General features: G+C 46.4%; 2 protein-coding genes across 3 annotated transcripts; both read left to right on the top strand.

The window, feature by feature from the left end:
• The first annotated feature begins 4486 nt into the window (after positions 1 to 4486).
• On the top strand, positions 4487 to 18015 carry LOC143769190 (actin-binding Rho-activating protein-like). The gene is made up of 2 exons (XM_077257751.1): positions 4487 to 4728; positions 15071 to 18015. The coding sequence occupies exons 1-2, from the start codon at positions 4567 to 4569 to the stop codon at positions 15515 to 15517; spliced, it is 609 nt and encodes a 202-aa protein (XP_077113866.1). The 5' UTR covers positions 4487 to 4566; the 3' UTR covers positions 15518 to 18015.
• A 2568-nt stretch (positions 18016 to 20583) lies between these two features.
• Positions 20584 to 95943, top strand: SLC52A3 (solute carrier family 52 member 3). Of its 2 annotated transcripts, none has more exons than XM_077253044.1 (4): positions 20584 to 20603; positions 26903 to 28095; positions 61192 to 61315; positions 92113 to 95943. In XM_077253044.1, exons 2-4 carry the CDS (start codon positions 27059 to 27061, stop codon positions 92323 to 92325), a joined length of 1374 nt encoding a protein of 457 aa, XP_077109159.1. In that variant the 5' UTR covers positions 20584 to 20603; positions 26903 to 27058; the 3' UTR covers positions 92326 to 95943. The 2 variants fall into 2 exon arrangements, with proteins under 2 accessions (XP_077109159.1, XP_077109158.1); XM_077253043.1 differs by lacking the exon at positions 20584 to 20603 and adding an exon at positions 20745 to 20886.
• The last annotated feature ends 48236 nt before the right edge of the window (positions 95944 to 144179 follow it).

The following is a 144179-nucleotide window of genomic DNA, read 5'->3' on the forward strand; positions in this document are numbered from 1 at the left end:
CCTACGCCCGGTTTGACACCCCTTTTTTGTTGTATACCGATGGTAGTCTTCATGGGTTGGGGGCAGTGCTAGCACAGGTGCAGGACGGCCGAGAGCGAGTGATTTCTTATGGTAGCAGATCTTTAAGAGACTCCGAGCGAAATCCGGCTAACTACAGCTCATTCCGGCTGGAATTGCTGGCCCTGGTGTGGGCAATGACAGAACGCTTCGCCGAGTATCTAACAGGAGCGGAGGTGCTAGTCATGACAGATAACAACCCGCTAGCTCACTTAGAGAATGCAAAACTTGGGGCGTTGGAGCAGCGGTGGGTCGCCAGACTAGCCAAGTTCAATTACCGCATTAAATTTCGTTCTGGTCGAGAAAACGGCAATGCAGATGCATTGTCAAGAGTGCCCCTTGGGTCATCAGGGGAAGATGTTGACGAACAACTGGAGGACACTGAAACTCCAGTTTTGGGGCAGATACCTATCTTCCAAAGTGTGGTACACTCAAGTGGGGTGGCCACCGGGATGCCCTGTGTCCTGGGTAAAACATCCTCAGATTGGATAAGAGTCCAGGATGAGTGCCCGGACGTTGCACTTGTGCGCCGTTGGGTACAAAACAAGGCCTGGCCCAGTGCAGAGGACAAGGCTCAGTTGTCCATGGAAGGAATGAAACTCCTTCGACAATGGGATAAATTGTGTGTGGAACAAGGTCTTTTGTATCGTAAGGTGTACCTGCCATCGGAGCTGCAGCATCGGTACCAACTGATAATCCCTGTGGGGATGGGTCCAGTGGTCGCTCGTGAGGCGCATGAGAAGGGGGCCCATTTTGGAAGTGAAAAGACACTCCAGTGGTTGCAGCGAGTCCTCTACTGCCCTGAGTTGGGAGGGATGGTGGCCGACGCGTGTCGGCAGTGCCGAATTTGTGGGCTCAACAAAAGCCCTGAGCAGCGGGCTCCCACACAATCTATTAAAACTTCAGCTCCGCTGGAGCTACTCATGATTGACTACGTGTTGATAGGGTACTCTACGTCAGGGTACTCCTATTGCCTGGTGATGACAGATCACTTTACCAAGTATGCTGTAGCGGTGCCGACAAGAGATCAGACGGCCAAGTCGGCGGCTGAGGCAGTGTGCCGACATTTCTTCCAAGTGTTCGGGTGTCCGCAGAGAATACATTCAGATCAAGGGGCCTGCTTTCAGGGGACGCTGATGAAAGAGTTGCACCAGCTCTATGGTATCGAGCAGTCGAGAACAACGCCTTACCACCCTCAGGGTAACGGGGCATGTGAGCGTTTTAATCGGACCTTGTTGCAAATGTTGCGGTCCTTAGAGAGTCAGCAACAGACATGCTGGCCTGAGTATCTCCCCGAATTGATGTGGGCTTACAATAACAGGGTGCACAGTACTACTGGTTACTCGCCACACATGTTAATGTTTGGTAGACCTGGCCGAGACATTGAGGATTTGAACATGCCAGATCCCTCCTCCGTCCCCCCCCGGACTGCATCCGAGTGGGTACAAGAACATCGGCGACGGTTAAGGGTGGTGCATCAGGTGGTGGGCGACCGTCTTCGCCAGGTGGTTCCTAAGGACACGCGACCCGTGCAAACAGAATTGTTCTCTCCGGGAGACAGAGTGTTGGTGAGGACAAAGCGACGGTCAGGAAAGCTGAGTGACCGATGGGAGGCGATACCGTATCTGATAAAAAAACAAGTGAATCCTGAGATTCCAGTGTACGAAGTTGAACCGGTGGGGACAGGGGGGCCAACCCGTAATTTGCACCGTAACATGCTACAACGGTGCTGGTTTGAAGATTCGGCGCCTATTCCCCCAGAGCCAGAGGCCATGTCCCAAGGGGCGGGAACTCTGAATGATCTTGAGTTTGATGGTGTGCTTGTTCCTGCGCCTGCTTATTTGCCCCCTGTGACCAATCTTGCCTCGTGTGATGAGAATGTTGAGAATGTGGCGGATGCTGTTGAGGAGAGCGCATCAGGTCAACTGCTTGGTCCTGACGCTGTATCGCGGAACATCGAGCCGCGGAAGGAGGCAACTCCACTTGCGCCCACTAACACGATCACAGAAGAGACTTTAGCTCCCTCTAGGGTTGCACCTGTTGATGTAGGACTCAGGAGAACTACACGATCTACGGCAGGAATACCGCCTCAGCGATATGCTCAGGATGAATTTGAGTGGGAAGGTGTGTCGAGGACGCCAACCTCTAGTGGGATGGCATGTAAGAGGGTGAACTGTAGTCACACTGAGAGAGCACTAGGACCCTGTGGTTTCTGCCTGCTGCAGCAAGGGACAAATTCTGATACTGCCAGAATCCCGGAGACAATCTGGGCTGGTGGGTGGGGTCTGGTGTCTTCTGTGTAAAAATGAAACAAGGAAGTGAGAGAGAAAGTGCGGGAAGAGAAGACAGAAGCTGCGGTGATATTGCAAGGAGTCAGTGTGTGGACTTTACTGCGAGTGTGTAGAGAAAAGAAGCTGTGGAGAGACTTAGTCTTGCTAACGTTCCCCTGGAGAAGAGCCAATCTTTTGTTAACCTTTGAGAGACTTCGTTGCCAGCGTATTCTGAAGAAGAGCTAATCCATTATCTAAAAAGACTGAGACTTGACTAAAGACCCACTACGTGTTTGAGAGTCTGTGATTCCCTGTGCATTGATTGGAGAAACAAGTCTGACCGATTGCTGATACAGAGACTGACGGGTTGTCGTGGAAGCATTCCTAGGAGCTACAGAAGAAGAGACAATATCGTGAGGCCACTAACTAAGTCCCCGGCGTTTGGGCTCGGCATCCGCCGATCAGACAAGAGGAGCTTGCTGTAACTTATTGGCGCTGAAGATATAGACTGGGCTGCAGCCTGTGCGGATTCTTACCTGAGAGGAGATCTATCTCAGGATACGGTACCATAGCTATAGATACCCGGGTATCCCTGCGCAGAGTGTTTAATTGTTACTTTAGAGGTGTATCTAATATTAGAGTTGTGTAAGTTATACTCAGTGTGCCGTTCCAGGGACTCCCTTTATAACATTACAATCAATTTACACTTGTTCCTGTTTTAGTTTCCTTGTTAGGTAAATTTCTTACTAGTCTTTTGTAGCATACAGTTCTCAGGAGACCTTGGAGTGGCACAGTGATTTCAGCTGATGCTGAGCTGGTGTATCTTTGGGGTGCATCTACTTTAATATTCTCCATATTACCTTTATTATTTTGCCTTTGAGTAAATACCGTTTGGAGATTTCTGCCTTAGTCTTGGTTTGTGACTCACTGGATCTTATTCGGACCTCTGGTCATTACACATGCTCGGGTGTCCTCCGAGTATTTTTTTAGTACTCGAAGATTTAGTTTTTCTTGCCGCAGCTGAGTGATTTACATCTCTTAGCCAGCTTGATTACATGTGGGGATTCCCTAGCAACCAGGCAGCCCCCACATGTACTTATGCTGGCTAACAGATGTAAATCATTCAGCTGCGGCAAGAAAAACTAAATCTCCGAGCACTAAAAAATACTCGGAGGTCACCCGAGCGTGCTCGGGAAATCTCGAGTAACGAGTATATTCGCTCATCACTAATGATAATGGATTTGATGGTGCTCCAGGGGATCATCAGAGATCGGGATTTTTTTTGATAACACAACCCTGACTGGTACTTCTCAACAACTTTGTCCCTGACTTGTCTGGAGATCTCCTTGGTCTTCATGATGTTGTTTGGTCAGTGGTGCCTCTTGGTTAATGGTGTTGCAGCATCTGTGGCCTTTCAGAAAACCTGTGTATATACTGACCGACCATGTGACACGTAGATTGCACACAGGTGGGCTTCCTGTCACTAAGCATGTGACTTATGAAGGTAATTGATTTCCTCAGAAAGTTTTAGGGGCTTCATAGCAAAAGGGGTGAATACATATGCATATGCCAATTTTAGACTATTTAGTGTTGATGCATCACAAGCAAATCGGATTACAAAAAAAATGTAAACACAGGTTGTAATGTAACAAAAGAGGTAAAAAGCCAAGGGGGTTGAATACTTTCACAAGCCGCTCTATGTATAAGAATATAATTATTACAACATTCCAAACATAATTTCAGGCATTGTAGTTGAGGCTAGCCATTGTTGTTATGTGCAAAAGGAAAAAAAAAGAGCATGAACCGCACATCCCAAAATCATACGTTGATCTAAAGCCATTGTTGTTCACCTTCATCTCTTGCCCATTGCTGTGTTGCCTGCATATAGCTCAGGATATCTTAGTGATGGATTTCCATTAGCCTGTCTCGCGCATTCCTCATTAATTATACAGAGAACACATGATCAGGAAGATGTAAGACTTTAGCACCTCTGTGATGTGAAGCCTCTCCTCGTGACCCATCTGTTACTGAGTAAGTTGAGAATGACAGAACTCAGGATGCTTCTCATTCCACAGGGATCACTGTTCATCTATAAAGAGCTGCTGCCTTGGCTGTCCCCTGCCCAACAGTAGCCTATAGGTAGGACCTAGGAGGTGGCCCTTTATGGTACCTCAGCTCCACAAAGAGCACAGAAATCTGTAACCCGTCATCAGTGTAGGACCATGTATTAGATGCTGTTATGATGGACCTGCTCTCTGAACCCCCGGAAATAAGTTTGGTTGGACTCAAAATTGAAGACTCCATGTCCATGTACAACAAAGTCATCATGTCCCAGAGTAAAGAAGATACAGCAGGGAAAAGATCTGAGGTTGAAGAAAGGAGGAAGGCAGTTTTGTCCAAGGTAGGAAGTTTTGACTTTCAATGAAAATTCCACATGTGAGCCACACTTGGGGCTAAGGGCATTTTCAGATGTTAATTGATTGGCCTTATCTAACACAATGTAAGTTCATGATCCAATTTAAAAATCTTTAGCATGGACCCACCTACCTTTTCCTAGTATCTTTTGTGCCAAAGTGGCCTCAGGAACTGGAGTTCAGGTGCAGCTCCACCACCTAAAGTATAATATGGACGACTGCTTTGGTTTTACACATTGTCTGGAGAGAATATGTTCTGATATTTAGAAGGTTCTCCAAAAAGTTGGTCACTGGTGGAGTTTTCTATTTGGAATGGGTATGTCCTAAGTGAAACACCGCAAGACATCCCCAACTCATACATATATATAACTGAGGACTTCCCTAACATGTTACTGCTTCTCTGAATGGCCCATAATGTCAGATGAAGGTAGAAGGTATAGGGAACATGTTTTTTGGAACATTTGTAGTCAGATTTACATAGTAAAATAAGACACCTGTCTGTTAAGTTCAAGTGAAGGATGGGAGAAGATAGTGAATGAAGAGAAGGTGTACACGTACAGCTAGAATGCTGGAGCTAGTCTTCCCCGAAGCAGCAATTTTTCTCTCTTAAACTCAAGTGTTGATTGACTGAATCCACCCTCTGAACAAGAGTTTTATACATTTATGAAAGTATTTTATTTTAAGAAATCATATAACACTTTTTTGAAACCATCAATTGTTCCGGCTGTCACCAGCTCTTGAGGTAGATTATTTCACAGATTAATAGTTCTCATAGTAAAGAAGCTTGTATCCTATTTAGAGTGAACCTTTTTTTCTTGAGTCGGAAGTAGAGCACACTTGTCTCTTAAAGGGAATCTGACAGCAATTTTTTGGTATGGAATCTTAGAGCGGCATGATGTAGGAGCAGAGAGCCTGAATCCAGTGATGTATCAATTACTGGGCTGCTTGTGAAGCTTAGATAGAATCACTGTTTTCTCTAGTGTAGATGTAGCAGAGCTCAGGATGCTGAGCTGTGTATAACCCTGCCCATGACCCTGATTCCTGTGTACATTTTGTGTCAGTAACCTGTCAATTAGTGTTGGGGGTGGGGTTATATAGATTAGATGGACTGGCAGGCAAGTGTCACCGAGTCTTGCAGTGATAATCTCCTGCTGATAAAACACTGATTGTATTGAAACTGCAGCAAGCTGCTATGCAAGTGACACATCCCTGAAATCAGGGTCTCTGTCCACTTCCTGGGCCCCTTCCTAGTATATTGTCTCCCTTTCCAGGCATAATGTTCTCCATCCTGGGCCCCTTCTTGGTATAATGTTCTCCATCCTGGGCTCCTTCCTGGTATAATGTTCTCCATCCTGGACCCCTTCCTGGTATAATGTCCTCCATTCTGGGCTCCTTCCTAGTATATTGTCTCCCTTTCCTGGCATAATGTTCTCCATCCGGGGCCCCTTCCAGGCATAATGTTCTCCATCCTGGGCCCCTTAATGGTATAATGTTCTCCATCCTGGGCCCCTTCCTGGCTTAATGTTCCCCATCCTGGGCCCCTTCCTGGTATAATGTTCTCCATCCTGGGCCCCTTCCTAATATATTATCTCCATTTCCTGGCATAATGTTCTCCATCCTGGGCCCCTTCCTGGTATAATTTCCACCATTCTAGGCTCATTCCAGTAACATATGACCCCAATCCTGGTATAATGTGCCCCATCCTGTACTTCTCCCGTAATAATGTCAAATGTAAAAAAAATTAAACGATTCTACTCACTTTCCTCTGCTTCCAGAACGTGCAGCCATAGCCGGCGCAGAAGCTGGCAGCTGACTTCAGCGTGCAGCGTCGGACAGCACATGACGTCACTGCCATGTGCTGCCAGTGACTTACACTCCGACGTCAGCTGCCAGCCTCTGATTGGCTGGCAGCATGTATTGCAGTGTAGGGACCTGGAGGGTCTCAGCGCTGCAATATATTTAAGATGAATGTGTGTCATTGGATGCACAACCAGATGGAATAGCTACTAGTGTCAGCAGACCCCCCTCCTGCACGGATGTGGTCGCAGTCACACCCTCTGCGATTGTGATCGTTACAAGCCTGATGTCTACAGCCAAAGGGGTACTCAAATCCAAGTTTATTCAAGTCAGCTTGTAATTTATGAACATCTTCCATAAACTGCATTATACTACATAGTTTGGTGTCATCTGCAAGATATAGACAACTCTACTAATCCCATCTTTTATATCATTTATATTGAATTTATATTAAGTAAATTGAGTAATATCAGACCCAGCACTAAACATTGGGGTTCACCACTTATAACCATTTAGTTACGTAAGTGCAGCGCCCCAGAGTCCTGGTCGTTGCAGTACTGTGGCTCCGCCGCTAAGGGGGGCTATGGTACGTCTGATGGCACTGAAGGAGTTAATCTGACCAGGTATCACAGACACCAATACATTTCACAGTCTGGCCTCCAGGGGGAGCTAAGGGTTCTATTCATTAGGCCACTCCTCACAGTCTGGTAAAACTGGGGGTTAGGCAGGAAGTTAGAGAGAAAGCTGACTGGGTTGGAACCAGGCATCACCTTGTGGCAGAGGGTGTTGTGGGGGGAAGATTCGGTAGGGTCCCTGTCAGGTTTGGGACCCTGACAGAGGCCTGGCAACGAGAAAGAACGTCACGGGACCGTGCCTGCTCAGCATAGCGGCGGTGCCCTAAGAAAGGATCAGAAGCGAGATATATTGTGCTGAGTGACAAACGAGATCAAAGCAAGAAGGAGAATACCAGTAGGAGTCGTGCTGTAAGACCGAGGCAACATCCTACTGAGGCGCACAACCGGCGGCCGGAACGCCGAGGAAGTATTATTATATATAGCTTCAGGCAATACTTCAAACCAACGGCAGGACAGTCAGTCATAGGCGGGCTGTCTCACCTAAATCACCTAAGAAGACATAGGGGGCAACCTGTGGAGAGGGGCGACTCTAGGGTCCCGGAAGAGCTCCGAGCCTACCCGTCATACGGGTGCGTCCCAACCATAACACCTGGGAGGGACGGAAGATTAGCAGAAGATCATCTAATCGAGTTGTTGTGAGGGAACACGAGAAACAGACACAACAGTTGTGGGGACTATCCCGTAAGCTCAGCAGGGGAGGACCACAACACATAGCGCTAGCAGGAAGGCACAGATTTCCACCTGCAAAGGGAACTCTGGAGGTGCCATCGGACCGGCCGGACTTGCGCAGCCCGGTTAACCGTATTCCGGATTGAGGACTTTGAGACCTTCAGTAAAGAGGTAAAGAGACTGCAACCTGGTGTCCTCGTTATTAACTGCGACCGGCACTACACCGCACCACTACCACCATCCACATCTATTATTTACTGTACGCCCCTCAGCAGGGTCACGGACCGGGCCTAGCCACCGTGACAACCCCAGAGCAGAGACTCAGAGGCCAGGTACCGGGTACCCCTCGGCCCTGCGGCAGTGGGGGCGCCACAACTTGGCGTCACGAACAGGATCTACTTAAGCCTGAAGAATCGGGTCATGTGTGCCTTGGAACTGTGATTTATTATATTTGGACTGTGATTTATTGCAAAGACTGTGCTGTGCCACTTGCCACCAAAATCCGCCGCCATTACAGCGCTGAGGAGAGCGCAGGAGAAGAAGAGGGGCGTGGAGTGGGCGTAGACAAGCTGGAGAGCGCGAACGACCATGGCCGCCCAGTCTAAATATTTCTGTGTCCTGAGGACGTGTCCGTCAGCAGCCGAGGTCCGCCTCCTCATTCTCTTTGGAGGATGGAGACCATGGAGACGGGGCCGCCCACGAAAGAGACCGCGGGAAGAGGACACCAGAGAAGGAGCGAAAATGGCGACGCCGGAAGCACCGCGTGCGAATGACCCAACTCAGCACGAGGTTGCACAACCCGACACAGCCCCGGACGCGCCATCGTTGCGGGAACTGACCCTTGCGGAGCTACCGATAGGCCAATCCCCATGGCCGATGTCCGAGGAGTGTGTGGCTGCAGCCGAGGCCCGGCAGGTAGCCTACTGCCTGGAAGCCGATGCCCGTGTAATCGCTCGGCTGGGCCAACCAACGGAGGTCCGCTTGTCTTCGGTGTCCCCCGCTTCTTTTATCCCGGCCGCGGCGGAGTGTGAGCTGCAGGCACAGGGCCTGAGGATCCTGCCGGAGGCGGAGCACCTGCAGCGCCTGATGACAGCGTGGCGGAACAGGCCCCAACCGGCAGCCCAGGTCGATCTGAGGAGCGTTGAGGAGGTTCCACCGTCACACTGGGGTGTAGTAATATCCTTTAACTCCTGGAAAGGAAGGGGAGTTATACAGGAGATCGGGGAGCCACTGCAGGTCCGTGTGGATCGGGAAGAAGTGGAGCCCTGCGGGGGAAGGTACGATCCCGATCTGGAGCCTGGCGATGCGGTGACCTACACCCGGTGGAGGAGGGAAGCTGGCGAAGCTGGCTGGATAGCTCGAGGCGTCCAGCGGTGCGTCGCCCTCCAGGCTGCTGCTGGGACGACGGAGGATGAGCCTTCTGTAGGGAAGGTGCCGGAACCCGTCCCCGCGGAACCTCAAGAGGTCCGGGTCCACCGCGTGCCTCTGGGTCGCGCTCGCCCACAAGCAAGGAGGGCATTCCGGCGAGGGATCCTGTCGCTGCTGGAGCCAGGACCGGCCCTTGCTACACCAAGGCGACCCGTTGGCCGGGTGAGGCCTGGAAGAAGACCACCCCCTGCACAGCCACCATCAGAGTAAGCAAAAATGCTTTAATGACTGTAAATAGTTAATTGTTTTGTCTGTTTTTTTGCTGCTAAAACCCGTCTAGGGTTAACTCTTAAAGGGATCCCTTTGTTGACCCGGGATCCCTATTGTTTTTGTCTGTTTTCTACGTTTGCACAAGTTATCAAGAACTGCTGAATCATGAACAATGCATGATACAAACTCCTTGTATATAGTTTGCACCTTCTTAAAGGTGCTCTCTACTGGTTTTACATAAAAGACGGACTCTTTGCGAAGATATGGTTCTTGGAACCTGCACTGGAGTCCTTGCTGCATACGGACTTGCAGCTCGAAAAGTTGCACTACCTCATAGAGACTTGGTCCCCTCTTAAAGGGGATGTTCGCATCCTGCACTTATGAACAGTGTTGCCTTAAGATGGTTGAATGGCAATAATGCCCTGAAAAGAAAGTATTGATGATGTTGATATGTGAAAGTTAAATGTAACCAACTAGTTGATTGTAAGAAATGTACAATAATGTTAATAGAGGAATGAGGACAGGAAGTGAACCCGTAGGGGTTAGTAGTGAGTCCTCCTAGCAGCCATATAGAGATGGCTCAGTGATCTTAAACTGAAAGAAAAATATGTTCTATACTGTGTATAGTAGTGGAAGGACAGTAGGCTCGGGCGGAAAGGAGCGGTCCTGTAACAGAAAGGAGAGGCAGTAGGTCTGGAGCGGTTAGGACAGGCGGTCCTGCAGATTTAAAGTAGGAGAATGCATAAAAGTTAATTAGCCTTATATGTGATATAAGAAGGTCTTTAGTGGATTTAGCGAGTACGTCCTTAAAGGCAATGTTAAATTATTGTTCAAAATTTTGCACTTAGTAGAATACCCGGTTGGGTAAGAAAAGTTATTTATAGTAAAGTTATTTAAAAGTATTTAACCATGTTTGTAACGTTCAAGTGTCCTCACCTCCCATAAAGGGAAGCTCTGTTAAAAAGTTTACTTGTACTTGCATTTTCAAAATTGTATGTCTTTTTGCTGACATGTATTGTTGTTTTCTTCCCAGTCCAGGAGTACTGGATTTAACCAGGGGGGAGTGCAGCGCCCCAGAGTCCTGGTCGTTGCAGTACTGTGGCTCCGCCGCTAAGGGGGGCTATGGTACGTCTGATGGCACTGAAGGAGTTCATCTGACCAGGTATCACAGACACCAATACATTTCACAGTCTGGCCTCCAGGGGGAGCTAAGGGTACTATTCATTAGGCCACTCCTCACAGTCTGGTAAAACTGGGGGTTAGGCAGGAAGTTAGAGAGAAAGCTGACTGGGTTGGAACCAGGCAACACCTTGTGGCAGAGGGTGTTGTGGGGGGAAGATTCGGTAGGGTCCCTGTCAGGTTTGGGACCCTGACAGAGGCCTGGCAACGAGAAAGAACGTCACGGGACCGTGCCTGCTCAGCATAGCGGCGGTGCCCTAAGAAAGGATCAGAAGCGAGATATATTGTGCTGAGTGAGAAACGAGACCAAAGCAAGAAGGAGAATACCAGTAGGAGTCGTGCTGTAAGACCGAGGCAACATCCTACTGAGGCGCACAACCAGCGGCCGGAACGCAGAGGAAGTATTACTATATATAGCTTCAGGCAATACTTCAAACCAACGGCAGGACAGTCAGTCATAGGCGGGCTGTCTCACCTAAATCACCTAAGAAGACATAGGGGGCAACCTGTGGAGAGGGGCGACTCTAGGGTCCCGGAAGAGCTCCGAGCCTACCCGTCATACGGGTGCGTCCCAACCATAACACCTGGGAGGGACGGAAGATTAGCAGAAGATCATCTAATCGAGTTGTTGTGAGGGAACACGAGAAACAGACACAACAGTTGTGGGGACTATCCCGTAAGCTCAGCAGGGGAGGACCACAACACATAGCGCTAGCAGGAAGGCACAGATTTCCACCTGCAAAGGGAACTCTGGAGGTGCCATCGGACCGGCCGGACTTGCGCAGCCCGGTTAACCGTATTCCGGATTGAGGACTTTGAGACCTTCAGTAAAGAGGTAAAGAGACTGCAACCTGGTGTCCTCGTTATTAACTGCGACCGGCACTACACCGCACCACTACCACCATCCACATCTATTATTTGCTGTACGCCCCTCAGCAGGGTCACGGACCGGGCCTAGCCACCGTGACAACCCCAGAGCAGAGACTCAGAGGCCCGGTACCGGGTACCCCTCGGCCCTGCGGCAGTGGGGGCGCCACAACTACACCACTACTCTCTGTGTGTGATCCTTGAGCCAGTTTATTGCACACCTTACTTTTTAATCTTATAGACCTTAATTTATCCATAAGGCATCTCTTAAAAAAATAGCACCACATATTAATAAAGAAGGAAAAAGGATCTGTCCCTACGCTGTGTAACTAATTTGTCACGTACCAGCTCTCAGCACGTGACTTGGGGTTGTGCCTGCAAGGGTTAATCTATCTCCCCTCTCTCAGTCCAGCATTCAACCTCTGTCCTATGCTGTAATGGGAGCATAAATCACACACCCGCTCATGCACGCTGCCACCACTCACCGAATGCACGGGCGATGAGTCCCGGAAATATTAATACTAATAATGTCTACCACTCATAAGGGTCACACACCTTAGGCTATGGATTCTTTTAGAACATTCAAGGTTCAACTTATTAAAGTTCTATACTTTAATACAAAAAAGGTTCAGTGCTTACAGTAAGAAAAGTTATATAAATATGATAATAAAAAGACATACAACTTATGCAAAACAGTATAAAATAACAGGAGAAAACTTACAGAAATTATCTAACTGGTAATTTGGTTTCTGCTCCCTGAGGGTAGGATGAATGTAGATTGGATCACACCAGCTCGGCCACCCCCATTATGTGAATACGTTTTTAGGTATCAGGTCTACTTTATAGCTTTGGTCTGGAGGTCAGGTTTCTAGACCAGCCCCTCAGGTTAATATCATAACTGCTTGTTTTTTGATTGGACCATGGCCGCGCCCCCAATGAATATGTTATTTTCTCTTGAGATCCTTTGTGTAACAGCTGTCACAGAGATACTATCAGGCCGTAATTAACATCTCTCTTCCAAGAGCTAGGAGGTGTCAAATGTTACCTTTCTTCTTGGCTTCCAGCAGGACCCCCTGGTGAGATTGGGGACAGAATTCTACTTGTCCCAGGAAAATACATATTAACACCTGTGTGCAAACCTGCAGCCTTCAGGACAGATGTTCCATTATTGCCAGTGACACAATAAATCTATACATAGTCTACTGCATATATATATATATATATATATATATATATATATATATATATATATATACATATTTCACCACAGGATCTTTCTAGATTTTCAGCTTAAAAATAGATCCTTCTCATTATATAACAGAGCTAACCTTTTAGTTTAGTCTATCGATACCTGATAAAGGGGCTATTTGCAGAAGAGTGAGATATCGTCTATTCCTGTACGAGCGGTACCACATTAGTTGGGTCAAATGATTTTTACTGCTTGCCTAAATGTTGCTGTAATAGGGCGGTAGCTATGGGCGAGGTGGGTATGTTCCCACTGTCAGTAAACGCTGCAAGTTGGATGCTGCGTACAGCCGTAGCATCCAACCCCCAGTGTCCAGATGTTACAGCATAGTGGATGGGATTTTAAGAAATCCCATGCCCACTATGCATTCACTGACACCCGTGGCTTACCTGCGGAGATAGACATGTGGTGCATCTTTTCAGACTGCAGCATGCCAATTTATCAAGTCTCTGCAAGATAAATTTCACCCGTGCAATGTATTGGACGCAGTGAATCCACACAGTTCAATGAACACATACGGAATCACCTGTATTCAGTAGACGGCAGTGCTTTGGACGCAGCGGACATATGCTGCATCCAAAAGCACTGGCGATTCCTGATCGTGGGCACATACCCTTATGCCCCTGCAAGTTACATGAAGGTGGGGGTCCTGGCTGGGTGTGTGGACTTGTGCTATGCCCATGCAGACCACATGTAACCAATGATGTTAGTTGGCTGGGACCAGATGTTTGACAGTTCAAAAAGAGAGAACAACAGGCAAAAATAAACTTTTACTGAACAATAACTTGGTGGGGATTATATATAAGTATATAGCGGGTACACAGATTGATGAACGTTTCCTTTACATTTCGGAGCATTTTCCACACACTGTTTCAATTCCTTCCTCTTTACTCCCTAGCTCTTTATCTTTATCGTTTCTTTCTATTTCACCACAACCCAGCTCAGTATTAGGGTATGTTTCCACGTTCAGGAAACGCTGCGTTTTTGATGCTGCGTTTTTTCGCAGCGTCAAAAACGCAGCGTCCAGATGTTACAGCGTAGCGGAGGGGATTTCATGAAATCCCAACTCCACTATGCGTTAAAAAACACATGCGTTTTTGCTGCGAAAACGCATGCGCGGTGCGTTTTTTCAAAACGCAGCATGTTGCTACAATGAGCAAAACACGCAGGTACACCGCAGGTGACATGCCAGTGACCTCAGGTGCAGTTTTGGTCAGGATTTTACTTGCATAAAATCCTGACCAAAGCCTGAAGCAAACCTGAACGTGGACACATACCCTTACAGTCCAAAAAGCAGGAGTCCTATTATGAACCCCCGGTTACGCATCTTCTTTCCCCTCAAGGGAACTATGTTTGCCAGTATGGTTGGTACTTATTTTCTCTGTTCCTGACCCTCTGGAACTCCCACCCGGGGCACTTTCTTTGTCTTATATTCTCTCTCCCGACTAGGCCCATTACCTCTGTGAGTTCTAAACTTGGCTGTACTGCCAAGCGTTCTGACCCAGGACCTGTTTCTGATCGATCCCTCCATTCTTTCGATCACCTCCCTCTCTTACTCTCAACTGGGATCTCGCTTTCCTCTGGCTCCATCTCCTTTCTCATTAGGGAGACACCAACGTCATGCACTGCTCACATCAGACCTTAGGCCTTATTTCTATGCTCTCTTTGCCCTTTCTTACATGAAACTGCCTCTGTCCCTTCAGCTTATCCCCTCTAACTCTGGCTAGTCCCAACCATTAAATCTTACTTTCATTACTGTAAAAAAAAACAATAAACATTAAAAACAATAATGTATAGCACAATTCACATAGCGATAACACGTTTGTTCTTCAAGGGGGAAATGAGGGTAATATGTCCGTCTCCTTACACTGCCGAAATCAATAGAATTCTATGTGCACAGAACTATTGAATTATCATTTGTTCTGTGCACATGGAAATGTGGTTGGCCTATCTAAACAGGATTTTTTGTGTTCCATATAATCTTGAAAAAAACTCTGGCATTTTTTTCCATATCACAATTTTTATTAAACATGAGAAATCTTGCTATTTTCACACTGGCCTTAGACTCCGCTGCACACACCAATACAGTTAAGAGTGGCAGTAGCTCCCGGTGGACCCCTCCTAGTCAGGTGCCCAAGACAAACGCCCCTTCTGCCTCCCCCGGTTGGTAAGTTAAAGTTACTGATTGTTCCCCACACTTAGTGTAAATGTCATCTACCATGGCAAAATATTGTCTTTTGGCGTTATGGACCTTGTTATCTTCTCAGAGCCTCAAATGTAAATCTTCTCTCTACACAGATAAAAATTATAACCATATCTGACCTGAGGAAGGAATGGCAGCTCCGCTCTGAGGAGCACGTGGAGAAGCAGAGGCTTAACCCCTTCAGTGATGACTTTGACCACCAGCACGCCATGGACATCCGTCTCCGCAAGGGGGATAAAGGCTATGGAAGACCAGAGCAAGGTAGCAAGACGGAGCAAAGGGGCAAGAGGGCTCTTCAGCACGTCCACAAGGAGATTGATGAAATGTGCCTCATCATAAGGGACATGGGGGTACGAGGCAGAGACGGCCGGATCAGGGTGACATTTGGGAGATTGTTTGATGCATATGTGCGGATCTCGGACAAGGTGGTCGGAATCCTACTGAGGGCTAGGAAGCATGGACGACTGGACTTTGAAGGAGAAATGTTGTGGCAGGGAGTCCATGATAACGTTATTATCACCCTACTGGAGATGGAGACTTGAAAATAATCCACATTTTATATGGACGTTTTTAGTAAGAAGAACATGACTTCCGCCTCAGTGATAATATATTCACCATTGCATGACAAATAATAGGAACACTCTAGATATAAGTGGACGCAGAGCAGACCCCTGTGGCTTTTAGGCTTTTCCTTTGGAATGGTCTACATACATGTGTGAGACTGAGGGGGACGATATTGCCTCCACCTATTGGAAGGACATCCTACAACAATGGCGGACATACCATTGGGGCAACCTGTGCAGCCGCACAGCGGCCCAAGAAGTAAGGGGGCCACTATGACCTCCAGAACAGGTGGAATTGTGCATTGTGATGAGCTGTTGGACTGGAAAAGGCCTGTATACTGTTCTTGCACAGGGGTCCTGTTCTGTCAGTGTCCTGTAATATACAAAGACCAGAACATAATGTGGGGGTCAGCAGCATATGCTACACAGCCCCCCACCCTACAGGGGCAGATTTCGGATGGGAGGATGCTCAGCTGTTGCTGGCTCCGCTGACATCTATTGTCCCTGACGTGTATTTCATCTGCTGTCAGCTGCAATTCTAATGTATTTCAAACCCATGTTGGGCAATTCTGAGCCCTGTTCTCAAGATCAGCAGGGGACCTAGTAAGGACCACCATTAATCGGCAAGTATGGGAATAGTTGGTAATTTTAAATGCTGGGAATAGCCCTTTAAGTCATGATTCCTCACCATTTCAATAACTCTGCTGGCTGTCAGAGATCAAAATAATTCTTCTTTGCATCCAGAGACTGCAATTGGTGACTGATTGAAGTGGGCAAGGCAGTGTCTGGTGGTCAGTCATGGCATCTGTGTGAACAGCATGTAATATGGCCAGATGAGAGACACTGAATATCCTAAGTCACGTGACAAAGCTCGCTGAAGGGTCAGACGTTGACTCATAGGATAGCTCCCTTTAATAGGTTGCAATGTACAGCTGACGTGGAGGAGAGGTATTTTACATAAAATGGCAGGAATGTTTTTAGCATCTGTATATGATCAAGGATGTTTTTATTGAGTGGTAGCAAGCAGAGGTCTTGAAGAGAAATTGACTGTGTCAGGACATGCTGGGAAGAAGTAGTGCCTCCTAGTGGACATTATCTGATGTGTCTGACGACAAGATGAAGACACGAGGTTGGACAAACTCCAAGGTGACTGCGCCCAGGACAGACGGCGCTATCTCACATGATCCTCGGGTGATGAAATCTCTGCCTACAAGTTATGACAGATCTGAAAGCCAAGCATGACAGCCGTCTGATGGCTGAATACACAGGAGAGGACGTCTGAGCCTGCACCGCCACTGTTTGTTTTGTGCTCCTATGTTTTGCTGATCCCATAGGTTCTCTATGAATATATACAATGTCTGCGGCGCCTATATCTGCACCGCTGATCGATGCTGCATTGCAGAGGAATGCATCTGTTCTGGCAGACATCGCAGACACATGTCCAGACATGTTATACAATACATTTTGTGTAGTTTCATGTTAGTGAATGCGCCATGATGGGCGGCAGTGGTCAGGGATGCTGGCGAGGGTCATTGCCATTGACGGTCATTCTGCATCAGAATTCTCAATCATGGCTGGGTCCTGATAACCACAGCTCCCCCTGGTGGCACATAGCAGAATTGACTTATCTGAGTCACATCAACCCATCTCCGTTGGCTGGGTTCAGACAGGCGAATTTCACGGTCTGAATATGAACCACAATGCCGGTCTCCTGACCCAAATCTACAACCTCATATGTGTCTATGAAGTTGTAAGTTTAGGTGGGGAAACCCGCCACTAGACTGGGCATTGTTGTCTTCAGACTGTAAAATATGCTCAAGTGAACCCAGAAATAGTGAGAATGCTCCTGAACGTTCTCTATACTGTAAGGCCCTGTGCATACACTGCAGATTGCACATTTACATAGTTACATAGTTATGTAGGTTTAAAAAAAAAGACCTAGGTCCATCAAGTTCAACCTTTCCAAAAAAAAGGTGTCTAAACTAGAAGAGCTAATGTGTATAGGGGTCTCCTAACTCTCCCAAACAGATGGTGGGGGGGGCGGGGGAAGGATCTGAAATGCTGAATCTTCACACCGACTTCTTTTGTTCCCCCTGGACATAGTTTGTTGACAGAGATGTCTGCCAGCAGTTTATTCTCCTCTGCCCATTTACAACAAACACATGCACGCTCGGCTGAGTTCAGCATGCATGTGTATTAGGTGCTGAGGGCAAAAGCTATGAGTCAAACAACACATATATCTATAGTGTGAAGACACCTTAATTTCTCAATAAATTGAAATTTCTTTATTAAATGGAATCTGTCAACAGGTTTTTGCTATCTAATATGACAGCACCATGATCTAGAGGCAGAGACCCCAATTACGGCAATGTATCACTTATTTTACTGGGTGCAAAAGCTGTAATAGTATCACAGCTTTCTGGGCCGCTGATCTAGCAGAGCTCTAATCCTGAGCTGTGTATAACCCCGCCCACACTCCTGATTGGCAGCTTTCTGTGTACACTGTGCATAGGCACACAGCTGCCAATCAGTGGGGGTGGGGGGGGTGGGGGGGAGCGTGGTTGGACCAGGAGGCACAAGACACCTAGTCCTGCAGTGATATGACATGGTCGATAATTTCTTTGAATACTTATAATGTAATACTACATTTCTGCTGCAGCCACGGTGATATGGATGAATAAGTTAAGAACTAAAAATGGCTTTAATTTAAAGAGTGGATGTTTTCATTAGAAAGCTCCTTTAATCATTACATAATGGAAGGTTTACAATATTTGAAAATACTTCATTTTAACCCCTTATGATTTCCAAAATCTCTGCTTGCTGACAGTGAATGGCAATAGGGTCTTTTTTCATCTGCTGTGCAGAACTTAGGCTCGGTCCTGGCTGCGTCTGTGCCCAATGTCGAGGGGCATATACTCAGGAGGTACGCGGCTGACAATGTGCACAGTCAGGATGGATGTTGAGGCATCCGCCCACAATAGAGATCCACTTTGAAGAATCGTATAGCAAATGTTTCAAGAAAACACAGTTTCAGCCTCTGGTGAATATAATAAAATGAGCACATGCTAACTCATAATACACTCGCACAAAAAAATAAAATAAACACACATTCACATAGTACACGCATACACACACGCATAATGGAGATAAGTATATCTACATAACACATCTACATACACAGTAAGGTTTTTGTTCAGACGACCAAACAATATTTTGGTTCATTCATTCATGGTTGTTACAGTCATACCTTTTTTATTTATATTTCACTATATGAGATCTTTTTTCTCAAGATGAAGTGTCATTTTTTTATTGCAAAAACATTTATCAAAGACGTATGTAAGAGTGACATTTGTGTTAAAGTGGATGTTTCGATGGATTTCATGGAAACAAAAACAAAACAATAGTGCGGTTTTTAACAAAATTTACCAATCACCAACAATAATCTGATCACTGTATTCTACAGGTTGTTATGATTACTGGAATACCACATACTTTCATGTTATTCACTGGTTTGTAATGTTTACTTTTAAAAACTGTATTAAAAAAATTATTATTGTAATGGTTTTTCAAAAATTTGTAATAATTTTGTAGGAAAAAAAAATCTCTTGGCTTTTTTTTAATTTCTAATATACAGAAATGCACCGGTCTATAGGGATGTTTCTCTATGTGCCAGTACAATTTGCCTGTAAAAAAGAAGAACATCATTTAGCTCTTTAGACAGAAAAAAAGCTCTTATTAGCAGTGCAGCTTGTGGCTCACAGAAAAGCTCCTGTTAGGAGTTTGGGTCCTGGTGCAGACCCCCAAAAATGTAACTATAAAAGTATTGAGTAATACAGGGACCCTTCCTTATGTGTCAGTACAATATGCCTGTAAAGAGGAAGAACATCATTTAACCTAAAGTTTAGAGAAATGCAGGGAGCCTTTTCCTAATGCATGACGAGAATCTACAGGGGGGAAATGATCACAGCAGCGTATGAGCAACCTGCAGTGCGACTGAGCCCTCCTCCCCTATAGGCCCCTATGCTGCTGAGCTTGTTGCATATGTGGTATGCTCACCCCTCAGGTATAATGCATCAATTTGATAGTCAAAGCTATTCAGCTTAGAGAAGATAGTCTCAGCTCACATCAACGAGATATATCAAAAGTCTATTCCTAAAATATAAACCTATCCCCATCCAAAGGATATGTGTGATCACTTACTGGTTGCTGGGGATCATACTGCAGGGATGTCCATGGATTCCAAGATTTGGTCTCTGCACCCCGAAACCATTCCATTCATTGCATAGAATAGAGGTGAACATGTTCGAACACTGCGCCTGTCATTTTCTATGGGACTGCTGGAAATATCCAAGCACAGACAGTCCCAGATACAATGAATGGCGTGCAGATTGAGCATGTGCATCCCTACTCCATTTAAGACAGGGCTCTGCAGACTTCAATTTTCGAGCCCCAATATTGACGGGTCTCAGTAGTCAGCTCCCCCAGAGATCAGTAAGTTAGCCTATTCTCAATAAATATGGGATAGCAATATTTTGGGAATACAGTAACTATTGCATAACTTTTTATTGCGCAATGATTCAGCCTAATTTACATAATGAGGAAGGAGGACGTTATCTAGAAACTAGAACTAAGGGGTACCGTCACACAGTGCCATTTTCATCGCTACGACGGCACGATTCGTGACGTTGCAGCGTCGTATGATTATCGCTCCAGCGTCGTATACTGCGGTCACACGTTGCAATACACAGCGCTGGAGCGATAATTTCATGATGTATTTGCGATGTAGAAGCCGTTGGTTACTGTGCGCACATCATATACAACCTGTGTCACACGATGCAATCATGCCGCCACAGCGGGACACTAGACGAAAGAAAGAAAGATTCAAACGATCTGCTACGACGTACGATTCTCAGCGGGGATCCGGATTGCAGTAGCGTGTCAGACACAACGATATTGTAACGATATCGCTAGAACGTCACGAATCGTGCCGTCGTAGCGATGAAAATGGCACTGTGTGACGGTACCCTTATCTCTGATGACAAGAGACATTGGAAGACATTGTGTAGTAAGTGGGGCCGCTCGGTGGGGGGTATGTTGGTATTTAATCTTTCATGTAAAACAGGTAAATGCAATCAGAGGTTCATGCAATACTGGTCTGTTCAAAGATTAACAGAAGGGGCAGAGTATCAGTAGGTGGAGTTGGAGGTCGGCTTCTCTTGCCAGCACCAGATCTACACCCAGGCTGTTTTCATATCAGAAGATCTGGATTGAAAACCCTTATACGATTATGGCCGCCTTCAGTTTTTCACCAGGCATGTGTGATGGGGTCTTATCTCAAATTCATCATAGTGAGTATGAAAGTCCATGAATGTTTAATTTCCTGTATAAATCCTAGCATTATTGTAAGGTACTATGAGTGAACACATAAAGGGATTCTCTCAGGTTGAAAATGACATCATAACTGCAGGCTGGATACAATAGAGCAGAAGGATCTGATCTGTCATGATACAGCTGTTGGGTGACCCGGGAGCAGGAGCTCCTTCCCTGTCCCTAACACTAGAGGGCACCCTAGCACGCCCTATTCTCCAAGATACTTCTGAAGGTGAAGAAGCCGGAGCCCCCACCCTTGCCTTATCTCCTGAATCAGCCCCCCCACATTACATTTAATTGACTGAAATCTCTGGTGTTTGTATACATAGGAGTCCAGTGGACAGTTCTATTCTGTGATTGACAGTCTTCCCTGTATGACTAATCATGCAGAGATAGCTGTCAATCAGTGAGTAGGACCGCGCAGTGGACTCATATACAAACAAACACCAACATAGTGTTGCTTTTGTATATTGCATATTAGGTCATTGCGTATTCCTCAAATAACCTGTAACATATGCCTTAAAGCAGGGATGGACAATTAATTTCTCCAAAGGGGTCACATGAGAGACCGTGACTGTTGTGGAAGGCCGAACCAATCGGCTGAAATTAATTCTGCTCAATATTAATATTAATAATTATTTTATATTAATATTAATTTAGCACTTAGTATTGAGCAGAATTAAGTATGCTGGCATCCCCTTATATATAGTATAAGCCAACATACAGCCCCCTATATAACGTATGAGCCCACACATAGCCTCCTTTATACAGGACTAGCTGAAGAGCCCGGCATTGCCTGGACATAGTAAGTATCTGTGGTTAGTTATAGCACCTCACTTCTCTTATTTTCCCATCACGCCTCTCATTTTCCCCCTCACATCTCTCATTTTCTCCCTTACACCTCTCATTTTCCCCCTCACTCCTCTTATTTTCCCCCTCATTCCTCTTATTTTCCCCCTCACTTCTCTTATTTCCCCCCTCACGCCTCTCATTCCCCCCTCACTCCTCTCATTCCCCCCTAACACTTGTCATTTCGACCTCACATCTGTCATTTTCCGATCACTCCACTATTTTCCCTCACTCCTCTCATTTTGCACTCACACCTTTTCATTTTCAACTCACACCCCTCATTTTCACCTCACACCTCTCATTTTCCCCTCAGTATATACATGTTTGTCATCTCCCTTATATATAGTATACACCTGTATGTCATCTCCTGTATATAGTATACACCTGTATGTCATCTCCCCTGTAAATAGTATATACCTGCTGTATGTCATCTCCTCCTGTATATTGTATATACCTATGTGTCATCTCCTCCTGTATATAGTATATACCTGTATGTCATCTCTTCTGTATATACTATATACCTGTATGTCATTTCATCCTATATATAGTATATACCTGTATGTCATCTCCTGTATATACTATATACTATATACCTGTATGTCATCTCCCCCGTATATAGTATATACCTGCTGAATGTCATCTCCTCCTCTATATACCTGTGTCATCTCCTCTTTTATATAGTATATACCTGTATGTCATCTCCTCCTGTATATAGTATATACGTGTGTCATCTCCTCCTGTATATAGTATATACCTGTAAGTCATCTCCTCCTGTATATAGTATATACCTGTGTGTCATCTGCTCCTGTATATAGTATATAAATGTGTGTCATCTCCTCCTGTATATAGTATGTACCTGTATGTCATCTCCTCCTATATATAGTATATACCTGTGTGTCATCTCCTCCTGTATATAGTATATACCTGTGTGCCATCTGCTCCTGTATATAGTATATATCTGTGTGTCATCTCCTCCTGTATATAGTATATACCTGTGTGTCATCTCCCCCTGTATATAGTATATACCTGTGTGTCATCTCCTCCTGTATATAGTATATATCTGTGTGTCATCTCCCCTGTATATAGTATGTACCTGTATGTCATCTCCTCCTGTATATAGTATGTACCTGTATGTAATCTCCTGTATATAGTATATACCTGTGTGTCATCTCCCCTGTATATAGTATATACCTGTGTGTCATCTCCCCTGTATATAGTATATACCTGTGTGTCATCTCCCCTGTATATAGTATGTACCTGTATGTCATCTCCCCTGTATATAGTATATACCAGTGTGTCATCTCCTCCTGTATATAGTATATACCTGTGTCATCTTCCCTGTATATAGTATATATGTGTGTGTCATCTCCCCTGTATATAGTATATACCTGTGTGTCATCTCCTCCTGTATATAGTATATATCTGTGTGTCATCTCCTCCTGTATTAGACCTCGTTCACACGTTATTTGCTCAGTATTTTTACCTCAGTATTTGTAAGCTAAATTGGCAGCCTGATAAATCCCCAGCCAACAGGAAGCCCTCCCCCCTGGCAGTATATATTAGCTCACACATACACATAATAGACAGGTCATGTGACTGACAGCTGCCGGATTCCTATATGGTACAGTTGTTGCTCTTGTAGATTGTCTGCTTATTAATCAGATTTTTATTTATGAAGGATAATACCAGACTTGTGTGTGTTTTAGGGCGAGTTTCGTGTGTCAAATTGTGTGTGTTTTAGGGCGAGTTTCATGTGTCAAGTTGTGTGTGTTGAGTTGCGTGTGGCGACATGCATGTAGCGACTTTTATGAGATGAGTTTTGTGTGGCGACATGCGTGTAGCAACTTTTTGTATGTCGAGTTGCATGTGACAGGTTAGTGTAGCAAGTTGTGTGCAGCAAGTTTTACACATGGCGAGTTTTATGTGTGGTGCGTTTTGAGTATGTGCAAGTTTTGTGTGAGGCAACTTTTGCATGTGTTGCAACTTTTGTGCATGTGGCAATTTTTCCACGTGTGCAAGTTTTGCATGTGGCAAGTTTTGCGTGAGCCTAGTTTTGCATGTGGCGAGTTTTGCGCGTGGCGAGTTTTGAGCGGCGACTTTTGTGTTTCGACTTTTATGTGGCGAGGTTGGTGTATGTGTGGTGAAATGTGTGCTGAGGGTGATATGTATTCAAGCACGTGGTAGTGTGTGGCACATTTTGCATGTGTGTTCATATCCCCGTGTGTGGTGAGAATCCCATATCGGGGCCCCACCTTAGCAACTGTACGGCATATACTTTTTGGCGCCATCGCTCTCACTCTTTAAGTCCCCCTTGTTCACATCTGGCAGCTGTCAATTTGCTTCCAACACTTTTCCTTTCAGTTTTTCCCCATTATGTAGATAGGGGCAAAATTGTTTGGTGAATTGGAACGCGCGAGGTTAAAATTTCGCCTCACAACATAGCCTATGACGCTCTCAGGGTCCAGACGTGTGACTGTGCAAAATTTTGTGGCTGTAGCTGCGACGGTGCAGATGCTAATCCCGGATATATACACACACGTACACACACACATTCAGTTTATATATTAGATGAGCCTCCACATAGCCTCCCATATACAGAATGAGCCCCACATAGCCTCCCTATATACAGTGTGTTCCCCACATAGCCTCCCTATATACAGCATGAGCCCCACATAGCCTTTCATATACAGAATGAGCCCCACATAACCTTCCTATACACAGCATGAGCTCCACATAGCCTCTCTATATACAATGTGAGCCCCACATAGCCTAATATATAGAGATGGGCAAACCCGAACAGTAAAGTTTGTCATCCGTACCGAACACCTACTGTTAGAGCATGGACACCGAAAACAGACTTCACCAGGAAGTCCGTGTTACTGCCCCCGAACACCAGATGTTTGTTATTCTGTCATGTGCATGACAGCGCGGCAAACGCTGCTTTTGATTGGTGGTAAAATCATCACTGCCGGTCAGACAGCCGCAGTTCCTACGCTGTCAATGACAGCGTGAGCCCACAGCTATGATCGGAGATATAAAAGTTACCTCCGGTCATTGCTGTCAGCTGATGGGATTATTGATCCCATCACTCGGCGCATGCTGCCGCTAATAACAGTGAGAGCAGGAGTGGCTGATGGGAGTATTCATCAATCGATCCCTGCGCTGTAAATAAATAATTTAAAAGTGCAAAATAAATTATACATGGTTTTCTAAATATTTTAAAAATATAGATCTGAAAATTGTGATGTGCATTTGTATTCAGCCCCCTGTAGTCTGATACCCCTAAATAAAATCCTGAGTGACCAATTGCCTCCAGAAGTCACATAATTAGAAAATTGAGTCCATCTATGTGTAATTTATTCTCAGTATAACTACAGTTGTTCTGTGAAGGCCTCAGAGGTTTGTTTGAAAACATTAGGGATCAAACATCATCATCAAAACCAAGGAACACACCAGACGGGTCAAGGATAAAGTTGTAAAGTTGTGAAGAAGAGTAAAGCAGGGTTAGGTTATGAAAAAATAGCCCAAGCCCACTGAGTACTGTTCAATCCATTGTCTAAAAATGGATAGAGTATGGCATAACTGAAAAACTACAAAAACCTGGCCTTTATGAAAGAGTGGCAAGAAGAAAGTATTTTTTGAAAGCAAGCCCTAAAATGCCTCATTTGCAGTGTGCAAAAATCCAGGTAAGCTAGCATGTGGGAGAAAGCACTCTAGTCAGATGAGACCATAATAGAACTTCCTGTGCTAAATGCAAAATGTTATGTGTGGTGGGAAACTAACACTGCATATCACCCTGAAAAATCATTCCCACCGTCAAACATGGTGGTGGCAGGAACATGCTGTAGGGATGCATGTTTTCTGCAGGGACAGGGAAGCTGATCAGAGTTGATGGGAAGGTGGATGGAGCTAAATCCAGGGCAATTCTAGAGGAAAACCTGTTAAGAGCAGCAATATACTTGAGACTGGTGCATAGGTTCACCTTCCAGCAGGACAGCAACCCTACACATACTGCCAGAGCTACAATGGAATGGCTAAAAGCAAAGCATATTCATGTGTGTGAATGGCTCCATCACAGACCAGACCTAAATTCCACTGAGAATCTGTGGCAATACTTGAAAATTGCTATTCACAGACATCTCCATCTAATCTCACTGAGGTAGAGCTAGTATGCAAATAAGAATGGGCATAAAGCTGGTGGAGACATCCACCTAAAGACTTGCAGGAGTATCTCATTGTAATTATGTATGAGGGAATTTATTGGACACATCTCAAATGAATTTGAGATTCTGCCTTTTACCCAGCAATGGTGACCAAGGGAAATTTGCAATTTTGTATGGCCACCTTCCATAAAACAGAAATGCTGTCAGCCCCAGAGCCATCAGTCTTTTTGCTCTTGCACGAGAAGATGGGTATAAGTGCCCAGAACTGGAGACTGGATCATTGCAGTACCTGAACAGTAGTAGTTGGTGGAGAATGATGTCTCCTCGCACAGGTTGATACTACTCCAGCAAAAAATGTGGTTGGCAATGCACCAACAACGTGCAGGAATGCAGTAACTGATGAAATATGCCAATTAGAAGCGTTCATGGTTTCTAATAATTGCTGTCAGATATTTATGGAGTTTGGCTACTTGATAGCTTAGAGAATATGACATGAGGTTCAGAGTTGAGTGTGGCTCTTAACAGAATGGACTTTGGTTGCAGAAAATGAGATAAGATGTAGAGTATTTTGTAAGAAGTAGCAGGATCAGGGAAAGTGCTGGTTACTGTGTTACATAGAAGGACAGAATACGGGCTGTACTTTCTCTCCGGACACAAGACTACTTTCTTTTCTTTTTAATTTTAGCCTTTTGATTTGCAGAGAGATTATTAACTCACAGACGTTCTCACTTCCCCCTGGCTGTTCCATATCAGAATTTGACGGTTTATGTTGCAATTAATACCCTGGACTGGCATGAAATTAGTAATGATTGACATTGCTTTTACAATGAAATATTACATTGCAATCATTGTATAGACTGAAATGTGAAATTGTCCATTAATATAAAAAAGTGTTAATATTCCATGGAAACGCTCATGCGTCATTATCTGGAGGAGACTTTGACCATAGTGACTAATGTGATTGATTTTGTTTTCTTCCCAGGATCAGATAGCGGATATCTACTTGGACAGAGTAGTCTCTGCCACGAGGCACTGCCATAGAATAAAGATCCCCCTCTGACCATTTGTAATTCCTTGACTGTCTCTTTGGACACTTTGTGGACTTGGACACTTTGTGGACTTGGTAAGGTAGTTAGACATGGCGTTTCTCACTCACCTATTGGCATGCATCTTTGGAACCGGTGCATGGGTTGCCATTAATGGTCTATGGGTAGAACTTCCACTTATCGTGAATGATCTTCCTGAAGGATGGTACTTACCATCCTACCTTACTATCCTCATCCAGATGGCCAACATCGGACCTCTATTTGTTACTGTAATGCACAAAGTGAAGCCTGGCTGGCTGAAGGAAGTCGCTGTTATATACACCATTACTGCTCTTGGAATCATGGCCTCATTCCTTCTGGCTTTTTTCTGGAAAGAAACCACATTGATAGCAGGACAGATGCATAGTACTGGATTCCTGATCCTAACCTTCTTCCTTTCAGTGGTAGACTGTACCTCATCAGTGACTTTCTTGCCCTTCATGATGCAACTGCAACCTAAATACATCACTACATATTTCATTGGCGAGGGGCTCAGTGGTCTCATCCCAGGACTGTTGTCCTTGATTCAAGGTGTCGGGATGATGAAGTGTGTTAACGTTACAAGGAATGAGAGCACAACCTGGTTGAATGCTACTGATGATGAATATTACATAGAAACCCAATACTTTCCAGCCAAGTTCTCAGTTCAGATCTTCATGTTTCTCTTGTCCATTATGATGGTCTTCTGCCTGGTGGCTTTTTTCTTCCTAAAAAGACTATCCCAGGAAGATCCCAGCTCCAATGCTACCTTACTTCAAAGTACGGTCACCCTGAACTCTTACTCAACAACTGATGTAAACTTATCATGTAATACGGGTCCTTCAGATACAAGTAAAAGCACAGAAGACATCCTTCATGGCAGCGGGACTCCATCAGACTCGGATAACAATTTAGCAAAGTATTCTTGGGGTCACTATGCTCTCATTTACTTCCTTACCGGATGGGTGAATGCTCTCACCAATGGCATCCTACCATCTATACAGACATACTCTTGCATGCCGTACGGTAACTTGGCCTACCATCTCTCTGCTGCCCTTGGCTCCATGGCCAATCCTTTGGCTTGCCTAATTGCCATGTTTCTACCTAGCAGGTAAGTGTCCCAAATAACTAGAACAGACTAGAATATGTGAAAAACTACAAAATGTAGTAACCAATTTATTAGCATAAATTACTGTTAGCCATTAAAAGGTATCAACCACTGAGGACTCTCAATTCTAAATATTTTTCTGGAATAAAGACGTCTTTAGCTAAGGAAATGGAAAACTTATTGAAGTCAATGTATTGTTAGGCAGGTATTCACCAAGTATATTTAGCTTAAGTGATGGTTCTTAAGGAAAGTAAACCTACCAACAATCCATATATCGGTAAAGGTCAGGACCACAACCTTTTCTGAGATGGATAGTACTCTCCTTAGTTGCAGACCAGGTCATTCATTTGCACAGGCTGTACACATGTCTATCGCTTGCTGCAGACCAGCCTTGGTTGTTACATCTGAAAATAAATACAGATAAGTATTGCTTCATAGTGACTTAGTTAGTCTAATAACACAATGTCTATAAAAGTTTATACCTGGGCATATTATCACCAAATTAATCATTATTCAAGTTAATCATTAATCTCACTATTAAGTACTGAACACCTACCTCTATCTACTGCCTTTGACCCCAATATCCAAACCACACATCTCACCAAAACTCAATCATCTTTGGTAGCTGCTATTCTATTTGGGAAAGGAAAATATAATGGGTTGTCCAGTCTTAAGCTACAAGTCTGCAGTCGCTCTATGTGACTGCAGACTTGTGGATCCTCACATTGTGCACATTGCATGCTGTGAGGATTCTCTGTTGCCGGTGCTGGGAGCTGTGGGAGCGTAAACACAAGTATGTGATTTGCCTACATGCCATCATGTGCCGACTAGATTGACACACTTGCACTGAGCAAGGCTGTATCGAAAGAGGCTGGATAGAGTTTAGTCGGAATGTGGCTGGTAGTATGCAAGTAGCATACTTGCGGTCTCACGACTGCCTTCTCCTGGAGCCAAAGAATCAAAGTGTTAATAATTTATTTTTATCAGCTAACAAAATGCAAAGTGAATGAACAAAAGAGAAATCTAAATTGCAACAATAATTGCTGTGACCGCCTTTCTAAAGTACATCAATTCTTCTAAGAACACCTACACGCAGTTTTTGAAGTAACTCAGATGGGAGGTTGTGCCAAACATCTTGCAGAAATAACCACTGATCTTCTCTGAATGTCCCTTGTGCAAATCCTTCTGTCTTTGTAAGGAGGTGACGGAGGTCGTCATATGCTTCCCTCTCTTTGGACATTGTTCACATTTGATGCGTGCGGTGGTTCCAGAGCATTTATATGTGTTAATGTGTTTATGTTCTGCAATGTGAATGTATTTGATTTGTGTCGTGTACAGAATTAGGAATATAATAGAAGGTAGTATAGGACAATAGTGGGATTAGAATATAGGGGGCATGTTAGAGACAGGGAATAAGAGTATTAGCTTAGGTATAGGCAGCATAGGGGTTTTCCAGACTAGTAAGAGTTACAGAGTAGTGTAGTGCAGAACAGTGGAGATGTACTGTAGAGAGGACACTTCCTGGTTAGTGAACAGAGCTTGAGCAGCCATGCCCAGGGCGAGAGTGGAGATGCAGCAGTGAATAGGGGCAGTCTGACAGCCATGGGGATAAGGTTACGTCGGCAAGAAGGGGCCCCAGGCAAGCCATCACCAGCTTAAACGGAACCGTTCCAAAGAGAATCCGGGGCTTACGGCCGGTACTAGGTGAAGCTGAGATGGCGAACCTTTTGCTATTTTCTTTCCAAGCTGGACCAGGGGAATGGCAGGAAGCTGGTGGGCCTAAAGGCACGGAAAGGACAGGGATTGTCCAGGAAAGAGCAGTGATCGCTGGAACATGACAGGGATTGTCCAGGAAGAGCAGTGATTGCTGGAACAGGACAGGGATTGTCCAGGAAGAGCAGTGATTGCTAGGGAGACAGGAAAGCCCTAGAAAAGTCACCGTGTATGCACTGTGCCGCCTCTGTACTGAAGACCCTGCTGATAAGTAAAGTTAACCTGTTAAGAATGGACACTGTCTCCGGAGTTGTTTGTGAGACCCATGGAGCTGAAGCTGGAATGATGGAAGCAGAGGGGGCTCTGGTCATTAACGTGAGTGTTCTGTTTCATTTGTGGGGCGCCAGGGTGTGGGAACATCACAGCTCGTTGCCACGACTACCACCGTGGCCGCCTTACATCTTCATGCAATCCCAGACAGACTAGATTATGTTGAGATCAGGGCTCAGTGTGGCCATATCACCACTTCCAGGACTCATTGTTCTGCTTTATGATAAAGATAATTATTAACCCCTTCATGACCCAGCCTATTTTGGCCTTAATGACCTGGCCGTTTTTTGCAATTCTGACCAGTGTCCCTTTATGAGGTAATAACTCAGGAACGCTTCAACGGATCCCAGCGATTCTGAGACTGTTTTTTCGTGACATATTGGGCATCATGTTAGTGTTAAATTTAGGTCGATAATTTCTGAGTTTATTTGTGAAAAAAACGGAAATTTGGCGAAAATTTTGAAAATTTTGCAATTTTCACATTTTTAATTTTTATTCTGTTAAACCAGAGAGTTATGTGACACAAAATAGTTAATAAATAACATTTCCCACATGTCTACTTTACATCAGCACAATTTTGGAAACAATTTTTTTTTTTGCTAGGAAGTTATAAGGGTTAAAATTTGACCAGTGATTTCTCATTTTTACAACAAAATTTACAAAACCATTTTTTTTACGGACCACCTCACATTTGAAGTCTTTTTGAGGGTTCTATATGGCTGAAAATACCCAAAAGTGACACCATTCTAAAAACTGCACCCCTCAAGGTACTCAAAACCACATTCAAGAAGTTTATTAACCCTTCAGGTGTTTCACAGCAGCAGAAGCAACATGGAAGTAAAAAATGAACATTTAACTTTTTAGTCACAAAAATGATTTTTAGCAACAATTTTTTTATTTTCCCAATGGTAAAAGGAGAAACTGGACCACGAACGATATTGTCCAATTTGTCCTGAGTACGCTGATACCTCATATGTGGGGGTAAACCACTGTTTGGGCGCACGGCAGGGCTCGGAAGGAAAGGAGCCATTTGACTTTTTGAATGAAAAATTGGCTCCAATCTTTAGCGGACACCATGTCGCGTTTGGAGAGCCCCCGTGTGCCTAAACATTGGAGCTCCCCCACAAGTGACCCCATTTTGGAAACTAGACCCCCCAAGGAACTTATCTAGAAGCATAGTGAGCACTTTAAACCCCCAGGTGCTTCACAAATTGATCCGTAAAAATGAAAAAGTACTTTTTTTTCACAAAAAAATTATTTTAGCCTCAGTTTTTTCATTTTCACATGGGCAACAGGATAAAATGGATCCTAAAATTTGTTGGACAATTTCTCCTGAGTACACCGATACCTCACATGTGGGGGTAAACCACTGATTGGGCACATGGTAAGGCTCGGAAGGGAAGGAGCGCCATTTGACCTTTTGAATGAAAAATTATCTCCATCGCTAGCGGACACCATGTCACGTTTGGAGAGCCCCTGTGTGCCTAAACATTGGAGCTCCCCCACAAGTGACCCCATTTTGGAAACTAGAGCCCCCAAGGAACTTATCTAGAAGCATAGTGAGCACTTTAAACCCTCAGGTGCTTCACAAATTGATCCGTAAAAATGAAAAAGTACTTTTTTTTCACACAAAATTTATTTTAGCCTCAATTTTTTCATTTTCACATGGGCAACAGGATAAAATGGATCCTAAAATTTGTTGTACAATTTCTCCTGAGTACACCGATACCTCACATGTGGGGGTAAACCACTGTTTGGGCACATGGTAAGGCTCGGAAGGGAAGGAGCGCCATTTGACTTTTTGAATGGAAAATTAGCTCCAATCGTTAGCAGACACCATGTCGCGTTTGGAGAGCCCCTGTGTGCCTAAACATTGGAGCTCCCCTACAAGTGACCCCATTTTGGAAACTAGACCCCCAAGGAACTTATCTAGATGCATAGTGAGCACTTAAAACCCCCAGGTGCTTCACAGAAGTTTATAACGCAGAGCCGTGAAAATAAAAAATAATTTTTCTTTCCTCAAAAATGATTTTTAGCCCGCAATTTTTTATTTTCCCAAGGGTAATAGGAGAAATTGGACCCCAAATGTTGTTGTCCAGTTTGTCCTGAGTACGATGATACCCCATATGTGGGGGTAAACCACTGTTTGGGCGCACGGCAAGGCTCGGAAGGGAAGGCGCGCCATTTGGCTTTTTGAATGGAAAATTAGCTCCAATCATTAGCGGACACCATGTCGCGTTTGGAGAGCCCTTGTGTGCCTAAACATTGGAGCTCCCCCACAAATGACCCCATTTTGGAAACTAGACCTCCCAAGGAACTAATCTAGATGTGTGGTGAGCACTTTGAACTCCCAAGTGCTTCACAGAGGTTTATAACGCAGAGCCATGAAAATAAAAAATAATTTTTCTTTTCTCAAAAATTATTTTTTAGCCCACAATTTTTTATTTTCCCAAGGGTAACAAGAGAAATTGGATGCCAAAAGTTGTTGTCCAGTTTCTCCTGAGTACGCTGATACCCCATATGTGGGGGTAAACCAATGTTTTGGCACACGTCGGGGTTCGGAAGGGAAGTAGTGACGTTTTGAAATGCAGACTTTGATGGAATGCTCTGCGGGCCTCAGGTTGCGTTTGCAGAGCCCCTGATGTACCTAAATAGTAGGAACTCCCCACAAGTGACCCCATTTTGGAAACTAGACCCCCAAGGGAACTTATCTAGATGTGTGGTGAGCACTTTGAACCCCCAAGTGCTTCACAGAACTTTATAACGCAGAGCCGTGAAAATAATAAATGTATTTCCTTGCCTCAAAAATATTTTTTAGCCCAGAATTTTTTAATTTTCCCAAGGGTAACAGGAGAAATTTGACCCCAAAAGTTGTTGTACAGTTTCTCCTGAGTACGCTGATACCCCATATGTGGGGGTAAACCACTGTTTGGGCACATGCCGGGGCTCGGAAGGGAAGTAGTGACATTTGAAATGCAGACTTTGTTGGAATGGTCTGCGGGCGTCATGTTGCATTTGCAGAGCCCCTAATGTGCCTAAACAGTAGAAACACCCCACAAGTGACCCCATTTTGGAAACTAGACCCCCCAAGGAACTTATCTAGATGTGTGGTGAGCACTTTCAACCCCCAAGTGTTTCACAGAAGTTTATAACGTAGAGCCGTGAAAATAAAAAATAATTGTTCTTTCCTCAAAAATTATGTTTTAGCAAGTAATTTTTTATTTTTGCAAGGGTAACAGGAGAAATTGGACCCCAATAGTTGTTGCCCAGTTTGTCCTGAGTACGCTGGTTCCCCATATGTGGGGGTAAACCACTGTTTGGGCGCACGTCGGGGCTTGGAAGGGAGGGAGCACCATTTGACTTTTTGAATGCAAGATTGGCTGGAATCAATGGTGGCGCCATGTTACGTTTGTAGACCCCTGATGTGCCTAAACAGTGGAAACCCCTCAATTCTAACTTCAACGCTAACCCCAACACACCCCTAACCCTAATCCCAACTGTAGCCATAACCCTAATCACAACCCTAACCAACACACCCCTAACCACAACCCTAACCCCAACACAGCCGTAACCCTAATCCCAACCCTAAACCTAATCCTAACCCTAATCCCAACCCTAACCCTAATCCCAACCCTAACCACAACTGTAACCCCAACACACCCCTAACCCTATCCGTAACCCCAACCACAAGCCTAATCTTAACCCTATTTCCAACCCTAGCCCTAATTCCAACCCTAACTCTAATTCCAACCCTAACCCTAAGGCTATGTGCCCACGTTGCGGATTCGTGTGAGATTTTTCCACATGATTTTTGAAAAATCTGCAGGTAAAAGGCACTGCGTTTTACCTGCGGATTTACAGCGGATTTCCAGTGTTTTTTTGTGCGGATTTCACCTGCGGATTCCTATTGAGGAACAGGTGTAAAACGCTGCGGAATTCGCACAAAGAATTGACATGCTGCGGAAAATACAACGCAGCGTTTCCGCACAGAATTTTCCGCACCATGGGCACAGCGGATTTGGTTTTCCATAGGTTTACACGGTACTGTAAACCTCATGGAAAACTGCTACGAATTCGCAGCGGCCAATCCGCTGCGGATACGCGGCCAATCCGCTGCGGATCCGCAGCCAAATCCGCACTGTGTGCACATGCCCTAACCCTAACCCTAATCCTATCCCTACCCCTAACCCTAACCCTACCCCTAACCCAACCCCTAACCCTAGTTCTAACCCTAACCCTAGTGGAAAAAGAAAAAAAATATTTTATTTTTTTTATTATTGTCCCTACCTATGGGGGTGATAAAGGGGTGGGGTTATTTATTATTTTTTTATTTTGATCGTTGTGATAGAACCTATCACAGCGATCAAAATGTACTTGTAACGAATCTGCCGGCCGGCAGATTCGGCGGGCGCACTGCGCATGCGCCCGCCATTTTGGAAGATGGCGGCGCCCATGGAGAAGACGGACGGGCACCGGGAGCCTCGGTAAGTATAAGGGGGGGAGATCGGGGCACGGGGGGCGTCGGAGCACAGGGGGGTGGCATAGGAGCACGGGGGGAGCGGACAGGAGGACGGGGGAGCGGAGCACAGGACGGAGGGGACTACGGCACAGATCGGTGGCTTGGGGGGGCGATCGGTGGGGCGGGGGGGGGGCTCACATCAGGGTTTCCAGCCATGGCCGATGTTATTGCAGCATCGGCCATGGCTGGATTGTAATATTTCACCAGTTTTTCAGGTGAAATATTACAAATCGCTCTGATTGGCAACAGCCAATCAGAGCGATCGTAGCCACGGTGGGGGGGGGGGGGTGAAGCCACCCCCCCTGGGCTGAAGTACCACTCCCCCTGTCCCTGCAGATCGGGTGAAATTGGAGTTAACCCTTTCACCCGATCTGCAGGGACGCAATCATTCCATGACGCCACATAGACGTCATGGGTCGGATTGGCACGGGTTTTCATGACGCCTACGTGGCGTCATGGGTCGGGAAGGGGTTAAAGGGAAACTGTTAGTAGAATCAACCCTCCTAGCACATCTATATGGGCATGCAGGTCCTAGAAAGTTAAATAAAATGATAACTTGATATTTGCAATCCGATGTCTTATTCCAGAGAAATCCACATTCTTCTTAGATGTAAATGAGCTGTTAAAGAGAACCTGACAGGTGATACCTGCTGCATAATACAGGAGTAGCAACACAGCCAAATATCTTTGACTCTGAAACACTGTGGAATTTCAGAGAAAATCATATATTAATAGCTGCTGGGGACCAAGCCGCACTGTAGACTAACTGGATAGGTGGGTCCCTGGCAGATTCTCTCCACCCGCTGCCCTGGATTGACAAGTCTCTGCCTATGTGTATGTATAGGCAGAGACCTGTCAATCCAGGACTGGGAAAATCCGCCGAAGACCCGCCTGTCCAACTCGTTTACAGAGCGGCTAATAAAGTATGTTTTTCTCTGAAACGACATTGCCAGTGAGAGACATGTAATGGCTGATACTGTGCTTTCATAATCACACATAGCTCTGCAGTGAGATCAGAACTAACACAGTAAAGGAAAGCTAGCATAGTACAGTAAAGCTAACAACTCAGCTGAACAGAATAGCTGAACAATATATTATTACAAACATTTGCATCAGCACTTGAACTCTCATAGTGCTGGCAGCTCTGTTTCAGCTGTGCCTGATTATAATCAACACAGTACAGCAGAGTTGAACCTTGTCTCATTACAAACAAAGCAAGCACATTTGCAGTTGTCCTCTCACAGTGCTGTCAGCTCTACTGTACTTCATTTCCCCCCACACTGGCTGCCTTTGAGATGGAAGCCGAAGGTCTAGGAGAGGACAAGTGGAGTTGCAAATGTTTTTTTAATGAGGTAAACTTTAATTTTGCTGTATTTTGTTAGCTCTGTTGTACGTTGTTAGTTCTGATCTCACGACAGAGCTGTGTGTGATTAAGAGAGCAGACTTCCAGTTAATACATGTCTCACACTGGTAACTAGATCTCCACTTATTTAAAATAATCTCTGGACACAGATTATCAGGGAGATCTATTTCTCTCTAATAAGATATCGGATTGTAGATATCAAGGTATTAATTAATTCAACTTTCTCTGACCAGCATGCTCATATAGATGGCTGATGAGGTTTAATCTTACCGTCATGCTGCTGCAGTGCAGTATAGCGAAACCTCCACCAGGGGGAGCTGGTGAGGGAAGTGAGGCTGCACACACAGCGTAGCAGCACAGAGCAGCAGCACAGGCGCCACCAAGTGGCGAGAGAGTGGTCACACAAGCCGAGTCAAAAAACAGTCAGGAGCAGAAGTACCAGATGTTGCAGCAGTACACGTGGTCAGTTCAAATACATAGAAGAATTGATACTATTTTGAAGACAAAAGGAGGTCACATCATATATTGATGTGATTTAAGTTTCTCTTTTGTTCATTCACTTTTCATTTTGGTAATTGATAAAAATAAACAATGACTATTTCTATTTATTTTTTTTAAAGCATTCTTACTTTGCTGAATTTTTCCCACACTTGCCTAAAGTTTTTGCACAGCAATGTATATGTTTATCTAAGTGGACATGGTAAAGAAGCTCTGCCAACAAAGCTTTATCCTCTTAATATATTGCAATCAATGTATTATACAGCACTGTGCACTTACAATTGCTCATTTTGCCTTTCTATACAGTTCATTATTCTCTTTTTTTTCTGTAGTTAGAAACAGGAAGTATCTTGCCTACAGAAATCATTCCGCTCTTCAACTCCTGACTCAGATGCTCCACTCTTCCCCCTTCCCATAAATTTTTGCAGTGACTCATGACTTGTGCAGATAAAATTGATCTTCTCTTTCTACAAAGAGCTTAAAAGATTCAGCTAGTCAGCTTTTAATCTTGTGATGTCATAGACCTAATGGTAAAAATATATTAAGAGGATAAAAACTTTTATAGAAGTGTTTCTTTAAAAAAAGGAACAAAATAGCAATTACTCATCTAGTAAATCACCACCCGCACCAGCTCTGCCACTTCTGGTGGGTCATTAATATTTTTTTACTGTCCTGCAGTGATGATGTGTCAGTCATGGGCACATGTGGAGACAGTAGTATGGTTGGCCCACAATCACAGCACATTAACAAAGATTACAAAAAATAAAAAAATTAGGCCCACTTGTAGCATTGCCCGAGGTGGTAGCCGTAGGTGAGTGTCATGACTCAGACACCCTGGCACATTGCAGAAAAAATTAGTGTTCCGGGTGTGTGTGTGTATGCTAGCAGTGTTGCTATTGGTACCTTCACTTTTATGCCAGTCCCATTCAACGTTTCAACAGGTCCATTAGACTTCAAGACAAGGACACCAGACAGGTTCATAAACAAGACACTCTTGGCAACACACTTAGGTACACAAGGCAGCAGGCAGTGCACTTTACAACTTCTTCTGTCTCATACAGAGATGCATTCTAATCAGTTTTTGGTGACGGGACTTTACATGTGGACGGTAGACAAGGAGAGCAAATGGGATACATCTCCATCTTCCCGATGCAGGAACATATGGGTCAATATGTTATGCTGTGAACTCTGCACCCAAACAAAAGGCCGTGATATATTAACGAAGGCCTCCCTTGGAGCCGCGTCCCTCTAACATGTCCTGAGCTGGTCTAGAACCTTCTCTACAGGGCCTCTCACAACTCTCACTGCCACGGAGTGACGGTTTGTTGCATTTCCTCCACTTCCGCATCCTCCTCACTGATGTCTATGAGCCAATCCTGCCGCTCACCCACCTCTTGGCCACTATACACCATCTTCTCTTGATCTTCCTCTTCCAGCTCCTCACACCATGCATGCTGCTAAGAAAATGGTGCAAATGGTGCCAGTCACTCCTTTACCAAGCACTTCATGTGGTTTTTGCTCTGTCTCTTCCTGGGCTGGACTTCTGATGTGTCCACAGCATCACACTTCACTCCTGGTGACTCCGTCTTAGGCCACGCTATCTGCCTTCGCTGTTCTCCACCCGATGGGCCACGCCTCATATTGTGCCGCGCCTTTTTAACCCCTTCACCCCGAAGCCTGTTTTCACCTAAGTGACGGCCAATTTTTACAGTTCTGACCACTGTCACTATATGAGGTCATAACTCTGAAACGCTTCAACGGATCCTGGTGATTCTGACATTGTTTTCTCATGACATATTGTACTTCATAATAGTGGTAAAACTTCTTCGATATGACTTGCATTTATTTGTGAAAAAAACAAAAATTGGTCGAAAATTATGAAAATTTAGCAATTTTCAAACTTTTCGTTTTTATGCCCTTAAATTAGAGAGTTATATCACATAATATAGTTAATAAACAACATTTCCCACATGTCTGCTTTACATCAGCACAATTTTGGAAACATAATTTTTTTTTATTAGGGAGTTATAAGGGTTAAAAGTTGACCAGCGATTTCTCATTTTTGCAACAAAATTTGCAAAACCATTTTTTTTACGGATCACCTCACACTTGAAGTGACTTTGAGGGGTCTATATGACAGAAAATACCCAAAAGTGACACCATTCTAAAAACTGCACCCCTCAAGGTACTCAAAACCACATTCAAAAAGTGTATTAACCCTTCAAGTGCTTCACAGGAATTTTTGGAATGTTTAAAAAAAATTGAACATTTAACTTTTTTTTCACAAAATTTTTACTTCAGATCCAATTTGTTTTATTTTATCGAGGGTAACAGGAGAAATTGGACCACAACAGTCGTTGTACAATTTGTCCTGAGTACGCTGATACCACACATGTTGGGGTAAACCATTGATTGGGCACATGGCAGAGCTCGGAAGGGAAGGAGCGCCATTTGACTTTTCAATGCAAGATTTGCTGGAATTGAGATCGGAACCCATGTTGCGATTGGAGAGCCCCTGACGTGCCTAAACAGTGGAAACCCCCACAAGTGACACCATTTTGGAAAGTAGACCCTCTAAGGAACTAATCTAGATGTGTGGTGAGCACTTTGAACCTCCAAGTGCTTCACATAAGTTTATAATGTAGAGCCGTAAAAAAAAAATTAATATTAATTTTCACAAAATTGATCTTTTTGCCCCAAATTTTTTATTTTCCCAAGGGTAACAGGATAAATTGGACCCCAAAAGTTGTTGTGCGATTTGTCCTGAGTACGCTGATACTTCATATATGGGGATAAACCACTGTTTGAGCGCATGGCAGAGCTCGGAAGGGAAGGAGCGCCGTTTGACTTTTCAATGCAAAATTGGCTGGAATTGAGATCGGAACCCATGTCGCGTTTGGAGAGCCCCTGATGTGCCTAAACAGTGGAAACCCCCCACAAGTGACCCCATTTTGGAAAGAAGACCCCCTAAGGAACTTATCTAGATGTGTGGTGAGCACTTTTAACCCCCAATTGTTTCAGTAAAGTTTAGAATGTAGCGCTGTGAAAATTAAAAAATCGTTTTTTCTTTCCACAAAATGATGTTTTAGCCCGCAATTTTTTTTTCCCAAGGGTAACAGGAGAAATTGGACCACAAAAGTTATTGTCCAATTTGTCCTGAGTACGCTGATACTCCATACATGGGGGGGAACCACTGTTTGGGCGCACGGCAGAGCTCGGAAGGGAAGGAGCGCGTTTGAAATGCAGACTTAGATGGATTCGTCTGCAGGTGTCATGTTGCATTTGCAGAGCCCCTGATGTACCTAAACAGTAAAAAAAAACCACAAGTGACCCCATATTAGAAACTAGACCCCCCAAGGAACTTATCTAGATGTGTTGTGAGAACTTTGAACCAACAAGTGTTTCACTACAGTTTATAACGCAGAGCCATGAAAATAAAAAATATTTTTCTTTCCACGAAAATGATATTTTAGCCCCCACGTTTTTATTTTCTCAAGGGTAACAGGACAAATTGGACCCCAAAAGTTGTTGTCCAACTTGTCCTGAGAACCACTGTTTGGGCGCACAGGAGAACTCGGAAGGGAAGGAGCACTGTTTTAGTTTTTCAAAGCAGAATTGGCTGGAGTTGAGACTGGACGCCATGTCGCGTTTGGAGAGCCCCTGATGTGCCTAAACAGTGGAAACTCCCCAATTCTAACTGAAACCCTAACCCCAACCCTCACCCCAGCCCGAACCCTAGCCCTAACCCCAACCCCAACCCTAACCCTAGTCCTAGTCCTAACCCTAGCCCTAACCCTAACCCTAATGGGAAAATGGAAATACATTTTTTAAAATTTTATTATTTTTCCCTAACTAAGGGGGTGATGAAGGGGGGTTTGATTTACTTTTATAGCTTTTTTTGGTGGATTTTTATGGTTGGCAGCCATCACACACTAAAAGACGCTTTTTATTGCAAAAAATAGTTTTTGCATCACCACATTTTGAGAGCTATAATTTATCCATATTTTGGCCCACAGAGTCATGTGAGATGTTGTTTTTAGCGGGACGAGTTGACGTTTTTATTGGTACCATTTTCGGGCACATGACATTTTTTGTTCGCTTTTTATTCCGATTTTTGGGAGGCAGAATGAACAAAAACCAGCAATTCCTGAAATTCTTTTAGGGGGGGCGTTTATACCGTTCCACGTGTGGTAAAATTGATAAAGCAGCTTTATTCTTCAGGTCAGTACAATTACAGCGATACCTCATTTATGTAATTTTTTTATGTTTTGGCGCTTTTACACAATAAAAACTATTTTATATAAAAAAATAATTGTATTGGCATCGCTTTATTCTGAGAGCTATAACTTTTTTATTTTTCTGCTGATGATGCTGTATGGCTGCTTTTTTTTTGCGGGACAAGATGACGTTTTCAGTGGTACCATAGTTATTTATATCCGTCTTTTTGATCGCGCGCTATTCCACTTTTTGTTCGCCTGTATGATAATAAAGCGTTGTTTTTTGCCTTGTTTTTTTTTTTTTTTTTTGCGGTGTTCACTGAAGGGGTTAACTAGTGGGATAGTTTTATAGAGCGGGTCGTTACGGACGCGGCGATATCAAATATGTGTACTTTTATTGTTTTTTTTAATTTACATAAATAAACGGATTTACTGGGAAATGTTTTTTTTTTCTTTATTTGGGGATTTATTTTTTTTTTTTATACATTCTATTTTTTTTTTTTTACTTTCTACCATTGTCCCACGGTGGGACATCACTGTATTAGATCAGATCGTTGTTCTGACAGTGTGCATAGCACTCTGTCAGATCAGCGATCTGACAGGCAAGTTCAGGAGGCTTTCCGGCGCCTGCTAACAGCAACTCTCAGCAGGCGCCGGCTAGCCAGGTCATTTCATGACCCGGAAGGAGTCCCGTGGCCATCTTGGATCCGGGGACTCCTTCCGGATCACCGGAGCAACGCGATCTCATCGCGTTGCTCAAGTGGGAGAGCGCAGGGAGCCCCCGTCCCTGCGCGATCCCCCTCTATGCCGCTGTCACTACTGACAGCGGCATCAGAGGGGTTAAATGCCCGCGATCGGCGCCAGCGCCGATCGTGGGCATTGCTGCGGGGTGTCAGCTGTCATATACAGCTGACACCCGCACCCGATCACCGCGGCGCTCAGCGCGAGACCGCGGTGATCGGTGCGCTGTACTAGTACTGCGGCTGGCACAAATGCAGTGCCGGCAGCGCAGTACTAGTACGGCGCATGTCACGAAGGGGTTAAGGTACCCACTCCTACTCAGGGCTATTTCTTAGCTGCAGTGCACATTCTTCATCGGGCTGACAATCCTGAGAGCTGCATAGCAAATAGATCAATGGCTGCACTCAACTGTACTAAAGCAAGGAAATGTGAGATACATGAAATGTGAATAGCATAATGGCTTGTGAAATCTATGAAAAAACACATGAGATGCTTAGCACAAGATTTGGCCCATCCACCAAACGTCAAGGTAATCTCAGATCGGATGGGTCCCTGACCTGACTGCTTAGTGTGAACACTTACCTGTGGCTAATAACATGGTAAAGCCTGAATTTATAGGAAGGTCAGAACCAACTGTATTTTGATGTAATTAAAATCACAGTATGGTGAAGGGCGGGGCGTTCAAGTCAGAAAAAATAGTACATAGTAAATATAGGTAAACTGACTGAACAGCAATCTAGTCTGAACAGGTGCATAACCAAAAAAGACTTACATAGCAAATAGATCAATGGCTGCAATCCTGAGAGCTGGACACACTTTTGCGCTCTCGAGCGCAATACCACGCCCACAACAGTCGGTCCTTCTTTTCACCGCTGCCATCGCCATCTTGGAGTCCATGCTTCTGGCCACCATGTTGGGCCATGTGTATTGCGGCGCTCTTCCATCTGTCTACGGGTCTTTTTCGCCACACATTCACCATGAGAGGAACTCGCATCCTGTCGATTATGCTAAATGTAAAGGTGCCCAGGGTGGTAGCTGAAGGCAAGTGTCATGAGTCCGACACTCCGGCACGTTACAGAAAAAAAACAAGTGTTTGGGTGTGAGAATACTGGCAGTGTTGCTATTGGTACCTTCACCTTCAGGCCAGTCCCATTCCAGCTCTCACCAGATCCATTAGACTTCAAGACAAAAACACCAGGCACATTCATAAACACAAGGCAATCTTTACTTAGCAAAACACATAGGTACACAAGAGAGCAGGCAAAACACTTTACAACTTCCTCTCTCATACAGAGGAACGTTCTATTCGGTATGGACAGTAGACAAGCGAAGCAATTGGGCTACACCTCCATCTTGTGCAGGGACACACGGTCGATATGTTATGCTGTGAACCCTGCACCCTAAAAAGATTGTGATCCATTATTGAAGGCCTCCCTTGGAGCCGCGTCTCTCTAACATGTCCTCAGCTGGGCAAAACCCTTCTCTATGGGTCCTCCCACGACTGGCCAACACTGGACTCACTTCTTCCTTTTCTTCGTTTTCTTCTCCCACTAATGGGTTTCACCCACTTGTCTGCTGAACTTGATCTCAGTCGCCTCTAAAGTTCCTTCATGATTCTTGTTGCCTTGTGCCTTCCAGCTCCACGCTAGTTCTGCTCCTCTCCAGAACTCTGCACAATCATTTCCCTTCTTAAGTTAAACTGACTGAACTTCCTGCAAAATCTCTAAAGACTCCGAGATTCACAATGCTCCTACCCACTATGGGCCATCCTTACAGTTAACTCTCACATGACTGTCTCTGTTCCACTGTCACTGGGCAGAACTTAACCTTTCACCCATTTTAATACAAGAGTGAAATGGAAAACAGTCACATCTTATGGGTCAGCACTGCAGTCAACAAGAAAGATAACTATTAGCTACATTGCACAACAATTACAATACAATACAGTAGGCTACTTGTACATATACCCACCAGGGAGCTGTCAGAGGAGTGAAATGCCATCCTGGCCACCCTCCACATTACTATTGCTTAGTTAGGTGCATAAATAGGCTGTGGTCAATATACAAACTGTGATGGTGTGATATGCTATGTGGGTATCATTTTGTGTATATTTCTATTTTACTTATTGTCATGGTGTTGAGTTGTTATTTGCCATCTGATATTCTCCCCACAGTTCTGTATTGTTATCTCTCCACAGGGTCAGTGAATAATGTTGTTTGCTAATATGCTAATGACATGTTGACCTAACTTGTTGAAACAATGAGCCCCTGCGACCCACCCCCCTAACCTGTGAATGGGGAGGTGAGACACAGACCAGTCTTGTTTGGAACTAGGAAGTGAAGACAGCAGGTCAGAGAGAAGGGGAAGCATATGGACCATTTTTTATCCTCTGTGTGCTGGATTGTTGGATCCTTAGTGTGGTGGATTATATGGACCTTTCGTGCTTTTGCCTAAATAAAAGTTCTGGAATTGTTCACTATTCTCTTGCTCTGTTTATTGTGTGATACCGGAGAAGGAACCCGTGACAACTGGTGGCAAGCAGCGGCATCAACAGAGCGTAACCTAATGGAGAACCACCCACAGAGTGAGTACAGAAATTGAACTGTATCCAGTTTACAGGAGAGAGCCAGAGATTTGGGCCTGAACTACCAGGGACTGACTAAAGAGGCCTTAATTGATCTACTGGTGGGTGCTAGCCAGACCACCTACTCCCATATGTCTGAAGGACGAGCACTGGAGACGAGGACCCCCACCCCAAAATGCCAGTGGGTCGTGTGGTACGAAGAAGAGATGGCAGTTCTGGGCCCAGGCGTCTTTCAGGAGTACAAGGAGGAGGCTGCCAGCCGGGCACAACGGAGACAAGAAGCAATGGAGTTTGAAAGAGGGAGTAACGCAATGTGGAATGTAAACCCAACGATCCGGGAGCCTGTACGGATCACCCGGACAGACTTTAAGCCATTTGATGAGGCTTCCGGAGATGTGGAGGGGTTCTTCAAGGACATTGAGCAGCAGTGTGCTGTGATGGAGGTGCCCCACTCTGGCTGGATGCGTTTGTTAGTGTGACTCCTGAACGGTAGCCTGGCGGAGGCTTACCGAACCACTGACTCCCAGCAGAACCAGGATTATTACATTGTAAAGCAGACTATCCTGGATTACCATGCTATCACCTCAGACTCATATAGGGCCAAGTTCCGAGACCTCCCATGCACTTCGGGGGGATCGTTTAGGATGTATGCACATAAGATGTCCTAGGCATGTCGGAGATGGCTGGAAGCAGAAAACGCCTTTACTGTGGAAGATGTTATACAGGTGTTCCTTATAGAACAATTTTTTGCCAAGTGCCCCACAGAGGTACGGGAATGGGTCCGGGAGCGCACGCCATGCACCGTGGGTAGAGCTGCAGCCCTGGCCGATGAAGCCCTTACTATCCAACCGCACTGGAGGAGGCTTCTGAACAATGAACCACGGCCTTCTCCCGCATCCCGTCCCCCTCCGATTATATCTTCCCCTCCACCCAGCCACAGGCCGATGACAATCACAGCTCACAATCCTGGGCCCCAACAGTTCCGACCACGACCTGGGTGTATCACAGAGAGGAGATGTTACGGGCAGGGCTGCCACTAGAAATTTCGGGGCCCCATACTGGCAACATTTTCGGGGCCCCCTTAAGACTCCGCCCAGGCTCCACCCCAGCCCCGCCTCCAAACCTCGAACTGTCTACAGCACCACCGCTGACTCTTGGAAAAACTACACTTCTCACCAATCACACATTAACAGTTCCCATCACCAGATCACACACATAGCCAGCAGATTTTGTTTTGGCCAAAAGGTTTTTTTAATCTGCCACGATGACAAGGTAGACTCTTTTGGCCGGGCCCTACTCTACTCTAACTTATTAAACATTTGTTAAAATATGCAATACAATTTAGGTATATTTTTATTTATTTTTCAATTTTTCAAATGACCAATAATTCCACATACAAGGGACAAATAACACAACACCATGACCAGACACCACATTATCACCACATAGTGACCTATAATACTATCTACAAGGAATAAATACTGCAACACCATGTGCAGACCACATATTACCACCACAGTGACCGAACAATATCGCATACAAGGGACAAATACCACAGCAGCATGTACAGACCACATATTACCACCACATGGTGACCAACTACATACAAGGAACAAATACCAACACAACATGACCAGACCACATATTACCACCACACGGTGACCGAATAATAGCACGTACAAGGAACAAATGCCACCACACCATGACCAGACCACATATTACCACCACATAGTGACCAAATAATAGCACATACAAGGAACAAATACCGCCACACCATGGCCGGACAACATATTACCACCACATTGTGACTGAATAGTACAATACTGATCATTAATAAAAAAAAAAATACTATCACCATAAGTGCTATTATACATAGGAGATCTGTACTTAGTATGCAGTGTCTGTGTACAGGTAATACAGTGGTCACCGATGCCATTATACACAGGAGCTCTATATATAGTGTCAGTGTACAGGTAATACAGGGATCACCAGTGACATTATACACAGGAGCTCTATATATAGTGTCAGTGTACATGTAATACAATGATCACTAGTGACATTATACACAGGAGCTCTGTATATAGTGTTTAGTGTACGGATAATATAGTGATCACCAGTGACATTATACACAGGAGCTCTGTATACAGTATACAGTGTATGGTGTCAGTGTATAGGTAATACAGGGATCACTAGTGATATGATACACAGGAGCTCTGTATACAGTATATAGTGTATGGTGTCAGTGTACAGGTAACATACTGACTCACCAGTGATGTCTCTAGCTGAAGTCCTTCATCTTTGCGTTTCTTTTTAATCCAGCGCAGACCGCCATCACTTCTTTCAGCCAGGACTCGTCTCTGCATAAAATAACACAGTTATCTAGAGCACCGCTTCCAGAGCACATTCCCCACTTTTTTCCTTTCTTCTACACTACACATCTGAATACAGACATTCACCCACCATTAATATATACTGTAATTGGTTATTATGCAACCCACCATTCCAAATATAAATTATAATACGCCACTGAGCCCCTTCTAGCTATACATAGCCACTTTCCCCATTTAATATATAAATTAATTAGCACCTGTACTCTTTCTCCCAATTTATTTCCAGTCACTTTATCCTCAACGATCCCACTATGCACCTCTCGCTCTAACCCTAACTCCGATTCATTATAGCTACATGCCCCTTCTGCCTCAATTCATTGTCATGTCTTCTCTCTCTCCCACCCTCTATTCATTATCAACTGCTCTTCCCCACCCTCAAAAATCATTATTTGCTCTCCCTACCTTCAATATACCATTGGCTCTCCCCACCCCCACCTACAATTCAATTGCTGTCCACCGTCCCTCACACTCACTTGATGTGCAGTCCCCATCACCCCCACTTCATCATTTGCAGTTCACCTTACTTCATCATTTAGTCCCCTATCCCCCTTCACTTCATCTGCAGTCCCCCTTACTTTATCATCTGCAGCCCCCTATCATTTCATCATGCGCAGTGCCCCCTCAAACACACTTCATCATCTGCAGCCCCCTATCATTTCATCATGTGCAGTGCCCCCTTAAACACACTTCATCTGCAGCCCACTATCATTTCATCATGCGCAGTGCCCCCTCAAGCACACTTCATCATCTGCAGCCCCCTATCATTTCATCATGCGCAGTGCCCCCTTAAACACACTTCATCATCTGCAGTCTCACTCTCCCCCACCTCACCCATTTAAAAAAACAAAAATAAAAATGTTTTTTATACTTACCTCAGTCGTTCCGGGCCGTCTAGTGTTTCCAGCAGTGAAGCAGCAGCTAGACTGTATGGGCTGCTGAGAGGACCTGACAGGAGCCCCTACATTCTAGCACATTCAACTACTGAGACTGCTAGAATCAGAGGCGTAGCTAGGGTTTCAACTTAGGGGGGGCGAAACATCTGAGTGGGCCCCTAACCAGCTAACCCTGATTACAGCGACGGTTGCGCACTCTAATTGTGAATATAGGGGAGCCTCAGAATATGACAGCACTGTTATTGAAAAGAAATCTCTATACAAAAACGATCATTGACTTTACCGCCATATTGTGACCATATGCAACTTTGATGGTCACAATACTCCGAGTGCCCCTATAACAATGATGCTTAAGTGCCCACTTAACATTTAATAATGTCCCCTAAGTTCCCTCATGTACTGCTCCATTATACACAGTATGGTGAGCTTAAAGCTTCCCTATACACAGTCTAAGGCCCCCACAGCTCCCCTATACACAGTATGGTGATTCTATAACTCCCCGATACACAGTATGATGTTCCCACTGCTCCCCTCTACACAGTATGATGTTCTCACTTCTCCCCTATTTACACAGTATGATGTTCCCACTGCTCCCCTATAGATAATGAGCCCAATGCTCCCCTATACACAGTATAATGCTGACAGAACTCCACTATAGAAAGTATAATGCCCCCCAGAGCTCCCCTATATACAGTGTAATGGGCCAACAGCTCCCATATGCACAATATGCCTTCACAGTTTCCTATACCCAGTATGATGGGCCGGCAGCTCCCGTCAAACAGTATGATGTCCCTCACAGTTCCCCTGTACACAGTATGATGGGCCCCCAGCTTCCTTATACACAGTATGATGGGCCCGCAACTCCCGTATACACAGTATGATGGACCCCAGCTCCTTTATACAGAGTATGATGGGCCCGCAGCTCCCGTATACACAGTATGATGGACCCCCAGCTCCCTTATACACAGTATGATGTGCCCACAGCTTCCTTATACACAGTATGATGGGCCCGCAGCTCCCTTATACACAGTATGATGGGCCCGCAGCTCCCGTATACACAGTATGATGGACTTACAGCTCCCTTATACACAGTATGATGGACCCGCAGCTCCCTTATACACAGTATGATGGGCCCACAGCTCCCTTATACACAGTATGATGGGCCCGCAGCTCCCTTATACACAGTATGATGGGCCCGCAGCTCCCTTATACACAGTATGATGGACACACAGCTCCCTTATACACAGTATGATGGACACACAGCTCCCTTATACACAGTATGATGGGCCTGCAGCTCCCTTATACACAGTATGATGGACTCACAGCTCCCTTATACACAGTATGATGGACTCACAGCTCCCTTATCACATTATGATGGGCCCGCAGCTTCCTTATACACAGTATGATGGGCCCGCAGCTCCCTTATACACAGTATGATTGGCCCACAGATCCCGTATACACAGTATGATGTGTGCACAGCTCCCTTATACACAGTATGATGTGTGCACAGCTCCCTTATACACAGTTGTTGTGAATTAGACTTTTTGGCTCCCTCTTGTGGTCACTAGTGGTATGACTCTGGGATTGTCTTTTTTCTGTTTGGCACTCACCTGGGTCGTTAGTCCAGGGGTGTCGCTATATTAACTTCCTGATCCTGGATCCTTAGTCCAGTGCCTGGCATCGTTGTAATCAGATCCTTCTGTTGCTCCTGTCTGCTGGTCCTGGCTCTTGCAAAATTAAGCTAAGTCTTGCTTCTTTGTTTTTTGAGTTACTTGCTTTGCTACTATTTTTGTCCAGCTTGTACTAAATGTGATTTCTGACCTTGCTGGAAGCTCTAGGGGGCTGGTGTTCTCCCCCCGGCCGTTAGACGGTTCGGGGGTTCTTGAATATCCAGCGTGGATATTTTAATAGGGTTTTTGCTGACCATATAAGTCATCTTACTATATTCTGCTATTAACTAGTGGGCCTCTCTTTGCTAAATACCTAGCTCATTCTTATGTTTGTCTTTTCCTCTTACCTCACCGTTATTATTTGTTGGGGGCTTGTATCCAACTTTTGGGGTCTTTTTTCTGGAGGCAAGAAAGGTCTTTCTTTTCCCTTCTAGGGTTAGTTAGTTCTCCGGCTGGCGCAAGACGTCTAGAACCAACGTAGGCACGTTCCCCGGCTACTTCTATTTGTGGTGCTAGGATTAGATATATGGTCAGCCCAGTTACCACTGCCCTATGAGCTATTTTTTTTGTGTTTGCAGACTTGGTATTGATTCCTGAGACCCTCTGCCATTGGGGTCATAACAGTATGCCAGGCCAACATTGAATGTTTAATGCATTGCAGAAGTGGGATATAAGAAAGGAAATTCTGTTTTTTTTTTTTTATTTTTTTTTCCTCTCTTCCTCCCCTTTACCTTTGAGTGGCTTGAGCTTGCTGCAGACATGAATGTCCAGACCTTGATTACAAGTGTGGACCAGCTTGCTGCTCGTGTGCAAAGCATACAAGATTTTGTTACCAGTAGTCCTATGTCTGAATCTAAAATACCTATTCCTGAACTGTTCTCTGGAGACCGATTTAAGTTTAGGAATTTCAGGGATAATTGTAAATTGTTTCTATCTCTGAGACCCCGTTCATCTGGAGACTCAGTTCAGCAAGTTAAAATTGTTATCTCTTTTTTACGGGGCGACCCTCAGGATTGGGCTTTCTCGCTAGCGCCAGGAGATCCGGCATTGGCAAATATTGATGCGTTTTTTCTGGCGCTCGGATTGCTTTACGAGGAACGCAATCTTGAGGTTCAGGCAGAAAAAGCCTTGCTGGCTATTTCTCAGGGCCAGGATGAAGCTGAAGTGTATTGCCAAAAATTTCGGAAATGGTCCGTGCTTACTCAGTGGAATGAGTGTGCTCTGGCCGCAAACTTCAGAAATGGCCTTTCTGAAGCCATTAAGAATGTGATGGTAGGTTTCTCCATTCCTACAAGTCTGAATGATTCCATGGCGCTGGCTATTCAAATTGACCGGCGTTTGCGGGAGCGCAAAACCGCTAATCCTCTGGTGGTCTTGTCTAAACAAACACCTGATTTGATGCAATGTGATAGAATTCAGACCAGAAATGAGCGGAAAAATCATAGACGTCAGAATGGGTTGTGTTTTTACTGTGGTGATTCTACACATGTTATATCAGCATGCTCTAAACGCCTAACAAGGGTTGTTAGTCCTGTCGCCATTGGTAATTTGCAACCTAAATTTATTTTGTCTGTGACTTTAATTTGCTCATTGTCCTCTTACCCTGTTATGGCGTTTGTGGATTCAGGTGCTGCCCTGAGTCTTATGGATCTGTCATTTGCCAAGCGCTGTGGTTTTGTTCTTGAGCCGTTGGTTAATCCTATCCCTCTGAGGGGTATAGATGCTACGCCATTGGCGGAAAATAAACCGCAGTTTTGGACACAGGTAACCATGTGCATGACTCCTGAGCATCGGGAGGTGATTCGTTTTCTTGTTCTGCATAAAATGCATGATTTGGTCATTTTGGGTTTGCCATGGTTACAGACTCATAATCCAGTCTTGGATTGGAAGGCAATGTCTGTGTCAAGTTGGGGCTGTCAGGGTATTCATGGTGATTCCCCGCCGGTGTCTATTGCTTCCTCTACTCCTTCGGAAGTTCCTGAGTATTTGTCTGATTATCAGGATGTGTTCAGCGAGTCCAGGTCCAGTGTTCTGCCTCCTCATAGGGACTGTGACTGTGCCATAGATTTGATTCCAGGTAGCAAATTTCCTAAGGGAAGACTATTTAATCTGTCTGTACCTGAGCATACCGCAATGCGTTCGTATATCAAGGAATCTCTGGAGAAGGGGCATATCCGTCCTTCCTCTTCCCCTCTTGGTGCGGGATTCTTTTTTGTGGCCAAGAAGGACGGATCTTTGAGACCTTGTATTGACTATTGGCTTTTGAATAAAATCACTGTTAAATTTCAGTATCCTTTGCCTCTGTTGTCAGACTTGTTTGCCCGAATTAAAGGTGCCAAGTGGTTCACCAAGATAGATCTTCGTGGGGCGTACAACCTTGTGCGCATTAAGCGAGGAGATGAATGGAAAACCGCGTTTAATACGCCCGAAGGTCATTTTGAGTACTTGGTGATGCCTTTTGGGCTCTCTAATGCTCCTTCAGTGTTTCAGTCCTTTATGCACGATATTTTCCGGAAGTATCTGGATAAATTTATGATCGTTTATCTGGATGATATTCTGTTTTTTTCTGATGACTGGGACTCGCATGTAGAGCAGGTCAGGATGGTGTTTCAGGTTTTGCATGAGAATGCTTTATTTGTTAAGGGCTCAAAGTGTCTCTTTGGAGTACAGAAGGTTCCCTTTTTGGGGTTTATTTTTTCCCCTTCTGCGGTGGAGATGGACCCAGTCAAGGTCCGTGCTATTCATGATTGGACTCAACCCACGTCAGTTAAGAGTCTTCAGAAGTTCTTGGGTTTTGCTAACTTCTACCGTCGTTTTATTGCTAATTTTTCTAGCATTGCTAAACCTTTGACGGGTATGACCAAGAAAGGTTCTGATGTTGCTAACTGGGCTCCTGCAGCCGTGGAGGCTTTCCAGGAGTTGAAGCGCCGGTTTACTTCGGCGCCTGTTTTGTGCCAGCCTGATGTCTCACTTCCCTTTCAGGTTGAAGTGGATGCTTCTGAGATTGGGGCAGGGGCCGTTTTGTCGCAGAGAGGCCCTGGTTGCTCTGTGATGAGACCTTGTGCCTTTTTCTCGAGGAAGTTTTCGCCTGCTGAGCGGAATTATGATGTTGGCAATCGGGAGTTGTTGGCCATGAAGTGGGCATTTGAGGAGTGGCGTCATTTGCTCGAGGGTGCTAAGCATCGTGTGGTGGTCTTGACTGATCACAAAAATTTGATGTATCTCGAGTCTGCTAAACGCCTGAATCCTAGACAGGCCCGCTGGTCATTGTTTTTCTCCCGTTTTGACTTTGTGGTCTCGTATTTACCAGGTTCAAAGAATGTGAAGGCTGATGCTCTTTCAAGGAGCTTTGTGCCTGACTCTCCGGGAGTCGCAGAACCAGTTGGTATTCTTAAAGAGGGAGTTATCTTGTCAGCCATTTCTCCGGATTTGCGACGTGTGTTGCAGAGATTTCAGGCTGGTAGACCTGACTCTTGTCCACCTGACAGACTGTTTGTTCCTGATAAGTGGACCAGCAGAGTCATTTCCGAGGTTCATTCCTCGGTGTTGGCAGGGCATCCGGGAATTTTTGGCACCAGAGACCTAATGGCTAGGTCCTTTTGGTGGCCTTCCTTGTCACGGGATGTGCGGTCGTTTGTGCAGTCCTGTGGGACTTGTGCTCGAGCTAAGCCTTGCTGTTCGCGTGCCAGCGGGTTGCTCTTGCCCTTGCCTGTCCCGAAGAGGCCTTGGACACACATTTCCATGGATTTCATTTCAGATCTCCCGGTGTCTCAGGGCATGTCTGTCATCTGGGTGGTATGTGATCGCTTTTCTAAGATGGTCCATTTGGTACCTTTGCCTAAGCTGCCTTCCTCTTCCAATCTGGTTCCTCTGTTCTTTCAGAATGTGGTTCGTTTACACGGCATTCCTGAGAATATTGTGTCTGACAGAGGATCCCAGTTTGTTTCCAGGTTCTGGCGATCCTTTTGTGCTAGGATGGGCATTGAGTTGTCGTTTTCGTCTGCCTTTCATCCTCAGACTAATGGACAAACGGAGCGAACTAATCAGACTCTGGAGGCTTATTTGAGGTGTTTTGTTTCTGCGGATCAGGATGATTGGGTGACCTTCTTGCCGTTGGCTGAGTTTGCCCTTAATAATCGGGCTAGTTCCGCTACATTGGTTTCGCCATTTTTCTGCAACTCTGGTTTCCATCCTCGTTTTTCCTCGGGACATGTGGAGCCTTCTGACTGTCCTGGGGTAGATTCTGTGGTGGATAGGTTGCAGCAGATCTGGAATCATGTGGTGGACAACTTAAAGTTGTCACAAGAGAAGGCTCAGCGTTTTGCCAACCGCCGCCGCGGTGTGGGCCCCCGACTTCGTGTTGGGGATTTGGTGTGGCTGTCTTCTCGATTTGTTCCTATGAAGGTCTCCTCTCCTAAATTTAAGCCTCGCTTCATCGGTCCTTACAAGATATTGGAAATCCTTAATCCTGTGTCCTTTTGCTTGGATCTTCCTGTATCGTTTGCCATTCACAACGTGTTCCATAGGTCTTTGTTGCGGCGGTACGTTGTACCTGTGGTTCCTTCTGTTGAGCCTCCTGCTCCGGTGTTGGTTGAGGGCGAGTTGGAGTACGTGGTGGAGAAGATCTTGGATTCTCGTCTTTCCAGGCGGAGGCTTCAGTATCTGGTCAAGTGGAAGGGCTATGGTCAGGAGGATAATTCCTGGGTGGTTGCCTCTGATGTGCATGCGGCCGATTTAGTTCGTGCCTTTCACGCTGCTCATCCTGATCGCCCTGGTGGTCTTGGTGAGGGTTCGGTGACCCCTCCTTAAGGGGGGGGTACTGTTGTGAATTAGACTTTTTGGCTCCCTCTTGTGGTCACTAGTGGTATGACTCTGGGATTGTCTTTTTTCTGTTTGGCACTCACCTGGGTCGTTAGTCCAGGGGTGTCGCTATATTAACTTCCTGGATCCTTAGTCCAGTGCCTGGCATCGTTGTAATCAGATCCTTCTGTTGCTCCTGTCTGCTGGTCCTGGCTCTTGCAAAATTAAGCTAAGTCTTGCTTCTTTGTTTTTTTGAGTTACTTGCTTTGCTACTATTTTTGTCCAGCTTGTACTAAATGTGATTTCTGACCTTGCTGGAAGCTCTAGGGGGCTGGTGTTCTCCCCCCGGCCGTTAGACGGTTCGGGGGTTCTTGAATATCCAGCGTGGATATTTTAATAGGGTTTTTGCTGACCATATAAGTCATCTTACTATATTCTGCTATTAGCTAGTGGGCCTCTCTTTGCTAAATACCTAGCTCATTCTTATGTTTGTCTTTTCCTCTTACCTCACCGTTATTATTTGTTGGGGGCTTGTATCCAACTTTTGGGGTCTTTTCTCTGGAGGCAAGAAAGGTCTTTCTTTTCCCTTCTAGGGTTAGTTAGTTCTCCGGCTGGCGCGAGACGTCTAGAACCAACGTAGGCACGTTCCCCGGCTACTTCTATTTGTGGTGCTAGGATTAGATATATGGTCAGCCCAGTTACCACTGCCCTATGAGCTGTTTTTTTGTGTTTGCAGACTTGGTATTGATTCCTGAGACCCTCTGCCATTGGGGTCATAACACACAGTATGATGTGTGCACAGCTCCCTTATACACAGTATGATGGGCCCGCAGCTCCCTTATACACAGTATGATGGACCCGCAGCTCCCTTATACACAGTATGATGGACTCGCAGCTCCCTTATACACAGTATGATGGACCCGCAGCTCCCTTATACACAGTATGATGTGTGCACAGCTACCTTATACACAGTATGATGGACCCGCAGCTCCCGTATACACAGTATGATGGACATTTACTCATCCTCCGGCGTATTCAGTATTTTGGGGCACTGCTGCAGTGCCGCTGCTCAAACTTGTGAGCGCAGCTTCTGACAGGCCAGAAGTTAGAAGCTATGTCAAAAGCGCTCAATGTAAGACTATGAGGCTATGTGCACTTTGTTGCGGATTGACTGCGGATTTCCTGTGTTTTTTGTGCAGATTTCACCTGCGTTTTACCACCTGCGGAATCCTATACAGGAGCAGGTGTAAAATGCTGCGGAATCTGCAAATAGAATTGACATGCTACGGAAAATACAATGCAGCGTTTCCGCACCATGTGCACTGTGGATTTGGTTTTCCATAGGTTTACATGGTACTGTAAACCAGATGGAAAACTGCTGCAGATCCGCAGCGGCCAATCCGCACCATGTGCACATAGCCTGAGAGTGAGAACGAGGCCAGAATGAGGCTCCCACAGACTCACACTGATTAGTGACCTCTGCGCTGCTCCATGAAACACTGGAGCCTCAGACAGGCCACAAACTGCAGGAGACGGAGCCAAGCAGAGACTAAGGCTACGTTCACATTTGCGTTCTGCGCCGCAGCGTCGGGCGCTGCAGCGTCCCCGCATGAGTCATGCGCCCCTATATTTAACATGGGGGCGCATGGACATGCGTTGCACTTGCGTTTTTTGATGCATGCGTCGCTGTGGTGCATGCGTCAGGGCGCAGAGCAGTTTTTTCTGCGCCCAAAACCATGCAAAAGTGGACGCATGCGTCACAAAACGCTGCGTTGTGCATGCGTTCACATTTGCGTTGTGCGTTGCGTCGCCGACGCTGCGGCGCACAACGCAAATGTGAACGTAGCCTAAAACAGATGAAGACGCCAGAAGGTGAGTATCAGACAGGCGGCAGGGGACGAGGATTTTCAGTACCTGGAAGTGGTGCTGTAAATGTGATGCTCTTGGTTACTGTATGGGGGCTCCTTATACTAACACTCATAAAATACCCAGGTGGTACGTATCAAAGGCCCCCTACCCCCATCTCCAGCCTCCCCGTACATATACTATCATAACATAACATTATAATATTCAGCCCCCAGTGACCTGTCCCCCTCCCCCACAATATCCCCATCATCTCACATCCACCCCTCAGTGCCCTGTCCCACCTCACCCACCTTCAGCCCCCACAACACCCCCATGGTCTCACATTCACCCCCCAATGCCCTGTCTCCCCTCCCCCACAACACCCCCATGGTCTCACATTCACCCCCCAGTACCCTGTCCCCCCTCACCCACAATATCCCCATGGGCACACATTCATCCCCCAGTACCCTGTCCCCCCTCACCCACAATACCCCCATGGTCTCACATTCACCCCCCAGTACCCTGTCCCCCCTCACCCACTTCCAGCCCCCACAATACCCCAAGGGTCTCACAGTGACATACCTGAATTTAATAAACCTAAAATGTCCCATCCCCAGCACTTACTGATAACGTTTGCACTGCAGGACCAGGAAGTGTCAGTGAAATGCAGGGTGTGTGCACTAGGACCCAGCGTGCCTGAGCCAATCCTAGCATGCACAGAGTGAGGAAAACTGCAGCCAGGAAAAGCTTCATGATCAGGTCAGACGGGCGAAACCATTCACTGCAGGGGGGAGACTGCAGCCGCCACTGTGCTAGTAGCCAGCGTGCAGCTTGTCAGACGGGAGCAGACGTTATACTGCTCTGCTCCTATGCGGTGTTCTCCCTCGTCACAGAAGTGGCCCTGCCCTGGCTCCCCGTGGGCCCCTTCATGTGACAGGGCCCGGGGCGATGGCCCCCTCTGCCCCCCTACGCAACTGGCTAGAATGGATGGGCTGTAGTCAGGACCTGCAGGGAGCCCATACATTCTAGCTACAGCCGAGCAGGAGCTGCGCAGCCGACTAGGTAAGACGGCCGTGCACAGCTCCAAGACGGCTCCCGGGCCCCAGCGCCGACGTGTGCGCCGCAGTGCACAGTATTTTAGTGCATGATGGGGCCCGATCAGTAGAAGCACAACAGTGGGGCCCCGGATCTGCGGGCCCCTCTGTGCACTGCTGCTGACCGGGCCCCATACAGCAGTAATGCCTGTAATGCCCTGATGGCGGCCCTGGTTACGGGTGTGGGCAACCTGGACATTTGCAGTCTTGTTGTCCCTCAAGGATTCGGAGGGAGCCCCAAGCAGCCCCACCTCGTCCAGTGCACCTTGTGCACTCCATCCCGCTTGAGGAAGAGCTACCACCACCCCCACCAGAGTGGACCACTGACCACGGTACAATAGCTACCCCTCCTGGAGTGTACGGACTCCGGCCTTTGTCCATCAGAAATACACAGCAACGGCATTGCCACCTGCAGGATGTCTTAATTGATGGATACAAATTGTCAGGATTTAGAGACACGGGGGCATTCCTGACTATCGCTGACCCCCATGTGGTTCAACCCGAGGCAATTCACCAGGGCCTGGGAATTCCCATTGTCCTGGCGGGGGGTGTCCGCAAATATTTACCGAGAGCTTTGGTACGTTTGGATTTTGGTTTTGGAGAAAAACTGTGTTGGATTGGAGTTATGGAAGGACTTCCTGCAGATATCATCCTTGGAAATGACATTGGGGAGTTGCAATGTCATTTTGTGGGAGCAGAAGGTCCGTGGACCTCTCCTTATGAAAGAACAATCGGAGGGAGATATCGCAGATACCGTAACGCCCATCATTCCCTACGTTCTAGAGTTCAGAGACTGTCTCGCCCAGCTAGCTACCTTGGCTAATGAACATCAGCGAACGGCCCAGTCCAGTCAAAAAGCCTGGTAGGACCATAAAGCCAGGACCCGGGAAATTATGGACAAGTGCTCATGATTATTGCAATCCCTGCCACTGTACAAGGAACTGTAAACAGTGGACTAAAGTGAGGAGGCCAGAGGTCTGTGTAGACCTAATGGCGTGCTCACTTATCATGAGGGGGGAGAGGTTGTGATGGTGTGATATGCTATGTGGGTATCATTTTGTGTATATTTTACTTATTTTCATGGTGTTGAATTGTTATTTGCCATCTGATATTCTCCCCACAGTTCTGTATTGTTATCTCTCCACAGGGTCAGTGAATAATGTTGTTTGCTAATATGCTAATGACATGTTGACCTAGCTTGTTGAAACAATGAGCCCCTGCGACCCACCCCCCTAACCTGTGAATGGGGAGGTGAGACACAGACCAGTCTTGTTTGGAACTAGGAAGTGAAGACAGCAGGTCAGAGAGAAGGGGAAGCATATGGACCATTTTTTATCCTCTGTGTGCTGGATTGTTGGATCCTCAGTGTGGTGGATTATATGGACCTTTTGTGCTTTTGCCTAAATAAAAGTTCTGGAATTGTTCACTATTCTCTTGCTCTGTTGATTGTGTGATACCGGAGAAGGAACCCGTGACACAAACGTATACAGTTGAAGTTAGCCGTTTACATGCACTATATAAAAAGACACATCTGCATGTTTTTCTCAATATCTGACATGAAATCAGAATAAACCTTTCCCATTTTAGGTCAATTAGGATTACCATAATTAATAATATTTGCCAGAATAATGAGAGAGAGAATGTTTTAAGGCATTTTTATTACTTACTGCAAAGTCAAAAGTTTACATACATTTCATTAGTATTTGGTACCATTGACCTTAAACTGAATGACTTGGGTCAAACGTTTGGGATATCCTATCACAAGCTTCTCACAATAGTAATACTTTTTTAACCATTTTGGCAGTGTGCTTTGGGTCACTGTCCATTTGGAAGACCCATTTCAGCCCAAGCTTTAACTTCCTGGCTGATGTCTTGAGATGTTGCTTGAGTGTTGCCACATAATCTTCTTTTCTTATGATGCCATCTATTTTGTGCACCAGTCCTTCCTGCAGCAAAACAAGCCCACAACATGATGCTGCCACCCTCGTGTTTCACAGTTGGGATGGTGTTCTTATGCTTCAAGGCTTCTTCCTTTTTCCTCCAAATGTAACGATGGTCATTATGCCCAAAAAGTTCAATTTTAGATTCATCAAACCAGAGGACATGTTGCCAAAAATTAAGGTCTTTGTTCCTGTGTGCATTTGCAAACATTAATGTTTTTTTATGTTTCTTTTTGAGTAATGGCTTCTTCCTGGCAGAGTGACCTTTCAGCCCATGTTGATATAGTACTCGTTTCACTGTGGATATTGACACAATCTTACCAGCTTCTGCCATCATCTTCACAAGGTCTTTTGCTTTTTGTCCTTGCGTTGATATGCACATGTCGGACCAAAGTACGTTCATCTCTGGGACACAGAACGCGTCTCCTTCCTGAGCGGTATGATGGCTGGACATTCCCATTTTGTTTGTACTTGCACATAATTGTTTGTACAGATGAATGAGGCACCTTCTGGTATTTTGAAAGTGTACTCAAGTCCACAATTCTCTTTCTGATATATTGGCTGATTTCTTGAGACTTTCCCATGATGCTACACAAAGATGCAGTGTGTTTCAGGTGTGCATTAAAATACATCCACAAGTGTGAATTAACTCAGATGTTGCCAAAAAAGCCCAGAAGCTTACAAACACATGACATCATGATATGGGTAGTCCAGAATTGTTTAAAGGCATAGTAATCTTAGTGTATGTAAACTTTTGACTTTACAGTAAGTAATAAAAATGCCTTAAACATTCTCTGTCTCTCATTATTCTGACATTTGACAAATATTAATAATTATGGTAATCCTAATTAACCTATAATAGGAAAGGTTTATTCTGATTTCATGTCAGATATTGGGAAAAACATGTAGATGTGTCTTTATATAGTGTATGTAAACTTCTAGTTTCAACTGTACATACAAGATGTGTCAGCATGCTGCGACTAATGAGCATATGAACTCCAATAATGCTGGTGTAAGGAGGTGGCAGGGTCCCTCATTTGCTTCCCCTCTCTTCTTTGCCTCGTGTGATATGTCACCTATGTACTAATGAGTATTGTCTTGCAATGTGTTATTATGCTTGTGCTGTGTTTGTCTTGTTCTCATGTTCTACTATTGTATAATGTAATGTATGTAGCTTAGGGACAGTAAGGGGTTAATTAAGGGGGCTGGGTCAGCAGTCTCCAAAGGGACAGGAAGTCAATGTCTGCATTCCGTGCCCTGGCAGGCTTGCCCGCAGAAGGACGTGCTCCCTGTCTGGGAGCATACCGTACCCCCTAGAAGGAACAGAAATGCCAGTGGACTGCCAGGTGGCAGGCACAAGGACTGTGTGTGTGCCTCACAAGAGACCTTTTGCTCCTGCAAGCTGACTGGGAGCCATTGCCTTCGCTGCTGCAGCCGTTGCTGTGAATAGGGACAGTTCAGGCATTGTTTCCTTTCTTCTCTACCTGACCTTTATTAAACCAGTTGCCACTGGGGCCCTAAAGAGTGTGACGTGTGGTGCATCCGTTCAAGCATGGAGAGCAGCCATACATCTGAGGTAGCCCACTGTGACTCAAGGCTGGGACTAGAACTGTCTATTCATGTGCAAGGGGACCGGGGTGCTCACTGACTACCATACCGTGCCACCTTGTTACACTGTAAACATTAAAAACGTAAGGTTCTTGGTTAACATTTTTTTAAATCAAAAAGTGCAAAGGCCATCTGACCATGTCACCCTTAAAACCTTTTCTATGAAAGATAAGTTGCTAATTGCTAGCTAAGCCTGATTTCCTTTCATTTCCCCATTTAGGTAAGGCTTGGTTTGGCACATGGAGAGGTAGGACATTAGTGATTAGGGTCATAGATACTTAGATACTCCATGACAAGGTTGGATGGGTTTTGCATTTTTTGATCAAAAAATGTTAACTAAATGCATTATGATTTTAATGTTTACAGCAATATTGGAGTTCATGTATTAATTAATTGCAGTGTGCTGACGCATCGTGTATGAATAAATTAACAAAGACCTTCGACCCACGTGAGCGGCAGCACTGAAGCCAGTGTGGATTTACCAGGTAAGTAATAGTTGATTTTTTTTCTTCATTACATTCCTTCACTGGAGCCCAGTTTTCAATACTCATTTAATGGCAGGAACATCCATATTACATCCTGAAAGTTGCATATGTATTCCACAGTGATATAGCTATAGGGGCTGAAGATTTAACCAAAGGCCCAGTAATATGAATGGTAAGTAATAGTTGGGGGACCCTGGTATAAATTACTGAGCGTGGCCCAGAAGATTTATAATAAATGTAGTGGTTGAAATAAATGTAGATGTCATCTCCTCTAGCCCTGACCTAGCAGAACTCCATATTCTCACTAAATATTTGATATCTTACCTTTCTCAAGTGGTTAAACATAATAATGAAATAGTGGTGATATTGCAGATTTAATACTCTTCAATATTTGATATTGCACCTTCAGGTCCCTTATAGTCCTTGTGGTGTTGTCAGTGGTGGGGACAGGATTCGGGGCTTATAACATGATGACAGCGGTGATGAGTCCATGTCCTATTCTACAGAACAGTAACTGGGGAGTCGTCCTTATTGTAAGTATGACTATTATTTCAGTAAATGTTATCAATACTAAAAAAATATAAACTGTTCAGGATTCAGTGGGACTGTCCCGATTTGGGGGAGCTGTCCCACTGTCCTGAGAGGTCAGGGCTATGTCATTGCTGACTCCTGCTTCACTCTTCTTCACTGCCATTTTTCAGTGCTCCTCTGCTGTTCCTCCTCTTCCCCAGACTATTTAAATAAATAATTCCTCTCTTTTCTGGAATTCTGGTCTTGAACTCACAATTTATATCACTGAAGGCAGCAGCAAAACCTATGAGCCACAAGCCACTTTGTAGGGAATAAGAGAATTTTCCATACTTGAAAGTGCAAAGTTTCGTGCTGCACTACAAGCTCAGTGAACTGGTATATAGCGATACATCTCTTTATACCAGTGCATTTATATGTCATAGAGGTCAGAGTTTTTTGTTTTTAATGTACACTCTGCACCCCATCTTGACTGAAAAAACACCCAGAAATGTAGACATTTTTGCAAGTTTATTAAAAAATTAAAACTGAAATATCACATGGCTAATAAGTATTCAGACCCTTTGCTCAGACACTCATATTTAAGTCACATGCTGTCCATTTCTTGTGATCCTCCTTGAGATGGTTCTACTCCTTCATTGGAGTCCAGCTGTGTTTAATTAAACTGATAGGACTTGATTTGGAAAGGCACACACCTGTCTATACAAGACATCACAGCTCACAGTGCATGTCAGACCAACTGAGAATCATGAGGTCAAGGGAACTGGCCAAGGAGCTCAGAGACAGAATTGTGGCAAAGCATCGATCTGGTCAAGGTTACAAAAGAATTTCTGCAGTACTCAAGGTTCGTAAAAGCACAGTGGTCTCGATAATCCTTAAATGGAAGAATTTTGGGACCACCAGAAGAAGTCTTTCTAGACCTGGCCGTCCAGCCAAACTGAGCAATCATGGAAGAAGAGCCTTGGTGAGAGAGGTAAAGAAGAACCCCAAGATCACTGTGGCTGAGCTTCAGAGATGCAGTAGGGAGATGGGAGAAAGTTCCACAAAGTCAACTATCACTGCAGTCCTCCACCAGTCAGGCCTTTATGGCAGAGTGGCCCAACAAAAGCCTCTCCTCAGTGCAAAACATATGAAAGCCTGTGTAAGGGGGTGAAGAGGAAGACAAGCCCAAAAGAGGTTGCTTTCCCTGCTCCTTACCAGGAACCACTTAGTCGGACAGCTGGGTTGTTGGGGGGAGGACTTTCTGCCCTGGACAGAGGAGGCCATGTGACTGCTGGAGGCGGAGAGGAAGAGAGAGGAGTGTGGTCAGAAAAGAGCGGGAAAGCAGAGCACGCGGGACAGAGGGGACAGTGCTCCCCGTGAGGGCACTGAGGCTGAGATACCCACCATAGTGAAGGCTGGATGTGAGGGTGTGGACTCAGAAGCCTCCGTAATCAGAGAAGACTTTTCCCCTGACAGTGCAGAGACAGTGACCCGAGCGTGCAGCCCCGGTGTCCGCAGTGACAAGCCAAGACTCCCTGAGTGTGACAAGTAAACTGCCCAGTGTGTGTGTAGCATCGCTACTGCAGAGAGACTGCCAGCTTAATATACAGAGACTTGTGCAGCAGTGTGGCTGTTCTACTTCCTGCTTCCAGTTTCACTCTGAGAAAAGGCTGCAAAGATTTAACCCCGGAGTCTCCAGTTCCCAAGAGACAGAGCAGAGACTTCAGAATCTTCAAGTGCTGTTGGTGACGGCACCCACGCTGGAAAAAGAACCCTTCAGTCAGGACCTCGCTGGCCTGAGAAGTTACAAGAACACTTGTTAACCATTTCTATTCCGCTTAACTGTTTCATAGCTTCAGTTTGCTTGTTGTGTATTGTTATACTGTTTGCTCTTTCTCTATTTACCCCCTCTGTTTTCTCCCTGCGAGGAGAATCTTACTCCTGTTAATAAATCCCCCTCAACAGTTGGTCTGTCTGTTCCGTGGTGACATACTCTACCCTGCACTCTATTACACTTGGCGTAGTCGGAAGGATGTCACATGGTAGCGCGGAAAGGGCAGACCAAGCAGTTGGGGGAGGCTCCAGGTCTTGCATCTCCCTGGGAGCCAGGTTGGTTAACCTGCCAAAATTCTCGGGGAGCGATGCCATGTTGTGGAGTTGGACGGAGCGCATTCGAGGGATGATGCGGATGCATCCCATGACGCTGGCTTTGCAGGCGGAAATAGCTGTGATGGCCCTAGAGGGGGATGCACGGGACTCTGTTATGCTCAGACCCCCCCCCTCCCCGGCAAGATATACCCTGGACAAAGTATTATGTATGCTTGAGGAGACACATGGGGACCCCACTGACATAAAGGAGCTGCGCATGCGACTGTTTCGCCGGGTACAAAGAGAGAGGGAGACCGTGACGCAGTATATGAATGCCCTGCAAGAGCTTCATACTGCCATCATACGGAAGGATGGTGTAGGTGTGGGGTCAATCGACGTTGTGCTGCAAGACCAACTGGTGACAGGCTTGCGAGATGTGTTGATGAAACAGGCCCTGCGAGAGCGCATGCGAGTAAAGACAGATATGACCTTCTCTGAGGTCGAGAGTGAGGCACACACACGCGAGCAAGAGCAAGGTGTGGTAGTGCCAGTGGGGAAGGTATGGAGCGGGGAGGTAACTGCCCCTCAATGGGTAGAAGACTTGAAGAAGAAGGTTAAGCGGGTCCGTGAGGAAGTGGCTGAACATAAGAAGACCCCTGCTGCAGAGTATAGCCCTCCGGTGCGAGAAACAGAGACCATCCCCTAAAGCGAGACTAGTGCCGCTCGGCGAAGAAGACTGCCTATATGTTACAATTGCGGAGCACCCAGTCAGAATGAAGAGGAGAAGACATGGACCTGGGATTCCCGGTTGAAGATAAGAAGAATATGGGAAGAGATTGAGAGTCTGGGGAAAGCCCTTCCTACCGTTTTGGGGACCAGCGGCATACCCTGAGGTAACGTGCAGAAGCCACCAGAAAGAGATAGAGGAGAGGTGCGTAGCATGAAGAAGGCTTCAGTGGTGGCCCCAGAGTGTAATTCCGTATCCTGGGGTGAAGAGCAACCGCAGATGAGAGATGTCTCCCGCCGTGGTCGACGATCCAGACTAAAGCACCCTCCAGACAGACGCAGAAGTGAGTGCTGGCCGTGCAGAAGGGTGGGACACATGTCCAGAAATTGCCCTACCCGAGAAGAGCGGTGGCAGAGATCCGCTCACCCATCTAAGGGTCCTGCTAACTGGAGGCAACAGCGCCCCTGGAGGGAGTGGTACGGCAGAAAGAGCCCCACCTAGAGCAAGACAGTACCACAATGTCGGATGCCAAGGAGAAGGCAAGAAAGTGCCAAGTGTTCTTGCGATGCTCGTTTTCAAGGTCCTAGTCGATGAGAAGGAGGAACCACTAATGTCATCCCATGAGGAGAAGAGTGTGCTGGCTGTCAGCTCGCAAGATCTTGATTGGACAGAGGAAATGGAACAACTGTGTGAGACAGGGCATGTGGCTGAGAAGCCCTGGGAAGTGATGCCCGCGGAGCCTGGCGCAGACGACGAAGAGGCCGGCCTGCATGGTCTTAATCCATCTGATTCTAGTTTCAACAAGAATGCTCCTGTCAAAGAGAGGGGGAGCTATGGAGAAGAATTACTTGTACTAAGCCCCCAGGCTGAGGAGCCCAGGGAAGAAGTCCCTAACGTTTCCAATAACGACAAGGAAAAGGACGAATCGTCTATGCAGGGCAGTTTCTAGCCCAAAAATGACACAGGGCGAGAGTAGGAAATTTCTCCCCCCCCCCCCCCCCCCCGGCACCGAAAATAATAAACATTATTTTTGTGGGCTTGAGTAATAAATAGAGAGCAGGCTTGTATCTTCCCTTTTTTTAATAAATTATAATTTGCCTTTAACTTATATAGAACTTGGGGAAAAGGGACAAGTATGCTAATTATTAACGGTGAGAACAAAGTTGTAGGTAAATAATATCTATTAATTATTTTGGAAACAGATCCTAAAAATTGTAGGTTGCAGATTTATGAGAAACTGACTCTTCTAGATTTAGCCGCTGCAAAAGCATTAATAGCTTCCGAATAATTCAGCTTTTCTGCCAGTTCATTTTCTAATTCCAGGTCACATTTACTAATCTCTTCTAAAAGGAGATTGGCGAGACTTTCCCCAGATGTATCAGTAGCAGGACGATAGCCAATAAAATGTTCCTTTATTGCTACGTGATCATCATCTATATCAACAAATCTTAAGGTGTATGACAACTGTTCAGTGTGACCTGCATCTTGTGTGCAGTCCAACATTATTGAAAAATACTTAGATCTTTTGGCTTTTTCTAGAATACATTTCTTCACCTGAGAGGCCATCAAGCAGATAATTTCATTTTGAATTAAATTTCCACAGTAATGTGTATGGATTTCCTGGGAAGTAATTCGTTTTAAATGATCTCTCATTACTGGTTCAAATTTTCCAAGAAGCTCTATAAGCCCAAGGAAATGTCCATTATTTGGTGTAAACAATGTATTTGACGATCCTCGAAAAGCTAAATTATTGGTTGCCAGGTATACAGTTACTGCCATAACTCTTTCCAACACTTCTCGCCTGGGTGAGGATGCCACCAGACTGCCAAAGATGAGGTAAGTCAGCTGGGCCCCCTCCCGGGTTTCATGCTGTGGGGCATGCCAAATCAGCATGCCCCAAGGGTGGTTGGGGGGGGGGCAGGTGTGGGGGTCCCCATCCAAAAAAAAAGGCTAGCCCAACCCATCCCATCCCTCAGACCCCCTCACCTGTTCAGTGTGTCAGTGCCCTCTGCCCTCTGAGTCTGAGCGCGCTCAGACTGCTAAATGGGGCTGCTGGGAAGGGAAGGACTAATCCATAGGCAGGGGGTGGGCATTTTTGCTATACTGCTACCACTGTCAGACTAGACTGCAGCCTGTCCTGTCCAGCATTGAAATTGGCAACAGCCAGGCAGCCTAGTCTGACAGTGATAGTGTGTGTGCTTAGCTCTTTGATCACTGTCTCAGGGAGCGCCCGTGCTCAGCCGAGAGCGCGGCGCCCCTGCTATCAGTGTGGGAGTGGCCGAGCTGCCTCATCCTGGCTGTTCATTCTCGCTGTTCATCCAGCGCGGAGCGGAGGTGAGTCATACCTCCCAACTTTTGAAGATGGGAAAGAGGGACAAAGTTTGCGGCGCGCTTTGCGCGCCGCGGCAAATTTTAGGCCACGCCTCTGACCACACCCATTCATAATTAGTCACACCCATATCCACATCCCAACCACACCCATTTAGCACTGCCGATCACACTGTTTCATATACAATAATTATAAACAAAAAAATATGGCCACACAGTGCCCCATACTGTATAATGGCCACACATGATGCTCCATACTGTATAATGAACACACATGACGCTCCATACTGTATAATGGCCACACATGATGCTCCATACTGTATAATGAACACACATGATGCTCCATACTGTATGACCGCACATGATGCTCCATACTGTATAATGACCGCACATGATGCTCCATACTGTATAATGACCCCACATGATGCTCCATACTGTATAATGGCCGCACATGATGCTCCATACTGTATAATGAACACACATGATGCTCCATACTGTATGACCGCAAATGATGCTCCATACTGTATAATGACCGCACATGATGCTCCAGACTGTATAATGACCGCACATGATGCTCCATACTGTATAATGACCCCACATGATGCTCCATACTGTATAATGACCGCACATGATGCTCCATACTGTATAATGACCGCACATGATGCTCCATACTGTATGACCGCAAATGATGCTCCATACTGTATAATGACCGCACATGATGCTCCAGACTGTATAATGACCGCACATGATGCTCCAGACTGTATAATGACCGCACATGATGCTCCAGACTGTATAATGACCGCACATGATGCTCCAGACTGTATAATGACCGCACATGATGCTCCAGACTGTATAATGACCGCACATGATGCTCCAGACTGTATAATGACCGCACATGATGCTCCATACTGTATAATGGCCACACATGATGCTCCATACTGTATAATGGCCGCACATGATGCTCCATACTGTATAATGGCCACACATGATGCTCCATACTGTATAATGACCGCACATGATGCTCCATACTGTATAATGACCGCACATGATGCTCCATACTGTACAATGACCGCACATGATGCTCCATATTGTATAATGACCGCACATGATGCTCCATACTGTATAATGACCGCACATGATGCTCCATACTGTATAATGGCCACACATAATGCTCCATACTGTATAATGACCGCACATGATGCTCCATACTGTATAATGACCGCACATGATGCTCCATATTGTATAATGACCACACATGATGCTCCATACTGTATAATGACATACAGGCACGCAGCTCACACACAGGCACGCAGCTCACACGCACGCAGCTCACAAACACATGCAGCTTTGACACAAATGCATCACACACGCAGCCATCACACACACACGCAGCCATCACACACACACACACGCAGCCATCACACACACACACACGCAGCCATCACACACACACACGCAGCCATCACACACACACACACACGCAGCCATCACACACATGCAGCCATCACACACACACGCAGACATCACACACGCAGCCATCACACACACACGCAGCCATCACACACACACGCAGCCATCACACACACGCAGCCATCACACACACACAGCCATCACACACACACAGCCATCACACACACACAGCCATCACACACACACAGCCATCACACACACACAGCCATCACACACACGCAGCCATCACACACACACAGCCATCACACACACACGCAGCCATCACACACACGCAGCCATCACACACACGCAGCCATCACACACACGCAGCCATCACACACACGCAGCCATCACACACACACACGCAGCCATCACACACACACGCAGCCATCACACACACAGCCATCACACACACACACGCAGCCATCACACACACACACACACGCGCAGCCATCACACATGCAGCCATCACACACACACGCAGCCATCACACACACACACGCAGCCATCACACACACACACGCAGCCATCACACACACACGCAGCCATCACACACACACACGCAGCCATCACACACACACACACGCAGCCATCACACACACACACACGCAGCCATCACACACACACAGCCATCACACACACACACGCAGCCATCACACACACGCAGCCATCACACACACACACACGCAGCCATCACACACACACAGCCATCACACACACACACCCAGCCATCACACACACACACACGCAGCCATCACACACATCACACACACACAATCTCCTCTGTGATGCAGGGGCGGCTGATGTCCATGTGCAGCTCTCTGCTGAAGTCTTCAGTCTCCTGCTCACAGCTCTGCACTATCCCGGCACCTCCCCCGTCTCTCCTTCTCTGCCGGGATAGCAGCTAAGAGCAGAAGCCGGAGCTCCGTGCACACACAGCCAGAGGTAGTGAATCGCTGACCTTTCTTCTTGATTGCTGCAGGCTGTCTCCTTCAGCGTGGCAGCGCCGCACAGGGGGCGGGAGGGGGGGGGGTGTTGCGCGGGCGGTCAGGAGGCAGCTTTTATATATAAAAAAAAAAAAACAGGCTCTCTCTACGTCCCGGAAGTGGGCGGGGCTTCACCGGCGGCCGCAAATTCGGGATTTTAAATGCCCGAAGCGGGACAGCGGGACCCCGGTGCCAAAGCGGGACTGTCCCGCTGAAATCGGGACGGTTGGGAGGTATGGGTGAGTGGCGGCGCCGAGGTGGCCGCAACCATTATGTGCGGTGCGGGGGGGGGGGCGCGGCGACGCGAGGCGATGATCTGACCGCTCAGCTGTCAGATTTGCAGCTGAGTTCGGGCAGGGCGCGCCCGCGCTCAGCACTGAGCGCGGCATCCGCGCCCCTGACAGCCCTTAAACAGCAGCAGCAGCGGGCAGGGGACCACCGGGGCCCGAGGCCTCTCCTGCGCCCCCCGGCCCCACGGCGCCCCGTGTGGCCGCCCTGCCCGCCCTGTTGAAGAAACGGCCCTGCGTCTATGCAAGCATCTGCTAGCGGCAAAACCAAGAAGAAGAAGAAAAAGAAGTGGACAGTGGATGCCGTTGGAAAATTTAATGTGACAACACAAGATTCGTCTGAGGAATTGTCTTCTATGGCTGCTGACGAAGTAGAGGAAGAATATCTCAACCTGACTGATGAACAACTCCTAGACCATTTAGTTTGGCAGTATGTGAAAGAAGAAAGGCAGAAGGAGACGCGAGAATTGCAGGTATCTGACTCCCCTCAAAAGAACAAAGAGAATCATGAAGAGTTCTCACCCGTGGAATGGCGAGCTTCAAGAGAGGGGGAATGTAAGGGGGTGAAGAGGAAGACGAGCTCAAAGGAGTTTGCTTTCCCTGCTCCTTACCTGGAACCACTTAGTCGGACAGCTGGGTTGTTAAGGGGAGGACTTTCTGCCCTGGACAGATGATACCATGTGACTGCTGGAGGCGGAGAGGAAGAGAGAGGAGTGTGGTCAGAAAAGAGCAGAAAGCAGAGCGTGTGGGACAGAGGGGACAGCGCGCGAGAAAGCAGGCTGCAGCGTCGCGCTCCCCACGAGAGAGTGCTCCTTGTGAGGGCACTGAGGCTGTGATACCCACCATAGTGAAGGCTGTATGTGAGGGTGTGGACTCGGAAGCCTCCGTAATCAGAGAAGACTTTTCCCCTGACAGTGCAGAGACAGTGACCCGAGCGCGCAGCCCAGGTGACCGCAGTGACAAGCCAAGACTCCCTGAGTGTGACAAGTAAACTGCCCAGTGTGTGTGTAGCATCGCTACTGCAGAGAGACTGCCAGCTTAATATACAGAGACTTGTGCAGTAGTGTGGCTGTTCTACTTCCTGCTTCCAGTTTCACTCTGAGAAAAGGCTGCAAAGATTTAACCCTGGAGTCTCCAGTTCCCAAGCGACAGAGCAGAGACTTCAGAATCTTCAAGTGCTGTTGGTGACGGCACCCACGCTGGAAAAAAAGACCCTTCAGTCAGGACCTCGCTGGACTGATAAGTTACAAGAACACTCGTTAACTATTTCTATTTTGCTTAACTGTTTCATAGCTTCGGTTTGCTTGTTGTGTATTGTTATACTGTTTGCTCTTTCTCTATTTACCCCCTCTGTTTTTTCCCTGCGAGGAGAATCTTACTCCTGTTAATAAATCCCCCTCAACAGTTGGTCTGTCTGTTCCGTGGTGACATACTCTACCCTGCACTCTATTACACCTGCATAGAGTTTGCTAAAAAACACATGAAGGACTCCCAGACTATGAGAAATAAGATTCTCTGGTCTGATGAGACGAAGATAGACTGTTTTAGTGATAATTCTAAGCGGTATGTGTGGAGAAAACCAGGTACTGCTCATCACCTGCCCAATACAATCCCAACAGTGAAACATGGTGGTGGCAGCATCATCCTATGGGGGTGTTTTTCAGCAGCAGGGACATGACGACTGGTTGTCATTGAAGGAAACATGAATGCGGCAAAGTACAGAGATATCCTGGATGAAAACCTCTTCCAGAGTGCTCTGGACCTCAGACTTGGCTGAAGGTTCACCTTCCAACAAGACAATGACCCTAAGCACACAGCTAGAATAGTGTGAGTGGCTTCAGAACAACTCTGTGACCATTCTTGACTGGCCCAGCCAGAGCCCTGACCTAAACCCAATTGAGAAACTCTGGAGACATCTGAAAATAGCTGTCTACCAATGTTCACCATCCAACCTGACGGAACTGGAAAGGATCTGCAAGGAAGAATGGCAGAGGATCCCCAAATCCAGGTGTGAAAAACTTGTTGCATCATTCCCAAGAAGACTTATGGCTGTAATAGCTCAAAAGGGTGCTTCTACTCAAAACTGAGCAAAGCGTCTGAATACTTACGACCATGTGATATTTCAGTTTTTCTTTTTTAATAAATTTGCAAAAATTACTACATTTCTGTGTTTTTTTACAGTCAAGATGGGGTGCAGAGTGTACATAAATGAGAAAAAATGAACTTTTTTGAATTTACCAAATGGCTGTAATGAAACAAAGAGTGAAAAATTTAAAGGGGTATGAATACTTTCCGTACATACTGTATATCACACATCAGCAAATGACAAACATATTTGGTGTCCCTGTAATTGTATCGACTCTTACAATACAGTGAACAGATGATCGGTAAATGATGGAAAAAATTTGCGGAAATGTTTATTTTTCCTCCATTAAACTGATAAAAATGTAATGCTGAGGCTGTGTTCACATGTAGCGCAAATATTGTGTTTTTTCTCCTGCTTTTCATGTGCATGCTTTCTGCAGGTGTCCACATCAAAACTGCATGGTACCTTCCCAACCTGACCAAATAATATCAAGCAGCTGAACTGGCACAATTAACACTGTATCAGCCTCCTCTGAACCACCTCTTTGGCCCTCCATAGAGACCCCAGAGTGCCACCCACTGTCTCTTGACTCTCTCGATTATGGCTCCTCCCAACCCAAAGCAAACACATTTCACACCCCATAATATCTCACTTACTCAAAATCTGGGACACATTAAAATACTGCTTGGCCCTTATCTCTTCCATTCTACCACTAGCCGCCTTGTGAGGTAACATTAAATTTCCCCAGATTCTGAGTCCATATTGTCTTTCTGCTCAAGGATCACAGTTGATATCACCAGATTTTATCACCTATTCAATGTAGATGGCCTTATCCTGTTTCCAGTTCTCCAAGAAAGATACAACCTTCCTGCTGGAGAGAAATTCCAATACCTATAGTGAAAACACTTTATAACGTTGAACTCTGCCCCACCTTACTCATTTACACCATTTGAACAAAGATGTTGTCAAAATTATCATGCCCCAGGTACCATCTCACTTCTTTACTCTCATTTAAAGCACCACTCCAGCAGGTTTTTGCCCCAGCTCATCCACCTGCATCTTCATCATTTTTCGGCATCGGTCCGGTCCCAGTGTGCCATGCGGAAGTCAGAAGCTACATCACAAGCTCTCAATGCAAGTCTATGAGAGCCAGAATGAGGTCCTCATAGACTTGTATTGAAAAGTGACCACCGACGCGCTCCAGCAAACACCGGAGCAGCTGGAAGATCACAAACTGTAGGAAACGGACTGGAGCAGTGGCAAAAACAGAAAAAAACGCAGGAAGGTGAGTATCAGACAGAGGACAGGGGACTTGGATTGTAAGCACCACTCCAGCGGTGAAATAAAAAAAAACAACCTCTGGATTGGTGCTTTAAACTATGTCATACATACATAGGCGCAACCGAACTTACTCCTCTAGTTGGGAATCAGACATTGGCGCAATCCTCCACTATGAGTGATATACTTAAGAAAGATCCCTGGAAAGCCTTGCTCAACAAATGGATTCATAACATCCCCAAACCCTTATTTGTTTCATATTCCTAGCGACTAAACAAACTATAGTCTCAGCTTGGAAGAAAAACGAGACTAGATTTTTCTGAAGGCCAAAAGACATTGGTGTATGAGTCATGAAAAATACTTACAGATAAGGTACAAAAATTCGAGAAAATTTGGTCACCTTGGTCGGCATACACTAACCACACCCCATCACCTCACCACCACTGTAGCTAAAGGCTTCCACTGATTCCTAATCCCCTTGAGATACTCTCATCCATAACCTCCCCCCCATCTCCGGCGATTATCTCACCCCGAGTCATTTTCCCCAGTTGTTCTCTTTTTTTATTGTTTGTATTACTACAACCTCTTGTATACTTGATATATTTCTTCTTAAATCTTCAATAAAAACTTTGCTTTAAAACCCCCCACAAACCCTGCACAGTTCATCGGTGTCCTTAAATGCCCAGTGGGCTCAGACAGTTAAGCTGTGTTCACACGTAGCGAATATGCTGTGGACTTTTTTTTTTTTTTATTTACAGAAAATCTACTGCATTTAAGTTTAGAAGCAAATCGGATGCGATTTAATGAAAACTTTGCCAACTGTGCATCTAAAGATGCTGATAAGCAGCAACCTTACGGTGCTTTTTTTTTCACTATAGACTTCTATGGGGAACCTGGAAAAAAACAAATTTTTAAGTGCAGAATCAAAGCTTTTCTGTACTACAAAAAATGCATTTAAAATGCTGCTTCAAATCTGCATAAAAAAGCATCAAATCCGAGGGAAAAGGTATAAAATGTAGCAGAAATGCAATAACCAGTGAAGATTGTTATGGCATAGCTTGAGGACACCTGCATTTGCGCTTTGTGTGAACATGGCCTTAGGGACGTATTTGGCAAAATGACACTAAAAAAAAACTACTGCTCATTTCATATAGTGAACTTATGTAAAATGAGACGTTTCTTGCTGCTACAACTATGAGTGAATGAAGAAAAAATAAATCTGTAGGCCTCAGCTGTGCCAGATATAGCGGACAGTCCTGGATTTGGGTCTGCACCCTGCGGTCCTTGGCATCTGTTGAATGTCCCTCACTGTCACGGCCATCTGACATCTCTTCTAGGGTAGAAAAAAAATGGTAAATGGATGTAGCTAAGGGGTACGACCAGTAATTTTGAGCGGGCTGCTACGCACATCTTCTCCCTCTTTTGCTTTTGTAAAAGTTGGGAGGTATGCTGGTAACGTTCTGATATTGGATCTTTATTAACAAGATAATAAATGCAAGAAATAAAAAGGAAGATAAAAAGTCTGAGGCAAGAAAAATATAAATGTATGCAGCAACGTAGTCTTGGGTAGTTTACATTACTGCTTCATCCCACTGCCAGGGTTCTGATACAGACAGAGTAAATAGACGTTACAGCGCCACCTTGTGGCCTCCTCAGTTTATGATGTCTCAGCAGTCTATGGGCTCATGCCTTGCACAGGACCAAATGATAACGCCATATAAAGTAGTAATATAGTGGCCATATTGCACCTCCTTATGGCTTCTGATATCATATAGTACTTGATTTTACCACTAGATGGCAGTATTGCTGACTAGGAGTATGGGATTATGAATGACTGAAGTCCAGTCTACCTTCCAATTATCTAGCAACACATTAAAGGGACACTCTAGCCAAAACGTACACACTGTCTAATACCCAGTGTATGGTCTGTGGGGGTCAGTGCATGACACAGGTTTTGCATTTAATCTTCTTTGCATATATGCCTGTGTCATTCCCCACCACTTGTACTAAGTATAACCTATGGATTATTTGCCTGCATGGTACCTTTAAACTTTTGGTGTGGCTGATATAAAGATAGTGCTACTATAGCCTTTTATATAGAGTTTCTGTAAATCCTTTACATTTGTTTTTTTAAACTGATAGAAATCTGTCAGAGCTCCATAAACTTTTTGCTTCCCCCTCCCGTCTGTCAGTGTTATGGATAGCAGCAGGAGGAAGGGGGTTGTACACAGGCCTCCACAGTGTGCACAGGAGAGAAAGCATGTACAGTCCCAGGGAAGGCAGAGAAAACAGACTACAGATCAGTAAGAAAACACAGGAAGAGCAAATAAGTGCAGGATAGAAGCTGTGCTGATATGTCAGCTAATGAAAACAGCTGCACCCTGGATGAGCACACATTCACATTCAGCCTGTATTACTGGGAGGGACACTCACACAGGAGAAAGTTATGAAACTCGGATTTAAACTGCAAAAATAAAAATCATCGAAGGAATGAAGATTGCAGATTGAAACTTAGTGATTATCCTTAGTTGAAAACAATGCACTAACATATATATATATACAGTATATATATATATACTTGTCTATGTATGCCCCTTTTTTCACATGTAAAGCGCCATGGGATAAATGGCGCTATGAAAGTTAATAATAATATTTATATATATGTAATGTTCTACTTAGTACATTTTAAACATCTTATTATACTGCAATTATGATGTTACAGCTATTGTATAATATAATTACGTATCCATATCCATGGTTGATACAATGTCCACATATGTAGATTTGTTTCGCTCCATATTTCCCTTTATATATTTAACCATGTGTTTTTTTCATCTTAATTTTGCGTTCCATAATATACGATTAGGTGTGTATGTATTTTATATATATATCCTGGATATTTTTCTTATATTTTTCCCCTTTGCTTGATTTGTTAAGTGGATAATTCCACACTAACGGACGATAGTACCTACAAGCGCCAATGTTTGATTATTGTAGTTATGGTACAATTGACCACTTATTATTATCTATGGTGGCTATTTATATGACTATTTGTTCTTGTACTTTACCATGATGGCTGCGATGTACAGCCTCCTGTACCAAGATGGCGCTTGAGCCTGTGGTGTGCGCATGTGTGGTTCCACACTTCCGGTTTCGGATATTGAGGGCGGACATGCCGTAACTGGATGTTTGCATGTTATAGCCCTCTTTAACATCTTGTCGCTATACCTGATATGCGTATGAGCGTGCACGTCACTTCCGGCCGCGGGCGCTACAGGGCTGGTGACCCTGGATCACATGGGCCCATGTGCTTCCGGTATCGCCGCACTGTGCGCCGGCGTCCGACATTGATGACACCATAGGAAGTGGCCCCTTTACAAATTGTGAGCATCTGGGGGGTATATATTGAATCCGACAGTACAAGTTGACACCCCTTGAGAAAGGCATCCGCGCCGAAACGCGCGTTGGGGTGGGCGCGATAGGGTGTGCGCAGTGACCATTACCTACATCTACGGGTATGTACCATCCTAATATCTATACTTTATGGCGATCTATGTCACTTGACTGTTATATGTGCTGATAAAAATGGGTGGTATATTATGCCGCATATTGGATATTCTGCTGCATACCTATCTGTGCCCCTTCTAGATGTGTTGAGGCTATCATGGGGAATTCATCCTCTGCTGTTTGTTCACCTATATTTCTAAATAAAGCTTTTGACATTTTTGTATATAATTGGACTTTTTGACTGTTTTTTTTTTTTTTTTTTTTCTGTTGGTTTCTTTGATATATATATATATATATACAAAAAGCTTGCACTCTTCCCATTGACCTGCAGGTGGCCATAATCAGCTCTACTTGCCCATAAATTGTAGGCTAAACCCAGGAGCAGACATGTGTCCAAAATTGTAGGTTGACAGTCCAAGAGAAGGCATGTACAGCAGAGCAGGGACCCATCAGAGGGAGGTCACCTTGCCGTGGTTGATCGGCATACATGAATTGGCCAAAGCTAAGAATCTTCATTTCCGTAAGTTTTTTTAAAAAAAATTTGGAAACATTTTTTTTTTGAGTTACAAAATCTAGATTATGTTTTTAATGTTTTTCTGTGTTTTCACACGGCCTAACCTTATACATAGTGCCGCCGTGCTCTCCTTTTTCTGTATATAGTAAAAAAAGGAACAGCACAATAATTTCAAGCGGGTGCCAGGCCTCCAGGCAAACAGTCCGATACTGGCCAAGTTAAACAGAAGAAAAAAAAATGAAGGCAGCGCTCCAATTGTTTCAGGTGAAAAAAGGTGAAAAACTTTATTCTTCCCCACTCATCCTGGGCAACGTTTCGACTCCTCCTGGCTTGACAGAGGCTCAGGAGGAGCCAAAACGTTGCCCAGGATGAGTGGGGCAGAATAGTTTTTCACCTTTTTTCACCTGAAACAATTGGAGTGCTGCCTTCATTATATATATATATATATATATATATATATATATATATATATATATATATATATGTATATATATATATATATATATATATATATATATATATATATATATATATATATATATAATTTCCGCTTTACTGAAATTGGCTTAATACAATGTCCGACAGAATATGGAGCAGTTTCCATAAGAATACAACATTGAAAACCTCTGCATGTGTCCAGAAGTCTACAGAGCTGCAATATAACCCTACAGGCCACTAGATTACTATTTTGCATGTAGTTGTCCTTTGGTCCTGTGCACAAGCCCATACACAGCTGAATCAGCATAAACTGTCCCCGGCCACAAGGTGGCGCCGTGGCTTCTATTTTCTGCTGTCTGAAGCCTGGCAGTGGGATGAAGCAGTAATGTAAAATGCACAAGACTACATTGATCCGGCTGATGAGTGTAAATCCATACAGTTTCTTGCAAAAATCCTGTTTTTTACAGAATTCAAAGCACGGTTGATGGACGGACTAAGAAATGGCTCCAGCAACACCTGTGGCCTAGCAATTAATATTCCAGGCATTTTTATCAGAGACCGGGATTGTTGATTGATTTCCAATTTCTGCGCTGTGAGATCTTGCACTGGAGATTTTTCCCTGAGCAAAGTCAAGCAGATTTTTCACCATAGGGGAGCAATAAATGGGGTTTTATAGATGTTGCAACCCAGAAACCTGTAGTTGTCAATTATCTGTTGTTTTCCGTAGGTTATTAGGAGAAAACAATAATCTTATGGGGACTGTAATCAGCGATCAGGATCTATAAATTACACATCGTTCGAACATACAGAATATGTATGTATGTATATACAGATATACAGTGCCTTGCGAAAGTATTCGACCCCCTGGAACTTTTCAACCTTTTCCCACATATCATGCTTCATACATAAAGATACCAAATGTAAATTTTTGGTGATGAATCAACAAGTGGAACACAGTTGTGATGTTGAACGAAATTTATTGCTTGTTTTAAATTTTTGTGGAAATTCAAAAACTGAAAAGTGGGGCGTACAATATTATTCAGCCCCTTTAACTTAATACTTTGTTGCGCCACCTTTTGCTGCGATTACAGCTGCAAGTCGCTTGGGGTATGTCTCTATCAGTTTTGTACATCGAGAGACTGAAATTCTTGTCCATTCTTCCTTGGCAAACAGCTCGAGCTCAGTGGGTTTGATGGAGATCGTTTGTGAACAGCAGTTTTCTGCTCTTTCCACAGATTCTCGATTGGATTGAGGTCTGGACTTTGACTTGGCCATTCTAACAGCTGGATACGTTTATTTGTGAACCATTCCATTGTAGATTTTGCTTTATGTTTGGGATCATTGTCTTGTTGGAAGACAAATCTCCGTCCCAGTCTCAGGTCTTTTGCTCCAACAGGTTTTCTTCAAGAATGGTCCTGCATTTGGCTCCATCCATCTTCTCATCAATTTTAACCTTCTTCCCTGTCCCTGCTGAAGAAAAGCAGGCCCAAACCATGATGCTGCCACCACCATGTTTGACAGTGGGGATGGTGTGCTCAGGGTGATGAGCTTTGCTGCCTTTACGCCAAACATATTGTTTAGCATTGTTGCCAAAAAGTTTGATTTTGGTTTCATCTGACCAGAGCACATTCTTCCACATGTTTGGTGTGTCTCCCAGGTGACTTGTTGCAAACTTTAAATGACTCTTTTTATGAATATCTTTGAGAAATGGCTTTCTTATTGCCACTCTTCCATAAAGGCCAGATGTGTGCAGTGTACGACTGATTGTTGTCCTATAGACAGACTGTCCCACCTCAGCTGTAGATCTCTGCAGTTCATCCAGAGTGATCATGGGCCTCTTGGCTGCATCTCTGAGCAGTCTTCTCCTTGTTTGAGATGAAAGTTTAGAGGGACGGCCGGGTCTTGGTAGATTTGCAGTAGTAAAATACTCCTTCCATTTCAATATGATCGCTTGCACAGTGCTCCTTGGGATGTTTAAAGTTTTGAAAATTATTTTGGATCCAAATCCGGCTTTAAACTTCTCCACAACAGTATCACGGACCTGCCTGTTGTGTTCCTTGGTCTTCATGATGCTCTCTGTGCTTCAAACAGAACCCTTAGACTATCACAGAGCAGGTGCATTTATACGGAGACTTGATTACACACAGATGGATTATATTTATCATCATTAGGCATTTAGGATAACATTGGATCATTCAGAGATCCACAATGAACTTCTGGAGTGAGTTTGCTGCACTGAAAGTAAAGGGGCTGAATAATATTGCACGCCCCACTTTTCAGTTTTTGAATTTCCACAAAAATTTAAAATAACCAATAAATTTCGTTCAACTTCACAATTGTGTTCCACTTGTTGTTGATTCTTCACCAAAAATTTACATTTTGTATCTTTATGTTTTAAGCATGATATGTGGGAACAGTTGAAAAGTTCCAGGGGGCCGAATACTTTTGCAAGGTACTGTATATATATATATATATATATATATATATATATATATATATATATATACATATACACTCACCGGCCACTTTATTAGGTACACCATGCTAGTAACGGGTTGGACCCCTTTTGCCTTCAGAACTGCCTCAATTCTTCGTGGCATAGATTCAACAAGGTGCTGGAAGCATTCCTCAGAGATTTTGGTCCATATTGACATGATGGCATCACACAGTTGCCGCAGATTTGTCGGCTGCACATCCCAAAGATGCTCCATACAAGGCAGGATGGATCCATGCTTTCATGTTGTTTACGCCAAATTCTGACCCTACCATCCGAATGTCGCAGCAGAAATCGAGACTCATCAGACCAAGCAACGTTTTTCCAATCTTCTACTGTCCAATTTCGATGAGCTTGTACAAATTGTAGCCTCAGTTTCCTGTTCTTAGCTGAAAGGAGTGGTACCCGGTGTGGTCTTCTGCTGCTGTAGCCCATCTGCCTCAAAGTTCGACGCACTGTGCGTTCAGAGATGCTCTTAGGCCTACCTTGGTTGTAACGGGTGGCGATTTGAGTCACTGTTGCCTTTCTATCAGCTCGAACCAGTCTGCCCATTCTCCTCTGACCTCTGGCATCAACAAGGCATTTCCGCCCACAGAACTGCCGCTCACTGGATTTTTTTTCTTTTTCGGACCATTCTCTGTAAACCCTAGAGATGGTTGTGCGTGAAAATCCCAGTAGATCAGCAGTTTCTGAAATACTCAGACCAGCCCTTCTGGCACCAACAACCATGCCACGTTCAAAGGCACTCAAATCACCTTTCTTCCCCATACTGATGCTCGGTTTGAACTGCAGGAGATTGTCTTGACCATGTCTACATGCCTAAATGCACTGAGTTGCCGCCATGTGATTGGCTGATTAGAAATTAAGTGTTAACAAGAAGTTGGACAGGTGTACCTAATAAAGTGGCCAGTGAGTGTATATATATCTCACATCATTTGAACATGCAGCCTGACCAAAGAACTGAGGCGGGCTACCAGGGTTGCTGAGCGGAGGTGGAAAAGATCCCACTCCAACGAGCACTTCATCACATTACAACAGTCCCTCACTATTTTCATGGCCTCACTCGCTGCAGCAAAACAAACCTACTTCTCATCTCTCATATCCTTCCTGTCTCACAACCATAAACCATATCTCCCAACTTTTAAAGAAGGCAAAGAGGGATAAAGGTAGTGCGCCGTGGCAAATTTTAGGCCACGCCCCAACCACATCCATTTCACAACTAGTCACATCCATATCCACTCCCCAACCACACCCATTTAGCACTGCTGATCACACTGTTTCATAAACAACAATTATAAACAGAAAAAAATATGGCCACACAGTGCTCCATACTGTATAATGGCCACACATGATGCTCCATACTGTGTAATGGCCACACAGTGCGCCATACTGTATAATGGCTACACAGTGCTCCATATTGTATAATGGCCACACAGTGCTCCAAACTGTATGGCCCCACATGATGCTCAATACTGTATAATGGCCACACAGGATGCTTAATACTGTATAATGACCACACAGTGCTCCATACTGTATAATGTGTTGTGAATTCCGTTCTTGGGCTCCATCCTGTGGTCATGAATGGTATTTTTGGGAGTTCTGCTCTTGGGCTCCCTCTGGTGGTTTCAAGTGGAACTTAGCAGCTGCTTTCACTAATCGGTGCCCTGGCCTTGTTATTTAACTGGGCTTTAGGCTGTAGTGGATGCCAGCTGTCAATGTTCTCCTGTGGATTCAGTCCTTTTCTGGAAGTTCTCTGTTGGCCAGTCCATTTCAGCTCAAGATAAGTTCTGCTAGTTTTTGGGTGTTTCCCTGCTTATGACCTTCTGTTCAGTTTATGTTATGTCTCTTTTGTCCAGCTTGTCATTATGAAATATTCCGGCTAGTTGGAAGCTCTGGGGTTGCAGATTTGCCCCTCCACACCGTGAGTCGGTGTGGGGGTTATTTTTGTAAACTCTGCGTGGACATTTAGTTTTTATACTGACCGCACAGTAGACTTTTCTATCTCTGTCTATTTAGATAGTATTGGCCTCCTTTGCTAAAATTCTAGTTTCATTTCTGAGTTTGTCATTTCCCTCTCCACTCACCATCAATATATGTGGGGGCTATCTTTCCTTTGGGGGTTTCTCTGAGGCGAGATAGTTTTCCGTTTCCATCTTCAGGGGTAGCTAGTTCTTAGGCTGTGAAGAGGCGTCTAGGCAGAGATAGGAACGCTCCACGGCTATTTTTAGTGTTGGTGTTAGGAGTAGGGATTGCGGTCAGTAAAGCTACCACCTCCTCAGAGCTAGTTCATTATTTGTTTTTCCCACCAGGTCATTTCAGTGCTGCTCCGTAATCACTAGGTCATATCAGTGATTTCTGTCTGTGGAGCTGCCACCTCCTCTGAGCTTGTTCATGATTGGTTTTACCCACCAGGTCATCTCAGTACCGCTCCGTAACCACCAGGTCATAACAATAATGGCTACACATGATGCTCCATACTGTATAATGGCCACACAGTGCTCTGTTGTGAATTCTGTTCTCGAACTCCCTCCGGTGGTTATGAATGGTACTTCGGTGAGTTCTGTCCATGGACTCCTTCTGGTGGCTGTGAGTGGAGCTGCTGGCTCTGAGGTTCTTTTCTCAGCTGACCTCGTTTAGTTCTAGGCTGCTGCTCTATTTAACTCCACTTAGATCGTTACTTGATGCCAGCTGTCAATGTCCTAGTACTGGTTCAGTTCTCTCTTGGATCTTTCAGATGACCTGTCTACTCCAGCAAAAGCTAAGTCCCTGCTAGCTTATTTGTTTACCACTGTTTTTCTTGTCCAGCTTGCTATCATGATTTTGCCCGGCTAGCTGGAAGCTCTGGGATGCAGAGTGGCACCTCCACGCCGTGAGTCGGTGCGGGGGTCTCTTTTGCACACTCTGCGTGGTTTTTTGGTAGTTTTTTATGCTGACCGCAAAGATACCTTTTCTATCCTCAGTCTGTTTAGTTAAGTCTGGCCTCCTTTGCTGAAACCTATTTCATTCCTGTGTTTGTGACTTCCATCTTAACTCACAGTCAATATTTGTGGGGGGCTGCTTATTTCTTTGGGGAATTTCTCTGAGGCAAGTTAGGCTTTATTTTCTATCTTAAGGGGTAGTTAGCTCTTAGGCTGTGAAGAGGCGTCTAGGCAGAGTCAGGTACGCTCCATGGCTATTTCTAGTTGTTTGTGATAGGATTAGGGGTTGCGGTCAGCAGAGCTCCCACTTCCCAGAGCTTGTCCTGTATTACTAGTTTGCTCATCTAACCACCAGGTCATCATAACAGTGCTCCATATTGTATAATGGCCCCACATGATACTCAATACTTTATAATGGTCCCGAAGTGCTCCATACTGTATAATGGCCCCACATAATGTTCAACACTGTATAATGGCCACGCAGGTGCTCCATACTGTATAATGGCCACACATGATGCTCTATACTGTTTAATGGCCACACAGTGCTCCATACTGCATAATGGCCACACATGATGCTCAATACTGTATAATGGCCACACAGTGCTGCATACTGTATAATGGCCCCACATGATGCTCAATACTGTATAATGGCCACACATGATGCTCCATACTGTATAATGGCCACACATGATGCTCCATACTGTATAATGGCCACACAGTGCTCCATATTGTATAATGGCCCCACATGATGCTCAATACTGTATAATCACCACACAGGGCTCCCAACTGTATAATGGCCACACATGATGCTCCATACTATATAATGGCCATACATGATGCTCAATATTGTATAATGGCCACACAGTGCTCCATACTGTATAATGGCCCCACATGATGCTCAATACTGTATAATGGCCACACAGTGATCCATACTGTATAATGGCCACACATGATGCTCAATACTGTATAATGGTCACACAGTGCTCCATACTGTATAATGACCCCACATGATGCTCCGTACAGTATAATGGCCACACATGATGCTCCGTACTGTATAATGGCCATACAGTGCTCCATACTGTATAATGGCCACACATGATGCTCCATACTGTATAATGACCACAGAGTGCTCCATACTGTATAATGGCCCCACATGATGCTCCATACTGTATAATGGCCCCACATGATGCTCCATATTGTATAATGGCCACACATCCTCAATACTGTATAATGGCCACACACGTACCTCAGAATGTCCTCTCTCCCTCTCTGAACCACCGCCCCGAAAGAAGATCCGGAGGGGTGTGGCCTAATACAAGGGGCGTGTCTGCTGATTCTCCTGCTGGCTATGCGAGAGAAGTGGAGTCCCGTGCAGGACTGTGGGGCACAGCTTCAAAATCGGGACAGTCCCGCAGTATGAGGGACGGTTGGGAGCTATGCCTAAACAGTTATTCAACACTTTCAATTCTCTCCTCCGTCCTCCAGCAACAACTCCCCCATTTTTAAAGCAGAATATTGATAACATCAGAGACAGTTTTGGTCAAAAACCCCCAGAACCCTTCCTCGTAACTGCTCAACCCTCCTCCTCCAAAACCAACTTCTCCACCATTACAGAAGATCGACTCTCCACACTAATCTCTAGATCACATCTAACCCCCTGTGCAATTGACCAGATCCCATCCCACTTCATCCCAAACCTCACCACAGTCTTCATCCCAACCCTAACCCATCTCTTCAAACTATCACTAACAACTGGTGTTTTCCCCTCAAGCTTTAAACATGCCTCAATTACACCTATCCTCAAAAAGCCCTCTGTTGACTCATCCTCTGCATCTAGCAATCGCCCCATAACACTTCTCCCCTATGCCTCAAAACTACGGGAATAACACGTTCATCTTGAACTATCCCCCCACCTCTCTTCCTGCTCCCTCTTCGACTGCTTTCAATCTGGCTTCCGGCCGCATCACTCCATTGAAACTGCCCTAACTAAAGTCACCAATGACATATTTACTGCCAAAGCCAAGCGATACTACTCTGTCCTCCTCCTCCTAGACCTGTCCTCTGCCTTTGACACAGTGGACCATTCCCTACTATTACAGACCCTCTCATCTCTTGGCATCACAGACTTGGCCCTATCTTGAATTTTGTCGTACCTAACAGACCGGACATTCAGCGTCTCCCACTCGCACACCACCTCCTCACCTCACCCCCTATCTGTCGGAGTCCCGCAAGGTTCAGTCCTAGGGCCCCTGCTCTTCTCCATCTATACCTTTGGCCTCGGACAGCTCATAGAGTCCCATGGCTTTCACTATCATCTCTATGCCAACTACACACAGATCTACATCTCTGGACCAGATATCACCACCCTACTAAGCAGAATCCCTCAATGTCTGTCCGCTATTTCATCCTTCTTCTCTGCTAGATTTCTAAAACTTAATATGGACAAAACAGAACTCCTCATCTTTCCCCCATCTCACTCGACTCCCCCAACAGACCTATCCATTAAAGTAAATGGCTGCCCACTCTCCCCAGTCCCACAAGCTCGCTGCCTCGGGGTAATCCTTGACACTGATCTCTCCTTCAAACCACATATCCAAGCCCTTTCCACTTCCTGCCGACTCCAACTCAAAAATATTTCCCGGATCTGTACATTCCTAAAACAAGAATCTGCAAAAACCCTAGTCCATGCCCTCATCATCTCCCGACTTGACTACTGCAACCTCCTGCTCTGTGGCCTCCCCTCGAACACTCTCGCACCCCTCCAATCTATTCTAAACTCTGCTGCCCGACTAATCCACCTGTCCCCTTGCTATTCCCCAGCCTCTCCCCTCTGTCAATCCCTGCACTGGCTCCCCATTACCCAATGACTCCTGTTCAAAACCCTAACTATGACATACAAAGCCATCCGCAATCTGTCTCCTCCATACATCTGTGACCTTGTCTCCCGGTCCTTACCTACACGCAACCTCCGATCCTCACAAGATCTCTTTCTATACTCCCCTCTTATCTCCTCTTCCCACAATCGCATACAAGATTTCTCCCGTGCATCCCCCCCTCCTCTGGAACGCTCTACCCCAACATATCAAACTCTCGCCTACCATAGGAACCTTCAAAAAGAACCTGAAGATGCACCTCTTCCGACAAGCCTACAACCTGCAGTAACCACCGATCGACCAAACCAACCAGCTCTACCCTCACCCATTATATCCTCACCCATCCCTTGTAGATTGAGAGCCCTCGTGGGCAGGGTCCTCTCTCCTACTGTACCAGTCATGACTTGTATTGATTCAGATTATTGTACTTGTCTTTTATTATGTATAATCCTCCTCACATGTTTAGCGCCATGGAATAAATTGCGCTATAATAACAAATAATAATACAGAATATGTGTATATATATATATATATATATATATATATATATATATATATATATATATATATATATATATATATATATATATACAGTGGGGCAAAAAAGTATTTAGTCAGTCAGCAATAGTGCAAGTTCCACCACTTAAAAAGATGAGAGGCGTCTGTAATTTACATCATAGGTAGACCTCAACTATGGGAGACAAACTGAGAAAAAAAAATCCAGAAAATCACATTGTCTGTTTTTTTAACATTTTATTTGCATATTATGGTGGAAAATAAGTATTTGGTCAGAACCAAAATTTCATCTCAATACTTTGTAATATATCCTTTGTTGGCAAAGACAGAGGTCAAACGTTTTCTGTAAGTCTTCACAAGGTTGCCACACACTGTTGTTGGTATGTTGGCCCATTCCTCCATGCAGATCTCCTCTAGAGCAGTGATGTTTTTGGCTTTTCGCTTGGCAACACGGACTTTCAACTCCCTCCAAAGGTTTTCTATAGGGTTGAGATCTGGAGACTGGCTAGGCCACTCCAGGACCTTGAAATGCTTCTTACGCAGCCACTCCTTCGTTGCCCTGGCGGTGTGCTTTGGATCATTGTCATGTTGAAAGACCCAGCCACGTTTCATCTTCAATGCCCTTGCTGAAGGAAGGAGGTTTGCACTCAAAATCTCACGATACATGGCCCCATTCATTCTTTCATGTACCCAGATCAGTCGTCCTGGCCCCTTTGCAGAGAAACAGCCCCAAAGCATGATGTTTCCACCACCATGCTTTACAGTAGGTATGGTGTTTGATGGATGCAACTCAGTATTCTTTTTCCTCCAAACACGACAAGTTGTGTTTCTACCAAACAGTTCCAGTTTGGTTTCATCAGACCATAGGACATTCTCCCAAAACTCCTCCCTCTGGATCATCCAAATGCTCTCTAGCAAACTTCAGACGGGCCCGGACATGTACTGGCTTAAGCAGTGGGACACGTCTGGCATTGCAGGATCTGAGTCCATGGTGGCGTAGTGTGTTACCAGGGCCGGACTGGCCATAGGGCACTTCTGGCAAATGCCAGAAGGGCCGGTGCCAGTGGTGGGCCGCTCAAACCGCCGCCCCCGCCGTCGCATTCAACTATACCGGCGTATAGACGCCGGTACAGTTGAATGCAATGATGGAGGAGAGAGCGTCTACAGACGCTCCTCTCCCATCATTCCCCGCTCTGCCTCTGACACTGCGGGTGCGCGATGATGTCATATCATCGCGCACCTGCTGTGTCCCGGGCAGACTGCAGCTGCTGAGACAGGAGCAGGAACCAGGAAGCAACGCTGGGCACGAGGAGAGGTGAGGAGAGTTTTTTTTTTTTCTGGACTGTGGGGCCATTCTTGGAGGAGGTGAGGGGAGGAAGAGAAGAGATGTGGGCTGTATATAGTTCTCTGTGGGCTGTGCTCTGTGCTGTATACTGCTGTGGGCTGTATATAGCTCTCTGTGGGCTGTGCTCTGTGCTGTATACTACTGTGTGCTCTGTGCTACATATAGTACTCTGTGGGCTGTGCTCTGTGCTGTATACTGCTGTGGGCTGTATATAGTTCTCTGTGGGCTGTGCTCTGTGCTGTATACCACTGTGGGCTGTATATAGTTCTCTGTGGGCTGTGCTCTGTGCTGTATACTGCTGTGGGCTGTATATAGTTCTCTGTGGGCTGTGCTCTGTGCTGTATACTGCTGTGGGATGTATATAGTTCTCTGTGGGCTGTGCTCTGTGCTGTATACTACTGTGGGCTGTATATAGTTCTCTGTGGGCTGTGCTCTGTGCTGTATACTGCTGTGGGCTGTATATAGTTCTCTGTGGGCTGTGCTCTGTGCTGTATACTGCTGTGGGATGTATATAGTTCTCTGTGGGCTGTGCTCTGTGCTGTATACTACTGTGGGCTGTATATAGTTCTCTGTGGGCTGTGCTCTGTGCTGTATACTACTGTGTGCTCTGTGCTATATATAGTTCTCTGTGGGCTGTGCTCTGTGCTGTATACTGCTGTGGGCTGTATATAGTTCTCTGTGGGCTGTGCTCTGTGCTGTATACTGCTGTGGGCTGTATATAGTTCTCTGTGGGCTGTGCTCTGTGCTGTATACTACTGTGTGCTCTGTGCTACATATAGTACTCTGTGGGCTGTGCTCTGTGCTGTATACTGCTGTGGGCTGTATATAGTTCTCTGTGGGCTGTGCTCTGTGCTGTATACCACTGTGGGCTGTATATAGTTCTCTGTGGGCTGTGCTCTGTGCTGTATACTGCTGTGGGCTGTATATAGTTCTCTGTGGGCTGTGCTCTGTGCTGTATACTGCTGTGGGATGTATATAGTTCTCTGTGGGCTGTGCTCTGTGCTGTATACTACTGTGGGCTGTATATAGTTCTCTGTGGGCTGTGCTCTGTGCTGTATATAGCTCTCTGTGGGCTGTGCTCTGTGCTGTATACTACTGTGTGCTCTGTGCTATATATAGTTCTCTGTGGGCTGTGCTCTGTGCTGTATACTGCTGTGGGCTGTATATAGTTCTCTGTGGGCTGTGCTCTGTGCTGTATACTGCTGTGGGCTGTATATAGTTCTCTGTGGGCTGTGCTCTGTGCTGTATACTGCTGTGGGCTGTATATAGTTCTCTGTGGGCTGTGCTCTGTGCTGTATACTGCTGTGGGCTGTATATAGTTCTCTGTGGGCTGTGCTCTGTGCTGTATACTGCTGTGGGCTGTATATAGTTCTCTGTGGGCTGTGCTCTGTGCTGTATACTGCTGTGGGCTGTATATAGTTCTCTGTGGGCTGTGCTCTGTGCTGTATACTACTGTGGGCTGTATATAGTTCTCTGTGGGCTGTGCTCTGTGCTGTATACTGCTGTGGGCTGTATATAGCTCTCTGTGGGCTGTGCTCTGTGCTGTATACTACTGTGGGCTGTATATAGTTCTCTGTGGGCTGTGCTCTGTGCTGTATACTACTGTGGGCTGTATATAGTTCTCTGTGGGCTGTGCTCTGTGCTGTATACTACTGTGTGCTGTATATAGTTCTCTGTGGGCTGTGCTGTATATAGTACTCTGTGGGCTGTGCTGTATATAGTACTCTGTGGGCTGTGCTGTATATAGTACTCTGTGGGCTGTGCTGTATATAGTACTCTGTGGGCTGTGCTGTGTATAGTACTCTGTGGGCTGTGCTGTATATAGTACTCTGGGCTGTGCTGTATATAGTACTCTGTGGGCTGTGCTGTATATAGTACTCTGTGGGCTGTGCTGTATATAGTACTCTCTGGGCTGTGCTGTATATAGTACTCTCTGGGCTGTGCTTTATATAGTACTCTGGGCTGTGCTGTATATAGTACTCTGGGCTGTGCTTTATATAGTTCTCTGTGAGCTGTGCTGTATATAGTTCTCTGTGGGCTGTGCTGTATATAGTTCTCTGTGGGCTGTGCTGTATATATTACTTTGTGGGCTGTGCTGTATATATTACTTTGTGGGCTGTGCTGTATATATTACTCTGTGGGCTGTGCTGTATACTACTGTGTGGACTGTGCTGTATACTTCTACATGGGCTGTGCTGTATACTACTGTGTGGTCTGTGCTGTATACTACTGTGTGGTCTGTGCTGAATACTGCTGTGTGGGCTGTGTTATCTACTACGCGAGCTGTGCTATAGTATGCAGGCTGTGCTGTATACTATGCGGTTTGTGCTATATAATATGCGGGCTTTGCTATATACTATGGGGAGTATATTATATTCTATGGGGGAGGCCATGTTATGTACTATGTGGCTGTGTTATATACTATTGTGGGGGTATATTATATTCTATGGGGGAGGCTGCGTTATATACTATGGGGGGCTGCATTATATTCTATGGGGGGCTACATTATATATTATGGGGAGGTGGGCTGTATTATATTCTATGGGGGTTACATACTCTGGGGTGGCTGCATTATACTCTGTGGGGTGGCTGCATTATACTCTGGGGTGGCTGCATTATACTCTGGGGTGGCTGCATTATACTCTGGGGTGGCTGCATTATACTATATGTGGGCTGCATTATACTGTATCGAGGACTATGGGGAATACGTTATACTATATGAAGAACTATGGGGTGCATTATACTATGGGAAGTGAATTGTACTACATGGATGACTGTGGCGGTGCATTATACTATATGGAGCACTATGAGGATTGTATTATGCTATATGGAGGACTATGAGGATTGTATTATGCTATATGGAGGACTATGAGGAGTGTATTATACTATGTGGAGGACTGAGCAGTGTATTTTAATATATGGAGGACTATAGGGAGTGTATTATACTATATGGAGGACTATGGAGCACATTATAATATATGGAGGACTATGGGGTGTATTTTACTAAACAAGTAAAATGCTGCATATTCGGATTGTTTTTGCTGGAACAAAAAGCCTTGTTGTCAGCAGCACATTGCCAGTGTAAACTGTAGATGTGCTGCTGAAAACATGATACTGTATGGTGATCTATTAGTGATCGTTCTGTCTCATCATTATTCCTCAGCTGGTGGAAAGAGGCCGGGAAACAAGCGTTGAACAACTTCAGTATTGTCGATCAAACTCGTTTAGCGGCCTGAACTCAGCGCACGTAAATACAACAGAAAGGCTTCTGTGTGATGTGCAATATGTTAGCATTTGGGGACCCATTTTAAACTTTGCCTAGGGCCCCACTTTGCCTAAAACCGGCCCTGCCTACAAGTGTACAAAGATATTATACAGTCACCATGTGACAAGTGGGCCTGTGTAACTTCAAATGCCAGGGCTGAATTTTAGTCCCAGTCCGGCCCTGTGTGTTACTTATGGTAGGCCTTGTTACATTGGTCCCAGCTCTCTGCAGTTCATTCACTAGGTCCCCCCGCGTGGTTCTGGGATTTTTGCTCACCGTTCTTGTGATCATTCTGACCCCACGGGGTGGGATTTTGCGTGGAGCCCCAGATCGAGGGAGATTATCAGTGGTCTTGTATGTCTTCCATTTTCTAATTATTGCTCCCACTGTTGATTTCTTCACTCCAAGCTGGTTGGCTATTGCAGATTCAGTCTTCCCAGCCTGGTGCAGGGCTACAATTTTGTTTCTGGTGTCCTTTGACAGCTCTTTGGTCTTCACCATAGTGGAGTTTGGAGTCAGACTGTTTGAGGGTGTGCACAGGTGTCTTTTTATACTGATAACAAGTTTAAACAGGTGCCATTACTACAGGTAATGAGGGGAGGAAAGAGGAGACTCTTAAAGAAGAAGTTACATGTCTGTGAGAGCCAGAAATCTTGATTGTTTGTTTCTGACCAAATACTTATTTTCCACCATAATATGCAAATAAAATGTTAAAAAAACAGACAATGTGATTTTCTGGATTTTTTTTTCTCAGTTTGTCTCCCATAGTTGAGGTCTACCTATGATGTAAATTACAGACGCCTCTCATCTTTTTAAGTGGTGGAACTTGCACTATTGCTGACTGACTAAATACTTTTTTGCCCCACTGTATATATATATATATATATGATATACGACTTGAGAAAGAAAACATTTGGGTGGGTGGAAGTCTAGAGGCTTATACACATTATGATTGTCCGACCCTAGGAGACTTGTATTGTTTAATATACATCTAATGTGTATTTTCAGCTTGTAGAGGTTGTTTGGGACTAAAAAAAAAAACATGTCTGCTTTCTTTTATAAGCTGCGCCACCTCATTCACTTCAATGGGGCTGAATTTCGATACCAGACACAACCCAATGGCGCTGTTTATCAAAGAAAGCAGCCATGATTTTCAAACCGTATTCGACTCCCTTAAGGCAAAGCATAACGTTTAAAGAGGCTGTCCAATTCCAGATCAAATAGAAAATGATGCAAAAATAACCCAATAATCAATACTCCTCTGCAGTGCCGTCTCTCCACTGGCAACAGTCTTAATTTAAAGGGCTGTACCAATGATGTCCCATCTACATTACGAGCCTCCGCTCTCTGGTGCCATCTATTTTGTCATCACTGCGGAACCGAGTGATTGGCTGCAGCGGTCACGTGTTGCAGATTTGACAGCGCTGAACTCAATCAGCAACTGCACCTCCGCACGGACACCGCGGATGATGTTATGGAAGAACTTTGAAAGATAGTTCAGTCTTTTTCCGCTAACATTGAACATGTAACACCACAATGCAATCTACTAGCATTTATGACTACATAAAAAGTTACCGTATATTTGTTCTGTCAGCTCATAATTAGATCTGTTACTTTATTTGCAGAACACACAACATAACCCCAAGTAGGAATCATTGCACCTTTAATAGCCCCCATTCCCCCCCCCCCTCTATAATGACTTTTTGAATCTGTCTTTTCAGGTGATCTCCTGGATCCTCTTTATTGGGACACTGAGTTACGTAAAAGTGATGATTGGAGTCATTCTCCGCAGCCGAAGTCACAGCGCCCTCGTGTGGTGTGGTGCGGTGGTGCAACTGGGATCTATGATTGGGGCTCTTGTCATGTTCCCTTTGGTCAATGTGTACAGTTTCTTCAGATCAGCTGATCTCTGCAATATGAACTGTCTTAGATAAGTCTCCATAGAAGGGACGAGGAGAGAAGAATACTAAATATATGCCTAGGCCTACATGGAAAGGCGAAGCATAAATGTATGGGCAACGGGGGTGATTTCATGATTGTTTTTCCAGACCTTCCTAATCTTTGTTGTTATGAAATTCCTCAGGTCTGTGGGATTACAGAAATGGAACAGTAGAAATAGTTATATAATCAGAGATTTCCTATTAACTCTTCTATAATAATTATATAGAACTCGAATTTCTTCCACATTTCAAAAATATGCAACACATGCCAGCGCTGTACATATAGAATCATATCCAATAGCTGCACTCAATAATCTTCTATTAGGCTAGTTTCACATTTGCATCTATGTGCACAGTGTATCATCCGCAACCGCAAATGCATGCACAAACACATGCAAACGCATGCTAACGCAGGGCTTTTTATCTGCATAAGCTTACGCATGACAGAAAAAACGCAGCGTTTGCATGCGCTTTTACATGCATTTGCGCTTTTTATGCACATGCGTTTTATTACTTTCAGGAGGGCGTGTCTAAATTAGTTCCTGGACATGCACAGTCCAAAGTACGCAAGCGCATCGAATGCATGCGTACGCAAAGACATGCGTACGCATGCGTTGCCATAGACAGTAATGTGTTTTTTTAACGCACTCATCCGCATGCGCATATTTGATGGAAAGTTGCTGCCTCGAAAATTCCAACATGGTGCGTTAACCGCACACCACGAAAAAACGCATGCGTAAGCAAACGCGGGCGAGCGCATGTACCTGCATCTACAATGTTAAAGATAGGAAATCAAGACGCATGCGGATGTATGCGTCAGAAACGCCGCGGACACAACCACAAATGTGAAACCAGCCTCATTGATCCTGACCCACATCTTGTATTATACTCCAGAGCTGCACTCACTATTCTGCTGATGGAATCACTGTGTACATACATTACATTACTGATCCTGAGTTACATCCTGTATTATACTCCAGAGCTGCACTCACTATTCTTCTGGTGGAGTCACTGTGTACATACATTACATTACTGATCCTGAGTTACATCCTGTATTATACTCCAGAGCTGCACTCACTATTCTGCTGGTGGAGTCACTGTGTACATACATTACATTACTTATCCTGTACTGATCCTGAGTTACATCCTGTATTATACTCCAGAGCTGCACTCACTATTCTACTGGTGCAGTCACTGTGTACATGTGGCGCCCCTGACGTCTTGTCGCCACAGAGGTAGTGCACCTCATCCAGAGGTTTGGGACTCCGCTCTCAGGTAAGGAGGGGGGGATAACCAGGACTCCTCACCAGCATCCAACACCACAACACTCCAATCAGGGCACCTGGGTGTACCCTAAGGGAGGATGGCCTCATCCCAGTCTGGAGAGGGTAACTAGGAAGAGTGTGTGGGTGGAGCCAGTAGTTAGTGAAGGGGCTAATTAGGAGGGAAAGTTAGTCAGATTTTGAGGGAAGTGGAGCTTAGCAGACGTTCGAGACAAGCAGAAGAGAGATTGTGAGAGGAGCTGAATGGAGTGAGACATGCAGAGAGAAGCTCCCTGTCAGAGGGAGCTAGAGAGAGAAAAAGCTGAAGAGAGAAGCTCCAGAAGGAAAGAAGGGGTCCTAGGAGCACGGGTAGTGAGCAATCCACCCGTGGGGCCCGCATCCACGCTGACCATTGCCAGGTGGAGGGACTAGGTCGCAGTGGGGAACCGGCCCCCAAGACTAGTGGAGGACTACAAGACTCAGCTAGCCAGCCAGAGGCTGTAGCATCTGCATGTGCTGCAGCCACATCCAACACATTTGCTGAAAAGGCTGCCACATAGGATCCAGGGGACCAACAGAGAGTGTCGCCCAACAAGATCTGAGGCTGCTGGATTGGGACACTGTGTATGAAGGCGCAGGTCAGAAGGGTGAGAGCCAACGCAGCAAGACGGCCAGGAAAGGAACATAGAAAGGGGGTTCACAGAGGTGCACCCAATTTACTTGAGAGCTGGCTGGACCACAGACCCGGAAGTCACAGCACTCCGGCTGGGGACTACAACTAAGAACTGTGAGTAAACGTGTGGAAACTGCACCCTGCTGTGTCCTGTGAATTATTACTCCGTCACCTGCCCTTCACTACCACCACCATCATCACCTTTAACACCATCACTGCCCTGGGGTGTAGCTCTACCTGTGAAGAGCTGTAACAACACTGCTGCATTACCATCAGCCCTAGCGGTCTCTTCATGCAGCATCGGCTAACATCTCCTATTTGCCGAATACCACAGGTGGCGTCACAAACCATTCCCCTTTTCCCATAAACTTTATTCCCCTTTTCATCATCACTCTTTTATTGGATGCCCAGGGCCACGGACGGGGTCACTGCTGCCGTGACACATCCCTTTAAGAACCGGCCCGGTACCGAGTATCCCCATGGCCCAGGTGGGCGCTCCATACAAGTGCGGCGCCCCAGGGTCCTGGTCGTTGCAGTGGTATTGCTTTCCTCTCGGGGAGAGTGATATTACGTTTGGAGGCAAAGAAGGATAACTGCATCCAGATATCACAAACATGCAACACATTTCACACTCCAGACCACCAGGGGGAGCTCCTGACCCTATTCATTAGGTCACTCCCCATATATATATAACTGGTAGTCTGTAGGGAAAGTTTGAACGTTCCAGACAGTAGTCTGAGGTGGACAGAGGGTCCAAAGAAGCTGTGCATGCCCTCAGAGCTGCAGCTCCCAGAAAGAGACATTCAGAAGGCAGAATTGTATTGCAGCGAGCATGAAGGAAGTCATAGCAAAGGAAAGGATACCAGAAGGGGACCAGCCCTACACAGGCTGCCTCTTTCTGAGCCGCAGAATCCCGGTAGCCGGAACACCGAGGGAGCAAGGACCTTTATGCTTTGCTCCAGAGACCGGCAGGACAGCTAATTGCAAGTTACCTGTCCGCCCCTACACCCAGGAGGCACGGTGGCAACCTTTGGAGGCCGGGGCATGCTAGAGTCCCTATAAACAGCCTCAAGCCACCAGTCAAACGGGTTTGTCCTATCCTATATGGGGGACAGAGAGAGAGACATTACATTTGTGAGGACCTTATGTGAAGCCTTAGGCAGTAAGGAACTACACCACCGCAGCGCAAGGGAAGGCTACTGATTTCCACCTGGACAAGGGAACTCTGGACTTGCCTCCAAACCGGCCGGACTCTGCCTTCCCTGTGATCTGGTTCCCTGGACTGTGGATGCTGAAGTCTTCAGTAAAGGTAAAGACACTGCAACCTTGTGTCCTCGTTCTTCTCTGCCCCTCTCATCATTCACCATCTACACACCGGGAAGCCCTGGGGACATACTTCACCTGTGGGAAGGTATACCATCTAGCTGCCATAACATCACCCCAGCGGACCCCTTAAAGCAGCGTCGGTCATCCTGACCGAATACCACAGGTGGCGTCACAACACAAACTTTATCCCTTTAAAGACCTTTCTCTTTTACACAGACGTCCTAGGGCCACGGACCGGGTCAGCCACCGTGACATCCCCCTGTGAACCGCAGGACCTGGTACCGAGTACCCCACGGCCCCATGGGGTCGCTCCACATACATTACATAACTTATCCTGTACTGATCCTGAGTTACGTCTTGTATTATACTTAGAGCTGCACTCACTATTCTGCTGGTGGAGTCACTGTGTACATACATTACATTACTTATCCTGTACTGATCCTGAGTTACATCCTGTATTATACTCCAGAGCTGCACTCACTATTCTGCTGGTGGAGTCACTGCGTACATACATTACATTACATATCCTGTACTGATCTTGAGTTACATCCTGTATTATATTCCAGAGCTGCACTCACTATTCTGCTGGTGGAGTCACTGTGTACATACATTACATTACTTATCCTGTACTGATCCTGAGTTACATCCTGCATAATACTCCAGAGCTGCTCTCACTATTCTGATGGTGGAGTCACTGTGTACATACATTACTTATCCTGTACTGATCCTGAGTTACATCCTGTAGATCTTTTATTATAAAAATGAAAAACGTAACAATAATAATAGCGGAAACCATAACAAAAAAATGTAGCCAGAAAATAATCAGTATACTGAACGCTGGTCAAGCCGCTCATTCTCTCCTCTCACACATATTATACAGTATATACAGAACAATAACTACTTTGACCTTCTGGTCCGGTCACCAAATAAAATAAACAATGGCAAACAAAATATATACATGAACTTTTTTTTTTTTTTAGTTTTAAATAAAATAACCACAAATATATACAATACTAAGCTATCCTCCATTCCCAACCCCCCGCACTGACCTGAGAGCTGGTCCTGCATCTCATGCCTCAGTCCATGTCCAACGTCCATAGGCCAGATCAGGCAGTGCCAGTTTTCCCCCAAACAACCCAGTGTCCCATAGTCCCACAAGATAAACCCACCTCCCCCCCTTTCCCACCACCCAACCTAACACCTACACCCAAATCTATATCCCTATATACAATATATACAGCAGCACACACCACAATAATCACAACTCACGAAGCCCAAGTTCGGCGCCTGCAGCCCTACATCACTGTATAATGATCAAACAAAACAAAAATCTACAGTGTCAGCAGCAGCCCACCACCAGGAAAGGAGATGACCAGACTAGGGCACACTAAAAGAAAAGCCCCTCCAGAGGAGCGCGGCCCTCCGTGCGCCCAGTCTCCCATACTCCAGAGAGCGCACCTTCACCAGGTCACTGAGTATGGTCCTAAACACATCGTCCACTGGGAGGATTTTTCGTTGCGTCGATACTAAGCACCGTGCGTTCCACGTGTGATGCCTAACCACCAAGGTCTCCGAATGCTCCATAGGCCCATTCCGCATAGGAGAGACCGGCCAGCCGAGACCAGCCAATGAAGGCGCCCACCCTGTTGTACACCTCTGTGTTGAAGGGACAATGAAGCAGGAAGTGGTCCATGCTTTCCAGCAAGGTACCACAATGCTCCCGAGGACAATTCCTGTCCTCAGAGCTCCTACACTTCAGATTGTCCCTCACACACAGTTTCCCATGGAAGCAGCGCCAAGCCAAGTCCCAAAACTTCGAGGGGATCCTGATAGAATTCAAAAGATGCAAACCCACCCCAAGATCCCGACTTGGGCAGTCCCTGAGCACCGGAGGCCTCTGGAAATGGGTCAACAGAACCCTATTGTCAAGGAGTTTCCTTGGCAGAGTCCTGATCTCCCACATTCCCAGACCCCACCGACGAATTACCTTCAGAACCAAGGTAGCGTAAGCCGGAAGATGTCCATGCGGTGTGCGAAGATCCTTCACTTGCCCTCCTGTCTCCCATTCCTGGAAGAAAGGCTGAAACCATCCCCTACAGGAGAATACCCACAGAGGAGCCCTCTCTTTCCAGAGGTTTCCAATATTGATCTTAATGAAGGTATCCACAAGGAATACCACAGGGTTGACCATACCCAACCCTCCTAGTCTCCTTGTACGGTAAGTAACCTCCCTCTTGACCAGGTTCAGTCTATTCCCCATTAACAGTTGGAAGAACAAACTGTAGACCCGAGTCCAGAGAGATTCCGGCAAGATGCACACACTGCCCAGATAAATCAGTAAAGGGAGCAGGTAAGTTTTGATCAGGTTTACCCTTTCCCTTAGGGTCAAAGACCAACCCTTCCATTGGTTCACCTTCTGAGTGGCGATCTCTAGCCTGCTGTCCCAATTTTGTTTGGGGTAATCCCCCTGGCCAAATTCGATGCCAGGGATTTTTGCACAGATTTTGGGTCCTGGAAGGGTGTCCGGGAGATCAAAACCAGGATCTCCTCCTCCCAGCCAGAGACTCTCACACTTATCCCGGTTGATCTTGGACCCGGATGCCTCCGAGTAGCGATCTACCTCTGACATCAGCCACCCTGCCTCCTCGTGAGAGGAAACAAACACGGTGACATCATCGGCATACGCCACCACCCTCAGAGTGGCCTCCGGTGCTGCCTGGTCCATCCCGATCCCGGCCAACGGTCCACGCTCCACCCTCCTAACAAGAGGGTCAATCGCAAACACGTACAGCAGCGGGCTCAAGGGACAACCCTGGCGAACACCAAACCCAACCTCAAAAGAGCTGCCAATCCAACCATTCACAAGCGGGAAACTCTCTGCCCCACTGTACAAGGTCTTAAGCCAATCAACAAACCCCCCCGGCAGGCCATATCTCAGAAGGACGGACCAGAGGTACTCGTGATTAACTCGATCAAACGCTTTTGCCTGGTCCAGTGACAGCATGTACCCCTTCCAGTGACCAGCCCTACCCTGCTCCACTGCATCCCGGACACAGAGCACATCACTAAATGTGCTGCGGCCTGGAACAGAGCAATGCTGGGCCTCCGAAAGGAGTCGGGGTGCAAATTTCACCAGCCGATTAAACAGCACCTTTGCCAGAACCTTCCTGTCTACATTGAGAAGCGCTATGGGATGCCAATTCTCAATGCAAGATGGGTCCTTACCCTTTGACAAGATGATCAGAGCAGACCTCCTCATTGACTTCGGCAGAGTGCCCGAGGAAAGACACTCATTGAATACCTCAGTCAAGAGGGGAACCAAAACGTCCTTAAAGGTCTTATAGAATTCAGATGTTAAGCCATCTGGACCAGGTGATTTTTTTGGGGCAAGCCCTTCAATCGCCAACTGAACTTCCTCTTCCCTGATCATTTCTGTCAAACTGTCAAGAGAGGGGTCTACCCCTGGTTTGGGGACGGCTTCAGCCAGGAAAGCCGACATCTCATCCCAATCAAGATCCCTCTTCCCCAAGAGGTGCGAGTAGAAGGATCTGACAACCTCCAGGATCCCTGATCTGGATCGCCTCAGGGACCCCGTAGTGTCGACCAGTCCTGTAACTACTTTACTATTCACTGACATCTTGCAGTTTCTGTAAGGGTCGGGCGAGCACTACTTCCCGTAATCCCTCTCAAAAACCAAAGATGCGTGTCTATCGTACTGACACCTCAGAAGCAAAGATTTCACTCTGGAGATCTCCTCGCGGCTACCTCCAGTTGAGACAAGATGTTCGAGTTTCCTCCTCAGACCCTGATACAGGCGGTACCTGCTCAGATTCCTGAGGCTCGAGAGCTGGCGGAAGAATCTCGCCACCCTTTCCTTGAACATCTCCCACCACTCTGACTTACTACTACAAAGATCCAGTAAGGGTACCTGGCTCTGAAGAAAATCCTCAAAGGACTGTCTTATCTCTGCTTCTTCCAAGAGAGACGAATTGAGCCTCCAAAAGCTTCTTCCCATCCGGAGGGTCTCTGTAACATTCAGAGAAAACAAAATTAAACAGTGGTCGGAGAACTCCACCTCAACAACAGACACTGCTGATGAGACAGCTTCCTCCTTTAAATAAAACCTATCTATTCTGGACCTACAGTTACTTCTATGATAGGTGAACCCCTCGTGGCCTGGGGTGTGCCGAATGTGGACATCCACCAGGCGAGCCTCACTAGCTATACTATTAAGGGCGACGCTATCATAAGTCAGCTTGTCTCTGGAACCTCCTCTATCTCGGGGCCTCGTGACAGCATTGAAGTCCCCTCCATAGACAACCTGCCGACTTGTAAAAAGGTAGTGCTTGATCCTCATAAAGAGACACTTCCGGTCCCACTTAGATTGAGGACCATAGATGATGATGAGCCGGAGCTCTTGTCCCTTCATGAGGACATCTAAGATCAGGCACCTCCCCATTTCTAACTCAATAACCCGTTGGCATTCCTGTCATGTTCCCAATGGCAGGGAATTAAACACATAACACGGGCAAAAACAGGACGAGCTCTAGGGTGATGGAACCTGAGCTGACCGCGATCCTGAACCTCAACACTCAACTAACAGCAGCCGGGGAACGTTCCTGGGGGGACTCTAGACGTCTCGCGCCAGCCGGAGATCTAGCTACCCCTATCAGAAGAATCACAGACCTATCTTGCCTCCAGAGAAATATTCCCACAGAAATAGCAGCCCCCCACATATAATGACGGTGAAATGAGAGGAAGGCACAAACGTAGTTATGAAAACAGATTCAGCAAAATGAGGCCCGCTTAAGCTAGATAGCAGAGGATACAAAAGGTGAACTGCGCGGTCAGCTTAAAACCCTTCAAAATACCATCCTGAAATTACTTGAACTCATGTGCCAACTCATGGTACATGAGTGGTAATTTCAGCCCACTAGAGCAACCAGCAGCAGAGAATTATATATCTGCAAGCTGGACTAAAAACATGAAAGCAAACATGAAACAGGGAAATCCAGACTTAGCTTGTCTTGAAGGCCTAGGAGCAGGTAGCAAAGGTAACAGAGACACACTGATACATTGATAGCCGGCAAGGGAATGACAGGAAAGCCAGGTTAAATAGGAAACACCCAGCCTCTGATGGACAGGTGGAAACCAGAGACCGCAACCCACCAAAGTCACCCAGTACCAGCTGTAACCACCAGAGGGAGCCCAAAAACAGAATCCACAAAAGTACCCCCCCCTTGAGGAGGGGTCACCGAACCCTCACGAGAACCCCCAGGGCGATCAGGATGAGCTCTGCGGACCAAATCAGTCGCATGAACATCAGAGGTGACCACCCAGGAATTATCCTCCTGACCATAACCCTTCCACTTAACCAAATACTGGAGTTTACGTCTGGAAACATGAGAATCCAAGATCTTCTCAACAACATACTCCAATTCTCCCTCCACCAGCACCGGAGCAGGAGGCTCAACCGAAGGAACAACGGGCACCTCATACCTCCGCAATAACGACCGATGGAACACATTATGAATAGCAAACGATGCTGGGAGATCCAAACAAAAAGATACAGGGTTAAGAATCTCTAAGATCTTATAAGGACCGATGAACCGAGGCTTGAACTTAGGAGAAGAGACCTTCATAGGGACAAAACGAGAAGACAACCACACCAAGTCCCCAACAAGAAGTCGGGGACCCACGCGGCGACGGCGATTAGCAAACTGCTGAGTCTTCTCCTGAGACAACTTCAAATTGTCCACCACCTGATTCCAAATCTGATGTAGCCTGTCCACCACCACGTTCACTCCAGGACAATCCGAAGGCTCCACCTGACCAGAGGAAAAACGAGGATGAAACCCCGAATTACAAAAGAAAGGAGAAACCAAAGTAGCAGAACTAGCCCGATTATTAAGGGCAAATTCGGCCAGTGGCAAAAAGGCAACCCAGTCATCTTGATCAGCAGAAACAAAACACCTTAAATAAGTTTCCAAGGTCTGATTAGTTTGCTCCGTCTGGCCATTCGTCTGAGGATGGAATGCAGACGAGAAAGACAAATCAATGCCCATCTTAGCACAAAACGTCCGCCAAAATCTAGACACAAACTGGGATCCCCTGTCAGAAACAATATTCTCCGGAATCCCATGCAAACGAACCACGTTCTAAAAAAATAAAGGGACCAACTCAGAGGAGGAAGGCAACTTAGGCAAGGGTACCAAATGAACCATCTTAGAAAAGCGGTCACACACAACCCAGATAACGGACATTTTCTGTGAGACAGGGAGATCTGAAATAAAATCCATGGAAATGTGCGTCCAAGGCCTCTTCGGGATAGGCAAGGATAACAACAACCCACTGGCCCGAGAACAGCAAGGCTTAGCCCGAGCACACACTTCACAAGACTGCACAAATGTGCGCACATCCCTTGACAAGGAAGGCCACCAAAAAGACCTGGCCACCAAGTCTCTAGTACCAAATATTCCAGGATGACCAGCCAACACAGAAGAATGGACCTCGGAGATGACTCTACTGGTCCAATCATTCGGAACAAACAGTCTTTCTGGTGGACAACGATCAGGTTTATCCGCCTGAAACTCCTGCAATGCACGTCGCAAGTCTGGGGAGACGGCGGACAATATTACCCCATCCCTAAGGATACCAGTAGGCCCAGAGTCTCCAGGAGAGTCAGGCACAAAACTCCTGGAAAGAGCATCTGCCTTCACATTCTTTGAACCTGGCAGGTATGAAACCACAAAATTGAAACGAGAAAAAAACAACGACCAACGAGCCTGTCTAGGATTCAGACGCCTGGCAAACTCAAGGTAAATCAGATTTTTGTGATCAGTCAAGACCACCACACGATGTCTAGCACCCTCAAGCCAATGACGCCACTCCTCAAATGCCCACTTCATGGCCAAAAGCTCCCGATTACCCACATCATAATTGCGCTCGGCGGGCGAGAATTTTCTAGAAAAGAACGCACATGGCTTCATCACCGAGCCATCGGAACTTCTCTGTGACAAAACCGCCCCCGCTCCAATCTCGGAAGCATCAACCTCAACCTGAAAAGGAAGTGAAACATCTGGTTGACATAACACAGGAGCAGAAGAAAACCGGCGCTTAAGTTCCTGAAAGGCCTCCACAGCCGTAGGAGACCAATTAGCAACATCAGCACCCTTTTTAGTCAAATCAGTCAAAGGTTTAACAACACTGGAAAAATTAGTAATGAACCGACGATAAAAATTAGCAAAACCCAAGAACTTCTGAAGACTCTTAACAGATGTAGGTTGTGTCCAGTCACAAATCGCCTGAACCTTGACGGGATCCATCTCAATAGTAGAAGGAGAAAAAATGTACCCCAAAAAAGAAATCTTCTGGACTCCGAAGAGACATTTTGAGCCCTTCACAAACAGAGAATTGGCCCGCAGGACTTGAAACACCTTCCTGACCTGTAGAACATGAGACTCCCAGTCATCAGAAAACACCAAAATATCATCCAAATACACAATCATAAACTTATCCAGATATTCACGGAAAATATTGTGCATAAAGGACTGAAAGACTGAAGGAGCATTAGAAAGTCCAAAAGGCATTACCAAATACTCAAAATGGCCCTCAGGCATATTAAATGCGGTTTTCCACTCATCACCCTGCTTTATCCGCACAAGATTATACGCACCGTGAAGATCTATCTTAGTGAACCACCTAGCCCCCTTAATGCGAGCAAACAAATCAGTCAATAATGGCAATGGATACTGATATTTGACTGTAATCTTATTCAGAAGGCGATAATCTATACAAGGCCTCAGGGAACCATCTTTTTTTGCCACGAAAAAAAAACCTGCTCCCAGAGGGGACGAAGATGGACGAATATGTCCCTTTTCCAAGGACTCCTTAATATAATTCCGCATAGCAGTATGCTCTGGCACTGACAGATTAAATAAACGACCCTTAGGGAACTTACTGCCAGGAATTAATTCTATAGCACAGTCACAATCCCTGTGAGGATGGAGCGAATTGAGCTTAGGCTCCTCAAAAACATCCCGATAGTCAGACAAAAACGCAGGGACCTCAGAAGGAGTAGATGAAGCGATTGAAATCAGAGGTGCATCATCATGAACCCCCTGACATCCCCAGCTTAACACAGACATTGTTTTCCAATCCAGGACTGGATTATGAGTTTGTAACCATGGCAGACCAAGCACTAGTACATCATGTAAATTATACAGTACAAGGAAGCGAATCACCTCCTGATGAACGGGAGTCATGCGCATGGTCACTTGTGTCCAGTACTGCGGTTTATTCATAGCCAATGGTGTAGAGTCAATTCCCTTCAAAGGAATAGGAACTTCCAGAGGCTCCAGACTAAAACCGCAGCGTTTGGCAAATGACCAATCCATAAGACTCAGGGCAGCGCCCGAATCCACATAGGCATCAACGGAAATGGATGAAAGTGAACAAATCAGAGTTACAGACAAAATGAATTTAGACTGCAGAGTACTAATGGCAAAAGATTTATCAACCTTTTTTGTGCGTTTAGAGCATGCTGATATAACATGAGCTGAATCACCACAATAAAAACACAATCCATTTTTCCGCCTATAATTTTGCCGTTCACTTCTGGACTGAATTCTATCACATTGCATAGTCTCAGGTGCCTGTTCAGAAGACACCGCCAACTGGTGCACAGGTTTGCGCTCCCGTAAACGCCGATCAATCTGAATGGCCATAGCCATAGACTCATTCAGACCTGTAGGCGCAGGGAACCCCACCATAATATCCTTAATGGCCTCAGAAAGACCATCTCTGAAGTTTGCAGCCAGGGCGCACTCATTCCACTGAGTAAGCACCGACCATTTCCGAAATTTTTGACAATATACTTCCGCTTCATCATGCCCCTGAGAGAGGGCTAATAAAGCCTTTTCAGCCTGAATCTCCAGGTTAGGTTCCTCATAGAGCAATCCCAGTGCCAGAAAAAACGCATCCACACTGAGCAATGCAGGATCCCCTGGTGCCAATGCAAATGCCCAATTCTGAGGGTCGCCCCGCAGGAAAGATATTACAATCTTGACCTGCTGAGCAGGGTCTACAGAGGAGCGAGATTTCAAAGAAAGAAACAATTTGCAATTGTTCCTGAAATTCAGGAAGGTAGATCTATCTCCAGAAAAAAACTCTGGAATAGGAATTCTAGGTTCAGACATAGGAGTGTGAACAACAAAATCCTGTATGTTTTGAACTTTTGCAGCAAGATTATTCAGGCTGGAAGCCAAACTCTGGACATCCATGTTAAACAGCTAAGGTCAGAGCCATTCAAGGGTTAAGAGGAGGTAAGAAGCAGCTAGACAGCAATTAAGGGCTAGGCAGCAAAACTCTGAGGGAAAAAAAAAAAAATTTCCCTTCAACACTTCTTTTTCTCCTGCTTCAGCCCAAACAATTAACACTTTGTGGGCCGGCTATACTGTCATGTTCCCAATGGCAGGGAATTAAACACATAACACGGGCAAAAACAGGACGAGCTCTAGGGTGATGGAACCTGAGCTGACCGCGATCCTGAACCTCAACACTCAACTAACAGCAGCCGGGGAACGTTCCTGGGGGGACTCTAGACGTCTCGCGCCAGCCGGAGATCTAGCTACCCCTATCAGAAGAATCACAGACCTATCTTGCCTCCAGAGAAATATTCCCACAGAAATAGCAGCCCCCCACATATAATGACGGTGAAATGAGAGGAAGGCACAAACGTAGTTATGAAAACAGATTCAGCAAAATGAGGCCCGCTTAAGCTAGATAGCAGAGGATACAAAAGGTGAACTGCGCGGTCAGCTTAAAACCCTTCAAAATACCATCCTGAAATTACTTGAACTCATGTGCCAACTCATGGTACATGAGTGGTAATTTCAGCCCACTAGAGCAACCAGCAGCAGGGAATTACATATCTGCAAGCTGGACTAAAAACATGAAAGCAAACATGAAACAGGGAAATCCAGACTTAGCTTGTCTTGAAGGCCTAGGAGCATGTAGCAAAGGTAACAGAGACACACTGATACATTGATAGCCGGCAAGGGAATGACAGGAAAGCCAGGTTAAATAGGAAACACCCAGCCTCTGATGGACAGGTGGAAACCAGAGACCGCAACCCACCAAAGTCACCCAGTACCAGCTGTAACCACCAGAGGGAGCCCAAAAACAGAATCCACAACACATTCCACCGGTGCGGTAAAAAGGACCGCCACCCCGCTATACGGCTCGGCCGCAAGAGACCAATAGGAGGGCCCGAGTCTCCACTCCCTCTTAGCTTTAAACACATCTGCCATGTTTGGCAGCCTGGTCTCTTGCAAAAATCAAAGGCCGCAAATCTAGCTGTATTTGACTTTATGCTGGCGACATTAATGGACGCCAGCGTCAACGGAGTGGGTTCCGCCATCATTGGTGATTGAGTTAGATGGCTTTCTTTTTCCAACTACCCTTATCCTCTGCCTCAGAGGAGGAATCCTTCCCCCTCTTTAATGACAATGAGGTATCCATTCCCATGTGTTTTTTATTTTTATCGTCCTCGTCTCCAGACTCTGGGCCAGTCCCTCCCTCCAAGGATCTTACATTCCCCGAAGAAGGAGACTCCGCATCCCCTGTGAGCCCTGCCGAAGCCAGAACCTCACCCTCAGCTTCCTCCTCAGAGGAAGAGATGTTTTCAAGGGCTTGGAACCGGTTAGAAAGACCAACCAGAGGGGAGTCGGTTTTTCCTTCCTTAGGTACCTTGGTCAGAGCGGGAGAAGATTTTTTATCTCCCTTCTTTCTCTTCTTTTTGGTGCCGAGCTTACGCTTGTCCTCTAGCCACTGCCTATTATCCTCATCCATACTTTCATAATGGGAGGACTCTGAGGCAGTGGCACTTTCCTCCTTGTGGATCCTCCTGACCTCCTCATCCAACTCATCATCCCTCGGGGCCTCAGAAGCAAGACTGGCATCCAGAACAGGGGCCGGCCCAGTAGCCCGAGGCTCGCCCAGCTCCCTATCCTGTCTGCGCTTGTCTAGACGCCTTAGCTGGGCAGGCGTCTTTTTATTGCTTTTCTTCCTTGGCCCCTCAGCTCCCTCACCCCTGCTAGTCCCTTCCCCTGCAGAATCAGCCTCATGGCTTTCTCCCACCGGGGTCACGACTGCGTTAGCGAAGGAGCGAGGACAACGGCTGAATGGGTGACCTAACTCACCACACAGGTGGCACCTAATCTCCACACAAGATGCAGCAAGATGGCCGATATCCCCACACAATGCACACTTCTGCACAGTGCAGTTTGCGCTGAAGTGTGTGGGGTCGCCGCACTTGTGACAGAGCTTCGGTTGCCCCTGGTAGAAGACCAGGATACGATCCCTACCCAGGAAGGCAGATGATGGTATATGGGCAACCGTACCACCTGAACGCTTAAGTTTTACCATAAACGTGCAGGCACCTGACCAGATACCAAACTCGTCACGATTTTTCTTTGGCATTTCTACCACCTCTCCATACCGGCCAAGCCACGTCATGATGTCATAACAAGAAAGCGACTCGTTACAAGTCATCACGGTCACTTTCTTGACTTGGTTTTGGCAAGACACCACCTGAACGGCAAAGTCTCGCCAGCCAGGCTCATTTTTTGCCAACTCATAGTTCGACCAGAAGAGCTCAAGCCCCTCCGGCCGAACAAAGCTGACATCAAACTCAGGTGTGGAATAGGGATGTATCAAGGCATAGATGTCAATCGCCTTGAAGCCCATCTTCAGCAGGAGCTCCACAACTTTAGACCTTGGAGGACACGCATCACTGCCCCTCCACCGAAGACGGACCACATTCCTACGCACACTACCCGGCCCAGCTGTTGGGAGGGACCACACTGTATCCCCCCCTCTTTGCTCTCGGAAGGCCCCGAGGCCATGCCTCTCTATCCAGAAGGATAGATCAACCTCTCGACCCTCTACCATTAGAGATCTCTCTCCCTTCTTTAGAGCCTCCAGGAGACGACGTTGCAACATGCCGTCCCCAGAGCCCGGAGACGAGGAGGGCGCCCTATTTCCCCCGGAGGTGACAGCGGCAAAACTCCTGACAGGTGCTTCCACCACCGGGGGGGGGGGGGCAACCGGACCAGTGACCACATCCACACCAACAGCATCACCATTACCCACCTCCATAACCCCCTCACCCTCTACCAAACCAGCAACCACACCACTAGACAAAGAGTTTTCCTCATCCATACCCACCACCACATTCACTCCTGCTGGACCAGTGACAACAGGGCATGACACTTTGACCTCCGCATCATCAGGCACAAGGGGCTGAGTCACCTCCACAGAACTGGAGGCGACCTCACCCCTTGTCTTACGTGTGCCCTCCGCATCATCAGATGATATTTTCCGCTGCTTTACTGCTGATACCAGGCGCCGCTGATCTTTCGCCGCTGTGGCACGCCGCTGATCCTTTATATCAGCATCTTGTTGACCAGCGACGCCAACACAAAACAGGACTTTGGTGGGAGGACCGGTACGCCCAGCCCCGGTAACCCCCTCACACTGCCGCCGCTTCTGAACTAAGTGATCAGCGGCAACAGCATTCAGGGGCACCGAGGCTACCGGAGCTGCCCCTGACACCGGGCTGCTCCCCCCTCCCACTGGGGAGCGCACCACAGTATTGTGGCCTGATTTTTCGCCCGCCGCCGTGCCGCCCTCACTGTCCAGCCTCTTGGCTGATGCACCTGCTGCTACGTCCCCGCTACTACAAGCAGAGACGGAGCTCTGCGCCTCACTACAGTGCTTTGTAATCTCCCTGTGCCTTTGCACCGGATCCACAGCAGAACCCGGGCTGGGCTGGGCAACGGGGCTTATACAGCGAGCTGACCCTGCAGCCGACTCAGGGGGTACAGGGAGGGGGGCATATACATAGCTTACCGCTTCCTGCAGCTTAGGTTTGATCTTCTTTACCTTTTTTTTCCGGCCCCCAGGTGCCTCCTCTGGCAAATCATCACCAAGATGAAAGTTCTGAAGGCACACTGGGGACTCCAGGAGCTTGATCTCTGCCATTAGCGCCCCTCCCTGGCCGATGTTGTCACTGTCCTCCCCAGAGCCAGCAGAACTGCGACGAGATGTCATTTGTCATGATTCCCAATGGCAGGGAAACATCAGAACACAAAAATAACGGACGAGCTCTGGGAGATGGAATCTCGAGCTGACCGTGAGCTAAATCTACCACACAACTAATAGTAGCCAGGGAGCATACCTACGACTTCCTAAATGCCACGCGCCAGCCGGAGGACTAACTACGCCTGGTAGAGGAAGGAACAGACCTGGCTTACCTCTAGGGAAATACCCCAAAAGATGATAGCAGCCCCCCACATGTAATAACGGTGAGTTAAGAGGAAAAGACATACACAGTATGAAAGTAGATTTAGCAAAGAGAGGTCCACTTACTAGATAGCAGAAGGATACAAAAGAGGCCTTCACGGTCAACTGAAAACCCTTTCAAAAAACCATCCTGAAATTACTTTAAGACTCCTGTGTCAACTCATGACACAGGAGTGGCAATTTCAGCCCGCAAGAGCTTCCAGCTACAGAGAATAACAAAAACTGCAAACTGGACAAAAGATACAAAACAAAAGGACAAAGTCCACTTAGCTGATCAGCAGACTAGTAGCAGGAACATGCAACCGAAGGCTCTGGTTACAATGATGACCGGCAAGGAAATGACTGGAGAGCAAGGCTAAATAGGAAACTCCCAAACACTGATGGGAGCAGGTGAACTGAGACAGCAAAGCACACACAAGTCACCAGTACCACCAGCAACCACCAGGGGAGCCCAAAAAGCGGATTCACAACAGTACCCCCCCTTAAGGAGGGGGCACCGAACCCTCACGAGAACCGCCAGGGCGATCTGGATGAGCCCTATGAAAGGCACGAACCAAATCCGAGGCATGAACATCAGAGGCAGTTACCCAAGAATTATCTTCCTGACCATAGCCCTTCCATTTAACCAGATATTGAAGTCTCCATCTGGAAATACGGGAATCCAAGATCTTCTCTACAACGTACTCCAATTCACCCTCCACCAGCACAGGAGCAGGAGGTTCAGTAGAAGGAACCACCGGCACCTCATATCTCCGCAACAACGACCGATGGAATACATTATGGATAGCGAAAGATGCCGGGAGGTCCAAACGAAAGGACACAGGGTTAAGTATCTCCAAAATCCTATAAGGACCGATGAACCGAGGCTTAAACTTAGGAGAAGAAACCCTCATAGGGACAAAACGGGAAGACAACCACACCAAGCCCCCAACACGAAGGCGAGGACCAACACGACGACGGCGGTTAGCAAACTGCTGAGTCCTCTCCTGAGACAACTTCAAATTGTCCACCACTTGTCCCCAAATCCGATGCAACCGATCCACCACCGCATCCACTCCAGGACAATCCGAAGATTCCATCTGACCAGATGAAAAACGAGGATGAAACCCTGAATTGCAAAAGAAAGGAGAAACCAAAGTGGCAGAACTAGCCCGATTATTAAGAGCAAATTCTGCCAACGGCAAAAAGGCAACCCAGTCATCCTGATCAGCAGACACAAAACACCTCAAATAAGTCTCCAAGGTTTGATTAGTTCGCTCCGTCTGGCCATTAGTCTGAGGATGGAATGCAGACGAAAAAGACAAATCAATGCCCAACCTGGCACAGAATGCCCGCCAAAATCTAGACACGAACTGGGTTCCCCTGTCAGAAACGATGTTTTCCGGAATACCATGCAAGCGAACCACATTTTGAAAAAATAGAGGGACCAACTCAGATGAGGAAGGCAACTTAGGCAATGGTACCAAATGAACCATTTTAGAAAAACGGTCACACACCACCCAGATGACAGACATATTCTGAGAAACAGGGAGATCAGAAATAAAGTCCATAGAGATGTGCGTCCAAGGCCTCTTCGGAACAGGCAAGGGCAACAATAACCCACTAGCCCTAGAACAACAAGGCTTGGCCCGAGCACACACATCACAAGACTGCACAAAAACACGCACATCCCGAGACAGGGAAGGCCACCAGAAGGATCTAGCCACCAAATCTCTGGTACCAAAAATTCCAGGATGACCTGCCAGCGAAGAAGAATGAACTTCCGAGATGACTCTACTGGTCCAATCATCAGGAACAAACAGTCTACCAGGCGGACAACGATCAGGTCTATCCGCCTGAAATTCTTGCAAAGCACGTCGCAGATCTGGGGAGACAGCAGACAAAACCACCCCATCCTTAAGGACACCAGCAGGTTCAGAATCCCCAGGAGAGTCAGGCTCAAAACTCCTAGAAAGAGCATCTGCCTTAACATTTTTAGAACCCGGTAAGTATGAAACCACAAAATTAAACCGAGAAAAAAACAACGACCATCGTGCCTGTCTAGGATTCAGGCGCCTGGCAGACTCTAGATAAATCAGATTCTTGTGATCCGTCAAAACTACCACCTGATGTCTGGCACCCTCAAGCCAATGACGCCACTCCTCAAATGCCCACTTCATGGCCAAAAGCTCCCGATTACCAACATCATAGTTTCGCTCGGCGGCCGAAAATTTTCGAGAAAAGAACGCACAAGGTCTCATCACTGAGCAGTCGGAACTTTTCTGCGACAAAACCGCCCCCGCTCCAAACTCGGAAGCATCGACCTCAACCTGAAAGAGAAGAGAAACATCAGGCTGGCGCAACACAGGGGCAGACAAAAAGCGGCGCTTAAGCTCCCGAAAGGCCTCCACAGCAGCAGGGGACCAATTGGCAACATCAGCACCCTTTTTGGTTAAATCCGTCAGAGGTTTAGCAACGCCAGAAAAACCAGTTATAAATCGACGATAAAAATTAGCAAAGCCCAAGAATTTCTGAAGACTCTTAAGAGAAGTAGGCTGCGTCCAGTCACAAATAGCCCGAACCTTGACAGGGTCCATCTCAATAGAAGAAGGAGAAAAAATGTACCCCAAAAAGGAAATCTTTTGAACCCCAAAAACACACTTTGAACCCTTTACACACAAAGAATTCTCCCGCAAAACCTGAAAAACCCTCCTGACCTGTTGAACATGAGACTCCCAGTCATCAGAAAAAATCAAAATATCATCCAAATACACAATCATAAATTTATCCAAATATTCACGGAAAATATCATGCATTAAGGACTGAAAGACTGAAGGTGCATTAGAAAGGCCGAAAGGCATTACTAAATACTCAAAATGGCCCTCAGGCATATTAAATGCGGTTTTCCACTCATCCCCCTGCTTAATTCGCACCAAATTATACGCCCCACGAAGATCAATCTTAGAGAACCACTTAGCCCCCCTTATGCGAGCAAACAAATCAGTCAGCAAAGGCAACGTATACTGATATTTGACTGTAATTTTATTCAGGAGTCGATAATCAATACAAGGCCTCAGAGAGCCATCCTTTTTAGATACAAAGAAAAAACCAGCTCCTAAAGGAGATGAAGAAGGACGAATGTGTCCCTTTTCCAGGGACTCCTTAATATACTCTCGCATAGCAGCATGTTCAGGTACAGATAAGTTAAACAAACGACCCTTTGGAAATTTACTGCCAGGAATCAGATCTATGGCGCAATCACAATCTCTGTGGGGAGGGAGTGAACCAATTTTTGGCTCCTCAAAAATATCACGATAATCAGACAAAAATGCCGGAATCTCAGAGGGAATAGATGACGAAATGGAAACCAAAGGTATGTCCCCATGAGCCCCCCGACATCCCCAGCTTAACACAGACATTGTTTTCCAGTCAAGGACTGGGTTATGAGATTGTAACCATGGTAATCCAAGCACCAAAACATCATGCAAATTGTACAACACAAGGAAGCGAATCACCTCCTGATGGTCTGGAGTCATACGCATAGTCACTTGCGTCCAGAATTGTGGTTTATTACAAGCCAAAGGCGTAGAATCAATACCCTTCAGAGGTATAGGGACTTCCAGAGGCTCTAAATCAAACCCACAGCGCCTGGCAAAGGACCAATCCATAAGACTCAGAGCGGCGCCAGAGTCCACATAGGCATCCACGGTAATAACTGATAATGAACAAATCAAGGTTACAGACAGAATAAATTTAGACTGTAAAGTGCCAATTGAAATAGACTTGTCAACCTTCCTTGTACGTTTAGAGCATGCTGATATAACATGAGCAGAATCACCACAATAGAAGCATAACCCTTTTTTTACGCCTATAATTCTGCCGCTCGCTTCTGGACAGAATTCTGTCACATTGCATTTTCTCTGGCGTCTCTTCAGAAGATACCGCCAAATGGTGCACGGGTTTGCGCTCCCGCAAACGCCGATCAATCTGAATAGCCATTGTCATGGACTCATTCAGACCTGTGGGCGCAGGGAACCCGACCATAACATCTTTAACGGCATCAGAAAGGCCCTCTCTGAAATTTGCCGCTAGGGCACACTCATTCCACTGAGTAAGCACAGACCATCTACGAAATTTTTGGCAGTATATCTCAGCTTCATCTTGCCCTTGAGATAGGGCTATCAAAGCTTTTTCAGCTTGAATCTCCAAATTAGGTTCCTCATAAAGCAACCCTAAAGCCAGAAAAAACGCATCCACATTGAGCAACGCAGGATCCCCTGGTGTCAATGAAAATGCCCAATTTTGAGGGTCACCTCGCAGCAAAGAGATTACAATCTTAACCTGCTGGACAGGATCTCCAGAGGAGTGAGGTCTGAGAGAAAGGAACAATTTACAATTATATTTGAAATTCAGGAACCGAGATCTATCTCCGGAAAACACCTCTGGTGTAGGAATTTTAGGTTCAGACATCGGAGTATGTATAACAAAATCTTGTAAATTTTGAACCTTGGTAGCAAGATTATTTAAACCTACAGCCAAACTCTGAGGGTCCATCTTTAACCCCTTCCCGACATTTGACGTACTATCCCGTCGAGGTGGGGTGGGCCCGTATGACCGCCGACGGGATAGTACGTCATAGCCGATCGGCCGCGCTCACGGGGGGAGCGCGGCCGATCGCGGCCGGGTGTCGGCTGCATATCGCAGCTGACATCCGGCACTATGTGCCAGGAGCGGTCACGGACCGCCCCCGGCACATTAACCCCCGGCACACCGCGATCAAACATGATCGCGATGTGCCGGCGATGCAGGGAAGCATCGCGCAGGGAGAGGGCTCCCTGCGGGCTTCCCTGAGCCCCCCGCAGCAACGCGATGTGATCGCGTTGCTGCGAGGGTCTTACCTCCCTCCCTGCCTGCTCCAGACCCGGATCCAAGATGGCCGCGGATCCGGGTCCTGCAGGGAGGGAGGTGGCTTCACAGACGCCTGCTCAGAGCAGGCACTGTGAAGCAGCCTGCACTTCAATCAGATCGGTGATCTGTCAGAGTGCTATGCAAACTGACAGATCACCGATCTGTATTGTCCCCCCCTGGGGCAAAGTAAAAAAGTAAAAAAAAAAATTTCCAAATGTGTAAAAAAAAATAAAAAAAAATATTCCAAAATAATGAAAAAAAAAAAAAAAATATTATTCCCATAAATACATTTCTTTATCTAAATTAAAAAAAAAAAACAATAAAAGTACACATATTTAGTATCGCCACGTCCGTAACGACCCAACCTATAAAACTGCCACACTAGTTAACCCCTTCAGTAAACACCGTAAGAAAAAAAAAAAAAAAACGAGGCAAAAAACAACGCTTTATTACCATACCGCCGAACAAAAAGTGGAATAACACGCGATCAAAAAGACTGATATAAATATCCATGGTACCGCTGAAAACGTCATCTTGTCCCGCAAAAAACAAGCCGCCATACAGCATCATCAGCAAAAAAATAAAAAAGTTATAGTCCTGAGAATAAAGCGATACCAAAATAATTATTTTTTCTATAAAATAGTTTTTATCGTATAAAAGCGCCAAAACATAAAAAAATGATATAAATGAGATATCGCTGTAATCGTACTGACCCGACGAATAAAACTGCTTTATCAATTTTACCAAACCCGGAACGGTATAAACGCCTCTCCCAAAAGAAATTCATGAATAGCAGGTTTTTGGTCATTCTGCCTCACAAAAATCGGAATAAAAAGCGATCAAAAACGGTCACGTGTCCGAAAATGTTACCAATAAAAACGTCAACTCGTCCCGCAAAAAACAAGACCTCACATGACTCTGTGGAGCAAATGTGGAAAAATTATAGGTCTCAAAATGTGGAGACGCAAAAACTTTTTTGCTATAAAAAGCGTCGCTGGTTTCACACTTCCGTTTTTGTCTGCAGCGTTTTTTGCACAAAAAAACGCATGCGTTTTTTCCCTATATTTAACATTGAAAACGCATGCGGTTTTTTTGTACGCGTTTGGTCGCGTTTTCAAACGCATGCGGTTTTTTTCTGCATGCGTTCATTTTCAGAAATACAACCTGCAGTATTTTCTTGCGTTTTTAAGCACATGCGTTTGTTTGCGTTAAAAACGCATGCATTTTTATCGAAAAAAACAGAAAACACACTGAAAAGCCACCCACCACCATCAAGGTGATAAAGGGATCCAAACCCTAACCCTAACTCTACCCCTAACCTCACCCCTAACCGTTTAATGAACATTTTCTGACAGTCATAGTGCCACGTATTTCAGTGCCACGTATTTCAGTGCCACGTATTTCAGTGCCACGTATTTCAGTGCCACGTATTTCAGTGCCACGTATTTAAGTGCCACATATCACATATTTCAGTGCCACTTATTTAAGTGCCACGTATTTCAGTGCCACGTATTTCAGTGCCACGTATTTCAGTGCCACGTATTTCAGTGCCACGTGTTTCAGTGCCACATATTTAAGTGCCACGTATCACGTATTTCAGTGCCACGTATTTCAGTGCCACGTATTTCAGTGCCACGTATTTCAGTGCCACGTATTTCAGTGCCACGTATTTCAGTGCCACGTATTTCAGTGCCACGTATTTCAGTCACGTTTAGGGTTAGGGTTAGGGGTAGGGTTAGGGTTAGGGCTAGGGTTGGAGGTAAAGTTAGGGTTGGGGCTAAAGTTAGGGTTGGGGCTAAAGTTAGGGTTAGGGTTTGGATTACATTTACGTTTGGATTAGGGTTGGGATTAGAATTATGGGTGTGTCAGGGCTAGGGGTGTGGTTAGGGTTACCGTTGGGATTAGGGTTAGGGGTGTGTTTGGGTTAGGGTTTCAGGTAGAATTGGGGGGTTTCCACTGTCCAGGCACATCAGGGGCTCTCCAAGCGCGACATGGCGTCCAATCTCAATTCCAGCCAATTCTGCGTTGAAAAAGTAAAACAGTGCTCCTTCCCTTCCGAGCTCTCCCGTGCGCCCAAAAAGGGGTTTACCCCAACATATGTGTTATCAGCGTACTCGGGACAAATTGAACAACAACTTCTGGGGTCCAAGTTCTCTTGTTATCCTTAGGAAAATAAAAATTTGGGGGGCTAAAAATCATTTTTGTGGGAAAAAAAAGATGTTTTATTTTCACGGCTCTGCATTATAAACTGTAGTGAAACACTTGGGGGTTCAAAGTTCTCACAACACATCTAGATAAGTTCCTTGGGAGGTCTAGTTTCCAATATGGGGTCACTTGTGGGGGGTTTGTACTGTTTGGGTACATCAGGGGCTCTGCAAATGCAACGTGACGCCTGCAGACCAATCCATTTAAGGCTGCATTCCAAATGGCGCTCCTTCCCTTCCGAGCTCTGTCATGCGCCCAAACAGTGGTTCCCCCCGACATATGGGGTATCAGCGTACTCAGGACAAATTGGACAACAACTTTTGGGGTCTAATTTATCCTGTTACCCTTGTGAAAATACAAAACTGGGGGCTAAAAAATCATTTTTGTGAAAAAAAAAAAGGAATTTTTATTTTCACGGCTTTGCGCTATAAACTTTAGTGAAACACTTGGGGGTTCAAAGTTCTCAAAACACATCTAGATAAGTTCCTTGGGAGGTCTAGTTTCCAATATGGGGTCACTTGTGGGGGGTTTGTACTGTTTGGGTACATCAGGGGCTCTGCAAATGCAACGTGACGGCTGCTGACCAATCCATTTAAGTCTGCATTCCAAATGGCGCTCCTTCCCTTCCGAGCTCTGTCATGCGCCCAAACAGTGGTTCCCCCCCACATATGGGGTATCAGCGTACTCAGGACAAATTGGAAAACAAATTTTGGGGTCCAATTTATTCTGTTACCCTTGTAAAAATACAAAGCTGGGGGCTAAAAAATCATTTTTGAGAAAAAAAAAAAAATTATTTTCACGGCTCTGCGTTATAATCTGTAGTGAAACACTTGGGGGTTCAAAGCTCTCAAAACACATCTAGATAAGTTCCTTAGGGGGTCTACTTTCCAAAATGGTGTCACTTGTAGGGAGTTTCAATGTTTAGGCACATCAGGGGCTCTCCAAACGCAACATGGCGTCCCATCTCAATTCCAGTCAATTTTGCATTGAAAAGTCAAATGGCGCTCCTTCCCTTCCAAGCTCTGCCATGCGCCCAAACAATGGTTTACACCCACATATGGGGTATCAGCGTACTCAGGACAAATTGCACAACATTTTTTGGGGTCCAATTTCTTCTCTTACCCTTGGGAAAATAAAAAATTGGGGGCGAAAAGATCATTTTTGTGAAAAAATATGATTTTTTATTTTTACGGCTCTGCATTATAAACTTCTGTGAAGCACTTGGTGGGTCAAAGTGCTCACCACACATCTAGATAAGTTCCTTAGGGGGTCTACTTTCCAAAATGGTGTCACTTGTAGGGAGTTTCAATGTTTAGGCACATCAGGGGCTCTCCAAACGCAACATGGCGTCCCATCTCAATTCCAGTCAATTTTGCATTGAAAAGTCAAATGGCGCTCCTTCCCTTCCAAGCTCTGCCATGCGCCCAAACAATGGTTTACACCCACATATGGGGTATCAGCGTACTCAGGACAAATTGCACAACATTTTTTGGGGTCCAATTTCTTCTCTTACCCTTGGGAAAATAAAAAATTGGGGGCGAAAAGATCATTTTTGTGAAAAAATATGATTTTTTATTTTTACGGCTCTGCATTATAAACTTCTGTGAAGCACTTGGTGGGTCAAAGTGCTCACCACACATCTAGATAAGTTCCTTAGGGGTCTACTTTCCAAAATGGTGTCACTTGTAGGGAGTTTCAATGTTTAGGCACATCAGGGGCTCTCCAAACGCAACATGGCGTCCCATCTCAATTCCAGTCAATTTTGCATTGAAAAGTCAAATGGCGCTCCTTCCCTTCCAAGCTCTGCCATGCGCCCAAACAATGGTTTACACCCACATATGGGGTATCAGCGTACTCAGGACAAATTGCACAACATTTTTTGGGGTCCAATTTCTTCTCTTACCCTTGGGAAAATAAAAAATTGGGGGCGAAAAGATCATTTTTGTGAAAAAATATGATTTTTTATTTTTACGGCTCTGCATTATAAACTTCTGTGAAGCACTTGGTGGGTCAAAGTGCTCACCACACATCTAGATAAGTTCCTTAGGGGGTCTACTTTCCAAAATGGTGTCACTTGTAGGGAGTTTCAATGTTTAGGCACATCAGGGGCTCTCCAAACGCAACATGGCGTCCCATCTCAATTCCAGTCAATTTTGCATTGAAAAGTCAAATGGCGCTCCTTCCCTTCCAAGCTCTGCCATGCGCCTAAACAATGGTTTACACCCACATATGGGGTATCATCGTACTCAGGACAAATTGTACAACAACTTTGGGGGTCCATTTTCTCCTGTTACCCTTGGTAAAATAAAACAAATTGGAGCTGAAATAAATTTTGTGTGAAAAAAAGTTAAATGTTCATTTTTATTTAAACATTCCAAAAATTCCTGTGAAACACCTGAAGGGTTAATAAACTTCTTGAATGTGGTTTTGAGCACCTTGAGGGGTGCAGTTTTTAGAATGGTGTCACACTTGAGTATTTTCTATCATATAGACCCCTCAAAATGACTTCAAATGAGATGTGGTCCCTAAAAAAAAATGGTGTTGTAAAAATGAGAAATTGCTGGTCAACTTTTAACCCTTATAACTCCGTCACAAAAAAAAATTTTGGTTCCAAAATTGTACTGATGTAAAGTAGACATGTGGGAAATGTTACTTATTAAGTATTTTGCGTGACATATGTCTGTGATTTAAGGGCACAAAAATTCAAAGTTGGAAAATTGCAAAATTTTCAAAATTTTCGCCAAATTTCCATTTTTTTCACAAATAAACGCAAGTTATATCGAATAAATTTTACCTTTAACATGAAGTACAATATGTCACGAGAAAACAATGTCAGAATCGCCAAGATCCGTCAAAGCGTTCCAGAGTTATAGCCTCATAAAGGGACAGTGGTCAGAATTGTAAAAATTGGCCCGGTCATTAACGTGCAAACCACCCTTGGGGGTGAAGGGGTTAAACAGGTGAGATCAGAGCCATTCAAGGATTAGAAGGAGACAAAGGCAAAGGCTGTAATTAGAGCTGAAATACAACTGATCCAACTATGGAGCAAGCATAGGGGAAAAAAAAAAAAAAAAAAAAATCTACAGACTTCTTTTTTCTCTCCTTTCTTCTGCCAATAACTTTAACATTGTCCGGTCATACTGTCATGATTCCCAATGGCAGGGAAACATCAGAACACAAAAATAACGGACGAGCTCTGGGAGATGGAATCTCGAGCTGACCGTGAGCTAAATCTACCACACAACTAATAGTAGCCAGGGAGCATACCTACGACTTCCTAAATGCCACGCGCCAGCCGGAGGACTAACTACGCCTGGTAGAGGAAGGAACAGACCTGGCTTACCTCTAGGGAAATACCCCAAAAGATGATAGCAGCCCCCCACATGTAATAACGGTGAGTTAAGAGGAAAAGACATACACAGTATGAAAGTAGATTTAGCAAAGAGAGGTCCACTTACTAGATAGCAGAAGGATACAAAAGAGGACTTCACGGTCAACTGAAAACCCTTTCAAAAAACCATCCTGAAATTACTTTAAGACTCCTGTGTCAACTCATGACACAGGAGTGGCAATTTCAGCCCACAAGAGCTTCCAGCTACAGAGAATAACAAAAACTGCAAACTGGACAAAAGATACAAAACAAAAGGACAAAGTCCACTTAGCTGATCAGCAGACTAGTAGCAGGAACATGCAACCGAAGGCTCTGGTTACAATGATGACCGGCAAGGAAATGACTGGAGAGCAAGGCTAAATAGGAAACTCCCAAACACTGATGGGAGCAGGTGAACTGAGACAGCAAAGCACACACAAGTCACCAGTACCACCAGCAACCACCAGGGGAGCCCAAAAAGCGGATTCACAACAGTCATTGTCGCTTGTCCAGCAGGGAGCTTGCTGCACGTGGCCTGTGAGTGACTAAGCAGGCTGCCAGGTGGGGCTTTCTGGTGGTCATCCTCCTTCTTATCATCATCATCATCATCATCATCCACCTGGCTCCCAGGCTGCAGCCCTATCTGCCTTTGCTCTCTGTTATCAGCCATTTCTCTGAATCGGTCTTCATTTTGCAATTTTTCTTTAAATGGTCCACTTTTTTCTTGGATAAACGCTTTTCTTACCTCCAGGTCATTAATTTCAAGCTTCAGCCTCTTTACCTCCACCTGGAATTGTGTCTTCCTGGGTCTGGAGGCGCCTGCAGCTTTTGCGCTTGTGCAGCGCAGCACCTCCCAGAGCCTTCTCAATCTCTTACTTGCCTCTTCATGCTCACGGAGGTGGCTCATGACCCGGGAGGCATAGGTGGACACAGACTCCCGGGGTCTCTGCAGTGCCCAACCCTCCTCAGTGAGGTCGGCCTCACCTCCGTGCAGGGGCGTAGCTAGAGCTTTTGCCGCCCGGGGCTGTTCCCGAGTTTGGCGCCCCCCCATGTGATTTTCACACTCAGTCATGTACCGACGAGCTCCTCTCCCTTAAGCTCCCAATGTTCAGTGAAAAACTGAGAGAAGCAGAAGAGAAGCTCGATGTCACAGGACCATGAGTATGAAAGTCGCATATGAGTGACGTGTCCATGTGTCGACGACTGGAACCTGCAGAGCTGAATCCTGACATCGCAGCTTCTGAAATCTCACAACGCATGCACTGCACACTTTTAGGATTCTCCCTTGCCGGTGGACGGTCATGTCAGCACAAGTATGCGATTTGTATACTTCTGACCACATTCCGACTAGACGTGCCCGGCCTCGCTCAGTTCATTTTCATTGAGTGAGGCCACACATGTCTAGTCAGCACATGACCGCATGTATGTAAATCGCCAGCACCAGAGAATCCTGACAGCGTGCAGTGCGCACTGTGAGAACTCAGAAGTCTGCAGTCACAAAGAATGACTGCAGACTCATCACAAACCAGGACATCCCCTTTAATGCTCCTAACATAAATAAAAACATGAGTTAGTCAGTATCACAAATAACATTTACATCCCGGTACCTTAGAGATGACGTCGCCTCTGGAGTTGTTCTCCTTCATTTCTTCATCTTGTCCAGACCCCATGATGCGTTTTCTCACCCACAGCCGTCTCTGCAGACCTCCATCTTCTCCGCTCTTTTGCAGAAAATCTCCACATGACGCCCTTAAAGATACAAGTGTCATTATAATGCTCCTGAATAAAAAATGTCCCCTCACTATATTGTCTGCACAAAATATGACCCCCACACTGTCCCTCTTATGGTACACGCTCTTTACACGGACCTCCCCTTTCCATACCGGCCCCCATTTTCACACTGTCCTCTCACACTGTGTCCCCCCTATAGGGCCCAGTATTTATACTGAACTCTCTCATCACACTCCCCATCCTTGGTATACTGTCCCCTCCTGGCTGTGCCCTTACACTGTCCCCCATGCTACGCATGCACACATCCCAACACCCTCACTCCCCGTACTCTGTCCACATACGTTTTTCACATCGCTACTCATACTGTGTCCGCATACAATCCCCCGTTTGACCCCAAACTGTCTGCACCCATCCCCCATACTGTTTCCTCATATATGCCCCCCATCTCCCCCTTTGCTCTTCATTTTGTGTCCTTAGATCTCCCCCACACATTAAATCCCCCCATCCCCATGACAATTCTCCCCACACACAATAAATACCCCCATCTCCACTCACATTAAATCTCCCCCCACAATAAATCCCCCTTCCCTACTCACATTAAATCTCCCCCCCACAATAAATCCACCCATCTCCACTCATATCCAATATATCCATATCTCCATCCAATAATATATCCCCCACCCCCACTCACATTAAATCCCCCCACAATATACCCCCATCCCCACTCACAGTAATCCCCCCCACAATGTATGCCCCCCATCCCCACTCACAGTAAATCCCCCCCACAATGTATGCCCCCCCATCCCCACTCACAGTAAATCCCCCCCACAATGTATGCCCCCCATCCCCACTCACAGTAAATCCCCCCCACAATGTATGCCCCCCATCCCCACTCACAGTAAATCCCCCCCACAATGTATGCCCCCCATCCCCACTCACAGTAAACCCCCCCCACAATGTATGCCCCCCATCCCCACTCACAGTAAATCCCCCCCACAATGTATGCCCCCCATCCCCACTCACAGTAAATCCCCCCCACAATGTATGCCCCCCATCCCCACTCACAGTAAATCCCCCCCACAATGTATGCCCCCCATCCCCACTCACAGTAAATCCCCCCCACAATGTATGCCCCCCATCCCCACTCACAGTAAACCCCCCCCACAATGTATGCCCCCCATCCCCACTCACAGTAAATCCCCCCCCCCCATCCCCACTACAAATGTATGCTTCGGTGTCTTCAGCTCCACTGGAGCACTTACCACCGCTCTCTGTCTTCTGCTCTGCCGCGCAGGTGAGTGACGTCAGCAGCGTGATCACATGACCTGATCACGCTGCTGCCGTCGCTCTGACCCGGCAGTCAGAGCTTCAATTGTACTCGCATCACAGATACGAGTACAATTGAACACTGGGAGCCGGCGCGCCGCAGCTTCTGTGTGCCGGCTGTCAGCTTGACAGTCGGCACAGAGAACAGCCGACTCCCAGTGTGGGGGGTGACATAATGCAGCCGCCGGGGGAGACACTGCGGACCGCCGCTTTAGGCGGCCAACTGCGCCCCCCTGCCGGCTGCAGCCGCGCACTGACTCACCGCCGCATTGTGCCGCCCCCCGCATTGTGCCGCCCGGGGCGGACCGCCCCCCCCGCCCCCACCTTCCTACGCCACTGCCTCCGTGAGCACTTAGCTTTCCTCCGGAAGGGCCGCCATCCTGCACGCTAGCAGGCTTCTCCTCAATGGAAGCCTTGCGGCTTCTCTCGGTCTCTGCAGACCTGGGGGGAGTAGGAGCCACATTGCTGCGACTCCTGGTGGAGCGTCTCACCCCCAAATCTTCTGATGTGCAGGCTGGTTGCTGGTTCCTTCTGCCCCCCGCCAGCCTGGTCCGGGAAGCAGAAGCTTGGGACTTGGCCCCCTCATTCATCCCAGGAAACCCACTCACTCCCTGGGTAAGAGAGAGAGCAGGTCCCCGGGCAGAGAGGTGGTGGTTCCCAGGAGCTCAGGAGCACAAAGCAGGTTCAGCAGCGACCGCACCCACAATCAGCACAATGAGCAGCAGCTGAGCAGAGCTGCACCCACTATCCTGCTGGAGCAGTCACTGTGTACATACATTACATTACATATCCTGTACTGATCCTGAGTTACATCCTGCATTATACTCCAGAGCTGCTCTCACTATTCTGCTGGTGGAGTCACTGTGTACATACATTACATAACTTATCAAGAACTGAGCCTGAGTTACATTCTGTATTATACCCCAGAGCTGTACTCACTATTCTGCTGGTGGAGTCACTGTGTACATACAGTGCCTTGGGAAAGTATTCGGCTCCCTTGAAATTTTCAACCGTTTCCCACATATCATGCTTGAAACATAAAGATACCACATGTTAATTTTTTATGAAGGATCAACAACAAGTGGAACACTTGTTGAAGTTGAACGAAATGTATTTGTTATTTAAAATTTTTGTGGAAATTCAAAAACTGAAAAGTGGGGCGTGCAATATTATTCGGCCCCTTTAACTTAATACTTTGTTGCACCACCTTTTGCTGCGATTATAGCTGCAAGTCACTTGGGGTATGTCTATCAGTTTTGTACATTGAGAGACTGAAATTTTTGCCCATTCTTCTTGGCAAACAGCTCGAGCTCAGTGAGGTTTGATGGAGATCGTTGCGTGCACGAGCTCGACTGTCCTGTCTAAAGAAGCGTAGGTTATGGATGTCTCTTCCGCGGGTATCGCATCCTTAACCGATGCGCCTTTTGTGTAGGAAAGGTGATGTATTAGCCGATATTTTCCGGGTTCTTTTTTGGGAACAATACCTAATGGTCCTGAAATTTCTGAATGGCAATGATTTAAATGGGCCCGCCATTCTGCCTAGTTCTACCTCTTTTTGGATTTTTTAATGTAAAATCTTGGGGAATTCGCATGCCAATTTTAGATTATTTGCCGTAGTCGGTGTTTGACTAAATTTGAAGGGGATAAAAAAGCCGTATTTAAAACCGAAATATAGCTGCTGCGCCGCTTCTTTATTGGGATAAAGGTTTAGCCATGGGCCCATTGCGGTTATGTTCACCGGGGTTTTGCCTCGTAAGCACTCTGTTTGCTTGGTGGGTACATGTGGATGCAGGGTGTCCACCTCTGCAGGATGAGCATTCGTGTCTATACTTACAGGACCCGTGGAAACGGCAGTATCCTTCATTAAAAAGTAAGCAGGCCCCTGGTCCATGTACGACCACTGAATTCTGGCCTGTGACTGCTGAGTAATAAGTGGTCGCTGCTGAAAAGGGGGGCTGTTTTTGGGACAGCATGAGTTGTAACCATACATCCATCGCTTTTACCCCCCAGCCCAAATCTGGCTGCATGGCCAACCGCCTGCGGAACTCCTCGTCGTACCGCTTCCATGCAGACCCGCAGTGGGACTTATATGAATTATAAATTAGGTCCTGATAAATAAATAATTCAGAACAGCGTTCTGGATGTTTTTGGCCCATAATGTAACCGAGAACCGTGAAGGCCTGAAGCCAGTTATTCATATATTGCACTATTTTTGGTTTGTTCCTATTGTGTAGCCGTTCGCCTGTCCTCCTTTCCTTCCCTACGGACTGTTGGTCTGCTGATAATAGTGACCATATGTTTACGTATTCGTTTTGCCATATCTTTTGTTTGGTTTCTAAGTCGACATGTGCGCCCAATGGGCTAACTCCGCAGAAAAATACATCCTTGTGAAAGCTAGCTGATTGGGTGGTGCTAGTGTCAGTTGGGACGCCTGGGCGAGTCAACTGCTGAACTAGCGCCTTGATAGCATATGCTAGCTCGCTTTCTCCCGGATTTTGTATTGCAGAGTGCTCACCAAATTCCAGAAACTCACCACTGTCAGATGCAGGCAGAGTGTCTCCGGACAGAGGGACTCTGGCTCCGGCCGTGGCGTTGTCTTGGTGCTGGCAGACAGCCTGGGGAGATGAAGATGGGAGGCCGGGGGCCAGCACCGTGGCACGAGAATGTTGTCCGCTACACTGCGTCTGGTGCCGAGCGACCCCTGGTGAGGGGGGAGCTTCGGCTTCTATTGCCTCGAAGGTTCGGTGCTGGCTGGTGGATTTCTACCTGTGCGGCAGCCAAGGACGGAGCACGTGACAGATGAGATCTGTCGTGTACCTGAGGCCGAGAGGCTACCGCTGCTGGTGGGGCTCCAGCCCCTGCCTGGTTGGTGATGGGGGGTGTCAATGGTTCCCTCCGGGTAATCACTCTGGGTGACCGGTGAGACCGCCGTCTTTCCTCATGCGTCGGACACCACCAAGTGTGACTTCCCGATGTGTCTAATCCATCGGTTGTGGATGGTGAGCTGGAGGAACGGGATCTATGGCGGCTCCTATATGAGCTGTGTCTGCCTCGGTAGTGGGGATACCAACAGTTAGAGGGACAGCGAGGATGGTGGTGGAAATCTTCAGATAAGGGTGAAGATGGTCTGTGGCATCTACGCCTGCAATCGCCATGACTAGGGGTTGTGTTGGGGGTATTTAATTTGGGAGTAGGGGGTCGTTATTCCGGCTATGGCGCGTGACTGGCGGTGTAGGGCATAGAGTAAAGGAAGGCGTAGTGACTGTTAGACTAGCGCCGTGGGGTGTGCTTAATGGGGTAGGGGCTGATAGGAAATCGCTAGTGATTTGCGTTTGGGACCATGGGGGTGTTGATGGTGCATAATTTATTATAGCTGTGTTCGTGTTTGGTGCAACTGTGTGCATGCTTGGTGCATACTGTCTTGGCTGCAGAGTGTGCTGGCCGGTCCGGTTTGACCGGTCATCGCGCTCTGCTGCCGTATAGTGGGCTCTAGCCCCTGACCCCCCCCCGCACAGGCAACGCTGATGTGCCTGCTGGGGGGACATGGCGGGCCAGAGGTCCATGGTGGTGTAGCACTGGGGTGGCTGGGGCCAGTGCGGCACTGCATGCAGAGGCTCGGTCCCGGCCTCTCAGGCAGTTAGGCGTGGGCACCGAGAAGCAGGGAGAAGACATGGGCGGAGCTACCGTCGCCATGGCTGCGGGACCGGAAGTTTGGGTCCGCAAACCAGAAGTGGGAGGGGCTTGGCCTGGGCACGCGACGCTGAGTCTGCCAGCCGGCTGGGCCCTGGATGATTGAAAGTGCGGGCCGAGCATGGCGCCGCCTGTAGTAGCGCCAGCGGCGATTGGACTGATGGCTGGGGCGGCAGGATGGGCTTGTCGGCTCGGGAGTGCCGAACCACCACCCACATGAAGATGCTCCGGGGGGCAGGAGGACTGTGTGGAGCGTCTGATTGCCCCCACTGCTGCAGCCACCGGAGCGATGGGATGCAACGTGCCTGCCAGAGGTGCATGCGGAGTGGTTGGTACGGGGGAGGAGGTCAGTGGGGACCAGGTAACGTGGCCTAAAGGGTGGGGGAGAGGCCGGTGGAAAACTGCGGCCCGGGGGATGCCGGGGAGGCCTGTGGTCCAGGCTGGGATGGGGGCTCGGGCAAGGCGGAGGAGGCCTGATGGGATGGAGGCCCGGTTAAGGCCGAAGAGGCCTGCGGCCCAGGAAGGGATGGGGGCTCGGAAGATGCAGGAGATGCCTGCGGCCCGGGAAGGGATGGAGCCCCGGTGAATAAAGGGGAGGCCTGCGGCAAGGTTAGTGGGTCCTGAGAGGGCACAGGGAGGTGAGTCCCCAGGCCGGACATAAGGTCTCTTAACCATTGCTCACCTTCCTATGCTGCTTTCTGCCGCAGGACCTCAATCATCGCTTCAGACATGGCTGCAGGGGAGATCCTGTGGTCCCCGGGACAACAACAACAGCTTCCAAGGGTCAGCCAGGGAGAAAGAGGGAGGCAGTGGTCCCGGACACCTGAATTTAACCCCTAAGGGTGTGGCCGGACTCCCCTTCCTCTTTCTTCCGGTTGGTCAGTTGGGCTTCCCAATTATGGCATCACCTGGGGAGTAGTGGGAGGGGGGAATTAGGCACTGCACAGTTTCCTTCTAGCTATCCCATAGGGGCTCTGCAGTCAGAGGCGTGCACCCTATACAGTACCGTGCCTGCCATTCCTTATCCTTCTCTATTTTGTTTTTTTCCCTACCTTCACTCCCCGATGCATTTCTCTGTTTTATATGAGTGAATATTTTATATGCCAGAAGTTTTCTTTTAACCCTTGTCTGTATTACCTTGTTAGTTCGGTTGGTGTACTACTGCGCATAGTAGTGCCCCCTCTTCCCTGGGTGGGGAAGAGAACAGAAGAAGAGCTAACTCCGGAGATAAGGCAAGGGCGGAGGCCCTGGCATCTTCACCTTCTGAAGTATCCCGGGGAGCAGAGCGAGCTAGGGCGCCCCCTAGTGTTAGGGACAGGGAAGGAGCCCCTGGTCCCAGGTCACCCGACAGCTGTGTCTTGACAACCACATAGTAAAACTACTATTGAATACTACCACAGCGTGGAACGACTGCTTTTCCAGCAGCAACGTGGTCAACTACAAATCTCTTTTTACTCCTCAATATATGCAGATGAAGATTTCCTTCCATCCACAAACATGACTGCAGAAGCTGTTTACTCTAAGGGCATACATGGGGTTGTGATGTACACAGCCTGGTCAGGTGAGGACCCCATCACCTCCCCCTACCTTCCTCTAACCTATACTATATCACTCTATGTGCGCGTGTCTCTCCTTTTTTCTCATCTGATGCCTGCTGAGGACAGATCGATTATGCAAAACTGCAAATGCACTCTTGATGCATATTGCAGAGGATTATCTTTTGCCATATGCATCATCAGAAAGGCATTTGCAGTTTCACATCAATGAAGCAGCAGGCATCAAACACAGCTCAGACCTACTGGTGTCAGGTCTGCAATGCTTTGTTGTGCAGGCAGAGAAGAACAGAGTGTAGGATAGTTGCTGTAGATGGCAGAAGGTAAAATCCTCCTGGAGGAGTTCTGTACAAGAGCTGAGAATGCACAGAAGAATAGAGAATATTTTAATACACTCTATGTCAGTAGTGGAGGCAGAGCAGAGCTATACTGTATGCCAGCTGAGAGCGATTACACACACTGTGCTCACATGATCAGCCAGTAGCAGTGCAACTACAGCAGGATGAATCTAATGGTAGCTGGAAAATAGAGACTGTAGTGGCATCATTAGGGGGTGATATGGGCAAAACAGGGCAGCTTTAAAAATTATTTATATTGGATCAAATGAATAACTATACAGATACAGTACTACAAGACCTCGTTGTGATTTTGGGAATAACCTTTAAATCTAATGTGTATGAACAGCTTATGTCAGGATCAGTATAAGTAGTAACATGTTAATTCTTTAGGAAAATTGTGATATGGTAGACATATACTTTATCTTAACTATCTACCTAGTACAAACGGCTCCCTATATGTCAACTTGCTTGAGTCCTTTGATACATTGGCAAGATGCCACTCAGCTCCTACCCCATACAGTGCACTCCATCATCACTTTTTAAAGGGGTTGTCTGGCCATAGGGTACAAGTCTGCAGTCAGTGTGCATGCTGCGAAGATTTCATGGTGCCAAAACTGGAAGAGGGCGGTCATCTGACCACAAATATGCGATTTGAATACTTCCTGACCCATTCCGACCAGACGTGTCCAGCCTCGCTCATTACACTTGCATTGAACGAGGCCTCACACGTCTAGTCGACACGTGACTGCATGTATGTTAGTCACATACTTCCTGGCACCGGAGGATCCTCACTGTGCGCAGTGTGTGCAGTGTGAGGATTCCCAAGTCAGCCGTCACATGAGTGACACCACACTTGTAGCCTAAAGCTAGACAACCCTTTTAAGTGATCATGAAATTTAGGATAGAAAATTTTGGAAAATGCATTGAAACTCTCTTAATGGGTTTCCCATGGCAGGGAATATTTCCTGGCGAACATTACGCTCCCCCGGGGCAGGGGCACTGCAGTACATCAAGCGCTCACCTTTGTGAATTTCTCCAAATAGTGATAAATAAACTTGTCTTTGTGTCTCATCTGCTGTGTGTGTAGTTTTCTCATTAAGTAACTGGAGAACAGACGTTAACCCTCACGGACCTGGCAGGAAACATTTGCAATTCTCTGGAGAGTGACAAGGGTCTGGCTGTTAAAATGCAAGGTGCAGCTGAGTCCCCCCTATACGCTGTGGCCTTCCTCTGAAATGGGATCAAAGGGGAGACAATAGGGAATCTGTGTCTGCACCTTGTCCCTAATCAGAATATATGAGAGCGTCAGCTGCAGGCCCCTGTTTATCAATTACAAGCTGCAGTGAAGTGATATGCAGCCTTCCATGACAATTATTAGCTTTGTAATTAAATGTCTTTCTGGGTTCCTGAGTCCGTCCTGCAGTTGAAGGCAGAATAAAGAACATTCTCCGTGAAAAATTGGTAGAGGACAGATTTCTTTCCAATTTATCATTTTAGTTTTATTGTACCGAGGAACAAAAAGTGTAAATAATGCAGGACCCTTTGTGGCCACTAGAGGGCATGATATAAAACTGTGATAATTCTACCCTTGTCTTGTATCACTTGTTTTGTCGCATTTTCGTTAATGTTCTTTTTTTGTTGTAATTTAGCTTGAAGCCTATTGCTAAATACAATGGCCACAATACATCTACAATGGAGTTTTGTATGCCAGGATTGATGAAGGGAACACTGAAGTAAGATGCGCCAAACTAATTTACAGGCGTTCATCCTTTAGTTGCCGTGTGCTATCGCCTGAATTGTACGTCAAGCAGGGGCGGAAGTACGTTTCTGTTGTAATTTATACCGCCTGTATGGCATAAATTATGATGAATTTGTCAGCTGTGCCGAGGCATGCCCCTTCCTGGCGGAGCTTTGACCACTTTTCAAAATGTTTGCAGAGCTGGTCCGGAACTGGTGTAAAAATGTAAAAAGTCGTACAAGATTTTCAGCATTTCAAATAGTTTTAACTACTTGATGAATTGACTCCAACAACTTGTTGTTTTTTTTTTGCCATTTTAGTAACATTTTTATAGTTGGTTGATTTATTATTGTTTTTAACTGTGGTATGCTCTAGATATGGAATTTTTCTGTAAATCATCTCTATAAAATTATAGAAACATCAGAAAATATTTATGTACACAGTGTTAAAAAATAACTCTGAGATATTGGAAGGATGTCCATTATTGGACAACCCCTTCTAAATGATTTATTGCAGTCTAAAATTAAAAAACTGGTGCCGTACCTTCAATGTCGGCACTGTGTGCCCCCTCCAATGATGGCATTGTGTCCCGCTACCAATGTCGGCACTGTGTCTTCCCTCCAATGTCGGCACTGTCCCCCCTGCAATGTAAACACTGTCCCTCCTCTAATGTAGGCACTGCCCCCCTCCAATGTAGGCACTGCCCCCCCTCCAATGATGGCACTGTTCTCTCCCCCCCCATGTCAGCACGGTCCCCCCCCAATGACGGCACTGTGTCCCCTGTCCAATGTCGGCACTGTCCCCCCTCCAATGTCAGCACTGTGTCTCCCCTCCAATGTCGGCACTGTCCCCCCCCTCCAATGTCGGCACTGCCCCCCCAATGACGGCACTATGTCTCCCCTCCAATGATGACACTGTCCTCCCTTCAATGTCTGCACTGCCCCCCCCCCAATGACGGCACTGTGTCTCCCCTCCAATGACGGCATTGTGTCCCTCTTCCAACGTCGGCACTTTGTCCTCCTTCCAATGACGGCACTGTGTCCTCCATTATTGGACAACCCCTTCTAAATGGTTTATCCTTGCAGACTAAAATTAAGAATAGGTGGTCACATAACAAATGTCACTTGATTAGTGCAGACAATGAGTAGAGGACAACCCCTTTAAAGGAAATCTCAATGCAAAATGTATGGGGGAGGGTGATGTTATACGGATATATAAAAAAAAAAACATCAGAGAGAATCCATGCATCATGAACCCAAAACACATCTAGTTTCCCATAGCATCTTGTCCTTTCAACCATGTGCTGTCCATTTTTATTCTTTCAAAAAGGCTTTGCATGATTGAATTTGGTTCACAAGTGGGACCAGAGTATGACATGTTCTTTTTTCACGAGGACCATTAGTCTAGAAAAAAAGACAGATTTGTAAATAGACCTATACGTGGTGCCACTATGCTTTCTGTGGAAAACTTTGATAGCACACGAATAAAAAAAAGTGTGAACAAGGTCTTGCACATTGCACCAGGAGTAATCACTTCTTTTTGTTTTATAGGGGAACCAATGTGTCACCAAGAATCAGAGAAATATCCTCATTGACTCGGGTCCCACATTGTATAATGCCTACAGGCACACAGTTCCTGGGTAATTTGATAGATCTAGCTGAATATTGCCAATAAATAGCATAAAAGCCATGTAGTAACATCACTGAAGCATAAAGCATTTAGGCTGTGTGCACACGTAGCAGATTTTTTGCGTTTTTTTCGCGTTTTTTCGCTATAAAAACGCTATAAAACCGCGAAAAAAACGCTAACATTAAGCATCCTATGTAACAGAATGCAATCCGCATTTTTTGTGCACATGCTGCATTTTTTTCCTGAGCGGAATCGCAATCCAGAAAAAAACGCAGCATGTTCATTAAAATTGCGGAATCGCGGCGATTCTGCACACATAGGAGTGCATTTGTAGCGCCCCCACTGCCGCAGGGCCGAGGGGTACCCGGTACCGGGCCTCTGAGTCTCTGCTCTGGGGTTGTCACGGTGGCTAGGCCCGGTCCGTGACCCTGCCGAGGGGCGTACAGTGATAGATATGATGGATGATGGTAGTGGTGGTGGTGGTGCGGTGCAGTAAATAACGAGGACACCAGGTTGCAGTCTCTTTACCTCTTTACTGAAGATCTCTGGGTCCTCAGTCCGGAATACGGTTCACCAGGCTGCGCAAGTCCGGCCGGTCCAATGGCACCTCCAGAGTTCTCCTTGCAGGTGGAAATCTGTGCCTTCCTGCTAGCGCTATGTGTTGTGGTCCTCCCCTGCTGTGCTTACGGGATAGTACCCCACAACTGTTGTGTCTGTTTCTGATGTTCCCTCACAACTCGTTCGGATGATGTTCTTCTCCTCCGTCCCTCCCTGATGTTCTGGTTAGGACGGCACCCGTATGACGAGTAGGCTCGGAGCTCTTCCGGGACCCTAGAGTCGCCCCTCTCCTAGTGCGCCCCCCATGTCTTCATAGGTGATGTATGCGAGACAGCCCGCCTGAGACTGACTGTCCTGCCGTTGGTTTGAAGTATTGCTTGGAGCTAGATATATAAATACTTCCTCGGCGTTCCGGCCGCCGGTTCTGCGCCTCAGTAGGATGTTGCCTCGGTCTCACAGCACGACTCCTACTGGTATTTCTCCTCTTGCTTTGATCTCGTTTCTCACTCAGCACAATATATCTCGCTTCTGTTCCTTTCTTAGGGCACCGCCGCTATGCTGAGCAGGCACGGTCCCGTGACGTTCTTTCTTGTAGCCAGGCCTCTGTCAGGGTCCCAAACCTGACAGGGACCCTACCGTATCTTTCCCCACAACACCCTCTGCCACAAGGTGTTGCCTGGTTCCAACCCAGTCAGCTTTCTGTCTAACTTCCTGCCTGACCCCCAGTTTTACCCACAGTGGTGAGGAGTGGCCTAATAAATAGCACCCTTAGCTCCCCCTGGAGGCCCGACTGTGAAATGTATTGGTGTATGTGATACCTGGTCAGATGAACTCCTTCAGTGCCATCAGACGTACCATAGCCCCCCTTAGCGGCGGAGCCACAGTACTGCAACGACCAGGACTCTGGGGCGCTGCACTCCCTCCCGGTTAAATCCAGTACTCCGGGACTGGGAAGAAAACAACAATCCAGGTTAGCAAAAAGACATACAATTTTGAAAATGCAATAACAATAAGTAAGCTTGAACAGAGCTTCCCTTTATGGGAGGTGAGGACACTTGAACGTTATAAATATGGTTAAACATTATAAATTACAGGCTATAAATAACTCCTGTTACCCAACCGGGTATTCTACTTAGTGCAAACTCTTGAATATTAAGTTAACATTGCCTTTAAGGACATATACTCCCTATCCACTAAAGACTTTCTTATAACACATTATAAGGCAATTAACTTCATACTCCTTCTTTAAATCTGCAGGACCGCCTGTCCTAGATGCTCCAGACCTACTGCCTCTCCTTTCTTTACAGGACCGCCCCTTTCAGCCCGGGCCTACTGCATTTTCAACTACTATACACAGTATAGAACATAACATTTACTTTCAGTTTGAAATCACTGAGCCATCCCCATATGGCTCCAAAGAGGACTCGCTGACTAACCTCGTACGGGTTCACTTTTCTGTCCTCATTCTTCTATCAACATTAGCAAACATTTCTTACAATCAACTAGTTGAATACACATAACTTTTACATGTAAGCATCATCATCACTTTCCTTTTTGTCAAGACATTATTGCTATCTATCAGTCTTAAAGCAATACCATTCTTTAAGTGCAACAAGTGAACATCCCCTTTAAGAGGGGACCAAGTCTTTATGAGGTAGCACATCTTCTCAAGCTACCAGTCCATACTCAGCAAAGGCTCCGGTGCGGTATCTTCACAAAGAGTCCTTCTTTAAGTAAAACCAGTAGGGAGCACCTTTAAGAAGGTGCAAACTATTTACAAGCAGTTTGTATCATGCACTGTTCATGATTGCGGCAGTTCTTGATAACAAAGAAGAGAATAGAAATAACCAAAAAGCAATAGGGATCCCGTGTCAACAAAGGGATCCCTTTAAGAGTTAACCCTAGACGGGTTTAGCAGCAAAAAGCAGGGAAACAAACAATTTAAAGAACTATGTACATATTCAGAGTTTTAAGATCTTACTCTTGTGGGGCAGAAGGTGGTTTCCTTCCGGGCCTCACCAGACCAACGGGTCGCGCTGCCGATCCAAGGAGCGGTTCCTGCCCCAGCAATGACAGGATCCCTCGCCGTGATGCCCTTCTCACTGATGGACCAGCACTCCCCCAAGGTACATGGTGGGTCCGGATTCCCCGCTGCTCCGCAGGGACAGGTTCCGTTGCCTTTTCAGCAGGAGGTTCATCTTCTGATGTTCTGGCAGCGGCTTGGAGTGCGACGCACCGCTGGACGCCCCGAGCTACCCAGCCAGCCTCACCGGTTTCCCTCCTCCACCTGGTGTAGGTCACAGCATCACCTGGCTCCAGGTCGCGGGCGAACCTTCCTCCGCAGGACTCCACTTCCTCCCGGTCCACACGGACCTGTAACGGCTCCCCAATCTCCTGTATAACTCCCCTTCCGCGTCGGGAGTTAAAGGAGACCACTACACCCCAGTGTGACGGTGGGGTTTCTTCTACGCTGGTCAAGTCAATCTGGGCTGCAGGCTGGGGCCGGCTCCGCCACGCCGTCATCAAGCGCCGCAGGTGTTCTGCCTCCGGCAAGATCCTCATGCCTTGTGTTTGCAGCGTACCTTCAGCCGAGGCCGGGTTGGGAGGAGCCGGGGACACCGGAGATAGACGGACCTCCGTGGGCTGGCCCAGCCGAGCGAGCACGCGGGCGTCAGCCTCCAAGCGGCGTGCTATTTGTCGGGCCTCGGCTGCGGCCACACACTCCTCGGACATCTGCCAGTTAGGTCGACCCATCGGTGGTTCCGTGAGGGCCAGTCCCCGCAACGATGGCGTCTCCGAGGCTGTGTCCGGTGATGCTGTTCCATGCCGAGTCAGGTCATCCCCACGCGGTGCTCCCGGCGTCGCCATCTTTATCTCCTCCCCAGCGACTTCTTCCCGCGGTCTCTTTCGTGGGCGGCCCCGTCTCCATGGTCTCCACCCTCCGAACAGGATCAGGAGGCGGACCTCGGCTGTTGACGGACACGTCCTCAGGACACAGAAATATTTAGACTGGGCGGCCATTGTCCTTCACGCTCTTCAGCTTGTCCACGCCCACTTCACGCCCCTCTTCTTCTCCTGCGCTCTCCTCAGCGCTGTAATGGCGGCGGATTTTGACGGTAAATGGCGCAGCACAGTCTTTGCAATAAATCACAGTCCAAGCACAATAAATCACAGTTCCAAGGCACACAAGACCTGATTCTTCAGGCTTAAGTAGATCCTGTTCGTGACGCCAAGTTGTGGTGCCCCCCCACTGCCGCAGGGCCGAGGGGTACCCGGTACCGGGCCTCTGAGTCTCTGCTCTGGGGTTGTCATGGTGGCTAGGCCCGGTCCGTGACCCTGCCGAGGGGCGTACAGTGATAGATATGATGGATGATGGTAGTGGTGGTGGTGGTGCGGTGCAGTAAATAACGAGGACACCAGGTTGCAGTCTCTTTACCTCTTTACTGAAGATCTCTGGGTCCTCAGTCCGGAATACGGTTCACCAGGCTGCGCAAGTCCGGCCGGTCCAATGGCACCTCCAGAGTTCTCCTTGCAGGTGGAAATCTGTGCCTTCCTGCTAGCGCTATGTGTTGTGGTCCTCCCCTGCTGTGCTTACGGGATAGTACCCCACAACTGTTGTGTCTGTTTCTGATGTTCCCTCACAACTCGTTCGGATGATGTTCTTCTCCTCCGTCCCTCCCTGATGTTCTGGTTAGGACGGCACCCGTATGACGAGTAGGCTCGGAGCTCTTCCGGGACCCTAGAGTCGCCCCTCTCCTAGTGCGCCCCCCATGTCTTCATAGGTGATGTATGCGAGACAGCCCGCCTGAGACTGACTGTCCTGCCGTTGGTTTGAAGTATTGCTTGGAGCTAGATATATAAATACTTCCTCAGCGTTCCGGCCGCCGGTTGTGCGCCTCAGTAGGATGTTGCCTCGGTCTCACAGCACGACTCCTACTGGTATTTCTCCTCTTGCTTTGATCTCGTTTCTCACTCAGCACAATATATCTCGCTTCTGTTCCTTTCTTAGGGCACCGCCGCTATGCTGAGCAGGCACGGTCCCGTGACGTTCTTTCTTGTAGACAGGCCTCTGTCAGGGTCCCAAACCTGACAGGGACCCTACCGAATCTTTCCCCACAACACCCTCTGCCACAAGGTGTTGCCTGGTTCCAACCCAGTCAGCTTTCTGTCTAACTTCCTGCCTGACCCCCAGTTTTACCCACAGTGGTGAGGAGTGGCCTAATAAATAGCACCCTTAGCTCCCCCTGGAGGCCCGACTGTGAAATGTATTGGTGTATGTGATACCTGGTCAGATGACTCCTTCAGTGCCATCAGACGTACCATAGCCCCCCTTAGCGGCGGAGCCACAGTACTGCAACGACCAGGACTCTGGGGCGCTGCACATTGATCTGCTTACTTCCCGCACGGGGCTGTGCACACCATGCGGGAAGTAAGCAGATCAAGTGCGGTTGGTACCCAGGGTGGAGGAGAGGAGACTCTCCTCCACGGACTGGGCCCCATATAAGTGGTAAAAAAAAAAAAGAATTAAAATAAAAAATAGCGATATACTCACCTTCTGGCGGCCCGACCTTCTCAGAGGCTTCCGAGGTGTGTGTGAAGGACCTGCGATGACGTCACGGTCACATGACCGCGGGTCACGTGACCGCTACGTCAATGGAAGGTCCTGAACACACAGCATTAGGAACGGACGCCGCTGAGGTCTGCAGGTGAGTATAACCTTTTTTTTTATTTTTTTTATTATTTTTAACATTCTACCTTTTACTATAGATGCTGCATAGGCTGCATCTATAGTAAAAAGTTGGTCACACTTGTCAAACACTATGTTTGACAAGTGTGACCAACCTGTCAAACAGTTTTCCAAGCGATGCTACAGATCGCTTGGGAAACGCTAGCATTCTGCAAGCTAATTATGCTTGCAAAACGCTAGTTTTCTGCGGGTATATGTATGCAAATTCTGCTTGCGATATACCCGCGGCAGGAAGCGCAGAATTGCCGCGGAAATTTCCGCGGCAATTCTGCTACGTGTGCACATAGCCTTACTGCCACGTGCCTTAGTAATGTCGCTCATCCCTTGTATTGCTCTATCCAACAAAGTAACCCTTTCTTTTATCTATTGGAGTATTCTTCACAGGTCCACTTTCTGTATGGTGTCATGCACGCTGCCCTCATATAACCCTCCATAAAGGGTTTTAGGGTATTCTGACTAGTCCTTGTATTGGAAAGACCTGGCAAAGTTGTAAGGAGCAGTGTAAGCGGAGACACTGGGGTAATGTGAATATAAATAGCCATTTACCACCGGGTGTCCTCTCCACCAGTCACATGGGAGTTTCCCTTTCTTCTCTCTATTATGACGGACTCGAATAATGAACTCCAAGACAATAAAATGCTCATTTTGCTCCTTTGTAGCACTGCAGCAGGCTGCATTGAGATGCAAAGTGTTGTGTGACAATGCTTCCTTCCCTCTGCCTGTCAGATGGATCCTGAGTTGCAGCTGGTCAGGGGACTGCCACCACCTGGTCAACGAATGTTCTCAGGAGCTCCTGCATCAGCCTGGAGGGGAGGACATAGCAATCCTCTCCCATCTGCTCACAGACTGCTGCCCTTCGCCCCCCAAATCCTAACCTGGAAGCAAAAGAACAAAAGAGTCTCAGCGATTCAAAAAGCTGTAACCTCAATAGTCCCCCTGACCTCGTGATGGAAGTGCACAGCCTGTTCTGTGCACAGGAATACAGAGATGGCCACAGCATAATCCGTGCGGAAAGTCCGGTCCATATAAGGAATTAATGATGTGTATTCCCAGTACACCACAACTTGGCTGACCCCATAGACAGAGAAGACCCATCTGCTGTATATACCTAGGGTCATTCATTTTCCTTCTGTCCAATTATACATCTCAATTTTGGTGATGGCTGAAAATTTCTTACCTGACTGATCAATATTACAAATGGTTTTTATGCCTAATGGCCATCAGAGGTAGTCAATGCTCTAGTTGATTGTTAAAGGTCTAGAAGGTGTTGATAGTGGTTTCAAGTTGTTGGCTTCTTTGTATAGAGGTGTAACTTCTAAAAGATTTTATAGAATTAAGTTCCTAGGCTATATTATATAAGCTTATCATGTCCAGAGAGGACAATTACAGTTCATCACAGGCCACATGTGGGGTGGAAAGTGTGCTGCTGTAAGGGGTTACAATGACTGATGTGCGCCTCTATCCCTTTAAGTACGTCCTGGTTAACCGTGATCTCTAATTACTGTATGCATATTGTTGTCTAGCACTGTGAATGTTATTTATAGGAGATAACTGTATTTATTTAAAGTATTATAGCGGCTGCTACACACTGTAGAGTGTAGCACCCCAGGTAACCGGTTGTTACAGTGATGTTGCCTTCCTTTCGGGGAGGGTGATGTCATGTTTGGAGGCAAGGAGGATTCCCTTTACCAGGTAAAGCACCTACATGCAAAACATTCTGAATCCAGGCCAGAAGGGGGAGCTCTGAACCCGGATTCAGGGAGCTTCCCCAGATATATATATTCTGGTCTGGAGGAGGAGTTAGAGAGTTGATCCAGGGAGTTGGAGGAGAGAGGAGTGAAAGCAGAGAGTGGAGCTGTGCAGCCACGTGAGGTGCTGCAGCCCCAGGACTGAAGAGAACCAGAAGGGTTGCAGTGATAGTGAGCACTTGAGGGGAGAAGCAAAGGAGAAGAAAGGAGCTTGGAGGGGAACTGTGACCAGGCACCCTCTGAGTTGAAGCGCAGAATCCAGGCATCGGGAGCCCGAGGCTGTGTTGTACTTCACGTCCCGCAGCAGAACCAGAAGGACAGAAGATTGTATGTCGTCCATCCACACCCACACCCGAAGGTGCAGCAGTACAGAGAGAGCCCGGGTTGTGATAGAGACCCTGTAAAAAGGCTCGCATTGCCTACCATACGAGTACTGTCCCAGGACAGGAGAGAGAACTTTGTAAGGGAGCTGCAGGCAGCAACGACCTCGCATAAGAGTGTGAGCAGGAAGGCTTACAAACCTCACCTGGGAGAGGGATCCACCATTGCCTCTAAGCCGGCCAGACCACATCACCACCTGTTGCTGGTACTGTGGACTGTGGCTTACTACAACCAGTAAACCAGTTAAAGAGACTGTAATCCTGTGTCCTCCGTTTATTTCCGGCACCACACCATCCTTACCCAAGCACAGCGGTAGCCCTGAGGACCCAGCTTCACCTGTGGGAAGTGATACCATCTTTGCTGCAGTACTATCACCCCCAGAGGACCCCTTTAAGCAGCGTCGGTCATCTTTGACCGAGTACCACAGGTGGCGTCACAAACTTTTATTATTTTCACAACCCCTTTTAAAGACTGTCCCTTTTACTAGGGCGCCCAGGGCCACAGACCGGGTCACCACCGCAGTGACACATCCCTTTAAGTACCAGACCCTGTACCGAGTACCCCATGGCCCTGGCAGGCATTCCAATATTGTCTTATTATAGGGAAAGTGCGGTGCTTAGTTCAGCCACAAGATGGAGACACATAGATTATGGGATTGTACATAGTATAGTAGGAGCATCTGATAGTATATGGTTAAACATAGGAGGGGCACAGTGGATAAGGCAGGAAAGACTTCCTGATAGATCTGAATTGGGGCCTGGACGCCCATGCAGCTCACTTGGGCTAGCCAGCCCCAAACTACATCGTGCCATGCAACGTTAAAGAAGTGTAAAGCCCAGCCATATAGCATCCCTGGCCAGGATCTCATCAGAAGGAACAACAGTGCTAGTGGTGCAGTATTAGTGGGACTGCAGCTGCTAGAAAAGGCTAAGCAGTACGGGCAGGTCACTCATCATGTGGCAGCTTATTGCGCTGGTCAACGTCCTCAGGACCGGTGCGAAACGGCTGAGGGAGTCCCAAACGGAGTAAGGCTGAGCAGAGAGGACGCTGAGGGATGGAAAGGTATGGTCCGTCCCGGAAGCAAGCTTAGCGACAGAGAGAGAAGGACAGGGACATAAGAGCAGTTGCACGTTGTGAAACCTGATGTTAATGCTTATGTGGATGTGGATATGCTGCATACAGAACCAAGTAAAGCTGTTGTTGTTAAAGCTGAGCTGGACTGTATCTCTCTTTATGCGGTGCCATCTACAAAGAACCTCTGGCGGTCCAGGGTGGACCCTGATGGCATGGAGACCCAGAACGCAGGTATGCCGAAGGAAAGGCACTATTGCACTGTGGGGAGAAGCCAGGGTGTGATACAGGGATTACTTTCAGCCATTAGTACCGCCCTGGCCCAGCCCAACACTGCGATAAAGAATTGTAGGGTTAAAGTGCAGAATGGTGTTACAGAAGCCAGTTACCATCTAAGGCCACGTTCATACTTTCAGTATTTGGTCAGTATTTTACATCAGTATTTGTAAGCCAAAACCAGGATCGGGTCAAAAATGCAGAAGTGGTGACGTGCTTCTATTATACATTTTCTCTGATTGTCATACTCCTTGTTTTGTCTTACAGATCCTGATGTAAAATACTGACCAAATACTGAATGTGTGTACATAGCCTAAGGGCTAGAGTGCAGACAGGAAAGGAAATCACAGTGACACACAGTGTGCCATGTGACTAGTGTAAATGGGGATTCTTCATTAACTGTGATCGCCTACTGTGGTATTAAATAGAGCTGATGGAGGTGTGATTCCCATAGGCATCTAGCGAGAAGAGAAGTGGGCTACTTACTACGTGTCAAACCGGTTATGGAGGTGTAAGTGAATCTTTATCTGACCAGGAAGGAACACAGGATACTGCACCTTAGTGAGGGATGATAGCAGTGGGAGAAAAAATACTCTATTACTCTGCAATCTGTACTGAACACCATCTTTGTGCCATTTACCATGAAACTACGTTATGAGTCTCTGCCTTATGTGGAAGAAATGGTAAAAGAAATGCATACAGTTTACCAGATTTTAGGGAATATTTTCAAGAACTTAACTTTTTTAAACAATTGTTAGTCTCCCTGATTTATTGCATGAAGTTGAGATCCCCATTTCATCATAACCCTTGTGGTCTGGAAAGGGGTAAGGATTGGAACAAGTCCCCATAAATCACAACACATTCAGCGGTTCCGTGGCAGGGTGTTTTGGGAGGCGGGAAGTGAAGTCGGCAAAATCCCAGCCTTACACCTAAATTAGCATAGATGTCAGGATCTGGAAGCCATGCAGTACATTTTTTTGAGGAAGACATATGGCTCAGTGATGGTGCCTGAGTAGAGTGCCAAGATGGCAGTTGGTGTTCAGGAAAAAAGGAGAGTACTGCCTATCGTGGGAGTGGAGGACGTGGAAGAATGTGAAGATTTGCCCACCCCGTTAGAAGTGCAGCCCAAAGAAGAAAATGCCCTGTAAAGAAAGTCAAACTTGCTGTTGGAGGAACACACTGGTGAAAGGTGCAATGAAAGGAATGGAGAACGCAGGAGGAATGGCTGCGTGGCGCTGTCAGGACTCTGAACATTTTGATTACCTTTTGTGCATTACTGCCCTTTTCCAAGATGGCGTCTTTGGTCTCATGTGCACTGTGTCTTCCTGCTATATAACTCCACCCAGCCTTTAGTCTGTGCTAGAGTATTCTGCCTTGCATCCAGCTCCTGATGACTCCCTGGCTTTGCACCTGCACCTGCTCCTGTGAACCTGTGTGGAGATCCTGCTACTCAGCTCTGAGTTTCTGCTGCATACATCGGTTTCCAGTAATCCTCCATCTGGCTGCTTGTGTTTGTTTCCATCTGCATTTGCTGGACATGTAAGCTGTTGCTGCTCTGCTTAAACCTGAGACTTTTACCCAGGCCTCCCTGGTTGTGATAAGATATTATTTGAACTGCCTTATAAGCATATCTATCTGTGTTTGGACTACCAAGGACTTATTTGTGTCAAGTATCCTCAAGAATAATTGTGCTTCATAGACTTTCTGTGTGATTGCATTTTCCTCTGAAGTTTCCTATAGACTGCTAAGCTGCGTTTAATATTTACTCCAAGTGTTGTGGACTTGAGTTTCTCTCTGCACCTGTTTGAATCACCGTGTGATAATATAGACTTTACCACTTATAAAACTGTGTCCTGTAGTTGTCTTGTTCCATGCAAAGAGTCTCCTGAGTTATCCCTTATAATCATTACAGGATACTCTAGCCTCAAAAGAGGAGACTGCTGGAACAATGACTGCAGAAAGCAGACTAGAGCAGGTGTTCTCCATAATTAGATCACTGCAGAAAGATGTGGAAGGTCTGAAAAAGAAGTTTGGAAGCTTTGAACACAATCAAAAAGTGCTTGGACAAACTTTGCAGTACTTAAGTACCTGCATGGCAGCCCAGGAAAACAAACTTGCTGGCATAGAGTCCCAGTATGGACGGGCTTTTCAGGACATAAGCACGCAAATGGCTGCACAAGCGACTTTACCATCTGGGCAACCGCCACGAGCTAGCCCACCTAAGTTGCCCCCATTCAGATTTAATGGTGATCGCGACAAATTTCGTGGCTTTGCGAATCAATGTATGCTATATTTTGATGTGCATGCTGACCGTTTTCCTAATGATAGATCCAAAGTATTGTGTGTAATAATGCTGCTGACCGCACGCCTGGGCGAATCCGATGATTGAGTCTTGTGACCCGCAGTTAAATAATTTGGACGATTTTTTGGCCGCTATGGCATTAATGTTTGATGACCCTAATCGCCGTGAAACCGCTGAATCTGCTTTATTGTCTTTATGCCAGGCTAAACGTTCTGTTATTGAGTATGCTACTGAATTCTGGAGATTAGCGGTAGATACTAATTGGGACAGTTATGCACAATTACCTATTTTTAAAAGGGGTCTGTTTGGCATTGTAAAGGATGAATTAGCTCGCTCTAAATCACCACAAGAGCTAGAAACATTTATACAGCATTTTGTGCGCATTGACATTCGCCTTACTGAGCGTAGGCAGGAGAAGTTTGCTGCATATAACCGTATTTCTAACTTTTCCCTTCCTTCCAAAGAGCCTGCAGGTAAAACATCTCGAGAGGGAGAGGAGGTGCCCATGCAAATTGATTCTGTTCAGAGACGCGAGAGTAATGAGCGCCGGGAGCATTGCCTTCGAGAAAGTCTATGTTTCTACTGCGGCCAGTCTGACCACTTTCTAATCAACTGTCCCAAGTGTCCCAAGCAGCCTAACAAGGTGCTAGCTGCAGTAGGGGAGTATGACAACTATGATGATGAATCTGACATCTCTGAATGTAGCCTGCCTTTAAACGCTGTATTCCATTCTCTTTCTATGACTTCACTAGCCAAGGAGCTAAATGAAAAGAACTCTCACTGTTCTCTCCCTATTAAGATCCTGTGTTCAGGACAGTGGATTTCCAGTGCAGCTATGATTGACTCTGGTGCAGGTGGCAATTTTACGGATACTGCATTTGCCAAGGAACATGGTATTGAAATTCAGCAAAGAGCCTCTCCAATTACCATGGAAACAGTGGATGGGTCACCTTTAATCTCCGGGCCTGTGGATCAGGAGACCGTACCCCTTGAGATTTTGTTGGAGCCTAATCATCAAGAGCAACTCTCTTTCTTGTTAATTTCTTCTCCTCATTTTCCTGTGATTTTAGGCATCCCTTGGCTGCGTTCTCAGAATCCAACTATCAACTGGGAGACCAAGGAGATTATCTTTCCAACAAGGAGCAACTCAGCAGTAACTGAAGCTGTCCCTGAGTCCACAGCTACGGAACCACCGGTACAGGTATTTACTTTACCTTCAGCATATAAAGAGTTCTCTGACATCTGTGACAAGAATGCAGATCAGCTTCTTCCACACAGGCATTATGACTGTCCCATTGAGTTGCTTCCTGGGGCAGCTATTCCTTTTGGTAACGTATATCCTTTGGCGGCACCTGAGCTTCAAGGCTTCATACGTCCTTCTTCTTCACCAGCTGGGGCACCTATATTTTTTGTAAAGAAGAAGGATGGGTCCCTGAGACCCTGTGTGGACTATCGAGAGCTCAATAAGATAACCATACGGAATTGTTACCCTTTGCCTCTGATTCCCGAATTAATGGAAAGAGTCCGCCATGCTAAGGTGTTCTCTAAACTGAATCTTCGTGGGGCTTATAATTTGGTGCGTATTCGTCCAGGGGATGAGTGGAAGACAGCATTCCGATGCCGGTATGGACACTTTGAATATCTCGTGATGCCCTTCGGGCTTTGTAATGCC

The sequence above is a fragment of the Ranitomeya variabilis genome, chromosome 4 (genome assembly GCF_051348905.1).
Source record: "Ranitomeya variabilis isolate aRanVar5 chromosome 4, aRanVar5.hap1, whole genome shotgun sequence".
Classification (NCBI taxonomy): Eukaryota; Metazoa; Chordata; class Amphibia; order Anura; family Dendrobatidae; genus Ranitomeya; species Ranitomeya variabilis.

Coding starts and splice junctions, on each gene's coding strand:
- LOC143769190 (XM_077257751.1), top strand. CDS start 4,567: ATGATGGACCTGCTCTCTGAACCCCCGGAAATAAGTTTGGTTGGACTC. Junction 4,729..15,070: donor GGAAGGCAGTTTTGTCCAAG/GTAGGAAGTTTT, acceptor CTCTCTACACAG/ATAAAAATTATAACCATATC.
- SLC52A3 (XM_077253044.1), top strand. CDS start 27,059: ATGGCGTTTCTCACTCACCTATTGGCATGCATCTTTGGAACCGGTGCA. Junction 28,096..61,191: donor GCCATGTTTCTACCTAGCAG/GTAAGTGTCCCA, acceptor TTGCACCTTCAG/GTCCCTTATAGTCCTTGTGG. Junction 61,316..92,112: donor ACTGGGGAGTCGTCCTTATT/GTAAGTATGACT, acceptor CTGTCTTTTCAG/GTGATCTCCTGGATCCTCTT.